The sequence below is a fragment of the Pipistrellus hanaki genome (assembly GCF_964339955.1).
Source record: "Pipistrellus hanaki genome assembly, chromosome: 19".
Taxonomy (NCBI): Eukaryota; Metazoa; Chordata; class Mammalia; order Chiroptera; family Vespertilionidae; genus Pipistrellus; species Pipistrellus hanaki.
Genome location: NC_140521.1, coordinates 14237858 through 14381100, shown reverse-complemented (window position 1 = coordinate 14381100; position 143243 = coordinate 14237858). Strand labels below are relative to the sequence as shown.

The following is a 143243-nucleotide window of genomic DNA, read 5'->3' as shown; positions in this document are numbered from 1 at the left end:
AAGCAGAAGTGAGGACAGGATTGCTTTTAATATTGGACTTGGTGACTGCTTTTATCTAGGACCTGAAAGAAAGAAAGATCATTTTTTTAAATATATATTTTATTGATTTTTTACAGAGAGGAAGTGAGAGGGATAGAGAATTAGAAACATCAATGAGAGAGAATCGTCGATCAGCTGCTTTTTGCACACTCCCCACTGGGGATGTGCCTGCAATCAAGGTACATGCCCTTGACCGGAATTGAACCTGGGACCTTTCAGTCCGCAGGCCGACACTCTATCCACTGAGCCAAACTAGTTTCAGCACGAAAGACCATTTTAAATGACTAATATTTCCAATCTGGGTAGCTGGGGAAAAGGATGGTATCCCACAAATGGTATCCATTCATCATCTGTTCAATAATGCCCATAACTTCTACTAAGCAAATGTCTCTTCTTAATTCAGACTTGATGTAACTTAGGGCTATATGATCAGGCAAGGAATTAGCCCATCTGAAACCAGACCGCTCTGCACTGAGGAGACCTAGCCCTGGCTGGAAATCTGTGGGAACCAGCATGGCGGCTGGAGCACCACTTTTCACAAGCCCCAGGCTGCCTCTACTGTGCTTTCCCACGGTGGCTTCTCTGTAAGCAGCCCAGGACCCAGAACAAGCACCAGGCTGAAGCTCTGTCAAACAGAAGGGTCCCTTTCCCTCTCCACACCAAGGGCACTTGATTTCTGCCCTAGCTGGGAGGGGGGAAACAAGGTTTGGCCAAAAGAAAAGAAGAAAGCAAGACATGAAATGTACTTCTTCCCCTGGGTTGCATGTTCCTGGCTTGACGTATAGCACTTATGTAATAGCGATAGTATTTGTTAGAACAGCAGAGTTTCAGGAAAGGTCAGAAATGCCAGCCTGGGATGTGAGGCCCCGAATTCCAACTCTTGAAGAAAAGTAAGGAGCATTGGGCCTGGGGCTCAAGAATGTCTCCTGATTCCAGCCTCCAGCCCCAGCCACATCCTGCCCACGGAAAAGGAGGAAGAGGGGGTACATTGTTCTTTGGATCTTTGGATCATCGAACCCTTTGAAGATCTGTCTGACAGGTTCGTCTTTGACAGGGAAACAGTGATTCATTAAACACAAAATTCCGATTCAGCCACTGGCTGGATCTACAGCACCCAACTCCGCCATCCACATCCCCCAAGCCCAAGATAACTTGCTGTGTTTATTTTTTCTCTCAGGTTTTCGAAACCTTGCCAACTTCCAGAAATTCGCCCTCGGGGGAGCTCATTTTTACATCATTGGTAGTGTGTTCTGTTTGTTTTGTTTTGTTTTTGAAAATCAAAGCTGCTCTCCAGTTTCTGGATGACATTCGATGACCTGCATTCGTCAAAAACGTTAGTTTTGCCCTCTTTGACTCTGAAAACTTGGCAACACAGTCACATTCTCTCCAGGTCTCTCTAGTGTGAAACTTCTTGTATTCCTTTTCCCTCTTGTAGCACAGATCACTCACACAGATGCCTCCGAGAGGCCGGGCCCCTACAAACATCTTACAGAGAGCCTCTCACGAGCCTCTTTTTTTCCCTCTCTAACTTTCTTCAGTTAGTTGATCCCAGGAAAGAAAATACTTGCCAAGGAGGATTCCTTGTGGTTAACCAGGCCCAAATTCAGAACCAGAGTCTAGCAGCCATGTTTTGCAGAGGCCTCTCAGGCCCACTCATTTCAAGGAAAAGCTGTGAGCCGTGCACTGTGCTGCTGTCTGAGGCAGCCCTTACAAGAGAGCTCCAAGAATTGACATCTGAGCAACAGGATGAGTCTTTTCCTGTCCAGTTCCAGCTATATCCTCATTTCATCTTCAACAGCCAATTAAAGCATCTCCATTCCAACCAATCAGAATGGTGCTATTTAAACCAATCAAATTGCGGACTTGGAGAACTCATTTCCATAGAAGTGGACCAATCAGAGGCCAGGCAGGCGAGGAAACTCCTCTCATGGAAGTCAGCCCCCACTCTATCTCTGTGAAGTGCACTTCCTGTTTTCATCTGGAGCTGTAACAGAGGTTCCCATCTGCCTGAAGCTCTCCACCCAAGCTGCTGCAACTGAACTGTCTCAGCTGAGTTGTATCACATTGAGCTGTTTTCACTAAAGTCTCCCCACTTCATGGCACCCCGAATTTGGGAATTCCTGATGGCATTAAATCGCTGGTGAAAAATCTTTGGTTGACAAAGATTTTTCTAAATCCCCTTTGCTCTTTCCTCTACTTCCTATCACATTTATCCCCATTGTGTCCCCATTTTTAGGTAAATCTGGGACAGCTGAACCTAATAAATATTGATAAGTGAATGAATCCCTTCCTATCTTTTCCTTTTTCATGTGTTTTTTTTTTTTTTTCTTTGCATTTGTTCACCACTGACTCCATAGTTCATGGGCTTCCAATTGGGATCTATACTTGCTCCCTGAGATCTTGCCACTTGCCCCTACCTGTAATAGTACCTATCACTCTTTAGCAAAAGGTTCTTAAATGAGACAAACTTCATTGCATCCACACCAATGAAAGCTCATTTTTCCTCTTTCGGTAAATAATAAATATTTATTGACTACTAACTGTGTTCCAGGCATCATTTTAACAAAACAGATAGTCCCAATCCAATGGAGCTCTCATTCTAATTGCAAGAGGTCAACAATAAGCAAATAGAAAGATCAATAAATAATATGCTCAGAAGAAAAATAAAGTAGAGTCATGGAGAGAGTGCTGGGGGTTGGCTAGGCCTTTCCCAAGCTTTAGTGAAAATAATCACTGCTGTCTTCAGATTTATGAAGTGCCGATGCATTGAGGTAATTGATTTCTGATTCTGCTCATCAATCCCCAAATGGGAACAGTAATACTGTCTGCCTGATGAGTATTAAACAAGAACGGTCATCCTGGTGAAGTGCTTAATGCAGTGTCTGGTACACAAAGCAGACTGAACCAAACACGGCCAGGAAAAAAAATCTGGAGGCGGGGGAACCGCTCTTGGCAAAGGCCATCTCATTTTCTCTCATTTTAGTTTCCTCTCCACATTATCTGTGCTTCCTTCAGTCAGCCCATAGCTTTATAAGCAATTTGACCTTTGAACTGAGGAGCTACTCCAGATAAAGACCTCAGCTGAAAGTGACATGATAAATAAAGGGCACAGTTTATAGAGGAATGCAGGCTTAACTTGACAGTAGCTGGTATCTCTGACTCCTCGCTAGGTCTTCTCTCCACACACAGGAACTCAGTAGTCATCTGACATCAATGGGCTTCCAAAGGTCACTGATGGCACCAATGTCACTGAGCTGCAGCTGGAGACAGAGTGCAAGGCTCTCAAGGAAGAGCTGATCTTCATGAAGAAGAGCCACGAGGAGGAAGTAAAAGGTCTATGAAACCAGACTGCCAACTCTGAGTTAACCGTGGAGTTGGGCGCCCCCAAATCTCAGGACCTCAGCAAGATCATGGCAGACACCTGGGCCCAGTATGATGAGCTGGCTCAGAAGAACCAAGAGGAGCGAGACAAGTACTGGTCCCCACACACTGAGGAGAGCACTACAGCGGGCACCTCGCAGACCACTGAGATAGGAGCTGCTGTGATGACAGTCATAGAGCTGAGACATACAATCCAGTTCTTAGAGTTTCCTTTAGACCCACCTTCGTCTTTTCAGACATTTTTACTACTTTTTAAAGAATTTTACAGATTCCCTCAGTTTCAAACCATAACCTATAAAACAGATTGCTATCTTCTCATCCATTCATTAAAAAAAAAAAAAAAAAAAAAAAAAAAAGTAGCCGAAACCTGTTTGGCTCAGTGGTAGAGAGTCGGTCTGCAGACTGAAAGGTCCCGTGTTCGATTCCGGTCAAGGGCATGTACCTTGGTTGCGGGCACATCCCCAGTGGGAGGTGTGCAAGAGGCAGCTGGTCGATGTTTCTCTCTCATTAACGTTTCTAGCTCTCTATCTCTCTCCCTTCCTCTCTGTAAAAAAATCAATAAAATATATTTAAAAAAAAAAAAGTACTAAGTATCTCTTAGGTGCAAGGTACTCTGGGGATAAATAGTTACATGACATAAATTCTGCCTTAGGAGTATAGAGTCTGATAATGACTGTAACTTGAAATTAATGTGCTTGGGAATAAAATAATCCTGATTTTTGTGGTCTTAGGCAAGTTGTTTTACCTTTCTATTGGTGCCACATCTATAAAATGGGGATAATTGTATCTACTGTTCATCTTTGTCACATTGATCAAATATGATGGAGGATGCAAAAATATCTAGCATAGTCCAGATGCTGACACTAGAAGCCATAATAGCATGAATAGCAAGAGAACCCTTAGACTCTACACAGCAGGATTCCCCAGAAGCAGGCCTTGTCCTCAACCACTTCACAGAAATTTCGAGAAGCTGTCCAAATCACTGAACTTCGAGCGTGCACTGGGAAGGTACCACTACCTGCACCACTATACGCTTTCTATTCCTTGTGTTGCATGCTAGCTGAGGCAACAGTAAACTAGAAAGAAGTTGCCTTGGCCAAGTCCAGCTGGCCGGTCTCTCCAACCCACTAGCCTGGCCCAGTCTTTGTGGTCTGGCCTGCTTCTCACATATATTTTGACAAATTTTCACAGCATTAGTAGAGCATTTTTTGTTATTATCTACTTTTTGACAATTCAGTAAACTCAGGCTCTGAAAAAATAAATGCGTTGGCCGACATGGCCTGCTAATGAGTGGCAGTGGCCAGTAGCACATGAACAACAAGACAAAAGGTAAAAGAGTAGGAGGCTATCACCTTAGTCTAGGCTAGAGATATGTAAGGCCATTGCTACAATGGAACTGAGAAGAAAAGTAGAGCAGATAAAAGGCTTATGAAAAAATAAATGTCAACTTTACTTGGATGTGCAAAACTGCACATCCATCTTTGATTTCATCTTCCACAGCCAGACAGCTTTGGTTATATTGATTTTTGCATAGTCCCTACCTTCAAAGGGCTAAAAATCTGGAGGAAGATGAGCGAGATCACAAAAAGCATATAAAGCCAAAGTTTCTACCCCACTTGGGTAAACTGGATTCCTAGGTTAATTCTGCAGCAAATAAATAGTTCTGTGGCCCTTGGGCAAACCACGGAACTTCATTGGATCCCATGTTCTTCCCTGTCATTCATTTATTCCCATAGCTGATAAATATTTTTCAGTTGTTTATATATGCCAAGCGCTGTGGTAGGCTTTAGAAATACTGATGTCCCTGAACCTGAGGAGATGAGAGGCAATTCTACAGCAGATTCCTCTTCCTCCTTCCTTGACCAGTCAATCGCCAATTTCCAACCATTTTACCTCCTAGCACAGCATTCCAAAGCGTAGCTTGAACCCACTTGCCTCTCAGCTCCTCTCCACTACCATCCTGGGCAAAGCCACATGTCACAAGAACCCAGGTTTGACAGACTGCATCATTTAAACCAGGTGTGGGGGACCTTTTTCTGCCAAGGGCCATTTATAACATCATTACAAAATTATAAACATAAGCCCTGGCTTGTGCGGCTCAGTTGGTTGATGCACCAAAAGGTTGCCAGTTCAATTCCTGGTCACGGCAAATGCCCAGGTAGTGGGCTCAATCCCCAGTTAGGGGGCATGTAGGAGCCAGCCAATTGATCTCCCTCTCCCTTCCCATCTCTCTTTAAAATCAATAAAAACATATATAGTTTTAAAATTTTTCAACTTAAAAATTAGCCTGATATATTTAATCAAATATTTAATTAACTCATCCGCCTAATGCCAAATGATTTCATGGGCCTTATATGGCCCACGGACCAGATGATCCCCACTCCTAATCTAAGCAGAAGCCAGGTGAATCAGGGGAAGGCTCACCCATTGTTGGCCATCCTTCCTGGGAGCCCTGACTGTGAAAGAAGTGAGACCTGGACAACAGATACCATATGTGCAGAGGCAACGAGGCCAAAAGCCTTAGGAGGGACAGTCTGTGATGCTTGAACACGGAATTTGCATTCCAAAGAAACCTCGGATTATTAAAAATCACATTACTCAGAAAATTGTTTCAAAGAGAGGGGAAATTAGGAGCCCGCGAGTTTTAGTATCACAATAACAGGGTTATGTTTCCTGCAGGAATTTTAATAATAAAAGTGATTTTAATTGCTATAAGTGTTTACGCATAAAACCAGTATATCATTCATTAAGCCCAGCCTTTGATGATTCTGGCTTTTCTGTGCTGGTTTGTTTTTGTTGTGTTTTTTTTTTTCTTCTTTTAATCATGACCAGCAATATCACAGCAGAAATTTTCATCATTCTCTTGCATGGAAAACAAAGCACAAGCCTCTCAAACAAAACAGCAGTATTATATACCACCTCTCCCCCACACAAATCCAGCTTCCCAGCAGACAAAGAAACTGGCCTCCGTTTCCTGGTCTATAAAACAAAACAATAATAAAAGACCCACTTCAAAGAGTTATAAATGGGATCGGTTAATATTTGTATGTGCTCAGGGCAATGTCCAGCACATCATGTGTGCTGTGTAAGTGCCGTTAAATTAAATTAATTACTAGATAGAAAAAAAATCATGTTATATCTAATTCCTGTTTTGAAAATAATTGATGTGGGAAGATGGCAGCTGAGTAGATGAATATTACACTCACTTCTTCCCAGGACCAAAAATGAACTGGAAAACAGCAGCCTTAAATGACACACTAGAGCAGATGGATTTAACAGATATCGTCAGAGCATTTCACCCCAAAGCAACAGAATATGCATTTTTTTTTTTCTCTTTTAAAAAAAAAAATAGTTTTACCCTAGCTGGTTTGGCACAGTGGATAGAACATTGGCCTGCAGACTGAAGGGTCCTGGGTTCGATTCCAGTCAAGTGAACAGGCTTGGGTTATGGGCTCAATCCCCAGTGTGGGGCATGCAGGAGGCAGCTGATCAATGATTCTCTCTCATCATTGATGTTTCTATCTCTCCTTCTCCCTTCCTCTCTGAAATTAATAAAAATATTTTTTTATTTTTTTCATTGTAATATAAAATGCACTTATAAAATGTGCACAGAAGACGTAATTCTTCAATACTGTATAAATTTATTGGAAACACTTTATTCACCTTCTATGATGATTATGCCACCAAAAATATAGTGAAAATGATGAGTTATACTCTATAACAAATGCATCACTGATTTTTTTCAACAAACATTGGTTTAATGATAATTAGTTTAAGACTATATATTCACATCTATATTCTGAAATGTCCTTTTATTTTCATGAGGTGTAGTGGAATTTAGAGTATAATTGCCTGCGTGGTAATTACATTCACTGCTAAATTATTTTAGACCTTCAGGACAGCTTAATAATCTTCTGGGCTAAAAAGAACAGCTTTGGGACTCTCAATGAGGGAATTCGTGTGTATTGCTGTGTCTACCTGGGCCCCAATGGGACAACTCACAGTATATCTTGTGGGGATCACCTACAGTGTTTGGACAGGTCCAAGCCTCGGACCGATGAGAGGGCACAGTCCTCTCGTGGCCACATGCAAGCCCCAGCCTGGAGGGCAGAGCCCTCCCAGCACAATGATAGCCAACAGCTGTAGTTGTAAGCTGGAACCTATGGTCCGAACACATGGCCCCACGTGCCTGAGTGATATAGGCTGCAAGTACACAAAGCCTGATCAGGTGCATGCAACCGAGTGGGACTGAAACCCACCAGAATGTGTAAGCAGTTTGATCACGCCCCTACTTTGCCGTGTGGCATCTGGCTATAAAATAAAGACATGGATTGTAGTCTGTGGTGCTGCTGGGTCCCCATCAGGGAAGCAGCGTCCCACCGAGTCCCAGCGTTCCTTCTCTTGTCTGTCTTTTCTCAATCCTTCACCGCCCCCACTCAGGGTCACTGAACCTGGAGGAGCTGGCGGGCACATAAGGCGCCCTGGCTCTGAGTATGCCATGGCCGTGCCCGCTCAGCACACTATGTTAAGTAAACAAGGACAACATTGCTGTTGGTCATTTTGCATGTTTAAACTTCACAGTCTTATAAACTTACAGATTATTTGTAAGCAAACAGAACCCCCCCACAAGTACTCTCAATTCTAGAAAAAAAAAAAAAAAAAAAAAAAAAGGCTGTCAACCTATAATTATTCTAATATGCGCACATCGAATTTCTGAAAGGTACCTATATAACCGTGGTTGGTAAACTGCAGCTCACAAGCCACATGTGGCCCTTTGGCCCCTTGAGTATGGCTCTTCCACAAAATACCCTGTTTCCCTGAAAATAAGACAGTGTCTTATATAATATTAATTTTTGCTCCCAAAGATGTGCTAGATCTTATTTTCAGGGGATGTCTTATTTTTCCACGCGCTAGGTCTTATTTTCGGAAGATGTCTTATTTTCGGGGAAACACGGTACCACGGCCTGGGCGAATCTATTTTGAAGAAGTGGCATTAGAAGAAGTTTAAGTTTTAAAAAAGTTGGCTCTCAAAAGAAATTTTAATTGTTGTACTGTTGATATTTGGCTCTGTTGACTAATGTGTTTGCCGACCACTGCCATAGGCAATAAAATGTGAAAGTGAGTGTTTCATATTTTATACTATGAGACATGCATTTCTGAGATTGTTTTATGCAACAAAGTTTAGTTCAAAGACTCCTAAATCCTGAAACCGCTGTAATTTTATTAACCAATGTCACCAAATTCAATCTCACACTGAGATCCCCTCCAGAGATACAGTCTATTAGATCACATGTGCACATTCCTGAGCAACTATGTCCTGTGCTTATGTACCTACAGCTACATGCATAAATACATAACTCCTAATTCTTAAAAACCAGAGCCCGAATTTATAGGCAAAAATGAGACCTATATTAATTGTGCCCTACTTCTCTCTATAATAACACACCAGGGGTTACAGACCTCGAATTGGGTCCATGCCCAGAATTCGGTCAGTAAATGGAAAACAATAGGAACATAAAATGACTGAGACTCTCCAGCTGCAGAAATAAAGCGCCCAGGCCATGGCCGTAAATATGCTGTTGATAGGAGCGGGGCTGCTCCCCGTTTTCCATCGAGAGGAACACGATGCCTTACAAATTCAATTAAGTACTGAGAGCTCCCCCCCCAAGTCCAATCGGCAACTCCAGGGCGCCTCCCCGAGAACACATGTTGGAATGAGGCGTATGGTAACCTACTCAGTGGAATTGCAATGAACCTGAGGTAATGTTGTGTTGTCATAACAGTGGGTGGGGGTCCGCAGGAGTCTGGAAACTGGAAGGCAAGCAGGGAGCCTCTTGGGGTGTCTCTGCCACTGCCCAGGGCTCTGGGTCTTGATCGTCAGTCCTGCATGGCTGAAGCATCCTTGAAGACCGCCAGAGCCCGGCCAGTGTGGTTCAGTGGTTGGGCATCAACCTATGAACCAGAAGGTCATGGTTTAATTCCAAGTCAAGGCACATGCCTGGGTTTGGGCTTCATCCTCCTGCACACCAATCAATGTTTCTCTCTCATCGTTGATTTTTCTATTTCTCTCTTTCCCTTCCTGTCTGAAATCTATCTATCTATCTATCTATCTATCTATCTATAGTTTGTTTATTTGTTTGTTTGTTGTTTGTTTGTTTGTTTGTTTGTTTTAAAGAGAGAGATCCCTAACCAGTTTGGCTCAGTGGATACAGTGTTGGCCTGTGGACTCAAGGGTCCCAGGTTTAATTCCGGTCAAGGACATGTACCTTGGTTGCGGGCATAACCCCAGTAGGGAGTGTGCAGGAGGCAGCTGATGGATGTTTCTAACTATCCCTCTCCCTTCCTCTCTGTAAAAAAATCAATAAAATATATTTTAAAAAATAAAAGAGAGGAGTACTAACTACCTTAAATTAGTGCTAGAAACAGGAGAGTGACAGGAGGGGACCGCTACAACAGGCCTGCCTAAGGAAGCTTTCTGAAGGAACAGGGAATTCACCCGGTTTGTCTGCTTCCCCTACCGTCTGTGCCCCCAACCACTCTTAACACATCCAAGGAAGGAGAGCTGAGAATGGGGGCTGACGCTTTGCTTAGGAGAGCAGGTGATAAATCACAAAGTAATCGAATCTGTTGCAAGGAATGGGAAACACATGGCAGGTCGCTCTAATTAGCTGCTCGATGTGCTGCGCTGGGCTGGGTTGTGTTTCCAGTGTTTTATATCCCACCTGTCCCAGGCCACTCTCTCGCCAAGGCAACTTGGGTTTACCGGAAAGTGGGGACGTTTGCATTCGAGGGAGTTAAAGGAGCTTGACTCCGTTCAGCAAGCCACAATTAATTTTTTTTAAAGAAGCAGCAGCAGCAGCCAAATATTCTCTTCTCTGTGAACAGCCTCTGGGAGATCTTCTCTCCCTCCCTCCTTCTTATCACCTCATTCTCTCCTCCACTCCCCGCCCTCTCTTTTCACCTCCCTGAAAACACCTTTTCCAGTTGATGCAAGGGAGAGAAAGAGCCAGTGAACTAAATGTATGTATGTTCAGCCCGGCCCATGTGGTTCCGTGGTTGATCATCAATCTATGAGCCAAGAAGGTCATGGTTCGATTCCTGGTCAGGGCACATGCCTTGGTTACAGGCTTGATCCTCAGTGTGGGGTGTGCAGGGAGGCAACTGATCAATGATTCTCTCTCATCATTGATGTTCCTATCTCTCTTCCCCTCTCCCTTCCTCTCTGAAATCAATAAAAATTAAAATGTATTTAAATGTATTTCCTCCACAAATATTAGGTTCTGTAATCACCACGCGGGTGGGCCTTACAGCCTTGATTTTTACATCCAGTGACAGCTTAATAACAGTGTTTGAATGAATGCATGAATGAGTGAATGAATGAAGCTCCAATCTTCGTTTGCTATGGTCTGCAGATGTTAATATGATATCCCTTATGCAGAGGCAGCAAGAGACCTACCTACTGGCCTAGATCAGTGGTCAGCAAACTCATTAGTCAATAGAGTGGCAAACCGCGGCTCTCGAGCCGCATGTGGCTTGTGAGCCGCAGTTTGCCGACCACTGGCCTAGACTCTGAAGACCAGGGGTCCGTGCAGGCTTGCCCCAACACTCATCGCTCACATCTTCTCTCTGAGCTTTGTTTTCTTCCTCTGAAAACCAGAGCATCGGACAAGCAATCCTCTAAGGCCCCTTCATAGCTCTACGCTTCTCTGAGGATTTTAGCAACGGACCTGCAAGGAAATGAAATAACCTTCCCTTAGTGGTTGCAGGGTAGGCCCCTTCTGTTCATCTCTTCTGTCCTCAGAAACAGGCCAGGAAGGGGAAGACCGAGTGTCCACTCTGTATGGACAGCTCACTCGGGCTGGTGTTGACAGAGCCGGGAAAGGGAAGCTGCCAAAGAGTTAACTGTGAGAGTAGTTTGAGGGCCAGATCCCAGCCTGGCTGCCCCCATCTGGGCTGGCTGCCCCTGCTAATTCACTTCCTGTCATATTTCCATGACTCTTCATCTCACTCAGCTCTTATAGGCAAAACTGCACTCTCAGCGACAAGAGATGAATGAGGCCACCCAGCCCTTCCCGCCCGCCCCCCCCCCTTGGGAGGGAGGGGTTTTACCTAAATCACCCCAGAGAAACAACTAGATTCTGTGCATCATCAAAGACTATTTGAGCCCTAGCCGATTTGGCTCAGTGGATAGAGCGTCAGCCTGTGGACTGAAGGGTCCCAGATTTGATTCTAGTCAAGGGTACATGCCTGGGTTGCAGGCTCGATCCCCAGTAAGGGGCATGCAGGAGACAGCCTATCCATGATTCTCTCATTATTGATGTTTCTATCTCTCTCTCCCTCTCCCTTCCTCTCTGAAATTAATAAAATATATATATTTAAAAAAAAAAAAAAAAAAAAAAAAAAAAAAAAAGAGAGAGAGAACATTTGGCAACAGCATCTTCAGGGCCAGCACTGCATCATGCCATCTGCAGACACTGCAGAGTGACAGGGGCTCCCAGTGTTATAGATCGGGAAGCTGTGCAGGCGAGAAAGCCTGGGATACACCTGCAACTCTGAAAACCTGCCGATTCCAGGAGAAGACCTTTGGCTGTTGGGCTCTTCTCCTGGGCAGGGGCAGGCTCACCGACGGAGCCCTGGGACAGAATCTTGTAGACTTGGATCATGTCAGGCCCCTGCGTGGGCATGTCTTTCCCTGTGGCATGTGGTGAGCTATTGGAGAAGTCAGGGTAGCCAGGCCACAGGTGCACCCAACGGCTGGACATTAACCGGGACTCTGCCCTCCCAGGGTCCTGCGTTGAATTGAGGGGACTTTTCCCGTACCTGGCCTATGTCCATGAACTTGAAACTTCATGGGTGATTGCTTAAGGCTAGCCAAGTGAATGTTTAAAGAGCTAATAAATAAATAGATAGATACTCTCTGGAGCCAAACTGCTGAAAGCTGCTCAGGCCTTCCTGCCTCGGAAAAGCCCTTTCAAAGCACTGCGTCAGCTGGCAGGTCATTAAGAAAAGCGAAATGTGCTCATGCTGCAAACTCCCTCTTCCCTCAATGCTCCTTTGTTCCTGCAGGTTTCAGCACACTCCATCTGACATTCTCAATTCCTTTGATAAGAAGTTCTTAGAAGTTCATGGCAACTCAGATCTCCCTGTGCCGGAAGCAGGTCTAAAGAAATTCTAGTAATTAGCTGATTAACCTTGAACGACTTGCTTCACTTCTCTGTGTCTCGGTTTTCTCATTGGTTTTCTCGTTCAGAGAATGGTCTGCAATCTGCAGGACCGCCCTCATGACCCACGGGTTGGCCAGAGGAGTAGGGTGGAGTGGAAAGAGAGCGGGCTTTGGAATCACCCAGAACTGGGTTTGGATCCTGATTCCCGGCCTTAGTGGGTGACTTGGGCCAGTAAATTCACTTCTCTAAGTCTCTGTTTCCATATTCCTAAAGGAGTACATGAGTTAGTGTGGGCAATCAATCTACACGGGGAGTAAAAAGCAAATACAGCCCTAACCGGTTTTGCTCAGTGGGTAGAGCGTTGACCTGCGGACTGAAAGGTCCCAGGTTCGATTCCCGTCAAGGGCATGTACCTTGGTTGCGGGCACATCCCCCGTAGGAGGTGTGCAGGAGGCATCTGACTGATGTTTCTCTCTCATCAATGTTTCTAACTATCCTTCTCCCTTCCTCTCTGTAAAAAAATCAATAAAATATATTTAAAAAAAAAAAAAAAAAAAAAAAAAAAAAAAAGCAAATACAGTCATATGCACCGCTCAACAAAAGGGATAGATTCTGAGAAATGTGTCGTTAGGTGATTTCATCATTATGCAAACTCCAGAGTGTGCTTATAGAACCTAGATGGTATACCTACTGCACACCTCGGCTGGATGGTATATCACTGTCTTATATGTGGTTGGTCGTTGACTAGATCATCATTAGGTGGCACGTGTCTGTATATTGCTTTGGGATTTTTAATAAATGGTTTAAGCCTCATAACAGATTGGCAGAAAGCCTAGTTAGTGTCTCTCCATTAAGGTTGTCTCGTCCGTGAGTTTTCCAGAAACTCCAGGTTTCAGTCAGTCCAACCTGGACTCTGTCCTCCACCACCTGGCTCATGGCTTTAAGTGCCGCATGTGGCTCTCGAGCCGCAGTATGCCGACCACTGCCCTAGACACATTCACTCCTGCCCAGCCTCGGCTCCTCCTGCCCCACGTGAGCAATTTCCACCATGTTCTGTCTTCCATCTCTCCTTGTATCCCCATCTGTCTGCTTACAAATTAACCACCTTCACTTATTTTTTTTTAATAATCCTTTCTAATAATACTTGACAATTTTATTGATAGCCCTTTCCCTCGAAAGCAAGACAGTGTTCCCCCCAAAGAATGGTTCGCAATCTGCAGGACCTCCCTCATGACTCCTTCACCCCGTCTTGGTTGGCACCACAATTCCTTCTCAGTCCCATCCTCGCAGCTGAGCATGCCCCAGCTCCTTCCCCAGCCCCGGCTGCCCTGAGTTGAAGGCTGCAGCAGGTATCAGGTCTCCGAGCCAGCCTTGAACTTCGCTTCAGGGGGATGAGTACCCAGTTCTACAGAACTTTTCCATGATGGCACGTCTTGGTTTCTGGTTCCTTGGGGTCATGGCACATAAACAGGCAACTTAAACCTCTGGATTCCTAAAAAAAAAAAAAAAAAAAAAAAAAAAAAAAAAAAAAAAAAAAAAAAAATTTCAAAAATAAAGTGGTTTATGCACAGCCCATAGAAAAGCAAAGCTAAAAATAAAGGCAACTGGGAATGAAAGCCAGATATTCTTGGTTTTATAAAGTCAGCACTGAATTTTGAAAGGAACTGGCAATCAGTCCTAGATGCAAATTGGATCATAATGACACTGAGGGCACCTGGCTATAAGCCATACCCTTAGTGCAGCTGCAGGTGGATTGGAGATTTCCATGGCCCAGCCAGTATGGCTCAGTGGTTGAGCACTGATCTATGAACCAAAAGGTCATGGTTCAATTCCTGGTCAGGACTTATGCCCGGATTGCAGGCTCAGTTCCCAGTATTGGCGGGGGGGGGGGGGGGGGGGGGGGGGGTAGGAGGCAGCCAATCGATGATTCTCTCTCATCATTGATATTTCTATCTCTCTCTCTCCCTCTCCCTTCCTCTCTGAAATCAACAAAAATATATTTAAAAAAAGATTTCCATGGAACTGTTCTCAGCATCATCACAATTTTTCACTGGGACAGCATATACCAGTCAGCTCAACAGCCATTATTTCCAGAACTTTGTCAACCAAAAAGGTTCAAAAGCCAGTTCTCTCTCCATTTATTCCTGACTCGGTCAGAATGGGGGCAAAGCCAAGGGTAAAAGGCTTTGGAAGAAGAGGGGGCAAGATGGCAGGCAGGCACAACACTATAAAAAGGCTGAGGCATCCAAGACATGAACTTCTGAATAAAATAATCCGGGAAATAAACCCTGGCCTGTTGGCTGGGTCTCTCGGCTTCTTCCAGCAGGCTAATTAGAAGGTAAATACTCTCCCTTCACATCTGTTGTACATAAGAATTTGAGGCTGTTGGGAGTTGTGATATAATTTGTGTTTTTTACTTGAGTGACATGGCATATTAAAGAAGAGGTGAAAAGGCGGGAACACTGGGGAAAGTGAGTGGAAAGTTTCAGAAGCTATGTGAAGTTTTTAAAAGGCACCGAACAGATGCAACACAATATCACTCCTAGGAGATAACACAGGAGAATATCCAGATGACCTTGGGTTTGGCAATGACTTTTTAGATACAGCATCAAAGACACAATCCATGAGAGAAAGAATTGATAAGCTGGACTTCGTTACCATTTAAAACTTCTGCTTGGGAAAGACACTGTCAAGACAAACCATAGACTGAGAGAAGAATGTTTGCAAAAGATATATTGGATAAAGGACTGCTATTCAAATTGTACAACAAACTTAACAACAAATAAATAAACAACTCAATTTAAAAAAATGGGCAAAAGACTTGAACAGACACCTCACTGAAGAAGACAGACAGCTCAGCTGGCGTGGCTCAATGGCTGAATGTCAACCTATGAAACAGGAGGTCATGGTTTGATTCTCTGTCAGGGCACATGCCCGGATGGCAGGCTGCATTCCCAGTAGGGGGCATGCAGAAGGCAGCCGATTGGTGATTCTCTCTCACCATTGACATTTCTCTCTCTCTCCCTCTCTAAAATCAATAAAAATGTCTTTTTGGTGGGTTTTTGTTGTTGTTGTTGTTTTGTTTTGTTTTGTTTTGTTTAGAAGATAGACAGCTGAAACTGGTTTGGTTCAGTGGATAGAGCATCAGTCTGCGAGGTTTGATTCCAGTCAAGGGCATGTACATTGGTTGCGGGCACATCCCCAGTGGGGGATGTTCAGGAGGCAGTGGTTGATGTTTCTCTCTCATCAGTGTTTCTAGCTCTCTATCCCTCTCTCTTCCTCTCTGCAAAAATCAATAAAATATATTTTTTAAAAAACAAACTCATGTACACTGTGGACTTGGGTGATTTTGCTAAGTCAGTGGAGGCCCATCGGTGGTAACAGGTGCACAACTCCAGCACAGGGTGCTATGGGAGGGGAGATTGTGTCTGTGCGAGGGCAGGGGGCACATGGAAAACCTCTGTACTTTCTGTTCAGTTTTGCTGTGAACCTAAAACTGCTCTAAAGAGTAATAGGTGCTCCATAAATATTTTAACATGAACAAATAACTTGCCCTGAACCTCACTTCTGCCACCTTAGCGGGACCTGAGGCATAGTTTCACCACCATCATTCATTCATTCATTCATTCATTCATTCATCATTCCAGACTAGTCGCTGAGGAAACTGAGGCCCAAGCTCATTGCTGGCTGCCTTGGTTCAACGACTATGCAACATCACTAAACTCAAGTTACACTCACATCCCCCGACAAGGCCCAAACCTCGGGTGATCTTTCACTCTCAGCCTCTGTCATCCCTCACGTCCAACCCATCAGCAAATGCCAGCTGCATCGCCCAAAAAGGTCCAGAACCCAACCACTTCCTTCACTTCAGCCACTAGCCCCCTGGTCCAGCCACCACCATCCGCACCTCTACCATTGCCACAGCCCCGATGGCTTCACAGCTGCCTCAGCCTGTCTTCCACACAGGAGCTCCCTTCTCACCCAGGATAGAGCCCCATATACTTTTCCTCCCTAGCCACAAGCACCTGTGTGGGCCCAGCCCTGGCTCCCTCACTCACCTCTGCAAACCCACCCCCTCCCCTTGACTCCTCCCCAGCCCACCAGCTTCCTTGCTGCCCTCCAAACATTGCCTAAGCCTCCTCGCTCAGAGGTCCCTCCCATTTCTCTCTACCCAAAAGACACTAATGCAAAAACAGGACACCCCCTAAGCTATAAACTTATAGCTTATAACCTAGAACCTGCCCTCACCATCCTTCTGCTCCTGCCACTTACCCTCTCCCTCTCCAGTGCCCTTCATGGCACCGACCACCACGGGGCGTGTTACATGTGTAAACACTTTGTTGTTTTCTTTCTCTCCTCCTGGAATGCAAACCTCCTTCATTAGCTCTGGGCTATGTGTTGGCTGTTCATCCCCAGGGCACATAGAAGTTTTATAAATATCAGAGGGAGAGTGTGAGGGAGGGAAGGAATGAAAGAAGATGGGGAAAAGGAGGGAGGGAAGGAAGGAGGGAAGGAAGCAGGTTTTCTCCTATGAGGTGACCATTTACTTACTGTCATCCTACATCTACCATTGACCCACCACTCTGCAAGCCTGGGAATAACACAGAAGAAAAACAAAGCGCTCTCCTTGCCCCTAAGAATCTCACAGTCTTGTGAGGAATGAGAAAATATTCTAAAACAAACTGAACGGAGAATAGAATCACTTCCCCATTCTGAAGAGAGCGAAGAGCTAAATATATCTGAACGCAGGCAAGCGTTGTGGGAACCAGAGAGGGAGGAGGAGCACGTGGAAACTGGATCCGAGGCTCAGCTGTGGAGATTCCTCTGGTCCCTCCGCAAGGAGCGGGGACACACCGGATCATGTTCTCTGAATGGGTTCTGCGGAAATTTGCCCAAATCTTCCTGAAATGCACATGACCCACAGCTTCGGGGGTGTTCCATTACTTTCAAATCCCTGAGCTTCTTATTCTCATTCTTGCTGGTTCTTCCACTGACCTGTAAATTCAATCTCCCAGTCAACCCCTCCCCCAACCCTCTCTCTTTTGTGGGGGGAGGGGGGTAAAGTAGGGAGGGGGGATCAAGGAGCAAAGTCACTTCTGTGCTTTCTTGGACTCCATTCCTGAGGTTTTACTAGCCTCTGCGAATTCTTCATCTCTCCCAGTCCATCTCAGCAACCTTTCTTTATTCTTCACTTACTTTTCATTTTATTTCCTTCCAGGCAGTTTCCGCCCGGTCTTCTTTTTCTTACTTATTTCTTCTGGATTTCCCTACCTGGAGGTTTGCATTTATAGCTCACCTCATTGCCGCGTTTTTAATAACTGGGAAGTGTCCCCGCCAAAAGCATTCTGTTACAGGAAGAAAAAAAAAATGCATTCCATCATCTGCCTGCATTATCCAAGCGAGATGAAGGCAGCACCTAGTAAATCATTCTTCCGCTTTCTCAAGTGGCCAAGCCAGCAGAGGTGGCCAGCGTCACGCTCTCGCCATCCTGCTCTCCGCTCCGGTGCTTACCTGCCTCCTCCGCCTCTACTCATCAACCTATAAACTTAAGTAAGAACTTAAACTCAGTGCCACCCTTCTGGAGAAAAGGTGACTGGAGATGCCTCATGGAACAGCACCCGGGAAGGCATGTTCTCCTGACCCCCCAAAAGAGCATGCCCATTTGGACCTGGAATTGGAGCCACGTGCAACAGCAGAGAAGTTGGGTCTCCCCCCAGGCCGACACTGAATGGGGCCACCCTTCTCAGGAGGGGATCCATCATGTCTGCCCCCAGGAGGGAGTGATTGAGAAGTCCCATAGGTGTGCTGCATAAACGAAAAGTGCCAATAGGTGCCTCCAGCATGGAGGAGCCAGGAGAGAAGGCATCGGAAAGCCATGATGGAAGGCTGGAGGACTGGAAGATACAGGGTGAAACGCAAATAGGTTTGGGCTTGGGAAAAGTCAGAACCCAGGACACCCCAGTGGCTGGAGCTCGGCTGCTAGGCTTTCTATGGGGAAAGATGTGCACTTGTTGGCCCCACAGCTGGTTTTCATTACATCCAAGAGGCGTTTAAAAATAAATACAGCCCCCTTGTACTCACCCCAAATTCAGTCCACGTTCAATTCTACCAGCACAGACACCCAGACTTGAAAGTGAGCAGTTAGAAACCCATGTTTTGCCATTGTTATTGCTCGAATGGTTTACTCCTTCAAAGGCCATAACTAAAACAATGGTTACTTTAATGTCAAATTCCAGGAAAGGAAGGAGAGACAATCATGAGAAGGTCTTAGTTCCAAATAAAAGCAAATAAATTAGTGCTGCGGGCTAAAGGTAAGGGGGACAGATTCTGCCTGAGGACTTCCTCCAGCCTGCCCCCGGCCCTGAACAGCTCCTGGCACATCTCTGATGAGAGTTCCGAAGGGGTATAGGTTTGGGAACAGATGTAAAACAAGAGACGCAGGCCCACCCAAAGGATCACAAATGCTGGACCAGAGCCAGGAAACAAAATCACCAACCTGGACTTCACGGACAAGTCCTCACAGTCAAGAATGGATGTTATGCAAGAATAATGCCTGTCACTGTGCCTCCCGAACCAGAGGTTGGGAACTATATTTTAAAATCATTCATTTTTCACACCACTCTCCATTACCATATCAGATCATCTCAGTCGATTAAGCAGCAGTCGCCAAACGGTAGTCCATGGACCTCTGGTGGTCCATGAGGTCCAAAAGGTTGGTGACCACTGGATTAGAGCATTGCCTAGTATGCTCAACACTCACTAAATATTTGTTGTTAGAATTAATTGACTGTGCTAATGGGGTCCCGGGCCAGGATCATTCTACCACAAATCACTTAGTTACCACAGAGAAAAGGTCTATTTTTTTAAAATATATTTTATTGATTTTTTTACAGAGAGGAAGAGAGAGGAATAGAGAGTTAGAAACATCAATGAGAGAGAAACATCGATCAGCTGCTTCCTGCACTCCTCCTACTGGGGATGTGCCCGCAACCAAGGTACATGCCCTTGACCGGAATTGAACCTGGGACCTTTCAGACACTCTATCCACAGGCCGACACTCTATCCACTGAGCCAAACCGGTTAGGTTGAAAAAGTCTATTCTTAAACCACAATCTTTACCCTCACCCCCAACCAAACAGCAGAGGTGGCCTATGAGTCACCTATGAGTTATGACATGGGCTTTGCTATAAAGCAGATGCCTTGGGGCAAACAACCCAACCATCCAAATCATAGAGGTTGCGTTTGAAATAGTGTCTCCTGAAAGTTAACCGGGTTCCAACAGCCTACTGTACAGGCATCACAACCCAAGACTTCCCTAGAGCAAAAGCAACCGTGCAGTTTATTTCATTTCCCCGTCTCTGTGTCCTCCATCTACAAAACGAGCAAGTAGGAAGCAAATGAAGATGCAAATAGCTAATGGTGTGGGTAAAAATATGTGCCTTTCTCTTGATGGTTCTGTCACGCCTCACACACAGTCACAGCCCTCACCCCTCATACCAAAGTGAATGGGCAGAGTTACAGACACGCAGTCTGAGGATGGTAAAGGCCATGTCAGCAGAGGCAGGGTGAGCTGGGGTCAGAAGACAGGATGGGACCGGGAAACAGAAACCCCAGAATTCGATAGGCAGGAATAATGGGATGGCTCCAACCGGTCTTCCCTAAGCCTCGTCTGTGCCAATTTGATTGGACACAGTTAAAAAGGAAGAAAGAAAATGCCAATAAAGAAAAAAATAATAAAACAAAAGATAAAGAGCAGCTCTGCCAAATGGGTGGGCAGGGCTCTGGTCCCTGCCAGGGGAGGAGGCCAGCGGCCTGGGAACACGTCCCCAAACCAGCTGAGCCCACTCTCCTCAGCCACACACAGCTCCTTCCCACGGAGCTCAGCTGTGCTTTCCACACCTTGAACCCATTTGAGGGGCTTTTTTTCTTTTTTGTGAGTTTGGCAAAGTATTGTATGAAAAGAACCAAACAAGAGGAGAGAGCAAATAAAATCATTTCTTCAGCATAAAAAAAGGGGGTTTTATCCATCTAATATAGCCACACAAAGAATTTGCAAATTCCCTTCAGCTATAAAATCTGTTCTCACGCACCCACGCCACCATCCCTCCCCCCCCCCCCCTTTCCTACTGCAGCCTTTGGCTCCCTCAGCTCCCACCCTCTCTTCCCCTCCCCCAGCACTGCCTCTCCTTCGCCACCCCCCTGGCCTCAAACCCAAGCATCCATCCGAATCAGACATGAGAACCCAACAAATACATGCTTCTTCTTGCATGTGTTCGTGTGTGTGTGTGTGTGTGTGTGTGTGTGTGTGTTTACACACATATACTGCTACCTACACCCCTCATTGAAGCTCCAACGTCTAACAGAGACATCTGCCATGATCCCCAGGTTGCCCCACCCCCTCCTCCAGTGAAACTGCCCTGCGCACAGCTCCTGTTGGAGGGGTAGCAGTAGGGGGTGGTTATTCCACCTGGTAACCCCTCCTGAGCCATAGCTGATTGGACCCAAAGTAGGACATGAAAGGGCTATGACAAATGACCCTGAGGGGGGCTGGGTGGAAGGTAAGTTGGACATATTGTTAATTTATTTCTTAGGCAGCATGCATTTTGTTCTCGCTCTAATCCCTGGCATGGGCTGGGCGTCTACACATCACACTCCATCCGCTTCACACACACTTGAATTGCATCCTGTAATCCCCCCTCCCTCTCCGCCTCAGTCTTTTCTTTGGAAGTGCGTGTACAAGATAAGCTTCTGAAACGAGTCAGATTCTGGGAGCGACGTTCCCACCAGGCCTGGAGAGCTTTCACACAGATCAGAGTCCTGGAATGCCTGTTCCGTCTACAGAAGGAAGTGTGATAATGAAGGAATGTGGCTGGGGTCACTGTCTCTCCCTCCCACCCCTCCCTTCGGCTCCCCATCCCAGGACAGGGAGAGAGGAAGAGAAAAGAGGAAAAGCAGAGTTAAAGGCCATGAATAAGTACCACTGGATAATGCCATCTGTTTGTGCCATTGAAATTGCATTGAAATTGGCTTTGAACTCTGGGCTCTCCATACTCTACAAAGCCTTGGGCTAAAAGCTAGATGCTAGGTATGGTCTTCCCAAATGTTCTCATTATAGTAAACAAGTACAAGAAGCATGTCAAACTCAGCCCTCGGGCCACAGGCAGCTCATAATGAATATTTTTGCAGTCCAGCCAATATAACAGTATATAAGAAAAGTGTTAATAAAAATTTCATAACTTAATTTTTACAATATTCTATTATATATAATTATTAATAATAAACTAATTATTAATAATAAACTACAATGTTCGCTAATGACTGATAACTATAATCATGTTGCATTCATTTCTCTTACTCTCCTTAAGAACAGGCGTACCATTTCTCTCCACTAACACTAGTAGCGAATATTTTAGCAGCCGATGGCCATGTCATTAGTCTCGGACTGCCTTGTTTGGTGTGCACAACAGGAAATATTTCGCTTTCAGAGAACAAGAAAAATAGGTTTATTTGAGTTATGCTTATTAACTTGTGCAGTTATTCAGTGTCTGGTAAGCTAACGTTCAAGAAAAATATTAATTTTTATTAAAATGTTCTATTATTTTATGTTCATTATGACTCATTTATTTCAGCCCTTTGCATTTGTATGCCTCTATCAAAGTAAACCTACATTTCTATGAAAATTGAAGCTTTTGGGTTTTTGCGGCCCCCATACACTTAAACCTTGTCTGTCTGGTCCATGTTAGCCTTTGAGTTAGCTAGCTGGAATCCAAGCCTCCATCTCCAGGCAGTTTCCCCAGCCATTGCTTCTGATTCTAGGATGAATTCTGAAGCAACCCAGATTAGATCCATCAAAGGATCAAGAAAGAAAGAGGGGGACTGGGTGGGGTAGGAGAGAGATGGATGAAATCTTGGAGTATTTTAACTTGGGCCTAACCAAGGAGAGTAAGATTTATGTCATTGGTCAAAGCTGGAGAAAGCTGGAAAGGTTGGAGTGGCTGACCACCGGGCCCTTTCCCTCCTGCCCACCTACTGAACATAAGACCAGAAGAGGTGGCGGCATAAATCTCTCAGAGGAAGAGGAAACTCTGTCAATAGTTAGGTGGTGCCCATGTTGCTGTGCGTGCCACGTTATCATACCCTATTAGTACTTATGTGTCTGTCTCCCCAGCTAGATCATGAGCTCCTTGGAGGCTGTCACTGTGCCTCACTCATCTTTTTTTTATTTCTTTATTGATTAAGGTATCACATATTTGTCCTCATCCCTCCATTCCTATCCCAAACCCCTCCCCATGCATGCCCCCACCCCCCTGTTGTCCGTGATCACTGGTTAGGCTTATATGCATGCATACAAGTCCTTTGGTTGATCTCTCTCCCCCGCTCACTCCCACCCTCCTTTACCCTCCCTCATATCAATACTTGTGCAGTTCTTGGCATAAAATGAGGGTTCAATAAATGCTTGTTGAATGAATGGATGAATTTATGAATTGGTTTGTTCTGGGATCTACTCCCATATCTGGACTTATTTTGCTCCTTAGGCCTTATCTGTCAAAATAGGAATATTCACAAATGTCCACTCCAGCCCCAAGATTTGTGTGCCATTATGCTTCCCTTCATAAATTCCACTTAACAATAATCGTCATAGTTAACGCTTACTGAACAGGTTAGTGAGCCACCCTCTGCTTAGCGTGATACCGGGTTATCGCCTTCAAGCCCACGGAATCCTTACTGCCTTGTTTGGGTGGCAGCTGGACAGTGACTGGGCTGAGGCTCGTAGGTGACTGATTTGCTGGATAAAAAGTATGGAGTGCCGAAACAGGTTTGGCTCAGTGGATAGAGCTTCGGCCTGCGGACTAAAAAGTCCCAGGTTCGATTCCGGTCAAGGGCATGTATCTTGGTTGCGGGCACATCCCTGGTAGGGGGTGTGCAGGAGGCAGCTGATCAGTGTTTCTCTCTCATCGATGTTTCTAGCTCTCTATCTCTCTTCCTTCCTCTCTGTAAAAAAATCAATAAAATATTTTATTTTTTTTTAAAGTATGGAGCCACTTGAAAAGGAGGCAGCCACGTAACAGGAGAAAAAAGGGGCTGAGCAATTGCATGTGGCTCTCCTGCCAGATGGGACTCAAGGAACGAGCCAGGGGAGAAAACGGGGAGGAGGGTCACGAGAAGGGCATTGTTCCGCCCACTTTACAGAGAGGGAAACTGAGGCTCAGAAATGTGCAGGAATTCACCCAAGGTCCTGCAAACGGAGGCAAACGTCCTAAGCCCAGGTCTGCTGGATTGCCCAGCCGGCTCGTTCTCTGCCCCAGGATGGTGAAGGTCTGACTTGGGACAGACCCCACTGAAGAGCAGCTCTGTCCCACGGGTCTCCCCCAGCCCGTTCTCCCACAGGAAGGGAGGAGATGGTAACCCGTAAACTCATGCAATCAGTCGAAGCACAGCCTGCAGTATCCATGGGGCCTATGTAATGTTTTCTGGGCTGAGCTATCAAGGCTGAGAATCGCACAGGCAGAGAAGAGAGCTCAGAGTCCAAGAACTTGAATGCAAGGTCCCCGTTAACTCCTCGTTGGCTGGTGACGGTGGGACTTTGGAAACTGCGAAGCATTAAACAAATAACAGGATGCATGATGGGAGAATCCTGGCCTTCATTCGCTCTCAGACAGGATCTTGCCCTCGACGTAGACCCCTTCAAGCACATCCACAGCCATCAAAAAGGACAGCGCATCTCAGCTAAGCCTGACACAACCCCTCCGAGGCCGCCCGGGCTGTTTATTTGCTCCATGCATCTGTGTCGTTGGAGAAACACAGCGAGAACAAGGAGGCCAGCCTCCTCTGCCTGCAAACCTCCCCCTCAGCTGGACAGATGGCCAGAGAGCAGGACTCACAGGAGTAGGGACGCTAAATGAGACGCAGATGGCCAGCTGACCCAGGCAAGCGGACTCCACGTGCCGAGGTTGAGCAATATCACGGACAGCTCCTCAATCAGCCTCCTCACCATCGCCGTGCTGACCCCTCTGGCAAAGGCGGACAGCTGCATGGGCATCACTGCTGGGAAGTAGATGGGCGCCAGTCCTCCCCCACATGCCCCGCCCGCCCTCCGCACCCTGGCTGGAGTCAGCGCTATTGTCATCAGCACTGCCTGGAGCCTGGACAGCAGTCAGCTGATAGGAACCTTGCACGTGTGTGGGTGGGGGAGGGGGAGAGGGGAGGACCTTGACACCGCCTTCTATGATGTGGCACCCGAGGCCCGGGCTGGACAGTCCAGGCTGTGTGCTGGCTTCCTAGCCCTGGCCTGGGCTGACCTGCAGCGAGGCGCCCGCCTCACCCCTGCTTCCATGCCCTGGAGAGTTCTGACTCCTTACACAGAACACCTTCCACCTTCCCTCCCCATCCCCCATGGAGGTGCAGACCCAATTCTGGAATACCAGTCTTTCCAAGACCTGTGCTCTGAAGCCCCTCTGGCTCCCTGGGGCAGAGTTTAGCATTCTTATTTTTTATTTCCTCTTGCAGCCTGTGTCTGCCTCTACAGAGAGGCTGTATAGGGGAGTAGTTAAGAGGTAGACTTGGGGCAGACTGCATGGGTTCAAGCCCAGTCATGCCACTTACTATCATAAGTCGTCGTAGAGATTATCTGAGTTAACAGAGGAAGAGGGGTCATGGAAAAGTACTTGTGTGTGTGTGTGTGTGTGTGTGTGTGTCTACTAGAGGCCCGGTGCACGACATTTGTGCACTGGGGGAGGGTCCTTCAGCCTGGCCTGCACCCTCTCTCAGTCCGGGATGCCTCAGGGGTTCTTAGCACTGCCATGGAGGCCGGAAAGGCTCCTGCCACCACTGCTGCACAGTCTAACTGTGAGCCCGGCTTCTGGCTGAGCAGCGCACCCCCTGAGGGAGCGCACTGAACATCAGGGGGCAGCTCCTGCGTTGAGTGTCTGCCCCTGGTGGTCAGTGAGCGTCATAGTGACCGGTCGTTCCACTGTTCAGTCAATTTGTATATTAGGATTTTATTATATAGGATATCCAAATGCAGATTATGAATAGTGCGTGTGTGTGTGTGTGTGTGTGTGTGTGCATACTACCTAATAGGCTATATATGTACAGGGTGTCCCCCAAAAATGTATTCACACTTTAATAGCTGACAGCTCAATTTTGAAAATGAAATGTATTTTAATAAACACTGGCATTATGATTATTCAAAGTGTGTGTATACATTTATGGAACACCATAATATCCTATTAGTATAATATACCCTATATATGTGTATGTGTATATATGTATATAGTATGTATATACTATTGATTTCCTATGTACAGACATAAAATTCACACATATAAATGACATTATTATTGTATACTAAAAATGATGTCATTAGCTCATTAATATGATACTATATCATCCACTAATAAATATAGTATAGATAATATTCGACCGACGTTTTCCGGGATAAATAATATGATATCACATCCTCATCTATTCATTTGTCTACATTCTTCCCTGGACTATGCGCCCTTCAGAGCAGCGGTCACCAGCCCTTGATCGATGAGGTCCAAGAGGTTGGCGGCTGCTGCTTTAGAGCAGACACCATGGCTTCTATTTTATCTGTCCCTCGAGCCGGGGTTTGGAGCATAGTAGGTGCTCAATAATCAATTGCGGAAGGACTAAATACTAAATTACTGCACTGCCCACCCAGCACATATGCTGCCCCCTGAGGCAGAAAAGCCCACTCCTCCCTCTCCCACTTCTCCCCAACCTTTCCCATTTCCCAGCAGACTCTCCAGCGAAGCCTTCCCGCTTCTAGAAGCCTGGCTTTAATTTGAAGAGATAAAGAGAGCCAAGTGCTGGAGCAATGCCTCATCCCTGTTTTCAAGCCCTGTTCTCCTTATTCCCCGAGGACTCCCCCTCCTGCCTCCTTCCCCGGCCCCTCCCAGGCTACACCCAGCGCTGTCCCGTCTCCACCCTGGGCGTCCCTGCTTTCCCACACAACCTGGGACACCTCTCCCGCTCGGGGACACGGAGGAAACCAGCTACCTCAGCGGCCAGGCGGGCTGGTGCCATTCCCACAGCCATCACCCGGGGCCCTTCAACACCAACCAGCTCTGCTGGCAGCGGCCCAGGCCCTCCAATACTGCGAGTGACATTCAAAACAGAGCCACAGCCCCCGAGGCTGGGAGGACCACACACAGCAGGACGCACACAACCCCACCCTCGGGCCTCGCTCCCCACCCAGGCCTCACACAGGCACCCACCTCACACACTGCGCTGCACGCGGAGGCCCTCTCGGGGGCACCCTGCTGCCTCCACCTCTAGACAGAAACAGCGCTCCTGGCTCCTCGGTACACAGCCCAATTGGCACTGTCCTGGGCTGCGTGCGCAGTACCTCCTGTCTACCCCACTCTGGGGTCCAGGGCTTGTGGTGCAGCCGAAAGGGGAGCAGGAGCCTTCAGCAGAAACCTCACCACAAGGCTGCATAACCTCCCACCCAAAATGTGCAGTTCAAATGGGCATGAAAATGACAGGTCTTGTGCTAGCTGGTTTTGCTCAGTGGATAGAGCATCGGCCTGTGGACTGAAGGGTCCCAGGTTTGATTTCAGTCAAGGGCACATGCCCAGGTTGCAGACTCGATCCACTGTATGGGGCCTTCAGGAGGCAGCTGATCAGTGATTCTCTTTCATCATTGGTGTTTCTATCTCTCTTTCCCTCTCCCTTTCTGAAATCAATAAAAATATATATTTTTTTAAATAGTCCGGTCCTATCCATGCTAACAAGCTTTAGCTTGAAGAAAGAATGATGGAGTTATGACGTAATGGGCTGCAGTTCCCTGATCCCCACTTCTACCCAAATATATGGGTTCCACCTGGAAGCAGATTTAGCCCCTCCTCCTCCCCTCCCACCTCCTCTGTGCCTCACACCCTCCCAATGGAGGCTGCCTGGCTGGGAAGGAGCCTCTTTTAGTTCCCAGGCTTAGGTGGAAAAGGCCAAGGTGGCCACCAGTCTTTGCTTGGGGACCGCGCGGGGCCTGGGAAGGATGCTGAGACCTCCAGCAGCAGGCTCCTCACGGAGCTGAAATGTAGCTTTCTGCAGTCTCCTCGGGCCCTGGGAACCTGCATCTCTGGGATTCCTGCAACCGCATAACTCCACGCTGGGAAACGAGGGTGGAGGCTAGGACGCCAGCAATCTTGTAGGGAAATAGAGGAATCTGTGGAGTAAACACTATGCTGTTCTCAAGCTTGTCTTCCCACAAAACTCGGTACCAGAGGGGAGGAGGCGTCTGGCTCTCTATGCGCTGTCAGACACCACTGCAGGCAGGACACAGTGCTTGTACCAGGAGGGGGTACAAAGGCAAGACTTCCTGTCTACAGGGGTCGAACCATCGCCCTAGCCGGTTTGGCTCAGGGGATAGAGCCTCCACCTGCGGACCAAAGGGTCCTGGGTTTGATTCTGGTCAAGGGCACGTACCTTAGTTGCAAGATCCTCCCCAGCCCAGGCCCTGGTCAGGGCTCATGCAGGAGGCAACCAATGTGTTTCTCACACATCGATGTTTCTCTCTTTTCCTCTCTCCCACTCTCTCTAAAAATCAATGGGAAAATATCCTCCAATGAGGATTGACCAACAAACAAATAAGAATTGAACCATCTCACTAGAGAGAGAAGAACACACCTGCTCTCAGAGAGGCTCCCATCGACCCCAAGCTGCGTGTCATCAACGCGGAGGCAGGAAGGCTCTCGGAGGACAGGCAACAGAAGTCGGGAGGCTTCTTGGCGAGGTGGGCTCCGTGGGGCTTTCAAAGCACTCACACAGGAAGAAAACGTTGGACAGAGCATGTCAGGGGACAAAAAGCAACCTGGAGAAGACGAGAGAGGAAATGGGCAGGAAGTTCTGAGTGGAGCTGCATTGGGAGAATGAATGAGAAAAACACCAGCATTTCCCAGAGTGGCTCCGAAGTGCCAGGCCCTCATTGATTGATTTATATCAATAATGTCTCTATTTCCAATCATCCTGGGAGGGAGGGATTAGAAATAGAGCGGCCATCCCAGGCCACCACCAGACACCTGGTTTCCCGTCAACTTCCCCACCTGCTCCCACTCCTTGGGGCCACTTAGGCACCTCAGCTTCTCAAATTAACCATACCTTTCCCTCTGCCCAGTACATCCTACATCATATAAGAATCCGTTTCTGGCCCTAGCCCATTTGACTCAGTGGATTGAGTGTCAAACCATAGACTGAAGGGTCCCAGGTTCAATTCCAGTCAAGAGCGAGGACCTCAGTTGCAGGCTCAATCCCCAGCCCTGGTCCAGACAGGTGCAGGAGGCAATCTTTCTGTCTCTCCCCTTTCCTTCCACTCTCTCTAAATAATCCATGGAAAAAATATCCTCGGATGAGGATTAACAACAAACAAATAATCCATTCCCATAAGAACTATCGTGTGTGTGTGTGTGTGTGTGTGTGTGTGTGTGTGTGTGGCAAACCATTCTAGGAACCTATAACTTCCAAACTCTGTCTCTTCGATGCTCAGCCCTGTCCTTCCCCACAGCCCAAGCCGCTTCCCCAGGAGAAGCAGGGCCCACACAGGCACCCGCTGTGAGGGTTGACTCGGCTCCAGCCAGGGCCAGGGATGCGAAGTGTGAAGGGTGTTCCTTTCTTGCTTCACCACCTCCTTTGGAGTCACAACTGCACTTTAAAGAGAATGCTTGGAGTTGGTGAAGCTCCAAGACAAATGTTAGATGTTTGTTTTTAAACTAGGCCTCCTGCGCTAAAGATCCCCCCCCACCACCAAGCTACGCTAGTGAAAACCTCCTTTTACAGGCATCCGTGGGCACGGCCAGAGGGCTCCTGACACTGAGGCGGGTTTTCTTTTCTAATTGAGAGACTCAGGGGCACGAGCAAAGTCAGGTGCTAGTGCCAATCGTGTGGTCAGACTTTCAAACAGATTCCCTTTGCCGTGAGGTGTACAGATGGGACGGGCCTCCGGTGAAGGAAAGAACTTGTTTGGGTTCGCAGGCTGGAAAAGAGAGAAGCGGCCCTGGGGGCCTGGGTTCAACCCCTGACTTTCTAAGAATTGTCCCCAACTAACCTTCCGGGTCAGAGGCAGCCCTAAAGGCCCCAACAACCACAGCAACCTAAGATTCTGGCCAAACCACATAACTCTTTTAGTCAACAATCCATCAGCAAGCCAGCAGCCGGCCAGGCCTCCAAGACAGAAGAATGCGGCAGTGAGCCTCACAGGCGAATCTTTGAAATCAGGTGCCGGTTCAGAGCCCAGCCCTGCCCTGACCTCAGCAAACCCTCGGGAAACAGCTCACCAAGCTCCAGTTCCCGAATCGGTGAATACAAGGTAATGAGAATGTGCACACAGAGGGGGATTGTGACGGTGACATGAGAGGATATAAAACCTGAATGTTAAATGTTAAAAAATAGTTTCACTAATAAAGTATATAATACATTAAAAAAAAATTTTTTAATATATTTTTATTGGTTTTTTACAGAGAGGAAGGGAGAGGGATAGAGCTAGGAACAATGATGAGAGAGAAACATCAATCTGCCGCCTCCTGCACACCCCCTACTGGGGATGTGCCTGCAACCAAGGTACATGCCCTTGACCAGAATCGAACCTGGGACCCCTCAGTCTGCAGGCCGATGCTCTATCCACTGAGCCAAACTGATCAGGGCTAAAAAATTTTTTAAGTGTAAAAGCTGCCCTTCCCCAGGACCCCAGTCCTCAACTTAGATCATTGTGATAACTTTTGTGAGGTTTCAAAAAGGGGGCTAGATTTCCATTTCCAGGAAGATGGAATAGACATACTTTTCCCTGTTCCTCCTTCATGTACAACAAAAAGCCCTGGACAGAATATATACACCAACATAGTAAGACTGAAAGGCAGAGAGAAGAAGGCAGACTGGCTATGGACTTCGGTACTCCCAACACAATGATGAATTCCCTGGGCTTGTTGTGGGTATGGAGTTGGGGTTTTGGGGGGGTTTTTTGGTTGTTTTTTTTTGTTTGTTTGTTTTTTTGCCTCATGTATATACCAGACTTGGAGCAGAAGAAGGTGGCAAAAAGACCAGAAGACAAACTCCCAACAAAAGCCTTCTCTCTTTGACGAAAGAACCATGAAAGGGGAGCCTAGCAAGACAGAAAACGCGTGGGCAATCACTGCTCTCCGATGCCGTGGCCCCACTCCCTCTCTGCCTGGGAAGGTTGAGGGGGAGCCACTGGTCACCACCCTCCCTCGTGAGGCTATAATGCGATGCCCCAATGTTCCCACATGGCAGTGTCACAAGAGGTCAAGAAAGGAGCCGGGGGCTTTATTCCTTTTGGAGGGAACAAGTCACCTTCCCTCGGATTTAGGTGAAGACCCAAGGAGACCTAGATGTGAAGTCCACATGGAAATAATGAGGTGCCCCCTTCAGCAGAGTTTGTGTCAGAGGAGACTTAGTGGGAAATCAGAACTTTGTGTCTCCTAGCTGTAATAAAACCAACACACACACCCCTCCCATGACAGACTCAAGCCTAAATATATCAATTATGACATTAAATGTAAATGAACTAAATATTAATATTTATATTGCATACATCTAAATATATGCAAATGCAAATATATGACATTAAATGCAAATGATCTAAATATACTAAAAATACAGATATTGAAAGCAAAAAAATGGGAATTCTAAGAAGGAATAAAAATGTTTTGATAAAAATAAAAAGCACTGTAACAGAAATAAAGAATGCCTTTGATGAGCCTAGTAGTAGACTGGGAATGGCCAAGGAAAAAAAGTCTCTGAGCTCGAGGGTATCGCAATAGAAACTCCCAAAACTGAGAAGAAAAAAAAGCCTAAAAAGAAAATAGGACTGAATATCCAAGAACTTGGAACTATTACAAAAATATAACATATGAAATGGAGTTACCAGAAGGAGGCAGGGGAAAGCTAAAGGAACAGAAAAAACATTTAAGGCAATAATGACTGAGAATCCCCACCCCCACCCCCAAATCCAAATTAATAAAACCAAACCACAGATCCAGAAAGCTCAAAAACGTCAAGCAGGATAAATGCAAAAACAAATAAGACAAACAGGTATATCATATTCAAATGGCAGAAAATCAAAGATTTTTTTTTCAAAGATATTTTTTAATGTTGAGAGAATCCAGGGTTTAAAGCTACTTTACCTTTAGAGAAGCAAAGAATTATATCTGACTTCTCAGAACCCATACAAGAAGAAGAGCATGGAGTGAAATAAAGTATTGAAAGGGGAAAAAAATCACCAACCCAGAATTCTTTACCCTGTGACACAGGAGACTTAGTGGGAAATCGGGACTTTGTGTCTCCTAGCTGTAATAAAACCAACACACACACCCCTCCCATGACAGACTCAAGCCTAAATATATCAATTATGACATTAAATGTAAATGAACTAAATATTAATATTTATATTGCATACATCTAAATATATACATTTTTTACTTACTATGAGAGAAATTTGTATACTCAGAGAGAAAAGAAGGAAGACAAAATATAGGAACAAAGATAAAGGTAACAAATAGAAAGCAGTCACAAATATGGTAAATATTAATCCACCTATATTAATAATCACTTGAAATATCAATGATCTAAATATGTCCATTAAAAGACAGAGATTGTCATAGTAAGTCAAAAAATAAAACCCAACTACACATTGTCTAGTTTAAAAAAAAGCTTTAAACATACACATATAGATGACAAGTTAAGGGTAAAGAAACATCATAGAGCATGCTAGCACTAATCAAAAGCAAGTGGGCGTAGCTGTCTTAATTTCAGAAATACCAGACTGTGGAGCAAGAAAAGCAGTCAGGAATAAAGGCCTCCAATAAACTTTTATCTACAACACTCCCACCATTTTTATCTTGTGTTATAATGAGATGAACCTGTCTGATATCCCCTATTAAACTGCAAACTCCCTAAGGACAGTGTCTGCTTTATCTTTATGTATCTTCTCGGGGTGCCTACGCTGATATAGATAAACTGAACAAAGAGTATTTGGTGAAGAATAAATCAAGGACAAATTGAGACCATTTGCCCAAGACCAGAGGAAGCCCTTTTAAAAGTGAAAAATGGACAAAACCAGTTTGGCTCAGTGGATAGAGCATCACCTGTGGATTGAAAGGTCCCGGGTTCAATTCAGATCAAGGGCATGTACCTAGGTTGCAGGCACATCTCAGTAGGGGGTGTGCAAGAGGCAACTGATCGATGTTTCTCTCTCATTGATGTTTCTAACTCTCTATCCCTCTCTTTTCCACTCTGTAAAAAATCAATAAAACATATTTTTAAAAAATAAATAAATAAAATAAAAGTGAAAACTGTAAACTGACAAGGTGTAAATGTACTGCCTATAACTAGGCCTGGTGATGCCTCCTCATCACTTACTGATGGTGTAGTCTTGGCCAATACTTTAACCCATTGATTCCCAACCTGTTTTGGCCACACCCCACCTAAGCATCTCTAAAATCCTGACACCCCCTCCCCTATGACACAGAATTCTTCTTATTCAAAAAGTGAACTCCTACTCACATGGAGGAAGCCTAAAAGGCCATTAATTTGGTCTAAACAAGCTTCCAAAGAACATGACATCCATAAAAGAGAAAAATAAAAGAACGAAAGGAGAGTTGAAGTCTTGAGAAAGAAATCACTAAGAAATTGTTAAAATAATAGTAATATGAAGGGATACAAAAAATAGAAAGTAAAGTTTCAAAACATATAATAGAGAGCTGAAATGCATAAATATGTCACAATATATATATTTTATATGTCGTATATAAAATGAGAGAAATTTGTATACTCAGAGAGAAAAGAAGGAAGACAAAATATAGGAACAAAGATAAAGGTAACAAATAGAAAGCAGTCACAAATATGGTAGATATTAATCCACCTATATTAATAATCACTTGAAATGTCAATGATCTAAATATGTCCATTAAAAGACAGAGATTGTCATAGTAAGTCAAAAAATAAAACCCAACTACACATTGTCTAGTTTAAAAAAAGCTTTAAACATACACATATAGATGACAAGTTAAGGGTAAAGAAACATCATAGAGCATGCTAGCACTAATCAAAAGCAAGTGGGCGTAGCTGTCTTAATGAGGCCTCTAGAACCATAAGAAATGCCAAAAATTCACTGTTAATAACTCATTCTTGAATTGTCCCCCTTAAAAATCAAATTGCCCCTCCCCCAGCGGGTCGTGTGCCCCATGCTGGGAACCACTGCTTTAACCTCTGGATTTCTCCCAAAGGATCTATGGATAAGAAAGGTGCAGTTACATTCTGTTTGCTTTTACTTTTTATTTCTACCACTCCTAATTCAAAGAAATGAAAGTGAAGTTTGGGTACAATAAAACCCCTGTACCCAGGGCATATAAAGATAAAAGTGAGAAATCGGAAATGACAGACCGGAAATGGGGGGAGGTAAACCTGAACCCTACGTGAAACAGTCACTGTAATTGGGCTATAAATTAAGTCCCAAGCTTCCTGGTAGCCAAGGCAAAAAAGCAAAGCCCACAGTGTTCTTTGTTCTCATTGTCAGAAAGAAAGAAGAATAAAAAGATCATACTAGATATCAGGAAAGACAAACCCTTTCCCGGAGCTGCCTTTTGCAGAAATTATCAAGTTATTCCTTAAAACACATACACACACACACACACACACACACACACACACACACACACACAAAACAAAAAAACAGATGAGTAATATCAGGGGCAACATCCTCAAGTGCCCCCCTCCTTGAACCTTCAAGTCTACAGGAGAGCCTCGTACCCAGACAGGCCTGCTCCTGGGGAGATTGGACAGTGTCTCTCAGCAAAGACCCAGCCCCCAGCCAACCCCCCCCCCGCCCCCAGCAGCTGCATAGCTTGGCCCGTCACATCGTTATTTCATGTTGTCTGATTGGGTGTAGAAAAATGCTTGCCTGAAACAACAATTTTCCACTTGGCATTGGGCTGGGCTGTTCCTTCTGTCAGTACTCTGCCATTGGATGAAACGCTCTGCTGAAACAGACCATGTCCCCTGAATGTAAAACAAAAATAAGCCTTGATAATGGCATTCGTTTTCTGTGTGCTGTGGCAGAAGGGCATGGGCCAAGTTTGTCTTAAAAAAATCATCAACTGTTTGCAAGTTAAAGAAAAAATATTGCAAAGACAGAAATGAGAAGTGGGGAGTCCCCCACCCCCCACATCCACCCTCCCCCACCCCCTAGCCAGGAAACTCCGCAGCAGAAAGTCAGGACCTTTTGAAGCTGGTGATGAAGTACCTGAGCTTTCATTATTCTATTCTCTCTGCTTTTTTTTTAATTAATTTCTTTATTGATTAAGGTATCACATATTTGTCCTCAACCCCTCATTCCAATCCCCCACCCCACCCCCACTCATGCCCCCACCCTCCTATTGTCCTTGACCACTGGTTAGGCTCATATGTGTGCACACAAGTCCTTTGGTTGATCTCTCCCTTTTACCCCCACCCTCCCTTTGAGGTCCAACAGTCTGACCCATGGCTCCTTATCTCTGGGTCTGTTCTTGTTCATCAGTCTATGTTGTTCACCATTTCCCGTAGATGAGTGAGATCATGTCCTACTGGAAATATACTTATAAGAATCAAAAATGAGACAAGCAATAATCGTTATGCTGAAAGGCATATGAATCAGTCTGTAGTGAGCTTTTCTTTCTGGGCCACCAGTTCTTTTGAGACCCAATTTCAATGTCAAACAGTTCCTTATGTGTACATGTTATTCTCTCTGCGTGTGTGTGTGTGTGTGTGTGTGTGTGTGTGTGTACCTAGGAGCATTGCCGGTTATACTGCAGGATTCTGGCTGTGACAGGCGATTACAGCCCGTAAAGCCCCAGCCAAAGATGAGCAGCTCTGCCCTGCGGCTGGGACTCAGTGGCCCAGGCAGCCCAGGTGACTTGGTGACTTTCCAGGGTTCAGGCACAGGCTGAGGGCATCCCGGAGCCTGCAACAAACCTCTGACCTCAGTGGAGGTGCAGGGGGTAGAGGAGGGAGTAGGGGAGAGAAGAGAGTCAGGGGAGGGGTTGCTGGACCTAGGGATGGGATCATGGGCCTGGGGTGGAAGAAGGAAAGGAAAGAAGCACGCACTTGAGGAGGGAGGGATAACTTTCTTGCAGAGCCAAGGCCTCTCTAGCTGCAGACATGCCAGTTAGCCCTGCAGCTGAGCTGCAGGAGCCTCAGAATCCCAAGGAGGTGGCCCCTCAAGGCAGAGCCCGGAGTGGGGAGGGGCTCAGCAGTGCAAAGGTGAAGGGTTGTGACCTGGATAGAGTGAATTTGGGGCATCCTTCCCTCCCAGAGCCAAAATTCGGAGAGACGGCCAGTGAGAGCTCTGAGTGTGGGGCCTCTGACACCAGCTGATGCCTGGGGATGGGCTCCAGCGACTAGAGCGAAGCGGCTGAGCTCGGAACTTGGATCTGGACCCCCCTGGACTCAGCACCCCCTGCTCCCAGCAGCAGCTAGCCTGGCCCTTCCTCCCTTGGAAGAAAGCAGAAAAAGAATGTGCTTTGATTTCCCTAAAACAAACACTGCGTTGAGCAAAGAGATAAGCCCAAACGTGGGTTGGCTCGGGCCGCTCTGTGCAAGGGAAATCACACTTCATATTTCCAACATGAAAGCCGGACAAGGGCTGGGCCTGGAGCGGCAGAAAGCCGGAGAGGCAGCCGGCCCCAGCCTCCTTCAGGGACAGGCCTGTCTGCCCAGGGGCCTCCTGGGTGACCCAGCGGCAGTGGTGGCTGGGCCTGAGCCTCCAGAACCTACAGGCTACAAGGAGCCAGGTCTCCCCAAAAGTAAGGTGACCAGACGTCCCGCTTTTGGCTGGACAGTCCCGATTTTTAACAATTTGTCCTGCCAAAAGTGGGACATCTGATCACCTTACCCAAAAGGGGCCTGGGTGGCTGAGGCTGAAGGAGGTGCCACCTGAGGGAATGGAAAGGGGACCGGATTGGGAGAGGGAAGTTTGCACTGAGAACCTGCCTGCCTGAGTAACTCAAGATGTGAGCAGGAAGCTGGTGTGCAGCTGGGGAGGGTGGGGGAGTGGGGGGCAGCAGGAGGGGCCTCCAGGCCCCTTCCTCCCAGGCCTGCGTGCCCCTAACTGCTCTGCATTCCCAGCCCAGCACACTCGGGGGTGATGATGATAAGAACAGCCAGGCCCTGGGTGTTCCGAGTGCTTTTCGTGTGTTATCTCTCCATGCGCTCAGCAAACCTACCGGGCAGGTACTCCTATCACCTCCATGTACAGATAAGGGCCCCAAAGCAACCGGAAGAGCAGCAATCGCAAGGTCACAGGCAGTTCAGCCCCAAGAGAACCCGGAGCCCTGGCTCCAGAAGCCTGCTGGCTGCTTGGCTTCCCACAGGCCACGCTGCCATGCCCCCTCCCTTCTGCTTGCTCAGCTCAGCTCCCCCGGCCTCTCTTGACAGCCCTTTGGCCAGACTCTGGCACCACGCCTGTGTGTAGTACAGCCACGCCCCGCCTAACGACATTTTGGTGAAGGAGAAACCTGCATGCACCACAGCGGTCCCATAAGATGATAATGGAGCTGGAAAAATTCCCTATCACCTAGAGACTTCGTAGCCATCCTACTCTGCAAACATAAAGCATGACTTGCGTGTTTGCGGTGATGCTGGTGTAGACAAACCCAAGGCCATGCAGGGGTATAAAAGGACAGCACGTGTAACTATGTACTGTACATGATACTGGGCAATGATATAAATGCCTATGTTACTGGCTTGTGTGTTTACCAAGTTATACTTCTTATCGTTAGGGTATATATGCCCTTTCTACTTTTTTTTTTTAAGTTTGCTGTAAAACAGTGTGCCATGTCTCTAAATGTACCGTAGCCTAAGGGTGCGGTGTTTATGAGATCTACAGTGTGTACAGCAACGTCCTGGGCCTTCCCACTCACTCACCACTCGCTCACTGACTCATCCGGAGCCACATCCAGTTTGCAAGCTCTAGTCATGGTGAGCACCCTAGAGAGGGGTACCATTTTTAATCTCTATTGTACTCTCTTTCTATGGCGCCTTTTCTCTGTTTAGATACAAAACTACTTACCATTGTATTACAATTACTTACAGTACTAAGTACAGTAACACGCTGTGCATGTTTATAGCCTAGGTGTGCAGTAGGCTACACCATTGAATTTAGGTGTGCCGTAGGCTATACCATCTGGGCTTGTATAACTGCAATCTGTGATGTTCACACAATAACAAAGTTGTGTAAGGATGCGTTTCTCAGAACATATCCCATCATGAAGCAGCATAAACTGTATTTTTCTCTCTCACTAAAAAAGCCAATTCTACATGACTTCTCTCAAGGGAACGGATGGAAAAGAAGAAATGAACTGTCCCCCTCTTTCTAGCCTGATTACATAAAGCCCCTTCACCACCCCACCCTCCATTGACCTCTTCCACCCCCACTCCCTCTCCCCCCCCAGGCCCTCACCACCCCATTGTCTGTGTCCACCGGTTATGCATATATCTAGACAAGTACATTGGTGATCTCTTCCCACCTACCCTCCCCTGCCTTCCCTCTGAGGTTTGACAGTCTGTTCATGCTTCCATGAACTGGATCAGTTCTTACTAAGTATTGTGTAGGCATTTCCTCCTTTGGCACGCTAGCAACTGTTGTTCTGTAGAGTTATGTTGTGGAGAAAACCCATCTGCCTATTGCTATGTACCTTATAGACAGGCCCTGAGCTGACTCCCTTGTTTCACCACAGATTTTAGCACCGTGCCTTGAATACATGGGAGATTCTCAATTATTTGTTCAATGGAACCAGATTCATTCAACAACCCTCTGGAATTAAGAACACACCTCTTTACCCCACTGTTGCAAGTCAGGGTTTTTATCTTTATTACCAGAGTAATAAAAATAGCTTCTACTCATTGGTCTTAGTGAGGTGCCAAGCACTGTGCCTCATGTTTCACATTCGTTATCTGATGTGACTGCCATAAAAATCTGGTTCTTTTTCCCATGAAATTCCAGAGGTTTAGAGAAGCAGCTACAGAGGGGCAAACCCAAGGCTTGAGCCCATCCTCAAATCATGAATTAAACAGCCTGACTCAAAGAAAAAGGAAAAGAGAGAGAACTCATGGACATGGACAATCCAAGCAGAGATTGTGGAAAAGGGCATAGAGAGGATAAATAGTAATGGGAAAATTAAAATTAATTAATTAAAATAAATAAAATAAAACCACACCACAAATTTTCTTGAAATTCTAAAAAAATAAAATAAACAACCTGAATCTTGGGTGTGTGCTCTTTGCCACTAAGATAAAACCAAAAATAAAACATAGCAAATAAAAATATAATAAATAAAATGGGGAAACATTCCCCACAATCCATCCCTAAACAGCCCATCCCCTTCACTATGATGCCCACCTCTTTCTCATGAATTTCCACTGTTAAATGTTTGACATATATCTGTCCATGTGCTTTTGGGTAAACATATGTACATATATGAAACATATAAACTATATGTTTTCAAAATGAAATCATATTTATCATACTGATTTCAATTCCTTTATTTCTAACAATTCTAGACACCTTTCCATATAAGCATATGTAGCTTTTTATGAGCTGATTTATGTCCTCCAAAATTCAGATGTTGGAGTCCTAACAACCAGTACCTCAGAAGGTGACTGTCTTTAGGGATAGGATCTTTAAAGAGGTAATTAAGTTGAAACCGGGTCATTAGGGTCCCTAATCCAATATGACTTGTGTCCTTACACAGACATGAACAGAGGGAAGGCCTGTGAAGGCCCAGGACGAAGACAGCTGCAAGTCAAGAGAAGCCTCGGGAGAAACCAAGCCTGCTGACACCTTGATCTTGGCCGTCCAGCCTCCAGAACTGTGATAAAACTGTTTCAGGCACCAAGTCTGGGGTACTGGTTATCAAGTCCCTAGAAAACGAATACATAGCTTTACCACATTCTTCTTAATGGCCACCTAGAATTCCACCTTATGAGTGTACCATAAATGTTTAAGTAGTTCCCCTTTTAACAGGAATATAAGGCCTGCCTTGCTTCTTTTCTGTCTTCCTTAAGAGTGCTGTAATCAGCATTCCTGGATGTCATCTTGCACATTTATGAGTGAATCTTTCTATAGATCAGATTCCTCAAAGAAGAATTCTCATGTCAAATCAGAAGCATGTTTTCTAAGTCAGTACATATTGCCTGGGAGCTTGAGTTCTGCATGCGTATAGTTGGCTAAATAATTCATCACCATTCTTTTCCTGTGTTACTTTGCTTCCTGCTCTCTCTTCTATGTTGCCCATTTCAGTTTTGGATTGCATTTGACCTTTTCCATAGGGAGGGAACTAAAGAAGAGGGGATGGGGGAATATGTGTCACATGCTTCACTCCAAAAAATGACAGGACCCCTCAGTATCCTAGGAGTTGGGAGTCTGTTCTGTCTCCAGTTTCAGGTTGGGGGCTCTTTATGTCTTGAGTTTCCTAAGCAATTTCCTAAAATACAGAGACAACACTAAACAGCTAGGGGGCGATGTGGTTGGTGGTCATCTCTAAGTGCCTCCAGGTGTGGCTGAGGATGGAGAAAGGCAACAGCCCAGCCGGGTTGGGGAAGCCTCCACAGCTGGCCTCAGAGTCCAAAGCACGGATGCCAAGACTCGCTTCTGGCACAAGGCATACAAGTCTATATCCTTCTCTCTTCTCCTCATCTCTCTTACTTTAAAAAGTCAATCCTATGTGATTTCAGAACGCTAGTCCTCTGTTTAGAAACCACACTCCGCATGGCTGTGGCTCCGCATAAAGCCCCAACCTTCTGGGCAGGGATTCAAGGCCTGCACAGTCTGGTCCTCACTCACCACACCTTCCTGCACAGGGCCTCTGCGTTGAGCCAGCTTCTTCATCTCCCTGCAAAGAGGCCTCTGAGATCCTGGCTTGGTGCTTCCACTCAGGTTCATTGTACTATTTCTCCACTAAATGGTGAACTCTCTGAGTGTGGATCCTATGTTACACAGTCCACATTCCTGGAGCCCAGAGAGGAAATGAGAAATACTGAAGAGGGGAAAGGGTCAGAGAAAGAATAGGGAGATTACCTTCCAATCCATCCATACTCGGGGTCACTTCCCATCTGTCTCCTCCAGCCTCCACATGTGATGTGACTTTCCTCACCCATCTCCTTCTCCTCCTCCTCCTCCCTGAAACTTTCTGGACTTCCCTCACTATATTTTTTAAGTATATGAACAACCCTTCGAGCTAGACGATAGGCCCTGTAAGGGTGAGGACCATTTCTTGAGCTCCTTTCATATGCTCCACAGCTCCACGCACACTGCAGTAGACTGAGCTGAACACACTGCCCAACAAAACACCCATTCTCTTCTGATGTTGAGGCTGCAGTCGGACAGAAACTTGGCTGAGAAGATTTTCTGTGAGATCAGAAGCCTAGGAGGAACCGTTCTGTGTCCATCCCTGAATCCTCCCAAGCTAGCTGTCACTTACCAAAGGCAGCTTTCTAATCTGCAGAATGGGACTAATTATAGAACCTACCTCAACGAACTGCTATGAGGATGCACAGCATGTAACATATAAATATTTATAACCTATAAAATGGCATAACATACACAAAATATAAAGACTTCACAGTGCTTGGGCCGGATGTAGAAACCCTCTATTATTATTAGCAGCAGCCTCATTATCCTATCGTCCAAAATGTACCCAGGTTTCTTTCCCCCAGGCCCAGGACAAAGAGAATGCAGTGATGAGAGCCACCCACTGGGCGGCAGTGCAGAGTTCAAAATGGGTTCTGGTGTCTAGGTATGAGCATGATGTGTACAGGAAAGAAATAGAAATATTTACGTGTCATTTTCCTGCTCCCTGACATCTGAAATGACTTTAGAAGTCAAGAAGGACTCAAGCAACCCCAGAGGCAGTAGGAAACCTTTGTATTGTGATTTCTCAAATATTTATTCCTCTTCTGAGGGCTGTCTACATGTAGAAGAGCAGGTTGAAGTGCTTTGGGTAGGAAGCTTCCAAAAATGAGTGAGGAAGCACGGAAAATTACAAAGTATAAAGCCAAAAAAATGCATCTCCTTTTCTTTCAGAAGAAGGAACAGACAAAGGTTTTTGAATGTCCCCTTGGAGCTGAGATATTCAATTTACAGAATCGGTGAGTCTTAGAGCTTGAAAGGGGCCACATGATCCAACATCTCATCTAACAAATGAGGAGATAGACACCACGTGTCCCATCTAACCAATGAGGAGGTGGACACAGAGAAAAGACAAGTCATTTGCAGAAGGTCACTGGACCCTGAGGGCAGCAAAGCTTCTCCAGAAGGTTGGGTCTCCTGTCTCCCAGGGCCATGGCTGTCCAGGCCCCTAGAGCCACATATAAATAGGTGGCTCTTGAAGAAATAAAAGCAAAGTGGCTTCCCAAGACACAGTGCCCGGAACTCGTGGCAACCAGGAGACTCTCATTAAACAATTGAGTATTTATCTAATCATCTCAAAAGCAATCTGTGTCACACCTTCCCAGAAAGGCAGGAGGCTGGGGGACGGGGGGGGGGGGGGGGGGGAGAAATTGCAGTGGACTAAACCATTGGACTCTCCACTTCAGACAGAGATTGGGCAGCAAGGAGATTTAGCCAGATTGATTTAGGAAGATTTTCTCGCCCAGATACAGTACATAAACCTGCTCATTCAGAAGATCCTCATTTTCTCACCCTGACTCCAATCCATTTGCCAATCCAAACAGAGTGTGTTCCGCATTAAAGCCCCGGGATTCTTTATGGTTAACATATGGAGCTATAATGTCTTGTAACCCAGTGGTATTATCCCTAGAGTTAATAAAACTCCGCTAACATATGTTTCTGTTATTCTCATCCTCGGATATGTGTATTAAAATATGTTATACACAATGTATGGTTAATTGAAAGATACAGGGGGTATATTAAAAAATAAATCTGTTTATATGACCTATGCTGAAATACATTTGAAACGCCATCCAGTTGCTGACATTCTAACGTATGTGGACTATCTCTTTGACTTTTCCTCTAATCATTCTATTTTTTTTCTTTCCATTTCCCACATCTCCTTGTATGCTTTCTCGGTGCCAAGCTAACGACAGCATAGTAAGATTAGAGGTAAGGGGTTGTGATGCCAGAAACCAAGGCAGTCAGTAAGGAGGTGTGGTCAGAAGTGAGGAACAACAGGAGGAAAGAAAAAGCGCAGTCATTCCTTCCTCGTGAATCCTGGCTGTACTATCTTAGAAGTTAATCCAGAGAGAAAATCAAGAATATCCACTCTGCTCTCCCCTTGCTCTGTGTGCATATCCATGTGTCAAGGAATAGCCTAATTTGTGTTGGGGGTTTTTTTTCCTTTGCAAAGCAAGGAAGTCAGGAGAGGGAAAACATGAATCTGCAGATTCCTCTGACACTTCCTTCATTGTCATACTCTGTACACTGTTAGTTATCAAGTCCAGCTCACACTTAATCCTATACATTTGTAGAATTTGTCAACACTTTCAATTCACTTGCACTGCCCTTGTCCAGGCTTTTATGGTCTGAAGTCTGGATTATTGCAAGAGCCTCTTACTGGGCCTTTTGGCCAACTGTCTTTTCCTCCAAATCACGCTTACTACAAGCTCACTAGAGTTGTGAGCTGATGAACATGTGACCCCATTAAAAAATCTGATTTAGAATCCTTCTATGATGCTCTCTGGCCCACCAAACAAAGCACAAATTCCCATAGAAGGCCCTTCATCATAAGACCCCAGCGCATCCTTCAAGCTTCATCTGTCCCACCACTCTGTCCCATGCATTCTGCAGTCCAGCCATACCAAGCTATTTGCATTTGTAAAGCTCCTATGCCATAGTGCATGCTCACCCCACAGTGAGGAATGCTTTCCCCTCTTATCTACTAACAAATTCCATTCATTCTTTGAGACCCAGGTCCTCTGTGACGTCTTCCCCAGGTCCATTGAGAACTACTACCATTGCTCTCCTATAATCCATTAAATCTACAAACATATCTCTATAAAGGACGCAGAGGATGCCAGATGCGCACTAAATGGGGCATCTTCTGTTAGACTGGAAGCCATTCCTGGGAAAGGACTGAAGGGGCTGCATTTGGAACCAGAGATGTTGGGGATAGGCTATTGACATATTCCAGGTGAGACGTTTTGCTACTCTGCACTAGAAAAGGCACAGTAGGGACCAAATTTAAAGACATAGTGTTGGCCGAAACCGGTTTGGCTCAGTGGATAGAGCGTCGGACTGCGGACTGAAAGGTCCCATTTTCGATTCTGGTCAAGGGCATTTACCTTGGTTGCGGGCACATCCCCAGTAGGGAGTGTGCAAGAGGCAGCTGATCGATGTCCTCTCTCATTGATGTTTCTAACTCTCTATCCCTCTCTCTTCCTCTCTGTAAAAAATCAATAAAATATAAAGACATGGTGTTGGAGTTTTGGGAGGGTGGAATCAAGTCATGTGACTAGATGACCCATGAGATGTGAGGGTCCCTCCAGGGAGGAGTCTGGGTGAGCACTGGTCTGGGAAAGATTTAGATATGCAGATTCATGAGCCATTGATAGTTTTAAACGAAGCAATGGGAGAGCATGTGATTCCCCTAGGGAAGGATTTGAAATGAGGAAGGAAGGAGGAGCTCATGAGGGAAACTGAGCAGGAACAAGCGGAGAGAGGGGCCCAGCACAGAAGCAGGAAGTAGAGGTACACTTAGTGCCTGGTACCTGGTAGATATTCAGATATTTGTCGAATAAATGAATGAATCACTGTGTTTAAATGACCCACTTAAAACTGAAGACATGGAAAAGGCCTTTCATAGGAACAGGAGCGCACCTACTATCTTCCCCTAACAGAATCTTCGGGGTATTTAAGACCAGGGAGAGAGGGCCCTTGCAGCTCGGGGGAGAGCAGGGAAATCCAGTGGGGGAGGGCTGGGGGGAGTGACTGAACTCAGTCCCATAGTGAAGGGAGGACACATTCCTCAAGGCCACCTGAAAACATCAGGGAAGCCAAGTCACCCACCAGCCTTGTGACCGGACAACCAAGGGGTCAGGGCTGCCTGTCACTACTTGAGCCAACGAAGCAGAGACAGGGTTGGATTATATATGAGCGTTTATTCCAGCAATGCCAGCAGTGTGGGAGAGCAGCAGCTCATCCACAAAGATCTGCTCTGGGCCGCCCCCCCCCCACCCCCCCATCAGCCAGCTGCTTATATTGAGTAAAAGGACAATGATGACATGGGAAAGTAGGAATTACAGGCATGGGAAAGTAGGCACTGGATAGTCATTACAGGTTGCAAGTCATGCGGGTTGCGGGGAGTTGAAGGAGCGTGGTCGCCTTTAGGCACCCTGGGGCCAGATTACAGGTAATAGGGGCTGGGGGTTATAAAAAGTAGGTGCCTCCTGGACTAGATCGTTTCAGCCATGAGATTGTAGATCTTTCCATAATGGTAGGCAGTTCCCGGGACAGGAGGATGGACTGCATTCCAATGTTAGCTCTCATGTCCCAGGGCATACAATTCTCAGCCAGGTTAGAATGTGCTTTCTCTAATCAGGACAGAACTATCAGGGTGAACAGAACATGGTTGATATTTCTTATAATTTTTTCTGGCCCCCAATATTCTATTTCTGCCCCTAACAGCCTCACCACTTGTGGGAAATGTGGGGAACGGCTACAGTTTTTGGACAGGTTCAAGCCTCTCATGGCCATGTGCAAACCCCAGCTTGTAGGGCTGAGCCCTCCCAGCACAATGATAGCCAATAGCTGGAGTTGTAAGCGTGAACCTATGGTCCAAACACGTGGCCCCACGTGCCTGAGTGATATAGGCTGCAAGTAAACAAAGTTTGATCAGGTGCATGTAATTGAGTGGGACTGAAACCCAGGAGAATGTTGTAAACATTTTGACCACGCCCTTACTTTGCCTCGTGGCATCGGCTATAAAATAAAGACATGGGTTGTAGTCCATGGCGCTCTTTCTAGCTCTTCATCAGAGTGGACAGTGTTCCACCAAGACCCAGCTTTCATTCTCTTGTCTGTCTTTTCTCAATCCTTCACCGCCCCCTTTCAGGGTCACCCATGGCCATGCTGGCACAGCACAGGGAAACCTGCCTTCCCAGCCTGCAGATATGATGCAGCACGAGCCACACAGGAAACACAGGGGAAACGGGGAAGTCAGAGAGACCATAAGGAACAACCAGAGACTGAAATTCAGTGTGGGAACCTTGATCAGATCCTTTAAGTGATCTTCTTGGAACAGTTGGAGAAATTTAAAAATGGTCTAGATATCGATGCTACCAGGGAACAGTTAGTTTTCTTGGATACGATCATGGTATTGAAGCAGTCCTTGTTCTTACGGAATGTACATGAAAGTATTTAAGAGTGAAGTATCAGGCCCGGCTAGTGTGGCTCAGTGGTTGAGCATCAACCTATGAACCAGGAGGTCATGGCTCAGTTCCAGTGAGGGCACACGCCAGGGTTGCAGGCTCAATCCCCAGTAGGAGGCAGCTGATAATGATTCTCATCATTGATGTTTTTATCTCTCTTACGCTCTCTCTTCCTCTTTGAAATCAACAAAAAAAATTTTTTTTAAGTGAAGTGTGAGGGTGTCACTTCCAAGCAGCATGACCAAAAAAAAGTCTATGAAAGAGATGAAGCACATACAGTAAAATTATAGACTCTATAATGTATGATCATCCATTATTTTATCCAGTATTATATATCTGATGTTTTTCATAATAAAATTTTGGGAAAAGAATGAGAAATATAGGCCTGAAATCTTGGACATTCATCTCCCCAAAGCAATTGTGCAATATTCAGAAAGCAGAAACCATATTGACTTCAAAGGAGCGATATAAAAGGCTAGCGTCCCAGAAAAGTACAAAAAAAAAAAAAAGAAGTGGAGATACATTTGCTATTCTTCTAAATGTTGGGAAACAACTATGAGAAGAACAACCTTAACCCACATATATTTCAACACAGCTTGGGAAATAGCAGCTATGGACATTCTTTGAGCATTCTTGAGCCTCTGTAACTTACTCCTGGGTTGAAGTAATAACTAGCTGGCATTTATTGCCCACTGACTACATGCTAGGCTCTGTGCTAATACATCAGCCCATTGAATCCACACAATGGCTGTGAGAGGAAAGTACTATCACTTCCCCTTTTATAGATAAAGCAACCAAAAGTGTGTCTCTCCCCTCCCCCACCCACTCCCCCCCCCCCAAAAGTGTCAGCACCTGTCTGACCGCCCTATGTACATAGAATTCCGTAACTCCAGTCCTCACAAACGTTCTCCCCTCACCTTTCAGCCTCATATAGAAACGGAGACCAACAGTTATCAGCCTGGGAGCGTGCACTAGCTCTTGGGGTACCCCTACTCCCTGCCCACGACTTTATAAACTGTTCTTTATTTAACTCAGATTATTCTAATTTAAGTGTGTCATCTACTTCCAGCTGGAATCCTAGCTGATAGTGAGTGGGAGAGAGGGGGAAGGGAGAGAGAGAGAGAGAAGGAGGAAAACTGGAGAAATTTGAATCCTTCTAACAGTACAGTGGGTCAGGAAGCAACCCCAGTTGGTGGAGAAGGCAGCCCCTGGGTGGGGAGGGGGGATTGGAGGCAAATTGGCAAAACTCTGGGCATGGTAAAGCCACTTGGAGAACAATCTGGAAATAGCTCACAGTAAAGGTGAAGGTACACACACCCTATGGCCCAGAAATCTCACCCCCAGCAGCTCTCCTATATACATGCCCCGGGAAACATGTGCGGAATTTTCACAGTGGAACTGTTTGTATTAGCAGAATTCTGGAGGCAACCTAAATGTCAATCATGCGATCCAAATAATGAAACAATACACCAGACGGAAAAACAAGTGAACTAGAACTACATGTAGCCACAGGAATGAGTCCACCAGATGTAGCATTAGGCAAAGAGAATACTAGTAAGTTGCAGAAAACACAGGGATATTCAGGGATACACAGGAGCTACCTGCAGACACAGGTGGAATGCATGCAAAGCAAACTCTGCATTGTTTAGGGCAGTGGTCAGCAAACTGCCGCTCACGAGCCGCGGTTTGCCTCTCTGTTGACTAATGAGTTTGCCCACCACTGGTTTGGGGATCCAGATTTATGCAGTGGAAGGATAAAGGGATGTCTAGGGATGATAAATAGCAAATTCAAAATGATGGGCATCTCTGGCAGAGAAGGAGGAGCATGGAGGGGGAGATTCCCACAGGGACCTTCAACTCTATTAGTGATGTTTTATTTCTCATGCTGCATGATTAATAAAACAAATCACCTAAGCTTTATTTTATTATTCCTCGTTTCTTCTGTGTGTCTTCAATATTTACTAATAATTTTGAGGAAAGGGAAGGAACAGACTCCTGGAGGTTTCCAGGAAAAGAAAGAGCCACAGAGGTTGCTAGACTCCACTTCTCACCATTCCTGTCTGCCCTTTGATACTCACAGTAGCTCAAACCATCCAAGGTTTCCAGGGCCTCTGGACTCCAGGTTCATGAGATGGCAGGGTGATTCCCAAGCCACATGCCAGCCCTGAGAACCTCAGAGGAAGCTCCACTGGGAAACATGCAAGAAGGCAATTGAGCCTGGCAGGCATGGCTCAGTGGTTGAGCATCGACCTACAAACCAGGAGGTCACGGTTCGATTCCCGGTCAGGGCACATGCCTGGGTTGTGGGCTCTATCCCCAATGAAGGGATCAAAAAAGGCAGACAATCAATGATTCTCTCTCATCACTGATGTTTCTATTTCTCTCCCTCCCTCTCCCTTCCTCTCTGAAATCAAAAAATATGTATTTAAAAAAAACTAAAAAGAAAATAGAGTGAACAAATTTCCTATTAGGAGATGTGATAGGGACCAGGCCCAGAGTTAGTTGTTTTGATAGGCCCTTTGGAAATCACAAAACATTGCCTCCAGAACATTCTCTGAGGTCAGTGGTCGGCAAACTCAACAGAACCAAATATCAACAGTACAACGATTGAAATTTCTTTTGAGAGCCAAATTTTTTTAACTTAAACTTCTTCTAATGCCATTTCTTCAAAATAGACTCACCCAGGCCAAGGTATTTTGTGGAAGAGCCATACTCAAGGGGCCAAAGAGCCGCATGTGGCTCGCAAGCCGTAGTTTGCCGACCACAGGCCTATGTCATTCCAAGGAGCCTTTCAGGGAAAGAAATGACCAGGTAACCATCTCCTCGCCTTACTGAGAGGCTGACAAGACTCCTCAGCTGCCCGGTGGCGAGGAGCCCAGTGCTGGAAGGAAGCAAGGAGTTTGAATCCCGGCCCGCTACTGGCCGGGGTAACTTTGCACAAGTTACTTCACATTTTGAAACCCTGGTTGCATTCTGGGTTGATCAATCCTCAGAGGATGGTTGTACAGACCAGACGGGTCTGAGTTTGTACATGGGAACTGTGCCCACACAGGGCAGCGTCCTCACGGCTCCGGAGGAGACCGGCCGCATCATCTTGCTCTCACACACATTCCTAGGAAGCCTCCACCTTGGAAATTCTCCCTGACAGTTGGCTGTGTCCGGCTTGGCAGGTGCTGATGTACCAACCTGCTGCCTGGGGGGCTGCAAACAGTCCGAAGAGGGCCCTTCCAGAGATCAGAGGTCACATTGTTCTCCTGAACACATTTCCTTACACACCCAAACGCTCTTTCCTCAAAATCCTCAAGTCCAACACCACCAGGTCAGGAATATCTGCTGGATCACCCGTGCTACCATGGTGATGGGTGCTCCCTGCTGAGACCAGAAGCCCAGTCCCAAGAGGTCACCTGGACAGAGGGTCAAAGTCAAGAGAACAATGGCCCAAACCCCTGCTCATACTGTTGGGATTGTGGTTTCCAGGAAGAGGCAGAGGGGAGGGGGTGGGAGGACGGACTGCAATAACTTAAGGATGTGGCTGAGCTGAAACTGGTTTGGCTCAGTGGATAGAGCGATGACCTGCGGACTGAAAGGTCCCAGGTTCAATTCCGGTCAAGGGCATGTACCTTGGTTGTGGGCACATCCCCAGTAGGAGGTGTGCAAGAGGCAGCTGATGGATGTTTCTCTCTCATTGATGTTTCTAGCTCTCTATCCCTCTCCCTTCCTCTCTGTAAAAAATCAATAATATATATATATATATATATATATATATATATATATATATATAAATATATATATATATATATATATATTTTTTTTTTTTTTTTTTTTTTTTAAGGGATGTGGCTGAAATTTCACCAGCCTCCCAACATCCCCCAGGGCTCTGTTTCCCACGTCCGATGTTTCAGGAAGAGGTTCCCTTTTCTCTTCTCTCCATCCTGCCCTTCCTTTCTGCCCAAACCCCTCTCCTTTGGGAACAAAGCGTTCTGCTGCTTCTCAGGAATGCCCTGGGAGCCAGGAACTCTTATCTCCCCCAGCGACATGCTGGCCAGTGCTCGGAATGTGAGTTACTGAGCAAACACAGAGCAAACACGCCAGGGCTTCCCGGTGAGCCCCCCGGGGGCGTGGGGCACTGAGCGCCTGGCACCCCTGCTTGGGAGCAGCAGCGATGATGTCATTGTGGACCCGTGGGGCTGCCCGGGCTAGGCAATGGGGTGGTATCGGGAGAGTTGGAAGGGGAGGAGACATTCGGCTCCCTTGGGGCTCGTGGCTAGAACTGCGGGCCTCAGGGCTGACTCACCCACCAGGGCTGGGTGCAAGCCAGGGAGCCACGGAAAGACTTTCTGGGTCACACACGCTACCACGGGCCCTGCCAGCTTGGCCTGCCTGGGGCCAGCTAGGGCTCGCTGGGCAGGGGAGCAGGGCCCAGGGGGTCAAGACCTTTAGATCATTAAGGAGGCTTTTTCTCTACTGGGACCAAAAACGCATTCCTCTCCGGAGGATGGATTTCAAAGCAAACTGTTCCTGCCTCTCTTCAAAGGCCAGGAGATTAGGAAAGGGCTCCTTCCCTGCGTGGAAAGCTTCAAAAGACAGACAGCCAGGCTGTCTGCTCCAGGCGGCTCCAGTGTCAGTCGTTAGCCCCTGACCCTACCTGGAGCTTCCAGAGGCAGGACCCAGCCTCCTCTTCTTTCTCCTTTATTTGCTGCGACATAGTAAGAAATATATAGCGTGGCCGGCGTGGCTCAGTGGTTAAGTGTCAACCCATGAACCAGGAGGTCGCGGTTCAATTCCCAGTCAAAGCACATGCCTGTCCCAGTCACCACTAAACCACAGCCCCAGCTCCGTGGCTGGCACATGGTGGGTGCTCAGTAGATTTGGTTTGAGTGTTCGCAGAAGAGATGAAGTCACCAAGGCAGGACACAGGTTTAAATACTTACAACTTTATTAGGAGAAGGCTGTTGTCCCTGCAGCAGCCGGCCCCACGTATACACAGTATACACAGCCCGGCAGTACCCGGGTCTCCCATCCCCTGCGGAACACGGGATGCAAAGGAACCAGACACAGAGGGGGCTCCATGACGATGGTGCCCTCCAGGCCGGAAACACGCACATCTCTGCACCTGCCCCTCCCCACCCCCCAGTGGGGCAAGGCCATGCGCTCAAACTCCTCCAATCAGTGCACACGGTGGGCAGAGGGGGCGGAGGGCTCCTGAGCCCAGGTCTCTCCTGGGCCACACCCCGCCAAAGAAGTTGCTGGAGCGCCCAGAATGCTCCTCTCCTCCCTCTGGACATGAGACACCACCTTGGCATTTTATTCCAGCCCTAGATGCCTGTGCCTTGAGGCTCATCTGTGCTCGGCCTTGGAGAGCATGGTTGGATTCATGAAATGGTCAAAGATCAGGACCAACCGCCCAAGTTGTCTTGGTCATACTTCTTTTGAAAAGAAAAAAGGGAAAAAAGGGAAAGAAAAACATCACGGCAGACAAGGACAGCGAGACCCAGCCTGTGTCAGGAACAAGACCGCTTGTCCCTCCTTGGCATGACTCAGAAAGCTGCTCTGTGAAGGGCCAAGTACCCCAATGATGGCAGCTCCCTTCCCCCCCTCAACCCCACCCCTTCCTTTGTCCATCCCTCATGACCCCCACGGCCCCCTCTCCTCACCAAGGACAGGTCCACCAGGCACAGGGCGCGGTGCTGTTGTTGGTGGTCAGGTCAGTGTCCAGCCTGGCACCCTGGCTCCTCTTACCCCTGCAGCCTCCAGTGCTCGCTCCTGTAGGGCCAGGAATCCTACTCCCTTGGTCTCCTAGGGAGACTGCAGCCCTGCCTCCAAGCCCGGAACACCCCTGCTCCAGGGGCTCTGCGCCTGGCTCAGCCAGCTTTTGACTGGGATGAGAACATCACCCCAGAGGCCCACCTGGCTGCCTGGCTCATTTGCGGGTTCTGACTAAGAGGGGAAACTGAAGGAAGGCACGTGCCCTGGTGTCACCTCGCTGAAGTCCAGGACTCATGCGCTCAGAAGCAGAACCTTCCATGTGCATCCTCATAAAGACACCCTACTTGGCCAAAGGATCCAACCCCAAGACATCTTCCCAAAACGCCCTGGTTTCCACTCCCCTAGCATGTCTCCAAAGAAGACAGCTCGCCAGCTGCTCCCACTGGCAGTTCTCAAGGCCCCCGGGTCAGGTGACGGATTCTCGGTGTCTCCTGAGCCAGGGCACCTGAAGGGAGAGGGCACCTGTCTGTGTGTTGGGAGCCGCAGTGCGTGGCCAGGCTGTGGACAGGAGGGAGCCAAGCACCCGAGCTCATCATTGTGCCTGGACAGCTCAGTCCACAGAGGACGCGGCCAGGTCTTCTGGAAGCACCAGGACACCACTGCCCTGGGGGAGGGCCAACGGTGGGTTCCCAGAGAGAACAGCCTGAGGTAGCAACGAGTGAATCCCATTTTCCAACGGCAGACACCATAGCCTAGGACGCCACGTGACATGCCCAAGCCAGACTGCACGGAGCTATCCGGATGAGGACCAACCTGCAGGCACGTGGAGTTTCAGCACCGGCCCTCCTGGGCACACCCCATGCCCTCTCAGTAGGCCCGGGACCCTGACCCCTGGGAAGGTGACGCAGAGCTGAAGGCATCAGCCTGATTGACACCTGCATCCCTGGAGGAGGAAGCCATCAGAACCTGGGCCTCCTCCTCCCACCGTAGGGTGATGTTCTCCCAGGCTCAGCCCAGCCACAGGGACCGCAGAGCCCTCGAGATCCCTCCCCATACCCCTTGCTTCAGCCACAGAATCCATCTCCCCTTATCCGTGCCAGCATTTTTCAAAATGGTCGGATCCCTCATGAAGACAACAGCTCCCTATCAACTTCCTATCCCTTCCCGCAGGACCTCGAAGGACACTGGTGTGACAGCCCTCCCTCTGGAGGCCTGGATGACACAGGAGAAGAGGTGTCTCTTTAAAGGGGGATCCAGAGTAGAAGGAAGATGAGGAATCTCAGGACTTCCCCATACATCCAGCTCTTCTCAAGAAGAGTGGCCCGGGCTGCAGGCACGTGGCAGCTCCCTCTCCCTCCATGCCTGCTCACCTCCAGCCCATGTGCATGGTTCAGTCTGTCGGTCAGAAAAGGAAAGTGGGCTGAAAGCACCTTGTTCAGAGACGGCTCAGAGCCCCCGAGGCCACCTGAGGGTGCCAGCTGCTGGGCCATGGCCCTTCCGGCAGCCTGTGGCCTCCCCAACGGGGGCCCAGATCCCTGAAGTCTGCCTGGGAGCGGCCACCCTCCAGGTCTCTTGGAAACTGGGCCCCAGCACCTTCTTGCCCAGTACCTGCACCTCTCAGCTTCTCCCAAGACTGGGCCCTGGAGGAGCCAGGTGTGAGGTAGACTGTGTGTTAGTTACTCAGCTCCCTGCCCGAGCCCCGGGGATGGGAGGACACCGCTCGCTCCCACCCATGATCTTTGTCCCTGGATGTGGTGACATTGTGGCGTGGGCCCCGGGCCACTACACCCGGCCCACAGCTCCCCGCTGGCCAGAACCCCGGCAGCATCGTCACTCAGCACGGCCTCAGGATGCAGAAGTCCAGCTCCTGGGGCTTCCGACGCAGGTTGCACTGGTCCCGGGCCAGCAGCCGCCCTCCGTGGCCCACACACTTGAGCGGACGCCTCTTGAAGCCGCGGCCGCAGCTCTTGGAGCAAGGCGACCAGGCCCCGAGCTCCCAGGTCGGGCAGGGGTCCCCACAGGCTCTCGTCTCCGCCGGCCGATGATTGGCATTGCAGGCAGATGCTGGGCGCTGCCCGGGGGCTCCCCGGCAGACCACCGCCCGCCTCTGCAGACCCCCGCCGCAGGTCACGGAGCACGGCCCCCAGCTGCCCGCCACCCAGCGCGCAGCGGGCCTGTCATCCGGCTGCTCCACTTGATTGGAGAGGCTGAGGACACTGTTGTGGAGCACAGGGGGACCCCGCGGGTCCTTGGAGTGGGAGGACCTGTCCTCCCGGGGTTCCTTGGGCAGGTAGAAGGAATAGCGGACCCGCGGCGGCGTCATCTTGCCCACGGAGAGCACCTCCACGGTCAGAGGCTCCAGGATGGGCCGGGAGGCCTGCAGGCTCTCCACGGCCATGCCCGTGCCGCTGTAGCGCAGCACGCTGCCCTTCACCACCAGGTCCCGCTCTATGGGCGACACCACGAAGTGCCCGTTGAGCAGGTACTTGCCTTGGCTGTTCTTCAGGGCCAGGTAGTTCTCGTCGCCAATCAGCCCCTTGTAGCCGCGCTGGCGGATGTCAATGCTGGAGGCGCCTGCGGGGATGGCCACCACGAAATTGTAGCCATGCCTGTGGCGGGAGGGGGTGCGCGTTAGACAGATGCCTGGGTGGAAGGCCTGGATCCCACTAACGTCATAAAGATCCCCCTTTCACAAAACCTGGGGTGGCCCCAGCCGGCGTGACTCAGTGGTTGAGCATCGACACATGAACCAGGAGGTCAAGGTTCAATTCCCGGTCAGGGCACATGCCCAGGTTGCAGGCTCGATCCCCAGTGGGGGGCGTGCTGGAGGCAGCCGATCAATAATTCTCTCTCATCATTGATGTCTCAATCTCTCTCTTCTTCTCCTTTCTCTCTAAAATCAGAAATATATATATATTTCTGAAACTGGTTTGGCTCAGTGGATAGAGCGTCAGTCTGCGGACTGAAAGGTCCCAGGTTCAATTCTGGTCAAGGGCATGTACCTTGGTTGTGGGAACATCCCCGGTAGGGGTATGCAGGAGGCAGCTGGTCAATGTTTCTCTCTCATTGATGTTTCTAACTCCCTATCCCTCTCCCTTCCTCTCTGTGAAAAATCAATAAAATATTTTTGATATTTTATATATATATTTATAAATATTATATATTTTATATATATAAACTTCTATAAAACAACAACAAGGACTCTAGACAGATCCTAACAACTCTCTGCCATCCCCCTGAGCAGCATCTCCTGCTGAGTGGGCTCCTCCTTGAGCATGCATCTTTGCAGCCATCTTTGCTGAATGATGAATGAATGAATGAATGAATGAATGAATATCATACTCATAGAAGAGTGGGAGTGGTCTCCCCAGCAAGGATACTGGCCAGGATCTGACATTTCCCCCAAATCAAACTCAAGCTTCCAATGCCTGGACGCTATGCCACTCACCCCTCCTCTCCCCTGCTCCCTGGCCACGCCCCCCGGGGCCGGGAACTCACATGGGCTTGGTGAAGAGTCCCGTCACCTTCTTGCAGCTCTTATTGTCTCCCCCGCACACCCCGCATTTATCAAACTTCTTCTTGGAGCCCAGGTTCCCGTCGCAGCCCGCCTTGATGCACTTGCCCTGGACGCAGACCGAGGTCGAGTCGGGGGTACACAGCGTCCCATCCACCACCTGCAGCGCCCCCGGGATGGGGAGGAATGGAGAGAGGGACAGGTCACCTGGAGGCTTCCTCGAAGGCCTGGAACCTTCCCTGACCTCGTGGCCTCCAGGTTGCTCACCTTGGGGGCCAGCACGTAGAAGTAGCCGGTGCCGTTGGCTCGGCAGATGAGCTTGCACTTGTCCTGGGGGGACACCCCGGAGTACTTGGGCACCCACGACACGGTGAGGGTGAGCCGGTTGGTGCTATGGTTGTAGCCGTTGAAGGCCTCGCACTGTTCCTCCCGGAAGCTCTTGCCAGAGGCTGGGGAGGGAGCAAGCAGATGCAGAAAGCTAAAGGGAGGGGGCCGAGGTGGGAGCGAAGGAGAGAGCCCTCCTGCGGCTCTTCCCCACCCTCAGCTGAGTGACCCCCAACCCTGAAGCCACCCCATCTCAGAGGACTAAAGCAGGCTGGGCCCAAGGATGCAGGACACTGGTGACAAGGCTCGGGGCCACCTCCCCCAGGAGTCTGGCTTTAAAGCCGTTGTATCAGGCACGCTAACTCTCTGTGCTACAGAACCAGCCCTTCAGCAGGCTCCTGAAACCATTTTCAGAATGTCATAAAATGTATAAAATAAATTACATGAAATACTAATTCCATCGACATACAATGACCAACGTATTTGGAAACATATCTCGATATGTGTGCTTCTTTGTTATTACACAATAAATAACAAGACTCCATAATGAGTCTATAGCCCCAGTAATGTTGAAGTAGTGACAAGCACAAATGGCATTTTGAGAAATCTGTCGAAACTGGTTTGGTGTCAGCCTGCGGACTGAACAGTTCCGGGTTCGATTCCGGTCAAGGGCATGTACGTTGGTTGCGAGCACATCCCCAGTAGGGAGTGTGCAAGAGGCAGCTGATTGATGTTTCTCTCTTATCTATGTTTCTATCTCTCTATCCCTCTCTCTTCCTCTCTATAAAAAATCAATAAAAATATATTTTTAAAAGAGAGAGAGAGAGAGAAATCCATGGCAACTAAAATGTAACGTGAAATAGTCATGATTTCTATTGGTGACAAAGTCATAACATAGGTACTGCTACCACTACATTTTGGGTAGAAAGGTTAGTGAAAAGAAAAAAAACTAAATTTCTAATAGAAGGAAGTTCTACTTGTTAAATGTAAAAGGTTAATAAAAATAAAGATGTCATTTTCTTCCCACCCAAGGCCATGCTTCCCAGGATAATGAATTCCTGCTTATGTCTCGTTCCCTGGGGCCGTGCAGCCTCCCAGTATAAGCATCCAGCCAAGGGAGCAGACAGAGAAGTTATCCCAAAAGGAATGCGCACCTGTGCATTCCCAGGCTCTGGCCTAAGGCAGGCAATCTTCACTGTGGTAACTCTATGGCCATGAATGACCCAGAGTGGGGGCTGTGACCTCCAGCTGGGCCTGCCTCCCCCAGGCCCAGGCCCACCCAGGCCACAGCTGCCCTCCCTCCTCACCTGAGCTGGGGCAGGGCTCCAGGTTGCAGGATCGGTACTTCACCCTCACCCCCTCGCAGTACTTGCCCCCGTTGGCCGGGGTGGGGTTGCTGCACTGCCTCCGGGCCAGCTGCACTCCCCCGCCGCAGGTGCGAGAGCAGGGGCCGTAGGGCTCCCATTTGGCCCAGGAGCCATCCACCTGTGGGGAAGAGTCTGTTACACCCCTGCAGGGGTCGGGGTGCCACACCCACACCCTGAGCCGGCAAGAGAGCAACAAGGGCACAGCCTCCCTGGTCCCCTTCCTCCGAATGAAGCCCAATTCTACCGCCTCCTCTGCTTCTCACCCCAGCGGTGGTCAAGAGCAAGTCGGGCCGAAGCAGGTTTGGCTCAGTGGATTGAACTGAAAGGTCCTGGGTTCGATTCCGGTCAAGGGCATGTACCTTGGTTGCAGGCACATCCCCAGTGGGGGGTGTGCAGGAGGCAGCTGATCGATGATTCTCTCACATCGATGTTTCTAACTCTCTATCCCTCTCTCTTCCTCTCTGTAAAAAATCAATTTTATATATATATATATATATATATATATATATATATATATATATATATATTTTTTTTTTTTTTTTTTTTTTTTTTTTTTAAAGAGCAAGTTGGGAAAATTTCCAAGTCTCAGGTCCTTCATCCGCAAAAACAGGGCCGTGATACACAGGTGCATGGTCACACAGAAGATTTACATGATGCTATGTGTATGAATATTCCTGGCATTGTGCTTGCCATCGTGCAGGAGTTCAAAGCGTCCCCTTACCTATTGTTAGCATATTTATAAGTCTCTAAATCTATGGCATGGCTAGCCCCCAGCTGTAGCCAGTCAACCACAGCTCTCTGGATACTTTTATCTCTACATGTTTACTAATGCAGACTTTTCCCAAAACCAGGCTGATCTTCACCCCACTCGAGGCTGAAATCAGCAGCTCTGATGCTTGTGTGAAGAGAAGATACGATTAAGAGACTATGAGGCAATCTCACAACTCCACTTGGCTTTGGGCTGAATTATGCAGTGCTGTCTTATTTTCTAAGAGGGTGGAGAGGGGATAGGAAATTTATAGCCTTGGGGATGTTTTCCTTATGATGACAGTAAAGTGAGTTTGTATCCCCCAAGCGCACATCAGTTGGGCAATAAAGGAATCAGCCCCGAAAAAATAAGCCTGGGATTAAAACACTGTCACACATCATCCAAAACCGCTAATCCACACGGAGCTCAGAGGGAGCTGGCCGCATGCAACAGAAGAACTTGAAGTTATATTCATAGATTCAGCCTATCTGCCCGATCTGTCCTTCTGTCAGAGAGTTCTGGCTTCGCTGTGTCCATGTGGCGGTTCTATCCTGTAAAAAACACTTTCCCTGGGGCCTGCTTTCTCCTCGAGCGGGAGCCCCACCTCATTCCATCCTTTTATTTCTAAGACAGTCTTCTGCGTCTGCTCTTTCTCCCTCCTCCCTGCTCTGTGCTGGCAATGTGGTTCTCGTCCCCATTGCACCAGGGAAGCCGCGCCCAATCAGCCATGGCCTCTCAAGACTGAAAGAGCCCGTGGCTAGGCCTTCCTGTCTTTAGTTTTTCTATATATATATTAATTGATTTCAGAGAGGGAAAGATAGAAACATCCATGATGAGAGAGAATGATCGATCAGCTGCCTCCGGCAAGCCCCCTATTAGGGATCAAGCCCACAACCTGGGCATGTGCCCTTGACCGGAATTGAACCTGGAACCCTTGCAACTGCAGGCCAATGCTCTATCCACTGAGCCAAACAGGATAGGACCGTCTCTAGTTTTCCTGCAGTTATTTAGCATTGGTCCCATGACTGCTGAGATGATGCTATGATTTTTCACCTGGCACCACTTCTTCCTACTGGTTTCTACAGGAAACATTCACCATGTGCCAATATTTGTTCATTCACCAAATCTCCATTGAGTTCCTACTACCTGTCTGACTCCATGTGCAACCAATCCTTGCCCTCAAAGCGACTGCTTCCAAGCAGAGCAAGGTGAACAATAAAATAAGCCTGTGCTGCCTGGCTGGCATAGCTCAGTGACTGAGTGTCAATCTAGGAACCAGGGGGTCACGGTTCAATTCCTGATCAGTGCACATGCCCGGGTTGTAGGCTCGATTCCCAGTGTGGGGTGTGCAGGAGGCAGCCCATCAATGATTCTCCCTCATCATTGATGTTTTTATCTCTCTCCTTCTCCCTTCCTCTCTGAAATCAGTAAAAATTAAAAAAAAGTAAAAAATAAAAAGCCTGTGCATAGTGTCAGGTGGGGTTAAAAGCAGGTGGGAGAAAGAGAGATGCGAAGGGGCTCGGAGAGTTGGGGTGCTCTGTATTATAAGGGGTCTCAGAGGCCTCACTACTGGGGCGACATTTTTGCAGAGGCCTGAAGGGAAGTACAGGAATGAGCTGTGCAGGGATCAGGGAAAGGGCACTCCATGCAGAGGGAGCAAATACGAAGACCTGGAAGAGGCAGGTACCCAGAGTGCTCCAGGGTCAGAGAGCGAGAGAAGCAGGGGAGGAAGAGAGTCTGGGCCCATTGGTCCTAAGAGACGCGTAAAGCCCAGGAGGGGCATGACCTGGCTCACAGTGAAGACTCCCTCTGGCTGCTCTGGTGGAAACAGTGTGTGAGAAGGTCCGTCAGGAACAACCACAATAACCCAAGGAAGACGTGATGGAGGCCTGGACCAGGGTTACAGCAAGTGAGGTGGTGCATCTATTTTGGAAATAGAATCCACATTAACTGCTGAGGTATTGGATGTGAAGTGAGAGGGAAATGGTGTTGGTGTGAGCAACGAAAAGATGGAGTTCCCAAGGCAGGAGTAGGGGAACTGATTGGGAACGTGGTTTCCCAGATGTTATGTCTACACTGTGTATCGGTTCCCTATGTGGAGATATCGAGATTGGGTGGGGCATTCAGGTGTGTAGTTCAGGAGGCAGGTCTGTGCTGGAGGTACCAATTTGGGAGTCTTTGACACAGAAATATAGTGTTTCCAGCCAGAGGTTGAGCTGAATCACCTAAGAAGTTAGCGGGAAGAGGGAGGAGGGCTGGGGACTGAGCCCTGGAGGTCTTGGGAGAAGAGGGGTGATGGTCCCAGGTGAAGGGCTAGGCTGCAGTTGAAACAGGTGAAGAGACTGATGAGAAAAGAGGTTGAGGATGTAGTGGGTTTTGCTGCTGATGGGCTGAGAATTCCAGAAAGCATGGGGAAAGATGGTGCTTCTCAGATCACATTTCCATATCTAATATCCTTAAGAAGTTATTATCTTTTTTTAATATATTTTATTGATTTTGTTTTTTTTACAGAGAGGAAGGGAGAGGGATAGAGTTAGAAACATCGATCAGCTGCCTCCTACTGGGGATGTGCCCACAACCAAGGTACATGCCCTTGACCGGAATCAAACCTGGGACCCTTCAGTCCACAGGCTAACTCTCTATCCACTGAGCCAAACCGGTTAGGGCAGAAGTTATTATCTTCCTTATCGTCCTGACTCATCTCATTCTCAGGAGCAGGAGCTGGCCAGGACCTTCTAGTCTAAATGCCTCGATCCAGCCCCAAACCAGGAGGCAGCTGATTCTGATAGAGCCCTCATCCACCCAAAGCTCCAGCTGGCCCCGCCTCCCTGACTTCACTGCTCCATCTCGCCCTACTCACCCCTCAAGGCTCTTTTCCAATCAGAGCCCTTCGTCCAAGTTTTTTCAGACCCCTCTAATGATCATCCAGCTCTCATCCTGACCTCCCATGACACACTCTCATGCTTGTGCCTTAACACGTAACTCACGCCTCCCTGTGGCTTGTGTTACAGTTCCGTTTCCAGCTTCCCCACCAGCCTGTGAGCCCTCTGAGACATGGCCCACTTTTATTTGTTTTCCTGGCCACCACTGTGTCTTACACAGTCCCCTGAACACAAGGGGTTGTTGCCTAATAAGTGGCTAAAGTTTAATTAAGTATATGTTCCCAGGACACAGAAAAAGGTTTTACATAATTCCATACCACACCCATCTCAGGGCAATTGTTAACGTGCTTGGTAAGTGCTTTTTTCGTTATATTGCTTCGGTGTACACACAACCCAAGCCAAGCCCTCCTGCGGCCGGACCAGGGAGGGGAGGCAAGGATTGAGGGAGCAGAGGGACTTTTTATTCCTGCCTGGGAATGTACAAATCCCCTCATCATCCCTACCCAGGACCTGGAGAAAGTGTTTATTATATTCAGAGAATATTTGGGGTTTTGAAAGAGTTCTGGTTTGATTGCTAATCCTGCTTATCAGGAAAAATAACGTTTTTCCCATTGCGGTTCGGCTTCAAAAACTAACAACCACAACAGAAACTGATGCTTGGCTCAGGATGCAGCAAATATGGAGGTTTGCCCGGGGGTCGGCTTCCTTGCAGCCCGGAGCCTTGCTCACCTCTGGCCCACAGCTCCCTGAACATGGAACCACTCAGAGAGCTGATGAGGGAAGAAAGGAAGGAAGGAACCAAAGAAGGAGCAACCCAAATATCAAGTGTTCAGCTTTGGGCTCCTCACTCTGGGTGAAGGGCTTTGCCCACCTGCCTAAGTCCTACCACATCTTTTCTTTCCAGTCTTAAGAGTCAAGAAGGGCAATAGAATCACAGACAGGGAAACTGAAGCACAGCACAGCAAGGCGACACAGTGATGGTCACATAGCAAAGCTGGCTTGAGACAAGTTCCCTGTCGAGGTCCCCAAGGGTCTACTCCCCTCCAGCACACTCACCCTGTACTTATTGAGGTTGTGTCTCTCCACACAGGTCCCCTTGAGGCAGAACTTGCCCTCGCCGCAGCTGGTGCCATCTGCCCAGGGGAAGTGGCGGGTCTGGCACACCATCTGCCCCTTGGCCTTGCCAGTGCACCACAGTTTGGTGCAGTACTGCATGTAGGGACAGGGCTTGGAGCCCACACCGAAGGCCAGCTCGCACTGCTGGCTCAGGGTGTACCTGGCCCCCGGCAGGTCCTGGGGCAGGGCCACGGGCTTGCTGGGCTGGTCCAGGAGGCAGTCTCCTGCAGAAAGCCAAGGTCATGCATGAGGGATGCGCTGGGAAAGGTGAGGCTTGGCTCACCAGTATCTGAATTGTGGGGAGAGAATGAAGCAAGAGGCAATGGAATGGGCAGACCCTCCTCAGAGCCCACCTATTCGGGGTCATGCACACCTCTGGGTAACAGAGGACAGGTACAGAGAGCTGGCGGGCACCGCCAACAGTGACAGACTGACACTCCTCCTCGGTCGCCCCGGCTTACCGTGCCCACTGTCCAGGAAGTCGGTAATGATGGCAGCGCTGCAGGCTGACCAGGGGTTGGCGCGGTCTATCTGGATGAGCGTTGGGGACATCATGTGGTTGGCCCGGAGCTTCCCGAACACCTCCTCACACACTTTCACGTTGTCATGGGGCATGTTGAACACGTGGCCTGTGGGGTGACGCAGGAGGGTTCAGTGGCTGTGCAGTGAGAAGGCAATGGGGAGAGGGAGTGGGGAGGAGGACCAGTTGGGGAAGCTAGAGAGCCGGGTCCATCAGGCTGGTCATTTCTATGTATTGATGGATTGCTTAGCACATGTCCCCAACATCATGTTCCTGTGTCCTCTGTCCCATCCAGGAGGCTGTGGGCTCAGGGAGGGCCGCAGTGTACGGAACACACTCTCCCCTTAGTGCCTGGTTGATGAGACAACGCTGATGGCTGACGTTCTTGGACAATATCACTGGCTAACTGAGCTGGGGCAAGCAGAGGAAATCGAACAAAGCCATTGCTAGGGAAGATCCTGAGAGAGGATCCCTAAGGCTTTGGGCCATGAGAAAACACATACATGCCCATGTGTCTCCCCTGCCAACACCCAGGGAGCCCAGAGAGATCCCCCGAGGGGAGCTCTCCCACCCCACCCGAAGCCCCCTCCAGCCTCACCCAGCTCGTGGGCAGTGGTGAAGGCTGACGGGAGCCCATCATCCTCGATCACAGAACAGCTTCTCTTGGGGTCGCACATGGTGCCCACGTCAGCCATGCCCAGTGTGTCACAGGTGGTGGCTCCACACAGGTCCTGCCAGGCAAGGGAAGCAGAAGCCAGCCAGAGGTTAGAGACAGTAACAGACAACCCGAGGGGAGAAAGAGCATTCTGGCTCACTCCCATTCCAAGCCTAACCAGGTGCAGCACCTTTTCAGCCAGGCCCTTTCCCAGGGGGCTGTGGGGCTGGCTATTCATGGGATTAACCCAGGCTGAGGGAGGAGGCCTCCGGAAGACAGCTCACAAGTCCTATGCTGGGAGGTCCTGTGGGAGGAAATGAGGAGGGACCGAATTAAACTCCAGGGCCACTGCTTTATATAGAGCCGGCCTTCCAGACCAGAATATGGTGACTTCCACAGGTGGGCGAGTCTCTGCTTGTGTCTAACAGAGGCAGGCGGGGGTGGAAGGCAAGCATAGTGTCCAATCAGTCAGCTCTGTGCAGCCTTGGTCTTGGCTGAGTGGCTGCTTTTGGACAACCATGAATTAAGCTCAGACTCTCAGCCAAAGGGTCACTGGCTAAGGGCCCACCCATGCCTGCCATCCGGCTTCCTTGGGTTGGGAGGAGGCAGAGTGAGGCGGGCCCAAGCCTCTGTCCAGACCAGCTCACTTGCTATGGAAGCTCAGGGGGACAGTGGGCCTAGTGGCTTTTAGGAAGGAAAACAACTTAAGTGGATTGTAACCTAAGCAGGAAGGTCCCTCTTTCTGTACTGAAAGGAAACTTGCAACCAGAAGAAGGGCTTCTAGCAACACCCCTGACAGGAGGCACTTCTGGGGATATGGAGGCCCTCGGTGGCTACCTCAAAGAACCTATTAAACAGTATGAGCCAGTGATGCATCTAAATACTGCAAAGCCCAAGACCTGGAGCTAGAATAAGACACTTGCATACATTGTGCTCCTCTTTTTTTTTTTTTTTTAATATACTTTTTAATTTATTTCAGAGAAACAGGGAGTGATAGAAACATTAATGATGAAAGAGAATCATTGATCAGCTGCTCCTGCACACCCCCTACTGGGGATTGAGACAACCCAGTCATGTGCCCTGACCAGGAATCAAACTATGACCTCCTGGTTCATAGGTTGACTCTCAACCACTAACCCACACTGGCTGGGCCATTCTGCTCCTCTTGAGAAGACACTGCTGACCAATGATGCTGGCTCTCTCCTCTCTCTATCTCTGCCTTTCTTGTGGAGGGCACATTACAGCAGACATGAAACTATTACATCCCCACAACAGCCTTAGGAGGCAGGTATATGATGTGCCTATTTGTCAAAGGCGGAAACTGAGCGTCATGATCATAGTTCATCATGGTGATGATTTATCAGATGTTGACACTGTGTGTGCACTTCTCACATGTGACCCTGCTGAATCGTCACCACATCCCACTAGAATAATGACTATTGTCACCTTCTGCAGACAGGAAGCTGAGGCTTGGAGAGGTTCACGTCTCAGGCAAAAATATGCCCTTGAGGTTGGTAACAGTCAGCACTATTTCCAGACTTCACACTTCACAGTCAACTGCCTGGTGCCTCCTTAGCGAACCTTCCAGAGAAAGAGCTGTGCATGTTCTCCCTCTGGAAGCCCAGGTGTTTACAGAAACACACACACACACACACACACACACACACAGCTGTTGGCTTCCTTCTCTTAAGGGCTGTGTGCGCATGTGCATGTGCAAGTGCGTGCTGACATGGGGGAAAGGAGGGCAACCCAATTAGTGAGGTTAGGGGGCATAGGAGGAAAGGGGGTCATGGTTCAGAAGATTAGCAAAATTTAATCCGAAGCCTTCAGAAGTTTACCACCTGAGCAGTGGAACTTGGCTTCCATGGTCAGGTGACAGTCACACCTCCTCGTGAGCGAGGTTATCCGGCCAGAGAACCACCAGGGTGACCAAACTGAGCCCACGGTCAAGGACGGGCAAAACGCCTGGACACCCTCGAGCTGCTGTCCTGTGCTGACGTGTGGCCCTCCCTCCACTTCTGGGAGCCCCGGGGGTGAACTTCAAACTCCCTTCCTTTCCAACTACCCTTCCCTCTCCAAGGTTCAGAAAGATCTCCTTCCCAGGGATTCTAAAACCTAAAGACAACCGCTGCCAAAGCTTGGGAGGGGAAGTGCACCTGACCAGCAGTTTAGGGAACGTGGCTGCTGGGGAACATCAGTGAGTCCTGTGGACCCGCTGGTCATGCAGCTAAAGTCTCGCGATGAGGAAGGGGGAATGAAGGTTTATGCAGGGGCACAACGAAGGAGGTTGGGCAATGGGACCCATATGTCCCTGAATGCTAGAGTACAGGCTCCCCTAAGGCAGTAGCCCCGGAAAAGTCTAGCCTGATGGTCAGAATCTGTAAGACAAGCATGTTACGTGGCCCTGGGCACCACGAATGCCCCCTGTTGACCTACGTGAGAGAGAGGATACAGGACTGCGGATCCTAGATTCTGGTCCTGGTCCCGCCCCCAAGTACATGTGTGACATTGGGCAAGTCCCTGCTCTCCTCAGGGCCTCAGCTTCCAACACTTGGGAAGGGCCCATTGTCACCCTGAACCAAGACCGTACCGTGGCCCTGCACCTCTGCTCCCTCTGCAATCCCAAACTCTCAGCCCCATCTGGCCTTCGGGGCTGTAAAGAGACACAGAGTCTGGTCTACTTTCAGAATGGAAAAACAAGAAGGATCATCTCGCCTACTGACCCATGCGGGGTAGAGTGAAACAAACTCACAGAAAGTGAAGGTCACCCAGGTGCAAGTTCAGAGTCCTGTCCCCTCTGCTCCCAGGAATACCTAGAGCAGGTGAGGAGCTCAGCCTGAGTCTAGGCAGCCCCTGGAGCTCAGTGGCCCGGCCAGAGGCCTCCTTCCAGCCTCCTTCCTCTCAGGGAAGGTGGATTCTCTGTGGAGCAGAGACAAGCAGCTGCAGGCCATTCCTGGCCAGGAGCAACCTGTTCTTTCCATTAAGAAGTCCCAGTTTCCCTGGATCAAACAAGAGGAACGAAGAGAGAGCTGGCAAATGTCCTGATGGTCAGGGTGTAGCGGAGAGCAACTGTCCTAGGGTAGCCCGTTCCTTTGCTGTGGCAAGATGCAGCTGTTTGGGGTCAGAGGCTCTGCCTGTCCTCTCGTCCCCCGGCGACTCGCTGGGCCACAGTGCCGAGAGTGCCTGCAGGCAGTGTGCGGGGCCATGGGGCCTCATGGGTGGCACTGAAGGCCTCCACCCTCCGGAGTGAACTCAGATGCACTCAGACTGTGTTAACCTCTTTAGTGCAGGGTCTCCTCTCCATAAATGAAAACTGCTCTGGCTCTTCCTGCCTTGAGAATGTGCTCGCTGCTCAGCCCGGTCCCTACCTGCCTCACCGTTTCTAATCGTCCGTCATTGCTCCTCGGAGCTGCAGGTGACCCAAGAGTCATCTTGGCCAAGAACTTAGTCCTCTTGGATTATTCTTGACTAACTGTCCCTTTCTATAAAATCATTTAAGATTGGAGCCACGATTTGAAAATAAATAAAGAAGAACAACACTTTGGCCCTGGCCGGTGTGGCTCAGTTGGTTGAGCATTGTCTCATGTCCCGAAAGGTTGTTTGTTGGTTCCATTCCCGGTCAGGGCACATGCCCAGGTTGGGGCTTTGACCCCCAGTGGAGGGCATGCAGGAGGCAGCCAATCAATGCTTCTCTCTCATCATTGATGTTTCTATCTCTCCCTGACTCTCTGAAATCAATTAAAAAAAATTTTTTTTTTTAATCTAGCAATTCAGTGCTAGGCCAGTGTGACTAAGGCTGCCTGGTGAAGAGGAGAACTTGACCTTCTATACGCAGATTGGGCATCACTGGACTATAAAGCCCTCATGGTGTATAGATGGTATTATATATAGCAAGAGACTGAGGCCATCAAAACCCCAAGAACTCCTTCAGTGAGGAAGAAAAGGAATCCACAGCCCACAGGAAGACCAAACTTTCTCTAGAAATCACCTGTTCACAAGGGGCCACAGTCCAAATGCAATGACAGTGGATAATGTTTCTTGAGTCACTACTACGTGTGGGATACTGCTTGTAGAGTCTTACCTGTGGCAGCTCATCACATCCTCACATCAGCTTTAGGAGGGAGATCCCTTATGAGGCCCCGTTTTACAATGGGATCCAGAGAAGCTAAGTAACCAGGCCAGGGTCAGTGAGCCCAGGGTTGGGCTGGGAGGGAGGGACAGAGGAGGACTGAAATCCAGGCAGTGCAGCCTCAGAACGGAGCAATTCCCACAAACCTGCATTGCTTCCGGTCCACATGCACCCCAAGAATGAGCATGCTGGGGAACCTCAAGAGGGCAAGACTGTCCACCCCAGCCCCCAAGCCCAGAGCAGCCGATCCCCGAATGGGAAGAGGTCAGGGAGGAGGAAGCAGCAGGATTAGCTTCGGAGACCGCTCTTAGCGCAGTGTCTGCACCAGCTCCCTGGTTGAGCAAGCTTTGGCTCCATGCCCCACACCTGCACTGACACACTGACCCCATCCCTGCTGGCTCCTCACAGGGCCCCTCCTTTCTCCAGGGAAAAGCCTGATGGCAAAGAGCCCAGATGAAATGCCAGAGGAGCCTAAACTCCCTCTCCCAGCCCTGCAGCCTGACAGCCTAAGACAACGTTGGATTAATGAGCCCCAGGCAGGGACGTGACATACCAAGCCCTGTGGCCACGTGCCGCCCTGTCACTGTGTCGGCGCCTTCCTTCCGTGAACACACACAAAACGACAGTGTGTGCAGGGGCCCGGCAGAGGTAGAGAGGTCCTGCCTCCCAGGAGCTGACAGATCAGGGGGAGTGGCACATGCTGGAGCCGCAGTTCCCACACAAGAACAGGAATGTCATCAGACGGGTGTCAAGGAAACTTGCAAGGGCCACAGGACAAAATACTTTTGATCAGGCCTGTCCCAGGTGTAGATTCTGGCAAAGGACCGGTAGGTAACCATTCAACAACAGCAAATATATATAGTTCAGCCCCCATCCATGGGGGATATGTTCCAAGACCCCCAGTGGATGCCTGAAACATGACTAGGGCTGAACTCTATGCGTTGTTTCTTCCTACACCCCTATGATAGAGTTTAATTTATCACTTAGGCACAGTAAGAAATAAGCAATGAAATAGAACAATTTCAACAATATCCTATCTAATAAAGAAGGAATATGCTAATTGGCCCTCACGCCATGGCAAAGATGGCAGCGCCCACAGCCAATAAGGAGGGAAAGTGCTAATTAATTGCCCACCCTCAAAGATGGAAGCGCCCAGAGCCAATATAAGGGAGGAATATGTTAATTGCTGCCATGCCCTCAAAGATGGTGGCATCCACAGCCACAAGATGGCAGTGCCCAGTCCCCTCAGCTCCCCAGCTACCCAGGGCTGGCCTGAGATGCAGGCAAGCCTCGGATGGCAGTAACCAGAGCTGGCCAAGGCTTACGCTGCTGGCAGTGGCAGCAGCAGAGGTGTGACAGGGCATCCCCTTCCCTTGATCGCTGGGTAACCTCCTGCCCCTGAGGGCTCCCAGACGGTGAGAGGAGGCAGGCTGGGCTGAGGGACCCCCCTCTCCAGTGCATGAATTTTCATGCACCAGACTTCTAGTACTGAAATAAAAGTGAATGTGGTCTCTTTCTCTCCCAAAATATCTTATTTTGATATTTTGCACTCATCTCTGCACTGAAAGAAAGCACTTTACAACATCTTGTTGGCGATTGGAACTGCCGGCATCACCACTCCCCCAGTTTGGAGCCATTATTCGGCAGAATCATGCTGACTTGAATACAAGCACTTCAATACCACAACAGTTGATCTCATGATAACCCAGAGGGCTGCTATGCAACTAACAGCATTCAATTTAAAACATATGTTGCCCTAGCCAGTTTGGCTCAGTGGATAGCGCATCGGCCCGTGGATAGGAGGGTTCCTTGTTGGGCTCCTTGACTCGTGGTGAATTCCTGGGGGCCAGAGGACACATCTTACTAGCATTTCTAACTCCATGGCCCAGGATAGTACCTGGAAGTAACAGATGCTCGGTGAATGTTAGAAGAATGTACAAATACATGAATGGAAGCAAGTCTATCACAGTTACCCAAACAGCAGAGGCTCTGGGCCTGGAGAGAGAAGAGGGTCTCGCACGGACTAGCTGGCTCCAGCCGCCGGAGAAACAGGAAGCCTCAGAAACTCCCCTCCTCGGAAGTCAGGGTCCACCCAGAAAGCCTGGCTGGGCTTCTGCACAGCCCTGGTTGCAATCCTGCGCTGACCTCACCCTGCTGTTATGAGGCTGCAAGCTGATCGTCTCAGAAAATGAGATGCACGCTTCCTCCAGGAACATGAACTTTCTCTGAATCGTTAAGCAAACTCCTCAGATGGTCAAAATACGTGTCGTGTGATCCACTCCTTTCTCCCTTTGTGCACAGGGGACTCCCTGGGTCTCGTCTTCCCAGTGTTTTGATGTCAACACCCCACGCCCCTCCCACTGCCTGCCAAAGACCACAGCATCTCCCCACAGTCCCGCCCAGGCTTGTTGTCATACACAGCAGCTCGATGGGCGGTCCAAGGATGGTGGGGGATGGGGGCTCCAGGGCTGCAGGTCCTGTCACTCTTACTGCTCTCCTCTCAGGTCCCCCTGGCACCTGGAGCTCCAAAGGACCAAGCCTGGCCCCTTCCTAACCGCTTTCTCTCTGTGGAAACCACAACGAGAGTATGTGATCAGTTAGAGAGTCACTAGGCAGTTTGCCGATTTCTCTGGGAGAATCAACAAATAGGTGACTTGCTGAAACCGGTTTGGCTCAGTGGATAGAGCGTCGGTCTGCAAACTGAAAGGTCCCAGGTTCGATTCCGGTCAAGGGCATGTTTATTGGTTGCGGGCACATCCCCAGTAGGGGGTGTGCAGGAGGCAGTGGTCGATGTTTCTCTCATCGATGTTTCTAGCTCTCTATCCCTCTCCCTTCCTCTCTGTAAAAAAAAAAATCAATAAAATATATTTTTTTTAAAAAAGAAAGAAAGAAATAGGTGACTCTAAAAGTGTCCCTCCCCTCTGGAGCCCTTCTAAACAAAAGCTGATTTACAAAGTAAGTGCATTTCTAAAAACTTCTCATCCAAACAAACTACATGCACAGAATATATATCATTCCAATTTTAGTTTGAAATGCATTGATTACATGGTCATTGTACACGGGGCTTAAGCAGGGCAGCTCATGCATCCGACATAAAAGATAACTACTGACCCTCCCGAAATGAAACAAGAGTCCCTCCCGTGTCGGAGGGTAGCAGGCGACGCCTCCCGGTTCCCGGAGGCCACATCTGGAAAGCGCAGCTGTGCGCGCATGTTCTCATCGCATACTGTACCTTCCCGGGGGAGCTCAGGAATGAGCAGCTCCTCAGGCTCCGGGAATGCGGCGGGCTCTGCAGCCGGCACTGGCCGGGCGGAGAGGGAGCAGCGTACACCCTAACTCACAGAGTACATACGTGGAGGACAGACCTGCCCACTCGGCCTCCCCACTGTCTGGCTTTGCCCTCTGGACAACAGAGAGCTTCCGAAAGTCCCATCTTGCTCGTCCCCATCTCTGACCCAAGCAGTCATGCATCTTGGACCCATTAATGCCTTGTCAACATAGCCCCTGGGGTCTAGCTTACACTCTGATACACAGAAGCTGGCCCGCTGCTTGATGGCTTCTTCGTCACAAGGTCCTTCTTCGGACTGCATGGCCTGGGGTCCCGGCGGGAACCCTCTTCCCAGGGCTGGTTCCGAAAGTTGCCTGGCCCCCCAGCGGCAGAGGCCGAGGTCTGGTGCTTCACAGCCGGCGAGTGGCCTCCCTCCACAGGGCATCCCAGGCAGCGGGCGAGCGGCAGCTGCTTTGCCCATTAAGCTATCCTGCGCTCGGCCTGCGCTTGCTTCCCCCCGGCAATCTGCCTGCCGAGTTGGCCTGCATGCAGAGGTCAAAGCCACCTCCTTTGTCATTTCCCCATGACTCAGGCGGTGCTTGTGAGGCCTGGGCAGTGGCCGCTCCATAGACCTCAATTGGAAGAATGAGCGCAAGGAAACAGACGCGGGCCAGAGACCTCCCTAGAGAAACCAGGTGGTGGGAGGAGGAGGCTGGGAAAGGAGGAAGTTCAACTGCGGGAAGGGACGGGCTGTGCCAAATGGGTTAGTGCAGAAGGCTCCGGCTCCAGCCCCAGCCCGGCTTCGAGGGGCCATTTGGAAACTGGAGATACTCAGAGCCCCACGGGTGACCATGGGCTCTGTGCCCACTGTGCCCTCCCAGAACACTGTGGTATGGCCCAGATTCAAGTGGCAGCCCCCAAAAGCAGAGGAAGCGGGTCACGTGAGTGCCCCTTTTCCTCCCAGCCTTCAGGATCTATCAAGTTTTAAGAATCCAGACACTTCCCAGGACTCGATCACTCCAACATCTATAGTACAAACCTCCACTTTCCCAGGCCCACAGCAAGGGCACAGCTGCTTTTCTGATCTGCTTTCTAGTCCCAACAGTCAGTCTCTTTCCAACCCTGTAGCTAAGGTCTCCAATGCCCTGCCCTGAGCTCACATTGGCCACACGGCAGGGGGCAGAAACCAGAGCCCTGCGGTCCGGGCAGTCGCAAGTAGTTTCTGTGATTTGAGGTCAGGAGCAACCTCGCCTGGGGCCAAGGGTCACCATCCACTGACATGGACATGGGAACATGGAAAAAGATCTTCCCAACTCAGCTCCAAGTGAAACTTCAAACTCCAAACCAGTGCCCTACATAGATGGCTTGCTCTGAATGTACTGCAAGCCCCTCGAACAGAAGATGGGCCCAGCACAAGGAGGCAGCAGCCATGACCCAGGGAATGGTCCCAGTACTTCCATCCGCCCTGTCCCTGTAACCTACAAACTATCCCACATCCAGGTTTTCCGGGCCCAGAGCAGAGAGGACACACGGAACATGTCACCCATGAGAGAGGTAGCTAGGTGCTGAACCGGGCCTTGTGGATCATCGGGGTGCCAGATCTACCGGCAGAAGGAGGGGACCTGGGTGTCTGAAGCAACTTAGCCGCCCCCATGGAAAGGGGTGGACTTTCCCCCACCCGCCCTCTGCAATGCCTCCTATCTGCCTGGAAGCCAAACTGCGGCTCCTGGGCGGCAACTTCCTGGGCTCCGGCCCCTTGGCACCTGATCCAGGAGGCGCTGATTGGCTGCGCCAGGCCAACACCTTCCGACCACCCACGTGCAGCCAGGCGCACTGGAGCCAGAGTTCGCTGAGCCTAGGAGCGGGCTCTCCCTGGATGATCCAACGTGAGAATCGGAGGAGATTGATGAAATTTGAATTGGGGAGGGGGAGAGGGACATTGCGCGCACAAAGCACATCTGGAGAGCTAAGGGCAGGGGCCTGATGGGAATGAAGCTGTGCGGGTCCAGAGAGGTGACAGACGGAACTCACCTGCCTGGTGAAGAGGATGGCGGTGTCCCAGTACTCGGGGTGCTTGTCGCTCACTTTGTTGAGCTTCTTCTGCCAGGCGCAGAAGTTGCGCAGCGTCAGGGCCGCGTTGCCCGTGACCTTGGGCCCCGCGTTGCGGTCCCCGAGGAGCAGCACCTTGACCACCACGATGCTGATGGGGTTGAGGATGCTGGGGTGGCGGTAGAGCCGCGCCGCCGTGGCCAGCAGCGTCAGCAGGTAGTGCTCCAGGTCCTCACCGTGGAACTTGACCATGGACTCGTCCGCCACCACCAAGGTCTCCACGTAGCGCGGGATGGACACGAAGCGCTTGGCGCGCCCGGACCGGCGCCCGCCGCGTCCCTCCGCTAAGCCGGCCCGCCGAGGCTTATAAGGGTCCAGCGCCCGCAGGATGGCGGGGTTCCAGCCTGAGGCCACCCCGCAGCGAGAGGTGGGGTCCCCCGGAGGCCCGCCGGGGGCGCCGCGGCGCTGGAGCAGGTGTGCGCCCTGCCGGTTGCGGTGGCGCTGCGCCCCGGCGGCGGGCGCGCTGGCGTTGGGCAGCGGGCGGATGACATACTCCGCGCCCCGGTACCCGAAGGCTCCACGCAGCCCCCCGCACAGGCTCACGGCGGCGAACGAATCGGGGTCGGCGTTCACGTCCCCGGAGTAGAAGCACCGGCGCAGGTCCGGGGCGTCGGCGGCGGGGCGCCCCCGGAGCGGGACCCCTCCCAGATGCTCCGTGGCGAAGGCGGGCGCCAGGAACTGGGCATCCGGCGTCAGGTGGAGGTAGAAGTCCTCCCGGAACGCCGTGATCTGGAAAATGAGCCCCTGCTCCGCCCCGGGGGGGTCCTCGGGGCCCCGCCGGTAGTACTGGCGGCCATTGAGGTCCGGGTCCAGGAGGATGGGCACCACCACCTCCCGCTCTGGCTCCGCGCCGCCGTCCGCGGGCGCCCCGACGAGAGCCAGGGCGACGATGCCCAGCAGAAGCATGGCGCCGGGCAGCGCACAGCCGAGCGCTCGGAGCAGGAGCAGCCGCCGGCCGGCGCGATCTCGGTTGCAGCCCGGGACCCTCCGGGCTGCCCGCCGCTCCCGGGAAGGAGAGCGGAGGGAGGGCGACAGCTCCCCGAGCGGCGAGCCGGGAGCGGGGACCGGGCGCCCTGCAGCCCGCGCCTCCTACCTGTGCCCTCCTCCCTAGCACAGCGCGCAGACGAACTTCAGTGCAACCCGCTGTCAAGTGCAAGGCGAAGCTTTGCAGCCCAGACCCAGAGGGAGGTGCCGGGCCGGGGCCGCTTCTCCTCCCAGCTGCAGCCACTCGCAGCGCCACAAACCGGGCGCTGGGCGAGCCTATTAAAGGCCCCCTTCTCCTTGGACTGCCCAGTCGGCGCCCCTCCCTCTCTCTCTCGCCTCCCAGCCTCCCAAAGCTTGCAGCTGGGAGCCTCCGGGGGCCATCGAAGAACTCGGTCCCGCCTCCTGAGCCGAGAGCCACTTGGCGGGGAGGGAGTGGCGTTGAGCGAGGCAGGAGGAGGCGTGGGCTGGCCGGGAAACAGGAATCTCAGTTCGCCTTTTTTTGTGTGTTTTGTGTTTTTTTTGTGTGTGTGGTTTTTTGAGGGGTTTTTTGCCCTCAAGTTATGCCCTGGTGCCCGACACGCCCGACCCATCGCTTATGTCTGTCTGCCCATCACTACGCTCAAGGCAGTTAAGTTGGGTTGACAGAGTTGGGATTGAAGACCCACCACTGCCCTCCCGCCCCCAGCCCCCTCCCTGTTGCAACATCCTTGTGGTTCTTCATGACTCTGTCCCCTGAAAGAACCAGAACCGAGAATGATCCCTGTGGATGTCCTAATGCCAGGAGGGCAGCTTCAGAAGCCCCTTCAGAAACCCAGGGCCACCTGTGCCCACAGGCTGCCCAGGGGGCCGTGTTGTGCTGGCTGGGTTGGCGCAGACTCGTTCAATGTTCGGGCATTCTGCCAGTCAGCTGTTAAACACGGGCGTTATTAAAAAGTTCAATTCTACAAACTTACAATTATAAATTATGTTTAAAAACAAACCTCATTCCCCCCCTAATCGACTATTGGGCTCTGAACCACCAACCCTCCAGGACAAACCCACAGCTTCCAGGAGAGAGCAGGAGGAGGAGGAGGGAAGAGGGTGGAAATGCTGAACGGGCATGCTGCTCTCCGAAGGGATCTTGATGGGAGTGTTTACACCACGGAAATAGGCGAATGCTGTGCCTCAGAGCTTGGGGAAGAGAAGGGAGCCTGTGTTCAGCAATGGCCAGCTCACCGGGGCCTGGTGGGGATGTGCAGAAAGATGATCTTCCAGGTAGAAAAGCCAGAGGGGCCGAAATCTGTTTGGCTCAGTGGATAGAGCGTCGGCCTGCGGACTGAAAGGTCCCAGGTTGGATTCCGGTCAAGGGCATGTACCTCGGTTGTGGGCACATCCCCAGTAGGAGGTGTGCAAGAGGCAGCTGGTCGATGTTCCTCTCATTGATGTTTCTAACTCTCTATCCCTCTCTCTTCCTCTCTGTAAAAAATCAATAAAATGTATTTTAAAAGGAAAAGGAAAAGAAAAAAGAAAAGGCAGAGGGTACATCTCCCAGGAGATTATTTCATTTGATCCTCGACTAAGTACCGTGCAGGGCACTGGTGTGACAGACAGAGTGCATGCCATGGTGACAGATCATCAAGCCATGAGCTCCCGACTAGTTTGGAGGGGTTTCCTAGGAGCCCTGTGTCAAGTGCTGGTCCTTGAGGTCCTCTGTGTCTCTCAGGAACATCAACTTCTTTCTTCTGGCAACTTCTTTCTTCTGGGTATCTATCTCTCTTGCTACCTAGAACATCATCACAGAACCAAAAGGCTCTGAATTGAGTTTGGAAGAGAAGACAGGCCGAAATCGGCTTGGCTCAGTGGATAGAGCGTTGGTTTGTGGACTGAGGGGTCCCAGGTTCGATTCCGGTCAAGGGCATGTACCTTGGTTGTGGGCACATCCCCAGTGGGGGAAGGGGGGTGCAGGAGGCAACTGGTCGATGTTTCTCTCTCATCAGTGTTTCTAGCTCTCCCTTCCTCTCTGTGAAAAATCAATAAAATATTCTTTTTTAAAAGAAAAAGACGAGGAGAAGACAGGATAATGAAGCATTATAAAGAGGTGTGTGGAAGAATTTTGAAATTTTCTTGGAGAAGTGGCTACTCAGGCAAACAATCCCACTGCTGAGAAGAAGAGGATGCTGCGACTGGTCCCTCAGGGAAGAGCACTTTTTACCCGTTATCTTCTCCCAGTTAAAGGATCCACTCTTCTCAGATTTCCTTGGGGCCTTGGAACAGGAAGCCGCCAGATGCCCATCGGTCCCCAGGGGCCCCTCTCCCATTGAGATTCACGGGGCTGAGATTCATTACGTGAATGAGTAGGATGCGGTGTTTATGCTCCTTAAATGAAAGGGAGAGTGTGCCTAGGGGAGGATTGTGTGTGAGAGAGAGGGAGTTCAAGTCAACAAAGGCCTTGTGTGTTTGGGTGTTTCAAGAGGGACTATAATTAAAGAGAAACTCAGACAACCCAGGGCAATCATAAGCCACTTGTACAGGGCCAGCAATTGTGTCCCTAAACCCAGCCGTCATAATGGCGGGTTGCAAGGTTTCCAAAGACATTTTGACTTTCACTGTGATCAGTGGGATTTGGCGAGGGCCCCTGCATGTCAATCAAGTTTCCTCTTCCCGAATCACAGCCGACTGTCTCAACCCGGAGCACAGAAACCCCGTGTGTGGACTTTCTCAAAGGCACTTGCTCTGTGCTCAGCCCTGCACCAAGAGTTTTATACAGCCAAAACTGGTTTGGCTCAGTGGATAGCTGCTGACTGAAAGGTCCCGGGTTCAATTCCAGTCAAGGGCATGTATCTTGGTTGCGGGCACATCCCCAGTAGGGGTTGTGCAAGAGGCAGCTGATCAATGTTTCTCTCTCATCGACGTTCCTAGCTTTCTATCCCTCTCCCTTCCTCTCTGTAAAAAATCAATAAAATATTTTTTTATGTTTTATACACGTTCTCTTATTTAACACTTGTCTCTCCCCTCTTGGGACGCTGCACTTCTATCCAATTGCATTGCCATGGCTTCCTAACCAGGAATGGAGATTCTAGGTATCTGCTGAAGTAGAGTATGCAGAGCACTAGAGAAGAGGTTGGCACTCAGCATGAGTATTCCATTTGCATCCCTGATCTGCCTCTCTGGCTTGATTTTCCCACCTGTCCAAAAGAAGAGGGATCATCTGAGGTCAGAGGTTGTCAGTTATGAGACTGCATTAGAATTCTGGTCTATGCAAAATCGAAGCTCACTTCCAGATCAAACATTACGTGACGGGTGGAGGCTGCGGAAGGCAATGTGGCATGATGATGAGGAGCCCGGGCTTGGAGGACCCCAATGTGCGTCCTGGTTCCACCGGTTTCAGTTGTGCAATTACGGATAAGTTACTCCACTCCCCAAAGCCTCAGCTTCTTCATGATTCAAGTGAGGATAATCATACTACTCATCTCTGTAGTTATGATGAGCACTAAATAAGTTAATACTTAAGCAGTGTTCAGAAGTGCTTAATATATTTTTGTTGTTGTTGTTGTTAATCCTCGCCCAAAAATATCTTTCCATTGATTTTTAGAGAAAGTGGAAAGAAGTGTGTGTGTGTGTGTGTGTGTGTGTGTGAGAGAGAGAGAGAGAGAGAGAGAGAGAGAGAAACATCAGTGTGAAAGAGACACATCGACTGGGCCTGTAACCGAGGCACCTGCCCCTTGATCAGAACCGGGACCCTTCAGTCCACAGGCCAACACTCTGCCCACTGAGACAAACTGGGTAGGGCAGAAGTGCTTCATACATTTTTTTTTTCAGGGTGTTTTTTTTTTTAATTTCAAGAAAAACGATTTTAAATATGATGTTACATGCAATAACACCAATTACTTAAGAAAAATGATCTTACATATAATAATATTACATGCAATAAGAATTAATATTTCAAGAATAAAAGGATTTTAAGTATAATAATATTCTTAATACGTCTTTTAAAGTTTCATAAATGATATCTAACAGTGCTGTTAATATTTTCATTTTTTTATTCTTATTTTTATTACCACCAACCCTTATTTAGCTCCCCAAGATGGCCGCCATCATCATCCTCCCATGTTCTCTGGTCCTCCTAATGGAAGGGAGGAAAGCTCATGGAAACGCCTTCTCCCCGCTTTGCTCACGGACTTCCCATGATACACTAGCAGCCCTACGTCCACATTTGGACTCTATAATCTCCACCTTCCTATTTCTCCCTGTCCTCCGTGATCTTTGAAAAATAAAAAGCAACTCCTTCCCCAAAGGAGAGATGGAGGGCCTAGCTCATGCCATGAATCTAAACTCCTCCGAGGGGCTCTTTATGCCCTTGGACAACTAGGCTGACCCTGCCTGTCCTCCAGGTCTCAGCCAAGTGCCACCTCCTCAGCGAGCCTTTCTCAGTCATCCTACTGAAGAAGATCCAATCATGATGGGGATTCCATGTTGTATTTCCTCCGTAGCATTTACTTCTATGTACACCTGTTTTGTTCACTTGAATCTTGGCAGTTTGGTTGCCTGTCTTCCCCTCCTGCCACAGCTAGGATGAGAGTGGGTCCTTATCTGTCTCATTTGCTGTTACATCCCCTGGGGCCTGGCGCAGAGTTTGGCAAGTTGGAGCTCTTCATTCATACTGATTGACTGCATGGGCTCAGTTCTACCCTCGGCTTGGTCACTCACAGGCTGTGAAACTGTGGGCAAGACACTTCATCTCTACAATGGGGATTGGCTCTGTCTCCTAGGGAAGTTTACAATGCCTAGGGCACTGCTCCCCATTATCATTAACTTCCTACACCTCTGTGACAGAAACCTTAGCCCTGGACCCTTGTCACCTCGCTCAAGACCCTCATCTCACAGGGGAGGCAGCTGAGGACCAGAAAGATAACGTCTAAAGCAACCCAGCCAGCTGCTTTGCTCATCTTGTAAACTCTCTTCTCTTTCCCCTTGACATGGAAACCTGGCTCTAGCTAAATTAATCAGCTTGGCTTCTGCTCAGAGCTGCTATCCCAGCACATGTAGCTCCTTGTAGACATCTCTTCCACAGGGGCGCTCGCTCAGCCTCACCTCTGTGTATGTGTAACTCTCACCTCCTCTAGGCGGCCATCAAATGGAACTCACACGAATCTGGCTGCTTCGTTTTTCTCTGTCTCTTCAGCAAATATGGACTCCATTGCTAGCCCAGGAATATCTCATTTGCACTTACCTTTCTTTGCTACTTAGATGTCAAACTCATTTGCTAAGATTGAATGACAGCCACCCTAAACTGGAAACTCCTCAGCACCAAGGCTTCCTTTTCTTTTAGTTCCGGCTCCATGGCAATCCCCAGAGCAGATGTGGACTGCTTGGCAGAGCCAGATGGGTGCAGGAGGTTTAGAGTAGATGATGATCTACCAAAAGGATGAGGCCAGAAGGAGGCAAACCACAGAATTCAGTTTGGAGGTTTAGTGTTCCCTTCTCTCCGATCCTAACGATCCTCCAACATCAGGACCAAGCATGACTTCCGCCTACCTGTAAAACCCAGCGTCCCGGAGTATCTCCCCAAACTGGAGTAAAGCATTAAGGAGAAAGAGAAGAGGATAAGAAATGAAGAAGAATAAGCTCTATGATCTCAGCAAGGGCGAGGGAAGCGGCTGAAAGAAATCTCCCAGTTCCTCAGATCAGACACTATTAAGTCACTGATTTATCATGGGAGGATTTAGAACAGGTTTTACACAGAGAAGAGATTTCAGAACTTGCCATTTGTGTGCGTGTATGCTTTACATCATCACCATTCGGTGTCGGAGATCCGCAAACATCCCACATGTGTCTCATCTGCTCTCGTTGGAAACTGTGCCACAGAGCTGGGCACAGCAGATGCCATCTCAAAAGGCAACAGCAGGCTCTGGGAAGCTGCTTGGAAGGCTCAGGGAGTGAGCCGCCTCATCCACTGGCTTCCTCACGTGCCGGGCCCCTGGGCCAGTCCTCTCCCAGATGTGGAGGCAGCTGAAGCAGCTGGACACTCATCTAAGGACCCATGAATTATAGCTCTGGGCCTGGGTCCATTCTTCTTTGCTCAGAGGAAATATTTAACTCTACTTTTCCCCTCTCAGCCACCCACTCTGTCTTTTCCTCTGGGGTTTAACTCCTGTTTGTTCTCTTGGAGCTAGGAGGCTGGAACAAAGGGTCCTGATTAGACTCTGGGAAGCGCACCGAATAAGACATTCAGGCTGCTTCCTGCTGGCAGCACCTTGACTCCCCCTTATACAGTCATGTTCCTCGCAGGGGGAGGGTAATGGAAGAGAAAGAATAGTCTTACAACAGTCTCACACATCGAGCCTGCAGAGTGAAGAACATCGTTTGGTACTCTTGCAATTAGAAAGCATGATAGATACAATTCTTATCTCCGGAGTTTGCCATTTACTTGATCAGTTCTGCCAAGAAAACCCGAGGTGAGCCACAGGCTCTTGCTCTCTTCATTCAGGTAAATTAGGGGTAGGCACCGCGTTCCTCCATTCTCCTCTCTTAGCACAACCCTCTCCCTTCCACCTCTCCATTCCCTGTTGGGCCTCAGCACCCCCAAGCTTCCTGTCAGCTCTCTCTCATTCTCCTCATGCATCCACACTTCCCTTTCTCCAAAATTTGCTGCCATCAGCATCTTCATTTATCATTGATAACAGCTTTACAATGTTCCCCACTCACATATATTTGCACCTTAAGAAGAGCAAAGCCTTTTTCTACACAAAATTCTAATAGTAGAATGTCAGACAGAGACCAGAGAGGGGTTCTTTAAGAGGGGAGGAGGGAGAAAGGGGCAACCAAAGACCTCCTGAGGTCAGGTCACCCTTGGGGTGGTGCAGGTTGTCCACCAGGGGGCACGATTCTTATAAAGGAGAAACAAAGATTCCATCTATCCTAGCCCCTGTCACCCATCACTCTTATTGAGCCCAACAGATTGGGAGCATTCTGACTGTGTCTTCAAAGATGGGGGGTTTCCAGTTAGTGAGCTACTGCCCTGTTTTATTCCCTCTGGCATCTCACTTAGAAACACTGTGGGAGGCCTGCCTCCTCCATCCCCATCTCTCACTAACCTCACCCATTACTGCACCCCATGCTTCACACTCCTTCACCTCACTCTTTTATTTTTTAAACTTTAAGCTTTTCATTTTTTTGTTTTTTAAAATATATTTTTTTGTTAATTTCAGAGAGGAAGGGAGAGGGAGAGATAGAAACATCAATGATGAGAGAGAATCATTGATCGGCTGCCCCCTGCATGACCCCTATTAGAGATCAAGCCCACAACCTGAGCATGTGCCCTTGACCGGAATTGAACCTGGGACCTTTCAGTCCGCAGGCCGATGCTCTATCCACTGAGCCAAACCAACTACTAGGGCCTTCACGTTACTCTTTAAGTGTCGAGGTGAGCAGGCAATGGAGATGAGTGGCATGGACGCCAAGATGAGATCAGGGAGCCAAGCCTGGCAAAGGAAATCTCTGAGCGTCCACAATCTGGCATGCATGAGGCTTAGAGGCGTAAGTCTTCTCTGATCCTCAAGACCAATGGTCCGTAAACCACATGCGGCTCTTTGGCCCCTTGAGTGTGGCTCTTCCACAAAATACCATGTGCGGGCACGCACTTACAGTGCGATTGAAACTTCATGGCCCATGCGCAGAAGTCGGTTTTCAACTCTTAAAAGAAATGTCAATGGTTGTACTGTTGCTATTTGGCTCTGTTGACTAATGAGTTTACCGACCACTGCTCAAGACCATTAGAAATTAAAGGTCAGAAAACTCTGGTATTTAACTAAAGAAAAATATAAGACCATCCCTTAATCCAGGCCCGTGGCAGGAGGAAAGCTGTTTGTGGCTCTCATGGCTAGGACCCACCTCCCACCTGAGCCCTCTCTCCTCCCATCCCCATCCCCACCCCTTGGGCTCCCCAGTGCTCTGCTGAAAAGCCAGATGTGACCTCCTGCTTTTAAAAAAGCTGTCCAGGCTTTCCCTGCCCTCGCTTCCTCTTCCCTGCACCTCGGTGCCCCTCCCTTGTCACTGTTGAGAGCCAAGAGGTGATGGGATCCAGGAATGTCGCTTCTTAGCCAGCCTGGCCGGAGCAGCCCAGCAAAGTGTCCAATGCTTGCAAGCTGCGGTTGGTGAGACTCCAAAGAGCAAGTCACTCCAGGCAAAGATCTCTCCCTCCTTCCTCTTTGCTGTCCACGCCAGCCAGGAATCTTCTCCCCGTCAGGACAGCCTACCACCCACAAACCAACTGGAAGGCACCTGTAGACCACAGAGCCCAGGTGGGTGAAAATCACAGCATTTCATTAAAAAATAAATAAAAAGCAATGGTACTTCCTGCTTCCGGAAAGGCCCCAGACGTGGGGGAGAAGAGAGAGCAACAATGGAGACTAGAAAGGCAGCCTTCACCTCTGCTCTCGGAGCTGTGAAAAGAAAGTGGGGAATCGAAAAGCGAAGGGATGAGTAGAAAATTAAAAGGAAACAAAGAGAATCCCTATTTCACACATATTCAAACAGCAGGATGCCGCACAGCTCCCGGCTCCCAAATTCATGTTCCCAGGCCCATCACTGCCTGAACTTCGTTGATGTGCCTCCATCCTGCCTAGCAATGCCAGAGAGTCCTTAGATCTAAAACCAAAGGGATCTATGCACATCCCCAAAACAACAGACCCTCACATTGTACCTCCTCCTCCTGTTTTCCTCAACTCAGCCAGTGGCTTCCCTATTCACCTCACCATCAACCAGTCACCCCCATCTCCTTCCCTCGCCCCCTGCACCCATTGCCAGTTACCCCGAGGGGCTAACTCACAAAGGCTCCAACGGATTTCCTCTCCATCTCCACCGCCACTTCCTTCACTCAGACCACACCATCTCTGGAGAGCCCATCCTCACAGGTCTCCATCACTCCAGTCTCTTCCTCACTGCAACCTTTAGTCTACATCCGTGGTCAGCAAACTAAGGCTCATGAGCCACATGTGACTCTTTGGCCCCTTGAGTGTGGCTCTTCCACAAAATACTATGGCCTGGGTGAGTCTATTTTGAAGAAGTGGTGTTAGAAGAAGTTTAAGTTTTAAAAGTGTGGCTCTCAAAAGAAATGTCAATCATTGTCCTGTTGCTATTTGGCTCTGTTCATTCATGAGTTTGCCGACCACGAGTCTACATGATTGCTAGTTACCTTCCTAAGAGACAAGTGCAGTCATATCACTTCCCTGCTCACAAGTCTTCGATGAGTCTGCATCGCCCTCTGGGAGAGAGCTCACAGTACCCAGGTAATGAATATGCCCCTTCAGCTGGCCCCAGGTGACTGTTCTGGCTCCATTGCCTACTGCCCCATGGCACTTGACACTCCAGGCCTGCAAGACTCAATAGACTCAATGAACTCAATTACTTTCCCAAATGCAAAAGGTTCGTGTGTGCGTGCGTATTTGTGTGTGTGTGTGTGTGTGTGTGTGTGTGTGTGTCCATCTTTCTGAAATGATTCCCCCCTCCCAATGTCTGGTGAATGACTGCTTATTCATTAAAGTCCGATAGCACTTAAATGGATGCTTTTCCAATCTGATCTCTGCCCATCAAAACACAGCTATCACTAACTTCTCTGCGCTCTCATAACTTACTAATCAATCCCTCAACAAATGTTTCCTGAATTCCTACTCTGTGTGCCAGGGTTTTCTGAAGATAGCTTTCGTATTGTACTTGCAACGTTAGATTATCATTATTTTTCTCTTTAGCTTTCCCTTTCACCAGACTAGGAACTGCCTGGATAACACAGGTGCTGAGAACACAGGAACCGCCTTCCGTATTTATCTGCCCATGTTGCCTAGGACCATTTCCAACACATACAGTAGTAGGTTTATGAAATCATTTACTAAACTAAAAAAGTACAGGGAATGGGGAGCTGAGAAAGGAAATGAGAAAAATTTAGTAAAGTCCAAGGAGAAGAGAGAAAACTGGGACAGGAGCTACAGAGATGAGAACACGCAAAAGGAAAAAGGGGGAGAAATGGAAAGGTGCGCTACTTCTCCCCCTACCGTGTGTGTGTGTGTGTGTGTGTGTGTGTGTGTGTGTGTGAGAGAGAGAGAGAGAGAGAGAGAGAGAGAGAGAGAGAGAGAGAGAGAGAGAGAGAGACAGCCGGAGACAGCGCACACACACACACACACACACACACACACACACAAGGCAAGATACTAAAGAAGTCTTCAAAGTTCACCAGGCCATTTCCATCCCTCCCCCCTTCCCATTCCTCCCCTGCCATGTGGCTGCTCCAAATCCCACTCTTCCTAAATCCCCAGACCTCCCCTGCGTCTGCATCACGCTTTGAGACATCCAAGAAATACCCCCACATAGTCTCACACCAGGGAAACCCTTCTTTGTGAGTCACTGATACGGCTAACTTCTAAGTGCTCAGAATGCTCCCAGAATGGAAGGTTCTTTTACTGGGAGAGAAACACAAACACCAGAGGGAGAGTTCTGAAGGAAGTCAGCATGGTCAGGCTGGGTGACAAGGGTTGCTGAAATAGAGCAGAGTGTCCCACTGCCCTCTGTGGGCCTGGATTCTGCTGCCAGGTCCACCTCCAGGCACCTCTGTGACTCAGGTCATTTCACACAAACCCTGTGCTTTGCACAGGAGAGTGCGATTAGACATGACATGGAGGACCAAGTTCCAGCCCTGAATCTCCTGGCAGCCAGCTGTGTGACTCTTGGGGAAATGACATCCTCATAGGTCTCCACTTACCGTCTGCAAAGTGAGAGGCCAGCAAAGGCATTTCCACCTCTGATGTCTATGCCCCTCTTTAAAATTGTCTAATGCCAATGAGCCTGAGGAGACTTCACATGGAGCCTAAGAACATTCTGAAAAGAAATCACCCCAGTCATTTCAAGGAGTGGGATTGACAGACAGCTGCACAGTTCGCAATAGACCTGGATGTCTAAAAGAAAGAAAGAAAAACATGATTTTTTTTTTATCCAAAGTCAAAAGAATGCTAATTTCCTCTACTCAAGAATATATAAAAAGTAGGATGGATGAGGCTGTAAAGTCCTCATGATCTCACCTCCCAATCCCACTCAAGAATCCTCTTTCAACACACCTGCAGGTACCCCGTCAAATACATAGGAGTCCTGACCTATGTCTCTGGCTCCCCAATTTCTCCCTTATGCTATAGCCACAGTGTCTGAAATTCTTCCCTTAGTGGATTATTTCTTTGGGCTCCCCTTCCTACGGTCTTTTAAAATTCAAACACCCCTAGCAGTACTCATTATCACACCAAAGTGTTCATGACTTGGATTCTGTTCTGTCCATTTCCTCTGTCAGGTGAGCACCTGGGGCAACTCTAAAAGAAGGGAGACTCTGAAGGGAGATGGTGTGGCTCAGCTGGTTGGGTATTGTCCTGAGCATTGAAAGATTACCAGTTTGATTTCCAGTCAGGGCACAAGACAGGAAGAGCTCATCAATGTTTCCCTCACACATAGATCTTTCTCTCTCTTTCTCCCCCTCTCCCTTCCTCTCTCTCTCTAAAAATCAATTTTAAAAATCTTTTTGAAGGAGAAGAAGAAAGAGGAGGAGGAGAAGAGAGCTCTGAGGATGAGGGGACCAGTGCCAAGATTCACTCCAGATACTCTGCAACTACTCTGCCAGGCCAGATGTGAGCACGTACCTGTGATGACAAAGAGGATAGAAAACAATGCACATTTACAAGTGCTTACCAAGGTGCCAAGCCCTCTTCTTAGCACTTCACATTCTGACTCGTTGTAAACACATTTATTTTAAAAAGGAAGGTTTTTATAGCAAGCCCCTTGATGACCTTGAATAAGCACCTCATCTGCTCAGAGAAATCACCCTCCATCCTGAATTCCCAGCTCCTTTCCTTTGTCTCTGTTTTCTTCACCTTAAAAAACCAGGGCAAGGGGTGTAGCTGGGCAAGTTAGTACAATAAAAAATATATATATAAGTAAGTGTGTGTGTGTGTGTGTGTGTGTGTGTGTGTGTGTGTTATCCGAAGTGATGAACTAGACCCTTGTTGAGAGAGACTGCAGACCTTCTTAAACCAGCTATGAAAGGTAAATGTGGTGAGACTCCCATCTGGTGGTTAGAATCACAAGGAAGATTTAAGGGAAATGTGTTGTTTCTATTCAATAATTAATAGATATAGAGGAAGCAAATCATTCTCACCATTATGGTGGACCTGGAGACAGCCCTGCTTGACCAGCTCTCCCAGACTGCCTGATGAGCTAAGGTGTGATCAAGGCAAAGAGAGGATGGTAGGAAGAGAAGCACGAGTTAGATTAAGCAAGACAACCACACATCACCGCCCTCAACCTTCTCCAGGGACTGCTTGTCAGACATTTAAGGAAGACCCAGGTTTCTTTATTTGTACAGTTTTGAAGGACTGCTATCTCAGACTTGCATGACATGACAGAAATTTCTAACTTTTGAAAAAGTTGTTCTGAAAAAGTGTACAAGAGGGTAAATACCAAGTTCCAACAGTGCCACCTGCTGGCCATCAAATGGCAAGATGAGCATGACCTAAGCCTCTGTTACTGTCATGGCCACAGTTATTGCATGGAAGACTCAAAATGGGCAATTAACTCTCAGCAGCCAGTTACATTAGGGATCACATATCATATTCACGGGTACATTCCACGTGAAACCTCAGGACATTTTATGGTTTGGGGGCCCCACAATGAGCCCAATTGGTGGCTACTAGTCGCTGAAAATACAAGTGATAGGACTAAAAAGGTTTGTTTGCTTCTTGGTATAATAAAACCAATTACAGCCTGGCCAGCAAGCGAATCAAAGTCACAATGGCACTACAGTATGTATAGGTCTGGTGTTCAGTGATCTAGACCAGAGATCAGCAAACTCATTAGTCAACAGAGCCAAATATCAACAGTACAAAGATTGAAATTTCTTTTGAGAGCCGAAAACCGACTTCTGTGCATGGGCCACAAAGTTTCAGTCCCACTGCGTTTTGTGGAAGAGCCACACTCAAGGGGCCAAAGAGCTGCAGTTTACCGACCACTGATCTAGACAACAAGACTGGGAGCTTGCCAATCAAGAGTGTCGGTAAGCTATAGAACGCTAGTCATCAGAGTGACTAGCGCTTCACAGGAGTTAGGAACTGAACTTGAAGTAGCCCCAAGAATGTGAATTAATGTCTTTCTACCTACTGGATGAAGTTACAACATTCCAAAAGATAGAGTATTTAGGATTTAGAAAGAATTAAACATAAAAATAAACAGGAAATGCTTGTATACCTACAAGTGATCATCACAAAACACAAAGTTGGTACAAAGTAAGTGTCAGGACAAAAGTGATGTCAAAAGTCCAACATGCCTGCCCTGACCAGTTTGGCTCAGTGGATAGAGCGTTGGCCTGTGGACTGAAAGGTCCCAGGTTCGATTCCAGGTAAGGGCATGTACCTTGGTTGCAAGCACATCCCCAGTAGTGGGTGTGCAGGAGGCAGCTGATCAATGTTTCTCTCTCATTGGTGTTTCTAACTCTCTATCCCTCTCCCTTCCTTTCTGTAAAAAAAATCAATAAAAAAATATCTCTCTCTCTCTCTCTCTCTTTCTCTCTCTCTCTCTCTCTCTCTCTCTCTCTCTCTCTCTCTCTATATATATATATATATATATATATATATGTAATTTTTTAATGTCCAACAGGCCTGCCTGGACATGTGCACAGCAGCAGGAAGTATAAGGACCAGAAAACTCTCTCAGTTACAGGCAATGCGGGATCTGGTGGTTACGCAATAGCCAAAGTTAAAGAAAATGAACATACATTGTGGCAAAAGGGTATGATTCTGCTTCGAAAGAAAGGGCTCTGTTTCTATTGAAGCGCTCTCACAGGCTTTTGAGAAAAAGCTGTTTCCTCCCTTCTTGGAGCTCCTTAAAGAAAAAGTCCAAGGGTCCCTTCCAGCCCTGTAATACCACCGTTTAATCCCCGGTTCTAAACAAAGGAACGCTAATTCAGCGTGTGGCATCATCGGTGGGGGGAAAAATTAATTCAATTAGTAGCTTATGAATGTGACCTCGGTTAAGAACACCGTTGCCACCATTTTATTAATGGAGTGACCCTGAGCACGTTCCTTAGCTCCCCCCAAACCTCTTTCTTTATCTGCAGTCTGGTCATGATAATAAAGTGAAATACGCCATGCCGAGCCCACGGCAAGCACTCAAAGGATGAGAGCTACAATTCCCAACAATTAAATAAAAATGAGCCGTTAGACAGCAGCAAGGGACATCCAGCCCACGGGCCAAAGAAGGCCCACGAAATTGTTTGGTCTGGCCCTGCCAAGGCATGAGGGGTGCGTTCATGAAATGTCTGACCAAATATAGCAGGCTAATTTTGAAGTTGATAATTTTGTATGGCCCGAGAAGGATGTTATAAATACTCAAATGGCCCTTGGCAGGAAAAAAAAAAAGTTCCCCACCCCTGCTTTAGAACAATGCCCGGGCCAGAGTTAAACATGCCATTTTAATAAGAAGGTGTGAGTTGCAAATGAAATTTAAAAGCAATACATTTTATTTATCCTCAGGCAGGGGGGGGTCCCATAGTGTTTTAAGAAGAAGGATGCCACTAACTAGGTGTCTTTGGGCAAGTCCCTAAAATTGGTTTCTCCTCTGTGATTGCACGTGAAATAGATTAGAGAATCACTAAGGTCTCTCCAAAAGGAAGGAGATTCTTCTAGAGCAGTGTTTCCCAAACTTCTCTCATGATGAGAATCACCTGGTGGAGTTGTTAAAATACAGATTCCTGAATCCCAACTAAGAAGTGCCAAACTAAGAATTTAAGTTTAGAGTACTAGTTAAGTATACAATTTTACCTATATGTTCCCAAAAATTCTAGTTTAGCACTTCTTAGTTGGGATTCAGGAATCTGTAGTTTAACAAGTCCACCAGGTGATTCTCATCATGAGAGAAGTTTGGGAAACACTGTTCTAGAGAATACCAGAGCTTAGTGGACACTATGAATTTATGGCATACACTTCATAAAACACTAGTGATAAAGTAAGAGATACCACTTACTAATAGGCCATTAAAAACTCCCAAATCACTATCGACCTATAATAGAAGATACTGTAAACAAAAAAAGCCCTTCAATTATTGTAAGAGTTAATTAAATAATGAATAATTGCAAGGTACTAAATTAAAGACAAACGTAGATATTTTCATTTTTATATAATGTTCCTTTCTTATTCAGAGCAAGAAATTATTGAGCTTCTTAGTTCAGAAGGATCCCATGTACTGAGTCTAAGTAATCCCACATTCAAAATGTGAGGACTCCAGCTGAAACCAGTTTGACTCAGTGGTAGAGTGTTGGCATGCGGACTGAAAGGTCCCAGGTTCGATTCCGGTCAAGGGCATGTACCTTGGTTGCAGGCACATCTCCAGTAGGGGGTGTGCAAGAGGCAGCTGATCGATGATTCTCTCTCATCGATGTTCCTAACTCTCTATCCCTCTCTCTTCCTCTCTATAAAAAATCAATAAAATATATATTTTTTTAAATGTGAGGACTCCAAATGGATGCTGCTTTACCGTAATTCAGGAGTCGGCAAACTTTTTCTGCAGAGGGCTGGAGTGTAAATGTATTTTAGGCTCCCTTACCCCTGCTCCGGTAGCACCAGGACAGCCGAAGTGTAAATGCATGGCTATTGGCTGCACTCCCATAAACCTTTACTGTATTTATGGACGCTGAAATTTTAATTTCATACTGTTTTCAAGCATCATCAAGTTTTATCATTTGTTTTCCTTTTTTTTTTTTTAATATGGTTGAAAATGTAAACAACATTTTTAGCTCGTGGACTACGCAAAAACAGGCAGCGTGCAGGATTTAACTGGCCGTATTTGCCAGCCCTGCTGTCATGCTGTATTTTGAGAAGGAACATGGTGATGTAGAATATCCAGAATCGGCAGATGTCCCTCTGGGATTTGCACTGGTTGGTTGTTGGTTGGTTGGTGTTTTGTCGTGCTGTTCCCATCAGCCTTTTTCCTAAGGGCTTTCTCCACAGACCAGTTTCTCGGTCCCAGAGGCAGGGACAGGGGCTCAAGCATTAGCTAAGGCAAGCCTGACACCTTGAGGTCACCCTGCAAGTGGCAGGAGCCACCCGGGCTGGGACATAGGAATCCAGATGGGTTGGAGGGAGGGAGAGGGCCCCCATGCAGGCTCCACCCAGCAGTGACCCAGCCAGTTGTTGTTCTTGTAGTTGTTGTTATTGTAGTTGTTGTAGTTGTTGTTGTTGTTGTTAAAATGGGGCGGGACAAGGTTCTTCTCCACAGGAACTTCCTCAGGGGCATTTCATTGTCTTAAAACAAAAACAGAAAACTCCCAGAGCCTTCCCAGCTGAGACTCTGGCCTGTGTAAGTCTCCCACTTGTGGCCAGGAACACACAATAGAGAGGAGGGGAGGGGGGCTGGGCACAGCCCTCCACCCGCCCCTCTCAGATGCTTGCAAAGGAGAAAGTAGGAAACCCATAGGGAACCAACTGCTATCGAGAACCAGGAGTTTTCCTCTGGGAAATGGCCAACCAGGGGTTTTAGGAAGCAAAGGTGAAAGATCAAAATGGAGGGGGAGGGGAGATTAATCAAAGAATTTATATACATAGCCCATGAACACAGACAATAAATAGTGTGGTGAATGTCTGGGGGCAGGGGGTGAGGGGGGTTATGAGTGTGGGGTCAATGGGAGAAACAATGGAATATCTGTAATATTTTCAACCATAAAGATAAATTTAAAATAAATAAATAAATAAATAAAAGCCCCGTTTCCTCCCCCCCCCAAAAAAAAAAAAAAAAATGTTACCACAGGCCTGAAGCAGAATGGGATTCCCCTTGGCCTGCCCAGGTCCCTCTCCCAGGTCACACCCCTGTGCTGGGAGGGAGTGTTTTGCTAATTTGGGGGAAAATACTGCAGAGGCCACTCTTTCCATTCCCCTCCCGCCATCCCTGGAAGTGTTTGGGGGAACATCTGAGACACCAGTCGTTCCTATCTTGTAAATTATCCAGGAAAGACAAGGCTGCAGCCTGCTGGGCTGGAAAGTTCAGCCTTCCTTTCCTCCACCCTTCCCTGCTGCGGGGTCTGCGGCCACAAAGGGACTTCACGGATCTGAGAGCCACCTCTTCAAGCTCAGAGAGTCACGTGTTGCGTGTGGCGTGTTGTGTGCTGAACCCCATGGCTGCTAGAAGGAGTTGGATGGGCTAAGACGACCTCAGCTGTCAGTGCCCCCAACACAGGCAGAAAACTGTCAGCAGAGGGGAGGATTCGGAGCCTCTTCTTATAGATCAGGACCCTGAGTCCTGTCTCCAGACCCGTGCCTGGAAGAGTGGGGTGCCATGCCGGGCTCAGTGGTTGAGCGTCGACCTATGAGTCAGGAGATCACGGTTCGATTCCAGGTTTGGGCATATGCCCAGGTTGCAGGCTCGATCCCAATGTGGGGCGTGCAAGGGACAGCCAATCAGTGATTCTCTCTCATCGTTGATCTTTCTGTCTCTCACTCCCTCTCCTTTCCTCTCTGAAATCAATAAAAATTAAAAATAAATTGAACAAGACTGGGGTGCCATGAAGTGCTGTTTTGTAGGTTTGAGAGAGGACTGGAGACCATACCATTTCCCCTTCCTTTCCTTGTGTCTCAGACCCCACATCCCAGGGGAGGGAGGTGGCATTGTGGGGCAGAATGAATACACTCCCATACTCACCCGTACCCACAGCCATCTTTCATGAAGTCCCCCACCCCGCACCCCCTTACACACAGCCCACACACCCACACCCTAGGAGTTTTAAGGACCAGACATGCAGTTCCAGGTGCCCTGTTACCCTCCTCTGGAAAGGCTGCCTTCTTCCTGGGCGACCCCTCTTGGCTGCCAACCTCACTTCTGATCATTCACCACTGGGCTGGGCTCTGTCTGCCAACCCTGGAAGGGGCAGTCACAGCGTCTTTGGTTCCATTCACCAGGTGGTATTTTTCCCAATCCCCAGCTTGGGATGAAAATGTGGTTTTTAGTGGGGAGCATGATTTTTTTAATTTTTTTTATTTATTTATTTTTTATTTTTTATTTAGGAGAGGAAGAGAAAGGGAGAAAGAGAAACGTCAATGATGAGAGAGAATTCTTGATCGGCTGTCTTTTGCACGCCCCCTATTGGGGATCCAGCCCACATGTGCCCTGACGGGGAATGGAATGGTGACCTTCTGGTTTATAAGTGGACACTCAACCACTGAACCATGCTGGCCAGGCAGGGAATAATGATTTTAACATGACCTTTTCTTTAAAAAAAAAAAAAAATTTTTTTTTAATTGACTTTTTACAGAGAGGAAGGGAGAGGGATAGAGAGCCAGAAACATCAATGAGGGAGAAACATTGATCAGCTGCCTCCTGCACACCCCCTGCTAGGGATGTGCCTATAATCAAGGTACAGGCCCTTAACCGGAACCCAACCCAGGACCCTTCAGTCCACAGGCTGACACTCTATCCACTGAGCCAAACCGGTTAGGTCTAATATGACCTTCCCCATCTCTCTCCTTTGCTTCACCATTAAAAGCTCTGCAACCTTCTCCGGAGGAGACCTCTCTCCTACACAATCGGATGCCCAGGGTGGCTCTATAGGGATCTGAATGCTGCCTGTCGCTGGGGCCCACGCAGAAGCCTCCTGGACCCATGGCCTTAAAGGGGGGCAGCGCCTGGGGCCTCCCCCAGGGAGGACTCTGCCTGAAGGGCAGGCCCAGCCAGCGCCGTAGGGGTTAATGTGGGACCGCGCGCGCGTAAAGGGAAGGGGAAAAAAGTTGGAGTTGACACTTGGGAGGGTGGGGAGTGGAGAGAGTGGAGAGAGGGGAGCGAGTCTCGCTGACTCCTGATTGGTTTTACATTGCATCCAATTCCTCTCTCTCTCTCTCTCTCTCTCTCTCTCTCTCTCTCTCTCTCTCTCTCTCTCTCTCTCTCTCTCTCTCTCTCCTCTCCCATCCCAGGGGAGGGGAAACGGGAATAGTGAGAGATCAAAAATAAACCTCTTATGTCAAAGCCCGGCAGGAAGTATAAATACGAAGCGCTCGGCGGCAGCCCACTCGGTGCTTCCCGGGGTGGGGACGAGGCCGGGGCGGAGGGCGGGCGCGCGGCTCGGCGCTCCGATCACTCGATCACTCGTGCGCGGCGGCCCGGCGAGCAGGCGCGGAGCAGCGGGCTGCGCGGCCGGAGGGGCCGCCAGGGGACCGGGCGGCCGCAGGGCCCCGCGGGCCGAGACTCCGCGACCCGATCGATTTCCTTTTTCCTAGAGGGAGCGGCCCCGCCGCGCTCCCGCCGCCGCCAGCACCTGCCCGCGCGCCGGGCCGGCTTCTCCCAGCTCGCGCGCCGCCGCCGCCGGAGCCCCCATGCCCCGCGCCGCTGCCCGGTGGCCGCCGCTCCTGCCGCTGTCCCTGCTGCTGCTGCTGCTGCTGCCGCCGCCGCCGTCAGCCCGCGGCGCCCCGGCCCAGCCCGGAGCCGGGGGCCCGGCCTCGGAGCTGGTGGTGCCCACGCGGCTGGCGGGCAGCGCGGGCGGCGCGGGCGAGCTGGCGCTCCACCTGTCCGCCTTCGGCCGCAGCTTCGTCCTGCGCCTGGCGCCCGACGCCAGCTTCCTGGCGCCCGGGTTCAAGATCGAGAGCCTCGGGGGCTCCGGGGGCCAGCCGCGGGAGCCGCGGGAGCTGCGCGCCTGCTTCTTCTCTGGCTCCGTGAACGGGGCGCCGGGCTCCCTGGCCGCCGTGAGCCTGTGCGGCGGGCTGAGCGGCTCCTTCCTGCTGGACGGCGAGGAGTTCACCATCGAGCCGCGGGCCGCCGGGGGGGACGCCCTGCAGCGGCCGCACCTCCTCCGGCGCTGGGGACCCGGGGGGGCGCGCAGTACCCCGGCCCGCCCCCTCCCCCGAGGACCCGAGCCCGGGGCGCGGCAGGACGAGAAGGGAGAGAAGAAGGACGAGGCACCGGAGGAAGAAAAGAGGGAAGAAGACGGGTCCGAAGGCGCCCGAGAGCTGCCCGCCTCTCGGGGGGCCGCGAGCGGGAGGACCAAGCGGTTCGTGTCCGAGGCTCGTTTCGTGGAGACGCTGCTGGTGGCCGATGCGTCCATGGCGGCCTTCTATGGGCCCGACCTGCAGGTAGGACTCGCGCTCTGCCCCGGGAGGTCCCATGCCCCCTCCCAGAGCTTCCAAATGCTCCCCTTCTCTGTCCCTCGGAAAGTCCTTCGCGTTCTCCACTCTTCCCAAGGCTGGACACCCCCCTCTCCCCCCAAACAGGGTTCTTTGCGTTCCGAGAAAGCGCGGGAACTCTTGGCTTAACCTCTGACACCTGAGCTACCTACCGCCCGTCCCCCCACCCCCACCCTCACCCCCAGGTCCCTTCCAAATTAGGGTGCAGGTCCCAGCGTCTGCCCCTCTCAGCTGCTCTCCCCCCTCCCCCCATCTCTCCCTTCCTAAATCTCACTGAAATGGGTTTTAAGCATCCCCTCTCCTAACTCAGATGAAAACTGAGCGTTTTGGGGGGAAAACGCCCACCCTCCGCCCCGTTTCTCAGCCCTCTGCTGTCTCCAGCCGGGAAAGGCTGCCATGGAAAGATGTGGCTATTTCATTCCCTTGCGGACAGAACCGAGGTTCCCACAAATCAAAGCTATGGTTTGGAGGGAACCGAACCTGGAAAGGGGCTGCCCCACGTCGGGGTTCCCAGCTGGTTCTGATCAGGGGGGCTGGGGAGGGGGTGTGGACTACCTTGCCAACCTGGCGCTCAGCCCTGCAGAACTTGGCAGTGCCAGCATCCGCAACCGAAGGGAGGGGACCAGAGTTTCTGCCTGGGGGCTCCGTCCAAGAAACCGAAGCTTCAGTGGAAAAGGGAGGGGAGAAGGAGTGGGAGTAGGGACTCTTAGGTGCCTGTTCTCAGTGGAACCAGAACTGTGCTGGTTCCACTCCAGCTGATCTAAGCCCAGACCCAGCTCTCCTCCGAGCGGGGGGCAGGAAAGCTACATGCAGCGCACAGCCCCTGTGGCCACGTGGTTTCTAACCAGATTCGAAGGTGGTGCAGACCCTGCAGGAGGGGACTGTGTTGCCCACAGACCAGGGGACGTGTGGGGGTGGTGCTCTCTCTCTTCCCCGGGGGGGAACACAGAACCGGTAACATGCCAAGTAGAGAACGGACCTGCCTGGAGGTCACAATGCCCTGAACCGGGGTCTGTGGCCCCGCGGGGCAGCTCAGGGAACATTTGCGGTGATGGAAATCTCGGCTGGGGATCCGATCTGAGCATTTTGGCATCACCTGTGCGGAAGAGGCCAGACAAAGCGGAGCCGGCCCTTCTGTTTCGCACCCCATCTGTCCCACCCCACGGTCGCTGGGAAATGCATTCTAGATGGAAGGATGGGAAGACTAGGGGGTGAGAGGTCCACGTGGCTGCTCCTCTGGCCACTGCAGGGGCGGGTTAAACCCTGTCTGGGCCCCTCTGCATGCTATCGGTCGCGTCTGTCTATCGGTCACGTCTGTCTATCGGTCACTGGGCTCCCTTCCCCCAGAGCACGGCAAGACAGCTGCTAGCCCTCCGGGCGGTCTGCCCCTCAGGCTCTGGGTCTACACGGACCTCCTACCTGTTTCCCCGCCTGCCCTGCAAGTCCCAGACAGGGTGGCAGGAAGGGCTCCTCCCGTCTTGGGCGAGGACCCGCAGAAAGAGGCTGAAGTCTGTTCATTGCAAACCCAGAGCTGAGCTGCTGGGCCCCTCCCCACACGTGGACCAGTGTCCGACATCTGCCTGCGAACCAGGAGGTCTGAATAACAAGACCTCGGAGAAGCCGCAGGAAAAGCAATTGCTTGTCAGCCTCTGGAGCCAAAGCATGTCCTTCCTAACGCCTTCCTCCCGCCTCACTCTCTGGGCTCACCTAGACACTGACGATACTGAGCATTTGCATCCAGGACGCACTTGACCTCTGCAGACACCAGTGCCACCGAGAAGCAGGCTCCAGGATGCCCAGGCCACTGAGCAGGAGGCTTGCTGCACCAGACAAGTTGGCTTTCTCCTCGCTGAGTCACTGGGGATGTCGCCTCCTAGGATGCCTGGCTGGATGGCCTAGCGTAGGCTTACCCCATCCCTGCCCCTCTGCATACAGGCACAGAGGCGTACCTCTGTGCCCAGCTAGCCCAGGTCAGGAGAGCACATCAGAATGGGCATCGGGTACCTGGGAAGGCTGCCTTCCTCTCCCTCGGGTGTCTACTGCCGGGCCTTACGCCTCAAAGCGAAGTCCTCTCCCTCGGTCTCGTGTCACTGCCCACCTGCACGCCTGCTGGGCTGGGGCAGGGCTGAGGGATCTGGTTTTATGACTGCCCACAGGTCTCCTCACCAGCAATGGAGATGCCCCTGGATAAACTTGCACTTCTCAGCTCCATCCCCATGAGCTCACCCGAGAGAACGAATGTCAAGTCTGGGTCCCCAAGACCTTGCCTGCCCAGACCCTTCTCCCCAAAATAGAATCCAGTTCTTTATAAGTAACTCTCCCAGGAGACTCCCGGCACCTTCATCACACAGACAGAGGCGCTTTGGGGTGTCTTAGCGACCGGGCACCTGATGAGGATGCAGAGAGACTTCACCCCCTCAAGAGCTTGGTTGGGCTTCTTCCTCTCTGAAGAGAGATACGTGGACGGGGTAACCTGGGCAGCTGCTTATGACGAGTCTTCGAGAAAAGTCAGCACTGTGTGTGGGGAAGCCAGCCTGTGTGCATTCAGTGTGTGGAGTGGTTTCCACACATCAGCTCAGCGGGAACACCTGTGCGGGGTCAGAGGCAGAAGGTGCAGCCCGAGCAGCACGTGACTCTGGCTGTGTTCTGTGCCCGGCTGCCTGTAGCTCCGGGATGGCCTGTGACTGTGGTTCTGTGGACTCCTGTCTAAGGTGACCAGACGTCCCACTTTTGATGGGACAGTCCCGATTTTTAACAATTTGTCCCGCATCCCATTCTTTCCAAAAAATCGGGACTTTTTAAAAAGGCCGCAGGTCGCAGGACAAATTGTTAAAAATCGGGACGTCTGGTCACCTTACCCCTGTCCCTTGTCCATACTGTGGGAATGGGTCCTTGAATCCAGCTGTCCAAAGATGCCCCCCCAAGCTCGATACCGAGAAGAGACCGCCGTCAAGGCCGAGAGGAAGAAGCAGCCGGGCTCCAGGCTGGTCTCACAGCGGAGCGATCATTTCCCAGAGCTCCATGCTCTCCAGTTCCCTTAATCCCTCCTCAGAGGGGCCCCTGCTTCCACCTTCTTATCTGGTTTCAGAGGGAAGGATTCCAGACAAAGGGGGCTTTCTGAAAAGAGGGACCACCTCGGAAGAGAGCATTAACTCCGGCTGCATCCGGCTGCTGCTAGTCGCTCTGGATGAAACCGGAGTGGGAGCGAGGGTGGGCCCAGCAGCTCCCCCCAGCTCAGTCTGGGAAATCCACCTGTCAGGGGTCAAGGCTGAGCTGAGCTTCCAAATTCCCTTCTCCACAGAGGGGGGTCCTAGGAGTGGCACCCATTGTGCCCAGAGCAGACCAGAGGCTTTCCAAGATGTCAAGCTACCTGCACGTGGTTTCAGGGAAGGGCTAAGTCATGGCCATCTTGTCTCCCCTTAACCATATGCTCTGGGGAAAGGATCGCCCACAAACCCTAACACGAAAGTGACTGTGTATCCCGCGTTGCCCAGCATAGTCTCAGGTTGTCGGAAGTGGCCTGCTTTGGAAAATAACAGGGATGCATGCCCCACCCTCTCTCTAGCCACCCAAGTCTTTGCGGCTGAAAGACAAGTGTCATGTCCATGCAAATTACTAGTATGTTCTCCCACTGGCATGAGTCTTTTTTTTTTTTTTTTAATCTCTTTTGTCTGTGGCAGTCAGAATGATCAACAATATGAAGTCTTTCCCAAAGAAAATACCTTATTATGCAAAGGTTTCTGATTTGCCATCTCAGCATGCCTGGGGGGTGGGGGTGAGCTGTGGGGTGTGTGCCTAGATGACGTTAAGGCTAGGCTGTTTTGCTTTTGTGCTCTACGTTTGTTTACTCGGTGCCGTGGTTTTCCTCCAGGCAGTAAATGGGGATGCAGTCTGTGTCATGTTGAAGAGGGCATGCTTTGAAGGGTAACGGAAATAACTTGAGTGTCCTTGAGCAAGTTACCTTAGTTTCTCTGCACCTTAAATTTTTTTTTTTGCCAGAACAAATATGCAATGTCCTGGTAGTGTGTTGAGGAAACAATAAATATGGAAATCACCCAAACTAGTGCCCAGCACATAGTAGGTGCTCAAGAAAGCATAACTGATACTAGAGTTGCCTTTGGTGATGGTGCCTGGCACATAGTTGATGTTCAACAAAGCCTAACTGATACTAGAGTCGGCCTTCAGTGATGGCATTTGTCAGAGTAGGAGGGCAGTATGGTGGCCTGCCATCATCGCCCACCACTGCTTTGTCACCTCCGCTGCCCCATGGCAGAGAAGGTCTCCTTTCAGCTTGGCTTGGCTCAGAGTTTCATGCTTGACTCCTCATGGTTCTGATACATGTGTGCCTTGGAGAGGTGGCCTCACCCTTGCTGTTTGGTTAGGGTGGCAAGAATGGCACCAGGTATTAGATCAGTGGGGTCAGACCATACCTGGGTTTTAGCCACCTCGGTACCTGAGGTCTGGCTAAGAAAGAATTCAGAGGTGAGACTCAAACTAGAAGAGAATGTTTATTTGGGAAATCAGAGATAGAAGAAGTAATTTGTAGAAGAAAAAACAACTGGCTTAGGTAACAAGTCATAGAGGTAAAGGAAGGACTCTTGGAGCTTAGAAGTGAGGAAGGTCAAGGTAATGCCCCTGGGGGTGTGGGGAGGGAGAGGGGGAAGGGAAAGGCTCAGGCATGCTCCCAGGAAGGAGAGCCTGCTGAGTCCTCTGTCCTAAAGGTTTTAAGGATGACGATTTTAGGGGCGGTCCCGGGGGAAGATCTCAGTAGAATAGTCAGCAGCTTTCCAGGTGTGTCCTTTCAAGGTTGGGGTTGCCACGGATGGATTAGTGGGCACCAGGGCAAGGGGCCCTTATTCCATGTAGCTGGTCCTGCGTTGACCGTGGTTTTTGCTTGTCAGGTTTTGCTGCTTTTCTGGGCCCGGAGCTGAAATACAACTGAGCTCAGATGTTATCTCCAGGGAGGGAAGGTCACGGGGTCCAGTGCTCATGACAAGTGATGTGCTTGGGAAGATAGGTCACCCTGGGGACAAGTTCCCACCCTACCATTGTCCTTTGCTGGCACCCAGGGCCCTGGTGACCTCTGTACCTGGCCCATCTTCCTTGATCTGCTCATGTCTATCTGCCTACACATCTTGAGAATGAGGAGATATGAGAGATATCCGTGTAGGACCCTCTCTTCTCCTATTGCTTCTTTCCTTTTTTTCTTCCCACTACTTCCTCCTCAGCACAGTCCCGGGCCCTCGAGAGATGCCCAGAAGGAAAAAGGGAGAAGAGCAGTTGAGGTCAGAGGGTTTCTCTTGTTTACCTCCCTCTCCTCACGTCTCCCAGACCTGCTGCCAGGAAAAGCAGGAGGACCCACGGTGCACAGAGCCAGTGTGTGGAGCAGAGCTCTGGGGGCAGAAGAGGCTGCTGGAAAGACACTGGGCCCAGGCCCTGCCTCCCCTCAGCCCCACCCTCCTGGCTTTGGCTGCACCAGAGCTCTGGGGTGGGATCTCCTTGTCTGTAGCTCAGAGAATCAAAAAAAGAAAAGAAAAACTTCCCTAAACTGGATGGGGAAGTTCTCTCTTTTCCGGGTCCTGTGGGAGCCCGTGGAGAAGGGGACTCCTAGAAAGATGCCCCGCCTTCCCAACAGAGTGAAGGGCGTCAGATCCCGTCATTCAAGAGCAGGAGGTGTGTGTGTTTAACACCCGGGGCCTGCTGGCCATGGGCTCTGTCCAGCCTACTGGCCGTGCTTATGGGAAGTTGGCTGCTGTATGGGGACCCCATCCACAGGGGCACAATCTTACTCACACAACTCAGCCGGCAGCCTGCACTGGGGTGCAGGGAGGTATAACTAGACGCCAGATGGGGGAGCAAGCCATCTGCCTTTCTCCTTCCTGGCTCTTGAGCCACTCCCCGAGGGACCATAACTCCGGTCTAGAGGGTTGGCTGAGAATCGGAGGCTCACCAACTCAGGGCCACCACCCCACCAAGGCTCAGGGATCCTTCCCCCTGAGAAACCGTCTAAGGCACTGCATGTATCGGGCATTCCTGCCACTGTTTCTCAAAGGAGCTGGGAGTGGTGACCCTCCCATCTTCAAAAGCTCAGTGGGACAGAAAAGGTAGGTAAGTGGGACGAGGCTCAGGGATCTTTCACAGAAACACGGGACCACAATGCAATGGAAGTTATCTTCTGAGATGGCAGCAGAGGACCTTCAACCGTCCTCACATCTAACCTCTCCTCTAACCCCATGGTCGGCAAACTGCAGCTCTCGAGCTACCTGCGGCTCTTTGGCCCCTTGAGTGTGGCTCTTCCACAAAATACCATGGCCTGGGCAAGTCTATTTTGAAGAAGTGGCGTTAGAAGAAGTTTAAGTTTAAAAAATTTGGCTCTCCAAAGAAATGTCAATCGTTGTGCTGTTGATCTTTGGCTCTGTTGACTGATGAGTTTGCCGACCACTGGCCTAAGCCACAGGTAGAAGGGTATGAGACTGTCCAGACAAATACCAGGAGGCAAAGGAAGTAGCTCTTTAGGCAGCTCAGCCCAGCAGTCATTCATCTGGAGAAGATGCTAAGAGCTACCTCAGCTGCAAAGAGAGGACTCCCTCCTCCCCCCCTGAAAACTTCAGTGTTGGGGAGCATCTGATGCTTCACCCCATCCTTTGTGCTGCTGTTCACACCTTGGTTTACCCTGGGGACTTGGCCGTTGCATGGTGTCCACTCAGCCGCTGGCCTGAGAGCCTCAGTCTGACCTGCCCCGCTTGGGACTGCAGACCCCTCTCCAACCTCACGGCTTCGGGTCTGTGTATAGTTTTCTGGGCTCAGTGCTGAGCAGCTGGCACCTCTTACCTCCACACCTTCTCTGTAAGATATCATCTCCCCAACTGCGATATTATGAAATGGGGGACTCAAAGGGAAGAACTCTTAAGAGGAGAGTGGCAGGTTGCCTGGGAAGAAGTCCCAGGAGTTGGTTGCCGGCCCATCAGACTCTGGCTTTTCGTACCCAGGGCAAGAGGCCAGGACACTCTCTCTCCGCCTTGGGAGCCATGAGGGGCTGCACAGGAAGTGGCCTCAGCAAGCTACCATTCCTCAGCCTTCACCCCTGGTTGCATAATGATGCAATTGCTTTTTCCCCTTCGGAATCCAGCTCCAAGAGCGAGCGCCAAGTTTCAGCTTTGCTGATAAGATGTTTACATCAGCCTAAGCATAGCTGGAGTACTTGACACCCTCTGCAACCTGCCAACCCCTGTTGGTCGGGCTTACAAAATGGCCTGGCTGATTGCCTGCGAGGTGAACAGACCGATCCCATTCACAAATGATGCGATGCATCTGGATCTCCCACACATGGCCCCAGACGGCGGGCGGAATGTCCCTCTCTAGCCTTTCACTTTCCCTTCCCCCCACCTTCCACTCCCACCTTCCAGATCACCGGAGAGAAAAAGAGAGGCTTCTAGAGACAGTGCCCCAGAGAGCCGGGGCCAGTGAATTGGCTGCTCAGCTGGCCACACTCACAGCGGAAGGCACTCTGTCCCTTTTGTCTCCTCTTTTGCAAAAGAACCCAAGAGAACGCACTCTCAGAGGCAGGAGCGTGAGCTCCAGGCTGGCCTCCTCCAAAGGCGTGGGAGCAGCTGGCAGCCCTGGGACAGGACAGAGGCCCAGCGATGACGTGGGCTGTCTCAGCTGGCCTGGGTGGGACTGGAAGCAGGTGTGAGCCTCAGCATCTGGGCCTCATTAGGCCCACAGGGCTTGCTCCAGCCCCAGGCAGAAAGGAATCAGCCCTTCAGGGCTGTCCAGGCGAATGCCAGGAGGCCGAGCACTGGGACACTTAATGAGAAGAGTGTGGGCCCCGGAGACAAGCCTGGGCCACATCCCGGCTTGAAGAGCCATGTGGCCTTAGAAGTAGGGACTGTGATACGGCCTTCCCAGGGTTATCGTGAGCATGTAAAGAGGTGACATTTGTGACGTGTGGGTCCTGCGCCAGGAGCAGAGAGGCCATTGTTTGTAGTGACAACCAAAGTCAAGTTCTCAGGGTTAACATTTCATCCTGCAGAGTAGACTTCCCCTTATGGACATCAGAAGAATACTGGACTCTCAGAGGGAAAATCTACCCAGATCATTGCTTCTGGGCTGAGAATGGAGAAGAGGGTGGGGGAGAGAAGCATGGCAGGAAGACAGCTGGGGTCAAGGTCAAGGTCAAGGCCCAATAACCAGCTTGGTCTAATAGAACTTCCTGTGAGGGTGAAACGTTCTGTCTGCTCAGTCCAACACGGTGGCCACCAGCCATAGATGGCTATCGACACACTTGAAACGGGGCCAGTGAGATGGGGGAGCTGTGATTTCAGTTTCTGATTTCAGGCTTTTAACGGGCTTTGATTTACATGACCACATGGGTTCGATCAAGATGTCAAATGCACGTGCTTCAGAGCCAGGCAGTCTGAGCTCATAGGTTGGCTGTGCTCTCCGTGGATTTGTGCTCTTGGGACACAACTTGCTCTTACGTGAAATAAAGGGTCTCAAGGGTGTGAGTTTTCTTAACAAGATGCTGTTTTTCTGGCACTCAGCCCAGAGCGGGGCGCACGGGGTGGGTAACTAGAGGTGATGGCTGTGGGCAGGCGACGGGTTGGGTCAGTGGTTGGCAAACTGTGGCTCACGAGCCACATGCGGCTCTGTGGCCCCTTGAGTGTGGCTCCTCCACAAAATACCACGACCTGGGCGAGTCTATTTTGAAGAAGTGGCATTAGAAGAAGTTTTAAGTTTAAAATATTCAGCTCTCAGAAGAAATTTCAATCGTCGTACTGCTGACATTTGGCTCTGTTGACTGATGAGTTTGGGAGATGGAACCCTTCACTCTTCCTGTTCCCTCCTTCCCGGCAGAACCACATCCTGACGCTCATGTCGGTGGCGGCCCGCATCTACAAGCACCCCAGCATTCGCAACGCCGTCCACCTGGTGGTGGTGAAGGTGCTGATCGTGGAAGACGAGGCGTGGGGCCCCAGGGTGTCTGACAACGGGGGGCTTACCCTGCGCAGCTTCTGCAACTGGCAGCAGCAGTTCAACTACCGCAGCGACCGGAACCCAGAGCATTTCGACACGGCCATCCTGCTCACCAGACAGGTCCGTGGACGGGCTCCAGAGGCCCCCGGGGAAGTGGGGGGTAAGGCGGGGTTGGGGTGGGGTGACTGGGTCAAAGAGAGGGCCAGGGCCAGGGCTCCTGGGCCTGCCCGGACATAGGGAATGCCTCCCTGCTGGCCCCAGCTGGGAGCCTCGTGTGTGGAATGAGGAGGCGGAGGAGGTCATGGGGACAAGTGTGAGGTATTTGCAAAGGAAGGAGAGGAATGTCCTACGGGCTCCGCTCCAAATGTCTGTGACCAGCTGTCTGCTGAGGTCATAACTAGAGGACACGCCGTCCAGTGAGAGGTCTGGAGCGGGAAAGAGAGAAGAGGTCCGTGTGTGATGATGATTGCACATACGGCCAGGTAGCCCAGGAGTTACCCTCAAGATCTCCCCAAACCAGGAGGCTGCCCATCTCCCCGGTGAGACTGAAACTCCTGGCGGGCGGCATCCTCAAAGCTAGAGCTTGTAGTCATGTGTTCAAGGCCCCGTCTACTACTCAGTCCTCCCAACAACCCCAAGAGGCAAGTTCCGTTGTACAGCTCCCCGACTTACAACCGAGGAAACTGAGGCACAGGGAAACTGCACAAGGCAGCAGCGCCCACAGTCCAGCCCAGGCTCCGTGTTCTGGATCGCTGTGCTGGCCTGCCTCCCCCCACCAGTCAGCCAAGCCCCAGCTAGCCCAGCCCAGGCCAATGTACAAGGAGAAACGGTCTCCCCTAAACCAGTAGCCCTTTGTGAAGAAAGAGAAATTTAGGCTTTAAAAATGTCCTTCAAGCCCTATCCAGTTTGGCTCAGTGGATAGAGCATTGGCCTGCGGACTCAAAGGTCCCAGGTTCGATTCCAGTCAAGGGCATGTACCTTTGTTGCGGGCACATCCCCAGTGGGGAGTGTGCAGGAGGCAGCTGATCAGTGTTTCTCTCTCTCATCGATGTTTCTGGCTCTCCCTTCCTCTCTGTAAAAAAAAATCAATAAAATAAGGGGAAATGGTGAACAACATAGACGGATGAACAAGAACAGACCCAGAGATAAGGAGCCATGGGTCAGACTGTTGGACCTCAAAGGGAGGGTGGGGATAAAAGAGAGAGATCAACCAAAAGATTTATGTGCACACATATGAGCCTAACCAGTGGTCAAGGACAATAGGAGGGTGGGCATAAGTGTGTGTGTGTGGGGGGGGGGTTGTTGAGGATTAGAATGGGGGGTTGAGGACAAATATTGATACCTTAATCAATAAAGAAATTAAATAAAAAACTCAATAAAATATGTATGTTTAAATCAATAAAATATATTTTTTTAAATGTCCTTTGACTCAGGAGGAGAAGGAATAGGGAGATGTTTCTGTCTGTTCTCACGCTCTCACTCTCTCCGCCTCGCAGAACTTCTGTGGGAAGGAGGGGATGTGTGACACCCTGGGCGTGGCGGACATTGGCACCATCTGTGACCCCAGCAAGAGCTGCTCTGTGATCGAGGACGAGGGGCTCCAGGCGGCCTACACGCTGGCTCACGAGCTGGGTAAGAGCTGCCCTGCCCACCTACTCCATGCTACCCCTTCCGGTCCCAGGTTCGCCCAGCTCTGAGCAATCCCAGGCCCTCCCTCCCGGTCAGCCAGGCCCCCTCCTGATTCTGAGAGAATGGTCCCACACCAATACGCACTGTGCCTTCCCAATTCCCACCCTGAGCACCAGGCCTAAATGTTAAACCAGAGCCCTGGGTCATCCTCGGGGATCGCCAGGAAAGTGCCAAGGCATGAAACAGGCCCTGGTCCAGTTGCCACGTGTGTTCAAGCGAAGCATCCGGTAAGAATCCGGAAGATTGATAGTGAAGAGAGGGTGAGCAAATACTGGGGTTTCAGTCAGGCTGAGGCAGAAAATAAAGGGCTGCCCGTGCTCCTCATGCTCTGAGAAAGCTTCCGAGAAGGGAAAAGCCCGGAGTGGAAAGGTCTTTACGGAATAAGAAGAGGGCACAGCGTGGCTCAGTGGTTGAGCGTGGACCTATGAACCAGTAGGTCACCGGTTCCATTCCTGGTCAGGGCCTATACTGGGGCTGCAGGGTGGATCTCCAGTGTGAAGCCTGCAGAAGGCAGCTGATCAATGATTTGCTCTCATCATTGATGTTTCTCTCTCTCTCTCCCTCTCCTTCCTCTCTGAAATCAATTAAAATATATATTATTTTTTTTTAAAGGAATAGAGGGCATGCTGCTCCCTCAGTCCCTCCCTCCCTTCTCTCCCTTCTTCTCCTCCTCTAACTCCTCCACTTCTTTCTTCTCTTTTTCCTCTCTCCCCTTCTCTCTCTCTCTCTCTCAAAGTATGGGAGCCCTGGAGCAGGGTGGAGAGGGCTGCCAAACAGTGGAGGCGTGAATGTAGACCGAGGGTCTCTCTCTGTCCCCAGGGCACGTCCTCGGCATGCCCCACGACGACTCCAAGCCCTGTGTTCGGCTCTTTGGGCCCATGGGCAAGCACCACATGATGGCACCCCTCTTCGTCCACCTCAACAAGACGCTGCCCTGGTCTCCCTGCAGCGCCATGTACCTCACGGAGCTCCTGGACGGTGGGCACGGTAGGCCTCCCTGGCCGGCCGCTGGCAGTGGCACTCTGCCGGGCAGGCTCCTTAGGTCCCTGTGGCACCTGTGCTGTTTCCAGCTGAGCTGCATCAGGAAGCACCATAGCCATTTAGGGTTAGAAGAAGCTTCAGATCTGGCCCTTGCCCCTCGGCCTGTGCCAGGGCCTCCCATCCCCACAGAGCATGCTCTGTGTCCAGCGGCCTGAGTTCGGGCTCATCTAGACTCGGTCACGAAGCAGGTGGAGTTGGTCAGAGGAGGTGGGTCTGGAGGAGGTGGGTCTGAACAGAGCTGGAAAGAACAGAAGAATGTTTGCAGCACAGGTATTGTAGGGGGATATTGTAGGATAGCTTAGCAATGCAAAGAGCAGGGAGTGGGGGCCCAGGCAGGCTGGGATTCTTCGCCGCACTAAAACAGCTTGCTTTGGGGAGCAAAACAGCGAAACACAGTTTCTTTTACACACACACACACACACACACACACACACACACACATATATATATATATATATATTATTGATTTTTTACAGAGAGGAAGGGAGAGGTAGAGCCAGAAACATCAATGAGAGGGAAACATCGATGAGAGAGAATCATCGATCAGCTGCCTCCTGCACATCTCCCACTGGGGATGTGCCCGCAACCAAGGTACATGCCCTTGACTGGAATCGAATTTGGGGCCTTTTAGTCCACAGGCCAGCGCTCTATCCACTGAGCCAAACAGGTTTCGGCAACACAGTTTCTTTTTTATTCTCCCCCTTGAAGGAGGCAGGCACCACATATAATACACAAACAATGGCTTATCCAAACATCAGCCCTTGGGCTTTATTTCACAGGCCATGGTGTTTAAGAGTTCATTTACACCCCCAGGTATAAAGAGGTAAACTAGTGTTAGACAGTTTGCTGGGTAAACACTGAGTCATAGAAGATGCTCTGGAAAACAAAGGAAATCTGATCTTGAAGATAGATGTTGTGACTGATAGTCGAAAATGGGATGGGTTCTGTCTGGATGGATGTTGAGCGTTGAGTGTTTAGATTGAGGTCAAGGGAAGGCTGATGTCTAAACCTTAAAGGTGTCTGTCGGGACTTTGGAGTCTAAGGGAGCCATGCGGGGGTGAGAGAGGAAATTGGCCCCTTACTCTGGCCTCTGCTTCCTCCATTTCTCAGGAGACTGTCTCCTTGATGCCCCCTCCTCAACCCTGCCCCTCCCGACGGACCTCCCGGGGCAAAGGGCGCTCTATGAGCTGGACCAGCAGTGCCGGCAGATCTTCGGGCTGGGCTTTCGCCACTGCCCCAACACCTCCGCACAGGATATCTGCGCCCAGCTCTGGTGCCACAGGGAGGGCACCGAGCCCCTGTGCCACACCAAGAATGGCAGCCTGCCCTGGGCGGACGGGACGCCCTGCGGGCCCGGGCGGCTCTGCTGGGATGGCAGCTGTCTTCCTGCTGAGGAAGTGGAGAGGCCCAAGGTGAGGATTGGCTCTGAGGAGCACAGAGGGGGAGGGGGGACAGAGGAGGGAAAGCTGTTTGCAAGAAGCCGCACTTGAGAGCGAGGAACTAAGGGACTCTGGGCTAGGCTACAACCAGGACTTCTAAGTAAAATCACTCTTTTTTTAAAATATATATATTTTATTGACTTTTTACAGAGAGGAAGGGAGAAAGAGAGAGAGCCAGAAACATCGATGAGAGAGAAACATCAATCAGCTGCCTCCTGCACATCTCCCACTAGGGATGTGTGCCCACAACCAAGGCACGTGCCCTTGACCAGAATCGAGCCCGGGACCCTTCAGTCCACAGGCCTATGCACCATCCACTGAGCCAAACTGGTTTTGGCATCGCTCATATTTTTTTAAATATTTTTAGTGATTTCAGAGAGGAAGCGAGAGGGAGAGAGAGACAAAAACATCCATGATGAGACAGAATCATTGATCAGCTGCCTCCCGGCGTGTGCCCTGACCAGGAATTGAACCATGACCTCCTGGCTCATAGGTCAACGCTCAACCACTGAGCCACGCCCGCTGGGCCGGTCGTATTTTTACAAACAAAACAAAGCATGTTTATCCAAACACAAGAGGAGCCTTCGAAGCTGTGCTTGTAGTGAATGGATGATGCCTCCGGGGCCAGAGCATGTGAAGAGCGCCCTGGGGGATGCTCTGGAGCTGACCTGGAGGCGCTGGAGGTTCGTGATTCGTAGGAGACACTCCGGCCCCAAGAGCAGAGCCTGGGCACTCAGTAAACGGAAGCCACTCTGGGGCCTTTTTTTTTTTTTTTTTTTTAATATATTTTATTTATTTTTTACAGAGAGGAAGAGAGAGAGATAGAGAATTAGAAACATGGATGAGAGAGAATCATCTATCAGCTGCCTCCTGCACATCCCCTACTGGGGATGTGCCCGAAACCAAGGTACATGCCCTTGACTGGAATCGAACCTGGGACCTTTCAGTCCGACGCTCTATCCACTGAGCCAAACCGGTTTTGGCCACTCTGCAGTCTTTATTAACAGATAAGAGTGACTTGGAAGAAGACATTCCATCAAATGAAGGGCAAGGGCTCATATCCTACCCATGTCTGAGCTGAATTTATAATGAGAGGTCCGGAGAATAGGAGTGATTGTGGGGATTCCATACACAGGCAGAGAAAACTTGGCCCCAGGACACAGCGAATCTGCAGGAGAATCCAAGGCAATGCCGCTGGGAGTTTTAAATGATTCGCTTCTCTGCCTTGCTCTGAATGCTTCCAAACTTCGGGCTGATCACATTTCTCCTGCCGCGAGTCACTGAGCCGTCCCTGGGAAACGGCATCCGTGGAGTAGGGCAGCCCAGGCCTGGCCCAGCACTGAACTACCAGGGTGGCCCGAGCAGTCACTCTCCCCAGGGCTGTTCTCAGTGACAGCGTACTCGCTTGGCACTGAGTCTCAGAGCCTGCTTCTAAGCCTGAGCCGGGGGAGGGGGGAGTCACCGCTTCACCCTCAGCCGCCTCTCATCCTCCCATCCGACACTGAGCGTTGGGTCCAGGGGTCTCCCTCTCCTCTAGGGTGAGCTTCACACATCACTGAGGAGAGGGGTGGGGAGGGGGTCCGTGTAGCCTTCCTCACGTCAGAGCCATGCTCAGTGCCGGGAGCGGTTAACTGGATGCTCATGGCATGCTATTTCTCATCTAATATTATATCAATGTAAAATTAAAAAAAACACACATCTTTGTGATTATATGTTCAACGCAAAAATATGGAAGGTACATGCAACATGTATATTAGTGAAAATACACATTTTTAAAAATACATTTTTATTTATTTCAGAGAGGAAGGGAGAGGGAGAAAGAGAGAAACATCAATGATGAGAATCATTGATTAGCTGCCTCCTGCATCCCCCACACTGGGGATCGAGCCCACACGTGGGCATGTGCCCTGACTGGGAATCCGACAGTGACCTCCTGGTTCATAGGTCGCCGCTCAACCCCAAGCCAGGCCAGCCCAGCTAGTTACACTGTTTTAATGTGTTGCTTGCTTTCTTACACTTTTCTGTATTTTCCCTTTTTTTATATAAGCAAATGTGTTGGGGGTTTTTTTCATTTTAAAGACTGCTTTCAATTTGAAAACCGTTGAGCGCGCCAATGAAGAAGCTTCGTCCTTACAGGCCAGCTGTAAAGTTCAAGCAGCTCTGTTCATTTCCCGGGGACTATCTGGCCCCCAAAGTGGCTGGCCGACCTGCAGCCACACCTCCCTGCTGTTATTGCTTTAGACCAGGACTCCTCAACCTCGGCATACTGACAGGGGGGCTGGTCGTCGGGGGTGTCTTGTCCATGGTTAGCTGTGCATTGCTAGGTGCTTAGCAGCCCCTCATCCTACCCCCACTCGAGGCCAGCGGCATAGACCCTCTCCAGCTATAACAGCCAAAATGTCTCTAAACACTTTTTGTTAAAAAATATATTTTAGTGATTGTTTTTTTTTACAGAGAGGAAGAGAGAGGGATAGAGAGTTAGAAACATCAATGAGAGAGAATCATTGATCAGCTGCCTCTTGCACACCCCCCACTGGGGATGTGCCTGCAACCAAGGTACATGCCCTTGATCGGAATCGAACCTGGGACCTTTCAGTCCACAGGCCGACGCTCTATCCACTGAGCCAAACCGGTTTCAGCTCTAAACACTTTCAAACGTCCCCAGTGAAGAACTGCTATGACAGAGCCAACCTTATTCCCATAAAAGTGTTTCATTCGACAACCAGCACTGAGTGCCCTGCTGCGGGCGGGCAAGGCGCTGTGGTGGTCACCAGGTGCGAGTCCAGCACGGGTGATGGCCAAGCAGGCCGTGCAGCTGTGAAATGAGCGGTTATGGCGGGTCACCAAACCCCACGCCCCATTCCCACCTCAGCTCCTGACTCCAGGGCTCCGTGTTGCAGGCCGTGGTGGACGGAGGCTGGGCCGCCTGGGGGCCGTGGGGAGAATGCTCCCGGACCTGCGGAGGCGGGGTGCAGTTCTCACACCGCGAGTGCAAGGACCCTGAGCCTCAGAACGGAGGGAGATACTGCCTGGGCCGGAGGACCAAGTACCAGTCCTGCCACACGGAGGAATGCCCCCCTAGCGGTAAGCATCACGGACAGACGGTCACATTCCCTAAGATCCCCAGAGGAGAACGGAGCAAGCAGTGTTCCCCCGATCCCAAGGCGGCACCTTCCTATGACCCAGACCTAAGTGGCTCTGCGAGGCACCCAGTTTTAGGGCAACCCCTAGCGCCCCAGGACAGCTCTCCTCATACGGGTTGGGGAGGCGGGGAGAAGGGGGAGTGTGGGTGGCAAAGCCCGGGAGAGGAGCAGCCCTGGCCTTCCAAGATATGGAGATAGAGGATGTCACTCCCCACCAAACTCATTTGAGGGGAGGAGGCTTGCAGAGGAGGCTAGCATCTGGGGTAACATGCCTCCTGGATGCATCTGAACCCTCGTCTGTGTGCGGACTGGAAGCATTTTCCAAAGTCAGGGTCAGAGCCAAACCTCCAACGTCTTCCCAGTCCACATCCAGCCCCGGGCGGGCAGAGGGAAGGTTTCTGCCACTGACTCCAGTGCACGTTCCTTCAGGGGAGAGTTGCCCATGTTCCCCTGGGGCCATGGCAACTGCCTTGGAACCTTCCCAGGAAGCAATGCTCCTTGGCATATACCTCCCTTGGCCCACCCAAGTGTTCCTATCCCACGTACCCATTAGAAAGCACAAGCACTGCCTCAGAAGCAGGCACGGGCCGCAGCCGAACTGGTGTGAGGGCGTCTTTGGGAATTCTGTCCCTGCCATCTCTCCCAGCTCCTCCCTACGCAGCTCCGGGAAGCATTGGCAGACAGCAGAAGGCAAGCAGAGCTTTTGAGAGAGAAGTCCATCCCAGTGCAGAGACACACTGGCACTGGCTTGGTGTCCAATAGGGGATCCGTAGCAGGTTTGCGAGGGGGGAGAAATGGCAGTGCCAGGGGCTCTGGAAACCACCTGGCGTTGGGAGAGCCTTCCTGGCACATGGATGATGCCTTCCCAGGCACTGTGAGGGATTGCCAGGTAGACATGGACAGCAGTTGTGATCTCAGATACACTGGGAGGAGCCATCTCAAATCCACAAGCGTTTTAGTGCCTCTTGTGCGGCTAGACTGCCGTCGATGTTATAAATGACATGAAAAAATGCACAGACCGCAAGGAATGTGCAGTATAGCTGGAGAGCCAGACCCTTTTACAAGGCCAGTAAAACTTCGTCTGTGAAGCACAGACTCCTGGCTCCTCAGGAATTCCGAGCAAGGAAGAGCCGGGACTGGTCAGAAGCCCCCAGGGGAGTGAGGGCTGAGCAGAGCCTGGGGACTGAGGTGGTGAGGAGGCCTGGGAGGGTGGGCCAGGAGAGAAGGCGGTCTCCGAGGGGCTGTGACTCACTCACCAGGTGGAATGGGCCAGCCTCTCAAGAGCAGACGACAAGGTCCATGAAAGCTAAAAATGGCATCTAGAAGTTCTCAGTGCCAGTGTCCTGGCTAGTCACCCGGGAAGCATTTTTCCAACCAGAGGCCCAGGCCCCCCTGAGTACCCATCAGAATCTGAGGAGTGGGGCCCAGCCATCTGTGTGTGAAAAATCTCCCTGAGCCACACAGATGCCCAGCTGAGCCGGAGGACGTCAGTAACGAGAGCAGGTTCAATGCCAGGATGGTGAAATAAAGCCATACTCCAACGATTGTTCTGGAAGCGGCAGACAGCAGGATGGGACAGGAGGCAACTGGCATAGGAGGCTGGGCCCTAGGGCCCCAGGGAAGCCACGAGGCCTGGGCCTGTGAAAGGGAGGTGCTGAGAATGGACAGAGACATTAAAAAGCAGATTTTCCTGACGATAGAAGGATTTAGGGACTGCTCAGACATGGAGGATGTAGCGTCTCAGCCTGGAATGCGGAGGTGTCACCCAATGAAAATCAATCCAGTTAGTGAGGGAACCGTGTGCAGCTGGACTGTGCGGAGCTGGTAATCACAGCACCTACACATGGAGTCCCCCACAGACACCCAGAATCGCAGCAGGTGGGGCATAGGAAGAGACTGGATCTGGAGCGGTAGATCCAGAATTCCCTGGCCATGTGTCCAGTGTCACCGAGGGAGTCAAGATAGAACATGGCAGCAGAGCCCCAAAAATATAATTCCTCGCGTCATTCTGAGCTTCCCACACTCACTGAATTATCCCGTTTCCACCTACATTTATGCATCTATAAAACTATTCAAACCAGAAAGGCCAGCAGAGGCCAGATGCTCCTAAGGGTCACATGTGGACCTGGTTCAGGTGGACCTAGAAATTCTGGGCCTATGTCCTGGGGTCAGGTCAAAACCAGGCGGGGAAAACAAGGCCCCCAGATCCAGGCATTTCTCCAGCTGGGTCCTCCCTGCTTCCACACTGCGTGTTCACTCCGTGCTTTTTTTTACTCTTTCCAGAGAAAAGCTTCCGGGAGCAGCAGTGCGAGAAGTATAACGCCTTCAATTACACCGACCTGGATGGGAACCCCCTGCAGTGGGTCCCCAAGTACTCGGGGGTGTCCCCCCGGGACCGCTGCAAGTTGTTCTGCCGAGCCAGGGGGAGGAGTGAGTTCAAGGTGTTTGAGGCCAAGGTGAGACTCCTCCTGGAACTCAGAAGAGGATGAAGGTCACCTACCACCACCATCACCACCTCTCCCGACCCCCCTGCCTCTGTGCTCACCATACATACCCTCCTTTCCTTCCCCTTCTCCTGCTGCAGGTGATCGACGGCACCCTGTGTGGGCCAGAGACTCTGGCTATCTGTGTCCGTGGCCAGTGTGTCAAGGCTGGCTGTGACCACGTGGTGAATTCGTCTACGAAGCTGGACAAATGTGGGGTGTGTGGGGGCAACGACAACTCATGCAGGAAGGTCTCCGGCTCCCTCAACCCAACCAGGTGAGCCTCCTTGTAGTTCAGTACCAAGGTCAGGAGCAGAACAGGCTTTGGAATCGAGTCCCCCTGTAAGTTTCCATTGTGCTGCTACTTAATACCCATGAAGTGCTGCGTTTCAGTGTCTTGGTAAAATGTCAGCAGTCCTCCGTATCTCATACTCGTTGTAAAGAGCCAAGCGTTGGGACATGGGGAGTACTCGGTACAGGGTCTGGCCCACAGAGAGGACCGTGCATGGGGCAGCCAGAGGCCACAGGGACACAGATGGATCACCTCTGAGTCCATCAACATTAGAGCTACACACTGAGTAACCAGGACCTTTGCCAGAGAGCAGCTCTTCCAGGCCTGTTCGAGGAAGGGCATCTCACCCCACTCCTGGCGAGCCTGTCTTTTGGCAGCTGAATCTTTAGAAAAGGGGGTACAGAGGGGGCCTCAGAGGCCTCTGTCTACATAAGTCTGAGCACTCCAGATGCTTTCTCACAGCTTAATGCTCCTCGTTTTTAAGTCCTTTCACCTCTGTGACTTTGTTTGATTCCTAAAATAAATCCCTGAGTGGGCAAGGCCAACACTATTATTCCCCATGTACCGATGAAGAAACTAAGGTTCCATAAGATTACCAGCCTCTTCTAAGGTCACACTGATCATTCATAACAGCCAGGAAAAGAACCCAGGTTTCCTAGCTCCTGGATAATCTTCTTCCTGCCTCTGCAGGCACTTCCGGAGAGGAAGGCAAGGGCAGGTGCTATGCAGCCACTCTGGGCCCCGTTTCTCTCTGTCTCACATCTCATCAGGCTCAAGAGAACAGGATCAGCCCACAGCAGACAACCTGGAGGTCTTTCCAAATTTAAAATCAGAGGATATAGAAAAAAGAAATCTGGAATATGGGATGGTAGATACTGGGTCCCCAGCTGGCTCTCTCTTAGGCATTAGACAAATGGGCCCTTGTATACATTCTCTCTCTCTCTCTCTATCTATCTATCTATCTATCTTTCTATCTATCTCTCTCCATATATATGTGTATATATGTATGTATTGATTTCAGAGAGGAAGGGAGAGGGAGAGAGAATCATCAATTGACTGCCTCCCACAGGCCCCCCACTGGGGATCTAGCACACCACCCAGTCATATGCCCTGACTGGGAATCGAACCATGACCTCCCGGTTCATAGATCAATGCTCAACTGAGCCATGCCAATCGGGCCTTATGGATACTCTCATGCGCCCTGGACTAAGCAGCTGGCCCCAAGGCAAAAACAGTGAAGAGCCAATTTGCCGTGTTCCTCAGCCCCTTTCACTCTCTTCCCACCCTGTGTCACCCAAATGCTCCCACCCCAGAAGATAATAAGAACTAACATTCCTCCAGACCCATAAAGCCCTACCATAGCGTCGAAATAGTTTCCCAAGGCAGATCCCATCCACCCAGAAGCACGGCTCGAGGTGTCTGGGTGCATCAGATGGCGGCTCTTCTGTCCGGCTTCCCGCCCTAGAGCCACGTGAACCCGTACAAAGAGCTGTGGACTCTCAGAGGTGGGGCGAGGCATCGGATGCTGGAGTGAGAGTGTGGGACACATCTTTCCACACGGGTTTGAGCTCTGGCTATGAAAGTGGCCAAGCCAAGTTTTATCCCAGTGCAAAAACGATATGTGACTGAGGTCTCATTGTGAGCCAAGAGCTGCCAGGCTTGGCAAACCCCTCTGAGCGGACTTCCTCCCATGCAATTGTCAAGACCCACACATCCCACCCGCTCAGCCCCAACACTGGAAATGGACTTGTCGGCCCCCACGGCTAGTTGATATGGAGCTTCGAGGCGATTGCATCATCATTATTTGCTACTGGTCTTGTCTACCAGCCCCAGTCACCAGCAAGTTCGCTTCCTTAGGTTCTGGGCTGGGAAGACAGCGGTCTTAAGAGTGTCTTTCTGTCCCTGTCCTAGTTATGGCTACAATGACATCGTCACCATCCCAGCCGGTGCCACGAACATCGATGTGAAGCAGCGGAGCCACCCGGGAGTCCAGAACGATGGCAACTACCTGGCTTTGAAGATGGCGGACGGGCAGTACCTGCTCAACGGCAACCTGGCCATCTCCGCCATAGAGCAGGACATCCTGGTGAAGGGGACCATCCTGAAGTACAGCGGCTCCATGGCCACCCTGGAGCGGATACAGAGCTTCCGGCCCCTGCCCGAGCCTCTGACCGTGCAGGTCCTGACAGTCCCCGGTGAGGTCTTTCCCCCCAAGGTCAAGTATACCTTCTTTGTCCCCAACGATGTGAACTTCAGCATCCCGAGCAGCAAAGAGAGGGTGACCACCAACATCATCCAGCCCCTGCTCAACGCGCAGTGGGTGCTGGGAGACTGGTCTCAGTGCTCGAGCAGCTGCGGGGCTGGCTGGCAGCGGCGGACTGTGGAGTGCCGGGACCCCGGCGGCCAGGCCTCCGCCACCTGCAACAAGGCGCTGAAGCCCGAGGATGCCAAGCCCTGCGAGAGCCAGCCATGCCCTCTGTGACCTAGTGGGGCAGGGCCAGTCTTGTGCTCACGGACTCGGGCTGCTGGGGTGCAAACCAGTGTCCCCACGATGGTGAACCTCCGTGTAGAGATGGCATAGCCGGCCCAGGTCTCCCATCGCACCAGCCCCGCCGGCACGGGGAGAGGAAGCGAGAATGGGCCAGCAGATCGTAATGTCTACTTTCTCATGGATGGGACCTTGCTTGGGTTCAAGTAGAGGGCATAGGTTAAAGGTGAAAAGTGCACCAGACCCAACCAGGAGACTCGTGGAGCCTTTTTTGCAAAGGACTAGCAAAGTCAAATGGGAAAAGAAAAAAAAAATTGTTTTCTATTGGGTTTCCCCTATAAATAATCTACCTCAAAGGGGAAAAAATTATCCAAGAGAGGTGTGGGGCAGAGGGTCATTGGCGGATGTCGAAGCAAGCTCCTAAGCTGGCTTCCAACGTGGATCATGGCTCTCGTCAGTATTAAAGCCCATCACCTGGGAAGCTGTAGGGCTGTGGAGGGCCATGTGTTCTCAGGCCTCCACCTGCAGGGGTAGATCCCGTTCAAGTATTTATGCAAATGTGTCTCTGAACTAAAGCGTGATCTCGTGCCAACATCGTGGTCTGGTCTGGTTCCGTGTTTCTCTCCAAAGGGCAGGGACCCGGAGCCCCAGGACAAAGGCTAACACTCAGTCAGCACCTTGAACACACTGGGAAGCAGGCCCTCACCTAGTCCTTTCAGGCTCCTCCTCCCTCCGGGGGGCGCTCTCAGGCACCTGCTGAAGCAGCTGTTCATTTGCATCATCCAGACAAGTGGTCCTCAAACATTCGTGGGCTTTATGATTATCTGGAGAGCTTCTTGAAACAGAGATGGCTGGGCTTGTCGTTTCTGACTCAGTAGGATGATCCTAATGTAAGGTGACCAGACGTCCCAATTTTTAACAATTTGTCCCGCGTCCCACAGCATTTTAAAATAGTCCTGGTTTTGGAACGCCACGGGACTTGGGACAAATTGTTAAAAATCGGGACTGTCCCACCAAAAGCGGGACGTCTGGTCACCTTATCCTAATGCTCCCGAAAGGAGAGTCTGAATTGCCAGCAAGTTCCCCAGGGGGACGCGGAGGCTGCTGGTTTGGGGGTCACACTTCAAGAATCACTGCCCTGCTGGAAACTTCCAATGCACAGGAGTCATGGTTTTGCAATGCCTCTGGGCTCCTCTTTCTTTTTCTTTTTTTCTAAATACATTTTATTGACTTTTTACAGAGAGGAAGGGAGAGAGATAAAAAGTTAGAAATATCGATGAGAGAGGAACATCGATCAGCCGCCTCCTGCACACCCCCCCACCAGTGATGTGCCCGCAACCAAGGTACATGCCCTTGACCGGAATCGAACCTGGGACCCTTCAGTCCTCAGATCGACGCTCTGTCCACCGAGCCAAACCGATTTCGGCTGGTCTCTTTTCTTTTTTTTAAGAAAGACTATTATCCCCTCCCCCTCGGTATGCGTCCCCATCCTCACCCTTACCTACTGACCAGCTTGAGATACAAGACTCTTAGGGTCTGAGGGATTCGGAGCCCTGGCTCTTTCTCGCCACACCAGACCCATCCCCTTACCCATCTCTGGGCCCAAGCCATTGCAGCTGTCCCCCCCGGCCCTTTCACACAAAGGGCACGTCTCCCCAGACCCCAGAAACCTCCCTCTAAAACCTCGTCTCCCATCCCTAGCTCCTCGTCTCTTCCCAGCTCACAGGAAGTCTGGCTCAGTCTTCCATGCGGTCTGTTGTAGATGATACGTAGTCATTGGTCATCAGTGGGTGAGGAGAAACAGACACCATCAAGAAACCAACATTCTAGCGAAAAGAAAGAAAATATATACATGTTCATCTTCCCTCCCTTGTCACCTTTTACCCACTTGCTCTTTCCTTTGGTTTTCTCTTAAGACCCCTTCAAATATAGGGTGGCATGGACAAAGAAGATGCCCTGTAGAGCCCCAGGTGAATGAAAAAATGGGCCAGCTGAGGACTCAGGCCCGTGGACAGGAGGCAAATTGGATTTCAACCCCTACCGTGCCCTCCGCTCAGGGGTGGGGAACCTTTTTTTCTGCACAGGGCCATTTGGATATGTATAGCATCATTTGTGGGCCATACAAAATTATCAACATAAAAATTAGCCTGCTGTATTTGGTCAAACATCTAATTATCTCACCCCTAATGCCTTGGCAAGGCCAGACCAAAAGATTTCACAGGCCTTATATGCCCCGCCCCCCTCCTTGCCTTAGCTGGTCTCAATAGTGTGGTGCACGGTGGCTGTTGACCAGTTGTCCCGTTGGCCCTTCTTATCTGCCGAAGGTTGGGTGAGTGGGGGGCGGGCTTACCTAAACATAAACAAGCACTCACGCAGGCATGCGGATGATGACTAGTAGCACCAGAGTTGTCCTTGCTGTGCATCTGTACGTTTCTGCCATTCTTCCTCTCCTTTCATTCCTCATTCTCCCCCAAATAATCAAGGCCAAGTGTGTCCCCCTGTTAACTGCTCATGCCAGCCCAGCTGTGCCATCCCTACCGCCTGCATCCTACCAGGCACAGCTTTCGCCCTGGAGTTCAGCTGGCAGCGGAGCTGCTGATGTGCAAAGCGGAAAGGAATCCAGCTTGGCTCTTCCTCGCTGTGTGGGCTCGGCCAGGCTCACAGAATACATACTTGTTTGTGTCTGGAAATCCAACAGCTGCAGCTCAGGGCCTCAGAAAACAAATCTGCACAGAGAGGCCGCACCATGATTTCCCACAGCCAACCACGACCACCCCTTTTTGCCCAGATGAGAAAAGACGGTGTTTGCGCTGCTGGGAAGTTGCGTGTTGCAGTTAGCGCTCCAAATGGACGCCGGCACCGGTGCCTCCTCCTGGGAGTCCCCGTGGCCCTGATTTGGCAGGTAGCTTGGTCAGTCATCTGTATCCTCCGAGCACCTGCCGTCAACATCTCATCAAAGGGGATGGATTAGCATCCAAGTTCATTTGCAATTTTTCGTCCTTGAGCTAAGTAAATCCTTGCCTGAAATGTATTTTCTGCTTTTACTCCCCCATAACTGACCAGAGAGCTTTGTGAATTTGCAAAAGGGTGCAACACAATTGTTCCCCAACCCATTTCAGCAAAACACCCCTTTCTCCCAAGAACATCTTCAGGGGTGATGGGGCCATTTTCCCACCAGCTCTACATCTTGCTCTCAGATGACGTCCGCTAGCTTCTACCCTCCGTGTTTGGGCTTTTTCATCAAGTTTGGAGTTTTTAACCTCCTAAGGAGGGCTGCCCCACCTTCCTAGCATCCAGTCGTGTGGTGCTTCTTTCCTCTGGACCCTCTTCTTTTTGTCCAAGCTTTGCTTCTCCTGCTAAAAAAATAAATAAAATAAAATGAAAGGCCAAAAGAAAATTGTTTTAATGACAAGAACAATAGGAAAGTTCTTCAGAGTATGTTGGCTTTGGCTTTGTCTTGAGAGTTTCAACTTGTGGTCCAGGGAAAACAAAGCAAGTGGCTTTGTCACCATCGCGTGCTTGAGTGTGTGAGGTGGCGAGGCAGAGTCACCGCTGAGTGCCAGGGTTGGGCCCACGGCCCAGGCTCCCGGTGTCCAAGTCTCCCCCCCTGGTTGAAGAGAGGCTCACGGGCCCGCAGCCATTTCTACTCCATGTGGTGGGCCTCGCATCACAGGAAGCAGCGGCACCCCCTTTGCTGTCTGGAGATTAGGAATGGCTTGTCCCTTAGAGTGAACAGAAATCTGGAACTTACTAAAGAGACTCACATGTGGTATTACCCCTGAGTTTCTAGGTTTCGGCCATTGCTCATGACTTCCTTTTGCCTCTGTGGTACGCTGAAGCTGTTACTGAACATGGGGCCAAGATAAGACACGAGCCAAAACTGGTTTGGCTCAGTGGATAGAGCGTCAGCCAGTGGACCGAAAGGTCCCAGGTTCGATTCCCATCAAGGGCATGTACCTTGGTTGCGGGCACATCCCGGTAGGGGGTGGGGGGGACGGGAGGCAGCTGATGGATGATTCTCTCTCATCGATGTTACTCTCTATCTCTCTCTCTTCCTCTCTGTAAAAAATCAATAAAATATATTAAAAAAAAAAAAAAAGATAAGACACGAGAGGGTGAAGATAGTGAAGGCAGCGTCCTCAGTAAGTTAAGTGACTGTCCCAGACTCCTGTCCTCCTCCTGGCCTGCCCTGCTCTGTGTATATTGGAGGAGAACCCCTAAGTGAAGAGAAGAATACTCCCACCAGCGTACTCCACCCCCGAGTTCACCATCAGTTAGACACTAAGCCATCCCAAGACCCTGAGCAGGCACTGCCCATAGGCGTTGGGTAGACGGTAGAGGAAGGGAGCACCCTGCCCTGAGGAAGATAGGCGGGGACTTGCTCGCCTTGGGGGCCCTTGGCTGAAGGAGAGAAGGTCTCTATGAGAAAGCTCCCCTCCAGCAGAGCTCATTTTCCCGTGGCCCCAGCCTGAGCTGCAGCTTTAAGAAAATTGCATGTGCATCTGGCTAGGGTGGCTCAGTAGTTGAGCACCGAGCTATGAACCAGAAGGTTGTGGTTCAATTTCTGGTCAGGGCACATGCCCAAGTTGTGGATTCCACCCCTAGTAGGGAGCGTGCAGGAGGCAGCTGATCGGTGATACTCTCTCATCGTTGATGTTTCTATCTCTTCTCCCTCTCCCTTCCTCTCTGAAATGAATAAAAATAAGTCTTTTATAAAATAAAATAAAATTGAGTGACCCACACCCCCAAAAACCTCACAGACAGCTCCGGGATTGGGAAGACAAAGACGATGAGACCCTTGTACAAGCACGTTCTGCACAGTAATGCTAGTGCAGGGAGAAAAAAATACAAGAGGCTCCTAAGTTACCTGTTTCATTGAGAACAGACTCTCCCTCGGGCTTTGGGTGGGGCTCAGCGATGAGAGACAGGAAAGTGCTGGCGAGTCTCCCACCCCTGTGAGCTGCCCAGCCTACCCTTGGAAGATGCATGATCACCCCAGGAAGAGAGAGAGTCAAGAAGCCTTGCTCAGACCTCACCATTCCTCACTCCAAATATCATGTAAGTCGCAGGCACACTGAAGAGTTTGTCCTCCGCCAAACACAACTTCCTGTTTCTAAGAAAGGGAAGAGAGAAAAAAATAGTTGAAAGGGTTTTTGGACACTGGAGATTTCAAGCTTCTATAAACGCCAATGAATCAGACACATGTGGAATAAATTTCTCCGGAAGTAAAAAAGATGCTGTGAGTTCCTCTTGCTGGACCAGAAAATGGGAAAGGGTAGCTGGGATGGGAGGTGCACCAGACATGGGGAGGAGAGAGAGAAGCCATGTGAATGCTGGATCAAAGAGAGGGTCCCCGTGATGACAAGGGTCAATGCGGGCCCTCCCAAGGCCACATCCTGAGCTTGCTGATTACTCAGAACTTCTCCACCTCTGAAATCATACATATGAATATCCTACTCCATGACCACAACTTCCTGTCGTTCCAGATTCCCCACCAGCTCCCACTACACATATTCTAGGGACACCCTCCCCTCCTAGATCCTTAGCCACCCCCATAGGCACACATTCCCCTGCCTTTATTTCTGTCTCTACTTCTTTCCCTGGGCTGCTTAGAGTCCGTGTTCCAGCACCTCAACCTCAATCTTGCCAACATTGCCAACTTGACTTTCTGTGATGCTCCAGAAGCAGAGCCCCAGGCAGAGCCAGTCCACTCTCTACCTCAAGATCATTATCATCATTATGCTACAACCAGGCTCCACTGCACTGAGGGGAATCACACCACTGAGCACATAGTTGCCACTCTAAACCTCATGGCCGCCAATGGAAAGTCTGACCAGCCACCCAGCGGGCTTCTGTAGTCAGCTCTATTGCTACTCCTCTACAGCATTATTTTAAACTTTCTCCACTCCCCTCAAGTTCAGGATTCTGCCACATTTCCCCTTTCTCTGAGTAGATGACCTCACCTCCTTCTACTAAGCAGAAACCAACACTGCTTCTCCCATGAGACAAGAGAGAGAAGGGCCCACAATCTCACTATTAGCAAATCAGATCTAGAGGAACGTTATAATTCTACCTTATTCTTGGATTCAAGAGGCATACTCCCATCACTCTGAAGTCCACAGAAGAGTGAAGATTCAGAAGAAAATTCCTCGACCTTATTAAATTAATCTCTCCTAAAGGGGATAGCACATCAGGTCTAGATTTCCAGGGCTCCCACATGGCTCAGCTTCCCCGCCCCCATCATCCCATCAACCCCTCTGTTCTCCCTCAACTGCCCATGGGGAATTTGCTGAAGATGTCAAATAACCATGTGCTAAATCCAGCAGACAGTCCTGTCTGCTGTTGCCTGTACCCTGGCCTCCTTTGTCATTTCTCTTCCCCTGACCATCCTTAAGTTGTGGAAATCCTCAGGGTTTCACTCACTCATCCTGGGTGAGCCCAGATGTTCCCATGGTTTCAGTTTCTTGGTATATCGATCTCCCCCAAATTTAAATCAGGAGGCTATGATCACCCCGTCATTCAGAGATTCGCTAGAACTCATGGGACTCAGCATGGTACTCATGGCCCAGGTTATTACAGAGATGTAGTGAGACTATACAGCTGGATTGTAAGGGACCAAGACTCAGGTAGAGTCTGGAGGAATCTATGAGGCTTCTGTATGCTCTCTCCCTCCCATGAAGGGTCACACGGAGCTCATATATGTATGTGATGTTTCCCTAAAGGACTCAGTGCCCATGGTTTTAACTGGAGAGCCGGTCATGTAGGCTCCCTCTCCCTAGCATGTATCAAAGTTCCAGACTCCCAGAAGAAAAGCAGGTGTCATACATAAATCATATTGCCTGCACAAACAGCCTGGCCACAGGGAACCAGCCTTATCAGCTGACTGTTGACTGAGGACACTGTGAGAGCCAAGATCCCAGACACCAGCCCAGGGCCAAGTGCAAGCAGGACTTTCTAAGGACAGCAGTGCGGGCCTGCTGTGTTTACTCCTTTCTGCACAGGCTGGATCTGTCTCCTGGACCACAGGCTCATCTGTTCCCAACATCCCAGCAGGCTCAGCGTCCTCACGATTACCCTCTCCCTCCAGCTGCTGCACCTATGACCTACCTCCTGCCGCCTCCTTCTCCCCCACCCATCCCATCCTCATACGCACCCACATCTCTCTGTTCCTGCTGCTGTTCAGGATACCTCATGCCAGCACGACTACGTCAGCCCTGAGAACAGGCCTCTCCCATTGCATTTGACATCCCTCCAATCTGATTCTCACGTTATTCAGAGTTATCTTTTTAAACAGGAAAATGGGGTCATTTCATCTCTCCACTTAAACCCTTTAATAGCTCCCTAATGCACTGAGACTATAAACCTCAAACTCTTAACAAGAACTACGAGTTCCTGAGTGAACCATCCCTCAATGGCTCCCAGTCTTCTTGACATCACTCTCCCCCTCTGGTGACACCGGGGTCTGGTCCGTTCTCACCGAGCTTTTTCTCATTGCAGGGCTTCCCATATGCCCTTCCGAAGGCTGGGGTGCTGTCCTCTGCTCCTGCCTGACTCCCCTTGACTCGTCTTTGGGATCTCCGGTGGACATGCGCTCAGTAAGTTCTGCCCATCTTCCCCAGTCTAACTGAGGCCCCCTTAACTGCTTTCAAAATTAGTAGCTGCATATAACTGGTGTGGACTGTTCATTTTGTGATTCCCTCTCCTATCCATTGGGCTCCAAGCTTGTGAGGACGATGACTCTTTGTTCACTGTTGGATATCTGGAGCCAAGCGAGTGCTGGCCGTGTGTCTGTGTGTGTGTGTGTGTGTGTGTGTGTGTGTGTGAGTGGGGCCTTCATCAGCTCAGGCTGCCATGCAACATACCATGTGTTAGGTGGCTTACACAACAGTTTCTCACTGTTCTGGAAGCTGGAGGTGTGAGACCAAGGTTCCTGGTGAGGACCCTCTTCCTGGCTTGCAGACAGTCACCTTTTCACTGTGTCCTCACATGAACTTCCTTGGTGACTGTAAGGAGAGAGAGAAAGAGAGCGCACACTCTCTGGAGTCCCTACCGAAATGGACACTAACTCATCATGAGGGGCCCCATCCTTGTGACCTCATGTAAACCTGATACCATGGTGATTAGCTAGTTATTAATATTAGAAAAGGAGCAAAAGGAAGGCCAGACATTATAGGTGTCCTTTGGGCATCTCAGCTTTACTGGGCATGCATCTAATTTTTCTTTGTTGGATCCCTGGGGAGTGCAAAGCTGCATTTGGGCAGTTCCACACACACACATACACTCCAGGAAAGCTCCCCTTTTTTCCTTGAGAAGTGTGCTCAGTGCTCTTGTCCTATCCCTGCCACCTGGCGGGGGGGCAGCCCTCCTCCCAGGAGTGGCCCTGGATCTTGCTCACAGCTCTCTCACAGCTGCGAGAGGTAGGACACCTGAGGATTCCTCGTAAATGGATGCAGCATAACAGCCAGAAACCTGTGCTTTGGGAACTGAGGGGCTGCTGGAGAGAAAACACGTCTGCGAGTGGAAAGCCACACACATGAACTTGAGCTGAGTCCCTCCTTGGAGGGAGAAGATTGAGACAAGACAGTGACTAACATTCAGTGTCACCAGTCACACGGCCCTTGCCCCCCTGGGCCCCACCCGCTAGGCAGAGCAGAGGTAGTCCTACCCCACCAGCACCACCTCCACTACCACCACATCTTGAGTGAACTAGCATGGCCTTGTCATGACTCTGCATACACCCTTCCCAAGGTCTGTGATTACAGGTGAGTATGGCATAAAGCAGACACTCGATATGTATATGTTCTGCCCTGCCAGCATAGTTCAGTGGTTGAGTGTCAACCTATGAACCAGGAGGTCTCGGTTCAATTCCCAGTCAGGGCACGTGCCCAGGTTGTAGGTTCAATTCCCATTGTGGGGCGTGCAGGAGGCAGCCAATCAATGATTCTCTTTCATCATTGTTGTTTCTATCTCTCTCTCCCTCCCCTTCCTTTCTCTAAAATCAATAAAATATTTTTAATGTATAGTTCTTCTCTGCTCTTCCTGTTCCCCAGCTTGCAAGCCCCATCCCCTGACTCCCACATTACACGTGTGTTCTAAGATCAAAGACTTTCAACCTTGGCACTTCTCCATCATACTTTCTCCTGCTCCCTACAGAAAAGTTATTTTCTGAAACTCTCACGGGAGGGTGTGATATAGTAAAAAAGCTTTATTTCCATGGATTGACACCCCTGTGTGTCCAAAGTCCCACTTCCCTTCATCCAGTCATAGGAGAATTGTAGCTGGCATTTCAGTAGAGCTAGAATCAGAGCCCATGTCCAGAGTTTCCTCTACATGTTGGAGTGGGGTTCAGTTTAGCATCAGGATGGTTGCAGTGCATTTGTCCATTATGTTTGGGGGTCTACATGGCCATGGACCATGTGGGAGAATGCCAGGAAGCCACGCATGAGCTATGAGCATTGCCCTTGTCATGTTACACACCATCCCAGGGAATCAATGTGGCTACACGGGTCCAAGATCCCTCTCACCTGAATTGCCTCAATCTGTCTCCTGATGACCATGAAGGATTTGCTGAACTTCAGCCTCCCACCATCTTCCAAATGGAAAGCTGGCTTTCCCAGCACATCCGGGGTAAAGAATGGGCACATGTGTTAGAAAAGCAGCAGACTGAGCTCAATGATCTGGCTTCAAGTTGTGTCTGTGTCATTTATCAACCAGGTGACCTTGAGCAAGCCACGTCACCCCTCTGAGCTCCAGTTTCTTTGTCTAAAAAAATGTCCAGAAAATTTGTGTGAGGATTAAATGAAAGAATGTTATTTGAAAGTGCTTTGCAAATTTCAACATGTTGCAGAAATTCTGGGAATTCAGGACCTGACGTCTTAGGAGATTGGGAGCATCACTTGCTGGGAAAGTATTTCGGTTGCAACCAAGTCCCTAAGCTGGAGGAGGACATAGATAGAAAAGGAAAAAGAAAAGCATGAAATTACCTAATTTTGCTCTGACCGGTGTGGCTCAGTGGATAGAGCGTCGGCCTGTGGACTGAAGGGTCCCAGGTTCAATCTGGTCAAGGGCATATACCTTGATTGCAGGCACATCCACAGTGGGGGGTGTGCAGGAGGCAGCTGATTGATGTTTCTAACTCTATCACTCTCCCTTCCTCTCTGTAAAAATTAATAATAAAAATATATTTTTTTTAAAAAAAATTACCTAATTTTGTGAACACCAGGATTCATAGCATGAATTCTCTGCCTGGTGGCAAGTTGAGATAATTGGGGGGAACAAAAGAGCAGACCTGGATGTGTCTGACTCACCGATCTGGGACTTCAAGTCCAATGCCAGTCCTGACCGGCATGTGGAGTGTGGACCACACTGCTCTCCCCTCTGAGTGCCGAGTCTTTGGGAAATGAACACAAGGTTTGAGGATCAAATATCAACTTTATTTCTTTATAACAGCAAAAGATTGGACACTACCAAATTCTCATCCATATGGAACTAGTTAAGGAAATCATGCAGCCATTTAAAAAGTTGGGGGGGGGGGGGGGACCAGCAAGATGGTGAACAAAATATCTAGTATGTATTTATTTGCTGATGCAGGTAAAACCTGTCCAGAAGAATACACGAAACATGGTAGGCACTGACTGCCCCTAAGAGGGGACGGAGCAGCTGGGACACAGGTGTGCAGGGCGGCTTTCCACTCTATGCCCTTTTGTGCCTTTGAATGTTGAACTGTGACTATGATACTGCTTTGCACGCTTGTGAATGTGTGTGCATGTGTGTGTGTGTGTGTGTGTCAGGTGGGTTTTTTTGGGGGGAGGGGAGAGGAGGGCAGTGTTAATCCCCACCAGAGGACATTTTCCCATTGATTTTTAGGGAAAGACAGAGACATCAATGTAAGAGAAACACATCGATTGGTTGCCTCCTGCACGGGCCCTAACCAAGGCCCGGGCCCGGAAGGAGCCTGCAACCAAGGTACATGCCCTTGACTGGAATTGAATCTGGGATCCTTTGGTCTGCAGGCCCATACTCTATCCACTGAGCAAAACCGGCTAGGGGCTATATCAGTTTTCGTGGACTGGATAATTGTCTTGGACCAGAAGTCAAGGGGCTCTCTGCTTCCTAATACTTAGGTCTCCACCCTAAGTTCAGGCCCCACGACCACACGTGGAGAAATCAAATCCAGACGGTAACAGGAAGGACGAGAGCAGCAGAGCACGCCGCCAGCCCCTGGGAAAGACGGCCAAGGCCACGGTCAGCAGCACCCCTTCACAGTGGGAGGAGAGGGATTAGAAGTCCCTCCAGCAGGATGCCCCCCTTCCCCCCCCCGCCCCGTTGCTGGGCATGGGTGCAAATGGGATGAGAAGATGCTCCCTAATGAGACAGGAAGAGTCTTAGTATCCAGTGAGGAAGGAATAGGTGGTGGTCACGTGGGAAACCGTGGGGACCGGAGCTGATTGCCAAGCAGGAAGCCGATGAGAAGCTTCAAGGCGAAGCTGAAGGAGTATGTGAGCAAAACAAGTGATGTCAGGGAGTCATGGGTCACCGTCTTTCGTGAGGGGACAGCAAACGGAGAGGACGGCCCTGGAGGGATCCCAATAGTTTCTCTTGCATCCGTTAGTGAGATCAAAGAGGGGAGGGCACGTAACCTCTGCTCTGGCGCGATGAGCGAGGATGCTGACAAGATGTGACCGTGACAAAGGCTCACCAGAGCGTGATTCAGGCGGCCTCTGAGCAAGCCCCGCCCTTCCCTGACCCCCACCGTCCTCCGGGCCACTCCCCTCCCCCACCTTCCCAACAGCTCTCCACTCAGTGTTCCAGTGTTTCTGTTTTCCATTTGGTTTTGTTCAACAGCAGCCTCCGCTCAGCCAGCTTCTGCTGAAGGAGCCAAAGCACCGAGAAAACTACACAAGAAGAACAGGGCCTGGGCAGGATCAGAAAATGCCAGAGCTTTTGCCACCAAGCCTCATGCACCCGCAGGACTGCCAGGAGGGTTTTGCAAGTGGAATCAATCTGAACGCGGCTGATGAGAAACATCTGAGCGCGAGGGAGAGAGGGAGTAGCCAGTACAAACAGAAACCGCTTGAGTTTCCCACCTCGGTAGCCTGGAGTGGCTTCCCCACAGCTCCTTCTCACATGCGGTGGCCTTTCTACCGCAAAGAGGACACACGCGTCTTCCTGGATACGCTTCCGGAGCGTGCTGGTTCCCTCCACTGTCCCTCCAGCCCAGTGAGCACTCTGAGCTAGCGGTTGCCAACCTTTCGGACTGATCCGCGGACCACCAGTTGGCGACCACTGCTCCATGCTGTAGCTGGCCAGGTGTCTGCTTGTCCTGGTGACCGTGTTCGATACCTCTTTATAGGGGGCATATCGATCTATATTGGAGATCAATATTATTCACAGGACGGATGGGGAACTTGAGACGTTTTGAGGGGCCTAGAGAGTAGTATGCTAAGCGAAATAAGCCAGTCAGAGAAAGAAAAGTATCACATGGTCTCACTCATATGCAGAATCTAATGAACAACAACAACAACAAAAAACCACACGGATGAACAAAATAGATCCAGAGACACAGAAGCATGGAACAGACTGTTGGATCCCAGAGGGAAGGTGTGGGTTAGGGGAATGGGGAGAGGTCAACCAAAGAACTTGTATGCATACATGCATAACCCTTGGACACAGACAATAGAGTGGTGAAGGCCTGGGGTGGGGAACAGGGGTAAGCTAGAAGGGGTCTCTGGGGGATTAAAGGGGACATATGTAAAACTTTCAACAATAAAGATTTTAAAATATATATTTTTATTGATTTCAGAGAAGAAGGGAGAGGAAAAAAGAGATAAAAACATCAATCGTCCTGCACGTTGGACCGAGCCCACAACCCAGGCATGTGCCCTTGACCAGAATTGAACCTGGCACCCTTGAGTCTGCAGGCCGATGCTCTATCCACTGATCCAAACCAGGTAGGGCAATAAAGATTTTTTAATTGTTTAGCTTTAGCTATATCGTTAATGGACTTGGTAATCGATGCACAAAGAAAGCTATTGTTCCAGGAACTGGGAGGTGTGGTTGGACCTCTCCTGCTTCAGGCAACCCAAAAGCAATTCGACCTTCGTGCCCCAGGAGGGCTGCAAGCGACCGAGAGGGTGCCTGAGCCCCTGTCCTCCAGGGAGAGATGTCCACCGCCCAGGGCCCAGATAACCCCCGTCAGCCGGTAAAGGGATGCTCAGAAAATCACTAACTGCAGCTTTTAGCTGCTTAACCTTTTTCCCTGAATTTCAAACCACTGGCCTGCTTCCTCCTGAATTCAAATCCTTTACCTATCTATACCTTTCCTCTCCTTATGAAAAGGGTTGGCTTAAGATGAGATGTAAGATGGTTCTTTTTTTTTTTTTTTAACATATTTTTATGGATTTCAGAGAGAAAGGGAGAGAGAGAGAGAGAGAGAGAAAGAGAGAGAGAGAGAGAGAGAGAGAGAAATATCAATGATGAGAGAGAATCGTTGACCGGCTGCCTCCTGCAAACCCCTCTACTGGGGATCTAGCCCACAACGGGGAATTGAACTGTGACCTCCTGGTTCATAGGTTGATGCTCAACCACGAGCAGCATGGGCTGGGTGTAAGACAGTCATTTTAGGGTGTATAACCGGCCATCTTCTGGGGTCACCACCCATCAGAATAAAGTGCCTATCATGATTCAATTGTTCACTCTACTTATTGGCCCTGGTAGTGACAGGCAGTGCAAAGGTGACTTTTCCAGTTTCAGTATGATGCTTCCTTTCCCCTGGAATTTGAGAAGTTCAGAAGGCCTCATCCTCTGACAAGGTATGTCCCCATCACCCCCAAATAAAAGACCAAACTTAGTCAAGGAATTTGGGGGCCATCCTCCTGTGATTTCCTCCCGAGCAGCATACCTGATAGCAAACAAGCAATGACATAATTCGCTGTAACATGTCTCCAATGAGGTTATAATAAAGGAATGTGATGATTCGCCTAGAGCTAAGGAGAAACTCCTAGATACCAAAAACCTGGACGGAGGCTGTCTAGCACATTCCAAGTAAGACAACAGCCCGATTCTAACTCAGACCTGCCATTGGATCCTAGACCGCAGCGCCTCCCGAGTGGAAAATCAGAACAGAGATGCTGACTTCCGATAGAGGTTGTTCGGGCAGGGCCTGCTTGCCTTCTCCCAGCCCCGCCTTCCCCAATGCAGCCTTCTCAGCTTGAAGTGGGAGCAGCTGGCCAGCTCCCATCGCCCGAGAAGATAATGAATGGCCTTAGCTACCTTGATAGCGTGCTGTATCCTTCAGGCCCCCTGTGCTTAGCTGGCATGCATCTGGGCAAATGCCACGTGGTGGGGCTTTGGCATCTGCAATGCTTCGGCCCAGACCTGGGACTGAGGGTGATTGATGGGGCTGTGATTGAACACTTAGGATCTGTCCGGCTGCCAGTTCAGAAACTATTAAACCGTCGGTTAAGGAGCGTGCTCTGGGCTTTCGGTTCTCTGAAGACTAACGTGGCTGTGCGTTGCTCTGAGCATAAACATTATGCTGACCTCGATCCAGGAATCTAAACAGTGTCATTTAATGTAAACCCTGGCGAATGCCTTCTTGCTGAAGCGGTCTGCTTTCAGGCGGGGTTAGGGCTTCTCTCTCTGCTGAAGCACGTTGGGGCACCTGGTGTTAAACTCACCGTCAGAGAGGCATTTCTTCTCTCGTTTGCAAGGCTGGGCCTTCCTTCCAGGCGCCAAGCCCAGCTCCTGCGGCTGAGGGAGCCCTCTGCTGATGGCTCGGGTGTAACTTCAAGGCACACAGCAAGGAGACCTGGGTGAGGTCTAAAGAACTCCAGGACCTGAAAACTGAACCCTGCCTCATCCCAGAGCAGACTCGAAGTGCTCTAGAAATACCCATTTCCTCAAAGCGTCCACATTTTGTCATGTTTTACTCTTTTGAATAACAGCAGAAAAAAAAATATCTGGAAGGGGATTCTTGTCCTATGCATTGAAAAGGCTATGCATGCCCTAACCGGTTTGGCTCAGTGGCTAGAGCATTGGCCTGTGGACTGAAGGGTCCCAGGTTAGATTCCAGTCAAGGGCATGTACCTTGGTTGTGGGCACATCCCCAGTAAGGGGTGCGCAGGAGACAGCTGATCAATGTTTCTCTCTCATCGATATTTCTGACTATCCCTCTCGCTTCCTCTCTCTGTAAAAATAATCAATAAAATATATTAAAAAGAAAAGGCTATGCACACACACACATTCTCACATACTCACACACACTCACACAGTCACACACATACACACACACTCCTACACACACACACTCATACAGTCACACACATGTACACACTGACATGCACAGACAGACACATACTCACACACACATGCGCGCACACACACAAACACGGCTACTCGGGTGCCATGAGCACCGCAGAAAGGCTCTGCCCTGTGTGTGTCCTGGGTAAAGGGGTGGCAGTGCCCAAGTATATATAGAAACTCAGAATCATGGGACTGATTTAGGAACATTTACTCTTTGTCCAGATGAAGAGCTCCGAGGAGGCCAAAGCTTCAAAGAGGAATTCTTCCCAGCAGCTGTGGCCTTGATGCTGGAGGTTAACAGCTTAACACCAGGGTGTGGCGCCCAGTTCCAAACTCTGAAATTAACGGTGATAAGGGTAGGCTGCCTGCAAAGGCCTGTGGTGTGAATCCCCAGAGAAGCGCCTTCTATTTTGGGGCCTCTCTCGGGCCGTGGCACGGCGTTCCGTGCTTTGATGCAGGTGCCACCTCTTTGTCTGCGGGATTCTCTCACCAGCTCTTTTATTCCCATACTCTTGAGCTGTCGGCCCATAGATGGTAATCACAGCTTACTCTCTGGCCCACCTAATTCACCGAAAATAAGTCATGAGGTAATATGAACCCAATACCTGACCCGGATGTCAACAGCCAGAACCAATGACATAACTCTCCCCTTGCCAAAGGCATGAAGGGAAGGAGAGAGGAAATGGCAAATCGGATATCAAACCTGGACAAAGGGTGGGGGGAAAAAGCACAATAAGGTCCTTTTCCTTCAGAAGATGCCCCTGAAAAAATAGATAAGAGGGCCCCCTGAAAATGAATGAATGAATGAATGAAGTAGCTCAGGCTGTCCAATAATTGCACATGCAAAGAAGCCATCTCTGCAAAATCAAAAGATCTTCAGTCCTCAAACTTCCTCAGTGGCTCCCAGTGCCCATATAAATCCTAGAGCCTTTAAGAGGATATTCTTTGCTTCTCCTGCCACAACCTTTACTCCCACCGCTATCTGACCTCACACACACGCACACACCTCATTCTCCCTTGAGCTGTTAGACCGTTTTCCCTTCATGTTCTTCCCGCTGCTGTCTCTTCCTTCTCCATGTCCAAGGGCTCTACCCATCCTTCAAGAATGAGCTCATTCTCCATGAAGTTTCTCAAGCTCTCCAGACAGAAAAAAAAAATTGTCCAGCTGGTGGGGCTCAGTGGTTGAGTATTGACCTATAAACCTGGAGGTCACAGTTCGATTCCCAGTCAGGCATACACCTGGGTAACAAGCTTGATCCCCAGTAGGGAGCGTGCAGGAGGCAGTCAATCAATGATTCTCTCTCATCATTGAGGTTTCTAGTTCTCTCTCCCTCTCCCTTCCTCTCTGAAATATATATATATATATAAATTTTTTTTTTTTTTTAATAATCACCTCTGGCTCCTCTTACATATACCCTGTTTCCCCGAAAATAAGACAGTGCCTTATATTAATTTTTTCTCCCAAAGTTGCTCTAGGTCTTATTTTCAGGGTATGTCTTATCTTTCCATGCACTAGGTCTTATTTTCAGAGGATGCCTTATTTTCTGGGAAAGACGGTAGTACATGGTACCTAACACTGTAGGAGTTACAAAGAAGATGGCACATGAGCCCTCCCCTCATGGGGTTTCCATTCTCTGGACTCTAGAACCCAGAATCCCAACCTAAAATCTGTCCATTCTAATCAGTATATAGGACCCTATAGACCAGGGGTCTTCAAACTACGGCCCGCGGGCCACATGCGGCCCGCAGAGGAGTCTGATCCCACCCGCCAGGTTTTTTGGGCAGTGAGCGCAGCCGAGGTGTTACAGTAGGAATTAGTACTTCATATAGTCCGGCCCTCCAGCTCTCTGAGGGACCGTGATCTGGCCCCCACTTTAAAAAGTTTGAGGACCCCTGCTAGACCATATCATAAGTAATATGATTCATTGTAGAAAGCTGGGCAGGAGATATGGAAATGCTGCAGTTTCAACAGGCCCTTTTGACATTATCTCCATAGTCCAGTGGCCAGCAAACTGTGGCTCGCAAGCCACATGCGGCTCTTTGGCCCCTTGAGTGTGGCTCTTCCACAAAATACCACGTGTGAGCGCACACATACAGTGTGATTAAAACTTCTTGGCCCATGCGCAGAAGTCGGTTTTCAGCTCTCCAAAGAAATTTTAATCGTTGTCCTATTGATATTTGGCTCTGTCGACTAATGAGTTTGCCGACCACTGCCATAGTCCAAGGGATTCACAGGCAAATGAGTCTAAATCTTCTGCGGCACAAAAGATGTGGGGATTAGCTGTACATCTCAATCTCCCGTGTTCACCCTGGCCTCCCTGATCAATGGGCAGCTGAAGCAGGAAAAGCCCAAAAACCTCAGAGCTGCCCGTGGCTGGAAAAAGAGTGTTCGTCCCTGGCCGAGAAACCTGCCCCCTCCATGCCTGGGATAGAGCAGTGCGATTAGGTGGTTTGCTGAGCCCCACAGCATGGTCTGTGGTGCTGACAGCAGCCTTTCATCAAAGCATGACGGTGTAGCACGCCGTGGTGGCTGGTTTATGTTCTGGATATTAAGTGCAGCCTATGTGTCCCTCTATTTATACATGCACACAGGCCTGCCGGAGGACTGCCATTCCATTCAAGGGAGGTAAACCAAAACCCTGCAAGCGGCGCGAGGAGACACCCCACGCATTCCTGGAAACAGCAGGCAAGAGAGAGTTTAACCTCCAACCACAAACAGAGCCCAGGAGGCAAGCCGCACAGCGGCCTCCCGGACCACAAAGAGAAATCCATTCTGAGTGTGGAAAGCTGGTCCTGCTGAGAGCAGTAGATGGGAATTGTGAGCAATCCATACCCATTTTGAAAGATGGGAGGGCAGCCGAAACCGGTTTGGGTCAGTGGATAGAGCGTCGGTCTGCGGACTGAAAGATCCCAGGTACGATTCCGGTCAAGGGCATGTACATTGGTTGCGGGCACATCCCCGGTAGGGGGTGTGCAGGAGGCAGCTGGTGGATGTTTCTCTCTCATCGATGTTTCTAGCTCTCTATCCCTCTCCCTTCCTCTCTGTAAAAAAATCAATAAAATATATTTTTAAAAGGAAAAAAAGAAAGAACAGTCTTGTCAAAATCCTGACACTGGGGAACCATGTAGTTCACACCAACTTCATTCCCTGGTTCATCAGGCGTGTGCTCCAACAGTCCTTTCCCAGAGACAAAGCCTGTATCAGCCCACTGGAGAGCAGACTGCAGAAGTCAGCATGCTTGGCTGTGTGGAACTGGCTGAACTGAGTTTGAAAGGCCCTCAATGTACAACTGTAGGCAGCTCACCCTGACAAAAGCCACTCCTGCATTGACCTTGAGTTCCAAACCACCAGCCCTCCATCCCTCTTCGCTTCCCCAACCTTGAGCATTCACTGACTGACACATATTTTATTTTATTGGCTACCTCTTTCCTAATGTTTTCCCAGATTACTGGAGATGAATAATTTCCTGTTTTGAATTTATGCTAATCTCATGACACTTTTCACAGATCTCATTTTATCTCATAATTATTTACATACACAGCTCTTCCCCTGCACATGTATGAACTCCTGCAGACAAGATACCATTCCCCCCCTCCACATCACCTTAAACATCAGAGATATTCAATGAACTCTTAAAGAGAGCAGACGCACACATATTTTTTTTCAAATATATTTTATTGATTTTTTTACAGAGAGGAAGGGAGAGGGACAGAGAGCTAGAAACATTGATGAGAGAGAAACATCGACCAGCTGCCTACCAGGGATGTGCCCACAACCAATGTACATGCCCTTGCCTGGAATCGAACCTGCGACCCTTCAGTCCACAGACTGATGCTCTCTCCACTGAGCCAAACTGGTTTCAGCGATGCACACATATTTGATACAATTGCTAAATTAGGAATAGTCTAGAACAGTGGTTCTCAACCTTTTGTTGGCCATGCCCCACCTAAAATCCTGATGCCCCCCTCCCCCCGGCCCCGTGACATAGAATTCTTATTATCCAAAAAGTGAACAATAATTTGTGTGGAAGAAGCATAAAAGGCCATTGATTTGGTCTAAACAAGCTTCCAAAGACCATGGCATCCATGCAAGAGAAAAAGAAAAGAACAAAAGGACAAGTGAAGTCCTGATTCAGAGCCGACGAGGAGAAGGGAATATAAACTTAGTGAGGCAAGTGTTGGAGCAAGCACTAGCAGGTCACACCAGTGTTTGTGGGCCGCTCAGCCCCTTAGGCCAAAGTAGGGTGCCCATAGGATCGGTGCCGCCAGGAGAAGGCACGGTGTTCCGGGCATTGGGCCATGGTGGGAGCTCGTGCTATTGCTGCTGGTGAGAACTGGGCCTGGAATGACAAGTTTGGTCAGGGTTCCACTCCAGGCCCACGTGGCTTGGGGACATCTGGCCAACACAGAGTGTAGATTCGGTATTTTAGGGACAGGTGTACACCCAGCATCCTAACCCAGGAGCAAACGCGTTTCACAGTTAGGGAAACAGGCACAAAACCCTTTAGCCTTTTATCTCTTAAAAAGACATAGCCGGCCCTAACTGGTTTGGTTCAGTGGATAGAGCATCGACCTGTGCACTCAAGGGTCCCAGGTTCTATTCCGGTCAAGGGTATGTACCTTGGTTGTGGGCACATCCCCAGTAGGGCATGTGCAGAAGGCAGCTGATTGATGTTTCTCTCTCATCGATGTTTCTAACTCTCTCTTCCTCTCTATTAAAAAAAAAAAAAAAAATCAATAAAATATATATTTTAAAAAAAAAAAAGCCGGAGCCGGAGCTACTTCCTGGCTCCAGGCTGCTGCTCTCACATCCTGCTGCCTGTAAATCTTTTTGATTTCCTGCACACCTTTTGCTACAACATAGAACTGTCAAAAGACACGCAGGCCTCAGTCCGAGGGTGTTAATAGCCTCTATCTTCTTTCTGAGCTTTTATCAGGAACTGCTGTCCTCACCAACCCAACTGTGAGAACATTTGCCAGAGATTTCCCAGGAGCAGGCTTCACGCTTCCTGCTCGATCAGAATGGGCCTCTTCGTGGCCTTCACACTTCTCGGGGCCCTGGGCCACGGCCACGCAGGGTCCTCTGTCCCCGGAAGCTGGTGCTCTGCTCTTTGGCGTTGGTGCCTGCGTCTTCGGTGGAGCCTGGAGACTGGAATGTTCCCATGGCAGTTTGCCAACAGTGAGAAGACGAAGCGTGCCCTGAGAATGTCCACGCGTGGGCTCTGACCCCTCCAGGGAGCCATCTCCCAAGGAGACCCAGCTTACAAGATGTCGCCACGTTGCTCTCCAAAATGGCCATGCACATTGACACCTCCACCAGCAATGCCCAGAAGTTCCCAGTTCCTTCCTGCATCCTCTCTCAAACTTTTAATTTTTGTTTGATTCATGGGGGTGAGGTGCTTTCGCTGTCCTGATTTCTAAGACATTTAAAAATAAGTCTTCATATCTCATAGGACAAGTCCCACCATTTTTAAAAATGGAATCTGGGTTCTTGGGCCCTTGTTCTATAGAGTCCTTTGGAGTTTGAAGGACAGTGTAGACGTCTAATGTCTGAGAAATCCAAGCAACAAGAGACAGCTGGTAGCTGCTCATGCAGAGCAAGTGGAGGGATTTCCCATTCCCAGAATTTACCTGAGCGAAGTATAGTTATTTCCCGTGGGCCAGTTATGGGCCATGAGAAAGAGAGCATTTCCCTTTGTGTAATCATCATAGCTCCATTTAAGAAGGTCAGCTGTGCCCTGGCCGGTTTGGCTTGGTGGATGGAACATCAGTCTGTGGACTGAAGGGTCCCAGGTTCAATTCCAGTCAAGGGCACATGCCCGGATTTCAGGCTCGATCCCCAGTAGGGTGCATGCAGGAGGCAGCTGATCAATGATTCTCTCTCATCATTGAGGCTTCTATCTCTCCCTTCCTCTCTAAAATCAATTTTTTTTAAAAAGTTAACAACCTTTCATTTATTCAGGGGCAAGAAAGAACTAGCCCCACAGTTCAGCTTACAAGGTCAATAGCAAGAGGCAAAGACGGCACTGCATGACTGTGTCTCGTGCATGCATCCTATTTACGTGACGTATCAGATACCTGTTATTTTTACCACACTGCTGAATTAAATGTGCTAATATTTTATGTAGGGATCTTGTGCCTACATTCTAAAGCGAGATTAATAGATAACATCTCTTTTCTTGTTTCGTTCTTGCCCACTTTGGTATCAACGCCGTGCCTACTTCGTAAAAGATTCTGGGTAGCTTCCCCACTTTTCTATCATCTGCAAGACGTATAATATAAGGATTGTATGTTTGTTGATTTTGTAAAAGTTGTGTCTGAAAACCATCTGAGCCCAGTGACTCTGGGGGTCAGGGGACAGGAGAATAGAATTTGTCATTCCACTTGGATACAGATAAGGACTCAATGGCCTGAAAGCTAGCAAAAGATGGGGTGCTATTGTCCCTCTGTATCACGGGACACTCACCTAAGGTACCATAGATGGCCCCAGGGTTCACGCATGGTTCAGAGAGAATACGAGAGTCAATTTGTATGTCAAATTTTAGTAAAGTTAGATTTCTTTTATTTATTTTTTTTTTAGATAAAAAGTAAATAGATATTTAGATATTGAAAAAAATGGGAAAATATTGCCTTCTTATACACCACCGGAACCTATTATGTACCCCATCTTTGGAGAGCACTAGAGAAAGAGCTGAGCATGGCCAGCAGCTAGAGCAATTCCCTCAGACCACCTGTGGAGAAAGGGAGAGGATGAGAGGAGGGGGCTGCATTGGGCAGTGGCCATTTACAGGTTTTTCAACCTGTGGGAGGCAGAATGATGTCGTGCATTTCCCAATTCGTTTCATCACAAGAGTCACGGAGCACACTTGTTAACAAAAGATACTCCCACACATTAGCCCAGACTTACTGAATCACAGTCTCCCGGGGTGCCTGAGAACGGGTATTTTTCATAGACACTCCAGAAAGTCTGTAAATAGACAAGTTTGGGAAACACACAAAAGAAGAATAAGCATGGGCTTTGGAGCTAGGCCAGGACTGAATAATGACTCACTCTTTAATAGTTGTGTGGCTGAGAGCCCGTCATTTAATCTCTCCGTGCCTCCATTTTCTTGCTTAGAAAGGGGGTTATCATACCTCCCTGATAGGGTAGCCATGAGAGATTACATGTAAAACACTTCACATGTGCCTGGCACTCAGTCAATGGCCATCTTTATTAGATAGACAGGTTCTGGAAGAAAACATGAGGCTTAAGTAACCAACCTACAAAGACGTTCAGTATTCATCCTTTTTGTTGTTGTTGTTGTTAATCCTCACCTGAGGATATATTTTCCATTGATTTTTAGAGAGAGTGAAACATCAGTGTGAGAGAGACCCAACAATTGGTTGCCTCCCGCATGCACCCAACCTGGTTAGGGATTGAGCCTCCAATCAAGGTACATGCCCTTGATCAGAATCCAACCTTGGACTCTTCAGTTTACAGGCCAATGCTCTATCAACTAAGCCAAACCAACCAGGGCAAAACATTCATTCTTGTTTGTTTATTTGTTCAGCATCCAGTCTCATTTTTCTGGTAACAGTGTCTGTTTTTTTGTTTTGTTGTTTTTTTCCTTAGAGAATCACTACCACTTTCTATTGTTAGTTGACATGGTTCAGGTTGATAGATTTGACCTTGCCTTTCACCTCTAGGGGTGACATGATGATGGCCTGGCCAATCAGCAGGCTGCATTCCCCCTGCCCATCATACTACAATAGTTCCGAATGAGGACCATGACCCAAGTTGGTCCAATGACATTGTTTTGGGACTTTCACTAGAGCTGTGAGACTGGAGATGAGTTGCCAGCTGCCATCTTGCCAGAGAAGGGAGGACCAGCTGAGAACGCAGCAGCAGAGGAGAGAAGAACTCATCTTTGGAGAGCATGGGGCCAAGTCCTAAAGATATTTTTGAGCCCTGGAATCTAGACATGCTGAAGCCACTCCATCTTGGGACTTTTCAGTCAGGTGAGACAATAAACATTTTTACTTAAGATATTTTGAGTTACATTTTCTGCTACTTGCATCCAAGGGGTCCTGACAATGATTTATTTAAAAATATTTTTTATTGATTTCAGAGAGGAAGGGAGAGAGAGAGAGAGAGAGAGAGAAACATCAATGATGAGAGAGAATCATTGATTTGCTACCTCCTGCATGCCCCACACTAGGGATCAAGACCTAAAACCCAAGCTTGTGCCCTGACGGGGAATCTAACTGTGACATCCTGATTTATGGGTCGATGCCCAACCATTGAGCCACGCCAGCCAGGACTGCCAATGATTTTTAAGGCATTTCTTCTATTTTGGTCTCCAGCTTACTATGTAATCATGCAAGCCCTTTTTTTCCTCCGATATAGTTCTTAACTTTATTAGGAAGAAGCAATCCGTGACCTTAGCATTTAGATTGAATGGATAATGGACATTTCTAAGGCATGACCACTCTCTGGGGAATTAGAAATCTCATCTTTTCCATCCAAATGGATTCTGTTCTCTGAGGGTGGGAAGGAGCTGATATTTAGGTAGGTCCCCGTTTTTGTTCTCCGCACTCTGAGAAAGGTTGCCATGAAAGGGCAACGCAACAATTAAAAGCTGTTGGATAGGAGAATGACAAGCCGGGCTGGTATGCAACGCTGCGCAGCTGAGATGATTCTTCTCGATTAATAGGCAAACATTGCACAATCGTCTCTTTCAAGTCCCGAGTGCTAATATATAATACACAATCAGAGGGCATTGTACGTTGCAATACAACTCATCAGCCAGTGCCAATGCTTTACCCCCCTGGAAACAAAATAGTCCATTGTCTTTCAAAGCCGCAATTGGGAAGTCTTTTAACTTTGCAGCTATGGGCCAGGTGAGCGATTTCAATTTGGGAAACATCTTAATGGAATTGGGAATATAAAAATTCCTATTGGAATTCATTATTAAGGCAAACCCGGTGGCCAGTAGAATTTGGGGGGCGGGGGGGAGGGGGTTTTGAGCGGTTTGGAAAGTGGCCTTTGACTCCCATGACTCCCCACTAGGAGCCCCATTCAAGGACCTTTGGCAAATCTGGCTGAGGCAGCATCTGTCCTGCCGAGGGACATCCCAGAATGGACATGTCCCTGTGTGACTGCCCAGTAAATACCAGATAGATTGGGTCATTTTACGCAAACCTGGAGGACTTGGCTGCCTGCGTACATGCTCCATGGATGAACTCACTTCTCCGCAGGCCCTCACGGCTGCCCAAGTCTGAGCAGCTCAGACAGCAGCAGACAGAGGTGAGGAGAGCGCGGGCGGGCGATCAGAGAAACCCAAGGAAGGGGATTATATTACCGTCAGATCACAGGGAGGGGACACATTGGGACAGATTGATGGGTGAGCCTAACTGGCTGGCAGGGAGCTGAGAACTGTCACTCTCAGGTCGGTCGGCTCTCTGCTGAGCCAGCTGCCTTGTGTGTACAGAGTGCAGGCTAAGCGGGAGGAGAAAACCTTAACACTGGCTGAAAACACTCAGCCGTCCGACAGCCCACCCACTGGAAACAAAGCACGCCTTGTGGACTCCAAATCCCCCAACCAACGGGATGTCTCCAGTGTCACCCAGTCTTCCTAAGGCATATCTCCTTCACCGGACCTTCAACAAACACTTGTTAAGAGGTTTCCAGCTGAAACGGTTTTGGTTCAGTGGATATTGCGTCGGTCTGCAGAATGAAGGGTCCCAGGTTCGATTCCGGTCAAGGGCATGTACCTTGGTTGCAGGCACATCCCCAGTAGGGGGTGTGCAAGAGGCAGCTGATAGATGTTTCTAACTCTATCCCTCTCTCTTTCTCTCTGTAAAAAATCATTAAAACAAAATAAAATAAATAAAAAGCACTTTCTAAATGTCAGGGCTGTGCTAGGGGCTGGGTGCACGGAGGAACTATGTACTTCCTCCTTTTATTGTTTTGTTTTGTTGTTTTGTGTACTTCCTTCTAAAGAGCTCACCGAGTCGTAAACAATTACAAAAAGGAAAACTGCAATAGGAACTGAGATCTAAGAGAACACGGATCTTGTGGGAGCTCTTGTGGGAGCTCGGGAAATAGGCCAGACAAGCTAATGAGTCTCTGAGTATCTTCTAACACATGCAAATCACTCTTCAAATGCCACCCAACATGAGGCCCACCCAACTGTTTCCTCTTATCCAACCCAGTCTCCTCTTCATGACCTCAATACGGTAAAAATGTCCCCTGTGGCCGGTAAGGTCCAGCAATAACGTAATGCCATGTTCTTCTCGGTGTATGTTCTCTATAGATGTTTTCACATATTGGTTGTCTTTCTTTTTTGAGTGTGTTATTTACTCTGGTTGGTAGAATGTGATATTAAAAAGGCAGGCTTGGCCGAAATCCAGTCAAGGGCATGTACCTTAGTTGCGGGCACATCCCCAGTAGGGGGTGTGCAAGAGGCAGCTGATTGATGATTCTCATCGATGTTTCTAATTCTCTCTTCCTCTCTGTAAAAATAAATAAATAAGTAAATAAATAAATAAAATATATTAAATAAATAAAAAGAAAAGAAAAAAAGAAAATGACCCGGCCAGCATGGCTCAGTGGTTGAACATAGACCTATGAACCAGAAGGTCACGGTTCAATTCCTAGTCAGGGCACATGCGTTTCGGTCTCAGTTCCCATCGTGGGGCCTGCAGGAGGCAGCTTATCAATTATTCTCTATCATCATTGATGTTTCTATCTGACTCTCTTCCTTTCCCTTCCTCTCTGAAATCATTAAAAATATATTTTAAAATGAACAAACAAATAAATAAATAAAAGAAAATAAACTCCTAGAAGCAAAGAACAGGTTGGTGATTGCCAGAAGCAGTGGGTAGAGGTAGAAGAAATGGATGAGGGTGGTCAAAGGTACAAACTTCCAGTTCTAAGTTCTGGAGGGATGGCGGGGGGGTCCTAATGTACCGCATAGTAACTAGCGTCAATATTGTCTTGTGTGTTTGAAGGTTGCTAAGAGACTAATTCTTAAAAGTCCTTGCCCTGGTTGGTGTGGCTCATTTGGTGGGGTGTCAACCCACCACACAGTGACCTGAGCAAGGTAATCTAATCTTCCCTGGGAGTGATATTTGAATAAGATTGTCTGTTGGAATTTTTAAACTCCGAGATAGGTTTTGTTTTGTTTTTTAGATCTTCTTAACTGACATATAAATTCAAACTGTCTCAGGATGAACCTAAGTAAAAACAACCAGAGCTTAAAAAAAAAAAAAGTGAGAGCTGGAAAGTTCTGAAGGCATCCTTCAAATCTCTGGACGCAGCCTTGCTCCTAATCAGTGACCCTTAGACATCCAGGAATGAAAGCCTCTAAATTCTTTTTTTTTTTAATACATTTTTATTGATTTTTTACAGAGAGGAAGGGAGAGGGATAGAGAGTTAGAAATATCGATGAGAGAGAAACATTGATCATCTGCCTCCTGCACACCTCCTACTAGGGATGTGCCTGCAACCAAGCTACATGCCCTTGACCCGGAATGAACTTGGGACCTTTCAGTTCACAGGCTGATGCTCTATCCACTGAACCAAACCAGTTTCGGCTCGTTGTTGTTTTTTTTAACTTAACCTAGTTTAATACACCATTCTATAATTTGCAATAAAAAAAGTTCTAACTCTCTTCCATAGATATTATGGTTCCCACATTGTAGAAGAAAATAAAACAGGCTGGGAGAGGTTAAATTCAATCCTGGTGATAATGGATTTCCCACTCTTCTCTTTCTGGTATTCACACTGTTAGCACCCGCAGCTCCCCTCTGTATACTGTATCTCAAGGAAGATTCTCTACCCATAACCGGGGAAAAGGCCATATAAAGGTATGGAGGCTGCTTATTACCCTCTAATATAGTCAAGATCCTGAATTAGATCTGTTCTATTTCTGCTCATCAGCCTGCTTTTCCTGCAGCAAGGTGCAAATCTCCCTGGCCTGCTTCTCATGATGGTCAAGGTCTTGGCTTCCTCCCTCCACGTCTGCCCGGAAGGGTGTAAAAGGTCAATATTCAATGAGGTCACACTCCCATCAGCCCCCAAGGGGTTTTTCATACTAGGAGGAGAAATTTGGTTTCCTAAAGCCCTTTTGTAATTTGGAAGTTGTACCTAAAGTAGTGTGTACCTGGAAAACAGAAAAATATTCTAAGTTGGAACGAGGTCCTTTAAAAATCCTCTTTCCTGTGGAACAGCTGACACTTAGAACTTCAGAATTACCTTTAGCTTGACAGACTTCTCTTATTTTTTTTATAAATATATTTTATTGATTTTTTTACAAAGAGGAAGAGAGAGAGATAGAGATCTAGAAACATTAATCAGCTGCCTCCTGCACACTCCCCACTGGGGATGTGCCCTTGACCGGAATCAAACCTGGGACCCTTGAGCAGCGTTTTTCAACCGCTGTTCCGCGGCACACTAGTGTGCCGCGAGATGTTGCCTGGTGTGCCGTAGGTGCAGACAAGACAAGAATTTTATAATTTTTCACTATTTTGTTTACTTAATATTTCATAATAAAGTAATTATAAAAGTGGAGGTTAACTCACCTTGCACAAGGCACTTTGAAGAGGAGTGAGTCTGTTTTAAAAAACTGGAGGTGTGGGAAAATAAAATATGCAAATACAGAGCCCCGAGGCGCCCTGGGCCTCCAAGGCCTGGGCCCCCTCCACCTTCAGGCACCCAGCGGCAGGCTTGTCAGGGACCGAAACAGAATATTGGGGACTACTATGAGGTACAAGAAATATGAATCACGCCCTGTAACTGAGATTATGTTGTTCTGAGTAGAGAAACACATTATAACCTGGATGGCAGCTGTACTCCCCCAGGACCTGGGAGTCAACCTTGGAGTGTGGTCCATTATCACACTAACATCCCATTACCCAAACAATGTAATCTGTAACCATTATACCCAGTTTTATTCTT

At 49.6% G+C, this 143243-nt stretch overlaps 2 protein-coding genes across 2 annotated transcripts; one reads left to right on the top strand and one right to left on the bottom strand.

Moving 5' to 3' along the window:
* Positions 1 to 50891: 50891 nt before the first annotated feature.
* ADAMTS15 (ADAM metallopeptidase with thrombospondin type 1 motif 15) lies at positions 50892 to 73382 on the bottom strand. Its single transcript, XM_084867302.1, has 8 exons — positions 72232 to 73382; positions 62747 to 62879; positions 62090 to 62257; positions 61569 to 61852; positions 56823 to 57000; positions 55459 to 55640; positions 55176 to 55351; positions 50892 to 54286 (listed from the first exon to the last, which is right to left on the bottom strand). Exons 1-8 carry the CDS (start codon positions 73213 to 73215, stop codon positions 53512 to 53514), a joined length of 2880 nt encoding a protein of 959 aa, XP_084723428.1. The 5' UTR covers positions 73216 to 73382; the 3' UTR covers positions 50892 to 53511.
* An 18988-nt stretch (positions 73383 to 92370) lies between these two features.
* Positions 92371 to 115596, top strand: ADAMTS8 (ADAM metallopeptidase with thrombospondin type 1 motif 8). Its single transcript, XM_084868271.1, has 9 exons — positions 92371 to 93398; positions 102306 to 102545; positions 103922 to 104057; positions 104934 to 105101; positions 106266 to 106567; positions 109495 to 109678; positions 112021 to 112193; positions 112322 to 112497; positions 114424 to 115596. Exons 1-9 carry the CDS (start codon positions 92646 to 92648, stop codon positions 114992 to 114994), a joined length of 2703 nt encoding a protein of 900 aa, XP_084724397.1. The 5' UTR covers positions 92371 to 92645; the 3' UTR covers positions 114995 to 115596.
* The last annotated feature ends 27647 nt before the right edge of the window (positions 115597 to 143243 follow it).

Bases quoted from the DNA above. Each gene is read 5' to 3' on its own strand.
- ADAMTS8 (XM_084868271.1), top strand. From the start codon at position 92,646: ATGCCCCGCGCCGCTGCCCGGTGGCCGCCGCTCCTGCCGCTGTCCCTG. The intron at 112,194-112,321 runs GTGAGACTCCTC...CTCCTGCTGCAG, and splicing joins TCAAGGTGTTTGAGGCCAAG to GTGATCGACGGCACCCTGTG. The intron at 112,498-114,423 runs GTGAGCCTCCTT...TCCCTGTCCTAG, and splicing joins GGCTCCCTCAACCCAACCAG to TTATGGCTACAATGACATCG.
- ADAMTS15 (XM_084867302.1), bottom strand. From the start codon at position 73,215: ATGCTTCTGCTGGGCATCGTCGCCCTGGCTCTCGTCGGGGCGCCCGCG. The intron at 57,001-61,568 runs GTGAGTGTGCTG...TCTTCCCCACAG, and splicing joins ACAACCTCAATAAGTACAGG to GTGGATGGCTCCTGGGCCAA. The intron at 55,352-55,458 runs GTGAGCAACCTG...GGGGCGCTGCAG, and splicing joins TCTACGTGCTGGCCCCCAAG to GTGGTGGATGGGACGCTGTG.